A 144179-nucleotide genomic window follows, 5' to 3' on the forward strand; every position below is an offset into this window, starting at 1 on the left:
CGCTGCATGCGTCTGGTAGCGCTATATAAATAGTAGTAGTAGAGTGGAAGTGAGCCTATCAAGTCCACTCTAAGCAAGGAAGCCAATTTGGTTAATCTCTGTTTCCACTTCCCCTCGCAGCCGTCATTACCATACACAAAACAAAGCAAGCAAACCTATGAGCTGCTGCACAGAGGTTTATAATCCAATGATTAAAGCAAATTATGAAGGCAATCTCCTCCTAATACTTCTGTCTGAACAACCATATACAATAATGAAGGAGATAGGTGAAGACTCAACTGGCATTAAGTCTGACCGTACATTAAATTTATAGAATGAAGAGGTGATGCCTCAAGAAGCCCCCTGCTAGATAACTAAAAAGCTGTAAATTGTTTTCTGTCCTAGACATTTCAAATGGGTTTTGGAGCCTGCCCCTGGCCCCGATCTCTTCTACATGCAACTCTCCAGCATGGCCAATAGTTAAACCAGGAGGCTCCTTTAGACTGACCATAGATTTCCACGCCCTAAATCAAGTATCCAAATCTGTGGTACCGGTGGTAGCCTCATACCTAGCAATGATCTCTAAATTAAACCCCAACTGTAAATTGTTTTCTGTCCTAGACATTTCAAATGGGTTTTGGAGCCTGCCCCTGGACCCGGAATGCCAGTACAAAACAGCATTTCAGTACGCATGCACTGTGTTACCTCAGGGTTATAAAGATTCTCCATCCATTTTCCACAAATACATGCAGGAAGCCCTAGCTCAGGTGTGTTGTAGAGACAATATAATCCAATATGTTGATGACATTTTAATTCAATCTGAAACTGAATCTGACCACTGGGCCCATGTAAGAGAGATTTTAAAAGCTCTTTTGGAAGCTGGACTTAAAGTAAATCTATCCAAAGCTCAGCTTTGTAAACCACAGGTTTCCTTTCTAGGAGTCACCATTGGCCAGGAAGGGAAATCCATAGATTCTCAGAGAATAGATTTTATACAGAAATTACCTCTTCCTACAGACCAGAAATCCCTCCAATCATTTCTAGGGCTTACAGGGTTCTGCCATGATTTTATGCACAACTATGCTGCTCCACTATACTCCCTGCTTAAACTTAAAGAATATATTTGGGAGGCAGCGCACACAGAGGCAGTGACTAAACTCAAGCAGACTTTGACTTCGGCTCCTGTCCTTGTTCCCCCAGATCACAGCCAGAATTTTTTTCCTATACCCAGTGGTTGGGGAGAACAGTATAGGAGCTGCCCTAACACAGCGCTTAGGAGGGACAGACTGGCCAATTGCTTTCTTTTCCAGAGTTCTCACTTCTCCAGAACTTAAAATGGGAACCTGTGAAAAACGTGTTCTGGCTGCATATGCTGCTATGCAAAAATGTACGTATATCATTGGTGCTCAAACCACTTACATATGTAGCCACCCCCCCCCCCCCCTTAAATTCATTGTGGAGGGCAAGTTGGCTTGTAGTAGACTTAGGACGGTGTAGGTAGTCACAAATGAAACTTATCAGAGCAACTCCCAACAGTCTCATCTGTGCCCAGATTCCCAATACAGAATTATTTGCAAGCAAAATACTCTGATCTCTGTCTAGGGAAGGCGGGAATCTGGATTGGCACCAAGCCAATACTTCCGATAGAAACAGAACTGCCAAAAACCAGCTGGAATATATTAGATTTTATTATAGATATATAAAAGAAGATATACAAAATAGAAACTCTGCAGCTAGCTTAGCCAAATACAAAAATAACTTGCTGATAACAATTACAAAATATATTGTCACCACTACACACTAAGCCTTTACTGGTTACTAGATAAATCACGCAACTGATTGGTAATACTACAACTATGTTACGAGGTAGTACGGTTATTAGCAGCTTATCTCCTGACCACGGTTATGACTATAACCAGCCTTTTGCTCAGGTAAACACCACTCACTTAACCCAGACTAATAGGAAATAAATCACTGTATCTCTCACCAGGCTGTCTCTCGGGCAGTCTCTTGGGAGTTGGCACAGGATGCTTCTTAGACTCAAGCTGATTTTTACAGCGAGTCTTAGTCTCAGAGATAGGACAGGGACTCTGCAGCAAACAGGGGGCACAGGTCACTCCGTGCTGGTACAGCTGAACCAAACGGTACATTCTCCAGATACACAGTTCATCCGGTTGTGGACCACGTCAGGTCTCTAATCTTCTTTCCAGCTTCCACCTTCTTCCGTGGGTTCCAAACAACTGACTTCCTTCTGTTCCCGTTTTCCTGAGTCCCTGATTCCCAGGTGACCAGATGGGACCAATCTGGATCCTCCTCAGCTCACTGCATGGCAAGAAGCGACCATTGTTCTTGACCTTCAAGTTGTTACATTGTGGTATGCATGTTCTGCTTCTCACCCGGCTTGCTGGAGCTATGTCTCACTCCCTTTTAGCTTCTCATGGAGATAAAGGGGGGGGGGGGGGTGGTTGCCCACAGCATGTCCTTGGTGTACATGACTGCTAGTGATTTTCCAGAAAGCTGAATTAGCTAATTCACTGATGTGCAGGTCATAGGTGGCAGACTCCATCTTGATGTCATAGGATTATACAGGCCAAGACCAACAAGGTGAGACATACAGGGAAATACCCCTACAGATTCCCCCCCCCCCCCCCCCCCCTTGGAGACGGAATTTACTACAAAGGAGTAAAAGCCTTCTCCAACCTAACTAGCAATACAACTAGACGGGTTAAATCAGAACTCATGGTCAAGACTGAAGACATAAAAACAATAAATGTCATTAACTCAATACTAACACTCTATCAATGATAACTCGAAGCAAATACTTCATAAAATCATACGCATTGTTCAAACGTAGTTTCAAAAATGCTAATACAGCAACTACTAATACTAGAACACTCTTAGGGTGTTAGCAGTTATGTCTTAACACATGAAATTATAATCAACATCTAATCATCATGATACTAGATAATGCATGGCAAAAGCATCAGCAAAATTAGTACAGAATATGAGAATGAAAAAAACTGATATGATAATCACTCGAAAGAGTTACACAAAGTCTCTCAGTCTCATGTCCATGGGGAATGAGGATCGGCGAATGAAGTGGCGTTGAGCCAAAACTTCTCGTGCCAACAGAGTAACAATGACAAGCATGACGATCCACGATATGGTGAGAAGTGGAATGGCGGCATGGGTGGCGACGTTGACAACGGGCACCTCAGATAAGCGATGCTTGTAGTCAGCAATTTGGAGTGAATCCTGGTTGACTGCATGAGAGTTTTTAGACTGTAAAAAGGGCATAATGTCCAAAGCAAAGTCAATGGGGTGGCCACGGAATAGGTTGGATCGCCTCAGCACACAGCGAAATCTCTGCTTGCTGATCCGCGTCAGCCGCTGGGGCTCAAAATGGCTGGAATCCTTCCATTTTCTCTCCCATAACCGTTCTTTCAAACTGAGCCTGCCTCCCCTTCAGTGGCGTTCCAATTTCGCTCTCCGGAACTAATGCCCTGCTTGCTTATGGGAATGGAGGAGCAATAGGGCTTTCCCTTGCACTGGCAGCGGATATGCCCGCAGGAGTAGACACCAGGAAAGCAGTGATTGATGTCTGCCTAGGTCCAGGGATTTCTACCCGGGGGAGAGGAGGTCCCCTCGGTTTCCCTTTTCTCTTCGGCATGCCCTTCTAGATATTCAAAAACAGGTACAAAGAAAAAATTTTTTCACGTTTGTCTAGAGAGCAACTAACCCTGCTTCCGATCTGTCACTTTTAGCATAGGTCACCTTGCCTCCAGAGTTATCTAGGCTGGGGTCCAGCGTGAGGTTTAGGTCGCCCCCCCCCCCCCCAAATTCCTTCTGATTATCGTTTGGAGCATATACGCACAACATAGTATAATATATATCATACAAGGAAACCACCAGGAGCATATATCTGCCTTCGGGATCTCTTACCGTGGTGTGTATCCTGCTGGAGGCAGTAATGAGATGTGAATGTGTGGACTGATGACCACGTCGCAGCCTTGCAAATCTCTTCAATAGTGGCTGACTTCAAGTGGGCCACTGACGCTGCCATGGCTCTAACACTATGAGCCGTGACATGACCCTCAAGAGCCAGGCCAGCCTGGGCGTAAGTGAAAGAAATGCAATCTGCTAGCCAATTGGATATGGTGCGTTTCCCGACAGCCACTCCCCTTCTGTTGGGGTCAAAAGAAACAAACATTTGGGTGGACTGTCTGAAGGGGCTTGTCCGCTCCACATAGAAGGCCAATGCTCGCTTACAGTCCAATGTGTGCAGCTGACGCTCAGCAGGGCGGGTATGAGGACGGGAAAAGAATGTTGGCAAGACAATTGACTGGAGTCCGACACCACCTTTGGCAGGAACTTAGGGTGAGTGCGGAGGACTACTCTGTTATGATGGAATTTGGTATAGGGAGCATGGGCTACCAAGGTTTGAAGCTCACTGACCCTCCGAGCTGAAGTGACTGCCACCAAGAAAATGACCTTCCAGGTCAAGTACTTCAGATGGCAGGAATCCAGTGGCTCAAAAGGAGGTTTCATCAGCTGGGTGAGAACGACGTTGAGATCCCATGATACTGTAGGAGGTTTGATGGGGGGCTTTGACAAAAGCAAACCTCTCATGAATCGAACAACTTAAAGCTGTCCCGAGATCGGCTTACCTTCTACACGGTAATGATAAGCACTAATTGCACTAAGATGAACTCTTACAGAGTTGGTCTTGAGACCAGACTCAGACAAGTGTAGAAGGTATTCAAGCAGGGTCTGTGTAGGACAAGAGCGAGGATCTAGGGCCTTGCTGTCACACCAGACTGCAAACCTCCTCTATATGAAAGAGTAACTCTTCTTAGTGGAATCTTTCCTGGAAGCAAGCAAGACTCGGGAGACACCCTCTGAGAGACCCAACGAGGCAAAATCTACGCCCTCAACATCCAGGCCGTGAGAGCCAGGGACCGGAGGTTGGGATGCAGAAGCGCCCCCTCGTTCTGAGTAATGAGGGTTGGAAAACACTCCAATCTCCACGGTTCTTCGGAGGACAACTCCAGAAGAAGAGGGAACCAGATCTGACGCGACCAAAAAGGAGCGATCAGAATCAAGGTGCCTCGATCTTGATTGAGTTTCATCAAAGTCTTCCTCACCAAAGGTATGGGAGGATAAGCATACAGGAGGCCCTCCCCCCAATGGAGGAGAAAGGCATCCGACGCTAGCCTGCCGTGGGCCTGAAGTCTGGAACAGAACTGAGGGACCTTGTGATTGTCCGAGCAATCTCAACATCTGCCGAGCTGTGATCTGCTGAGACGCCTGTACCCAGGAAACGAGAGACAGGAGATTGTTGGCCCTCGTTTCGGGGAGGTAGGCACGAGCCGTCTGGGAATCCAGCAGAGCTCCTATGAATTCTAGTTTCTGGACTGGAAGAATATGGGACTTGGGATAATTTATCACAAACCCTAGTAGCTCCAGGAGTTGAATAGTCATCCGTATGGACTGTAGAGCTCCTGCCTACGAGGTGTTCTTTACCAGCCAGTCGTCGAGATAAGGGAACACGTGCACTCCCAGTCTGCGTAGGGACGCCGCTACGACTGCCAGGTATTTTGTAAACACTCTGGGCTCAGAGGCGAGACCAGAGGGTAGAACACAGTACTGAAAATGCCTTGTTCCCAGACAGAATCGAAGATACTGCCTGTGAGCTGACAGTATTGGGATGTGGGTATAAGTACAGTATCCTTTAAGTCCAGAGAGCATAGCCAATCGTTTTCCTGAATCATGGGAAGAAGGGTGCCCAGGGAAAGCATCCTGAACGTTTCTCGGACCAGATATTTGTTCAGGGCCCTTAGGTCTAGGATGGGACGCATCCCCCGCTGTTTTCATTTCCACAAGGAAGTACCTGGAATAGAATCCCTGCCCTTCCTGCCCCGGTGGCACGGGCTTGACCGCATTGTCGCTGAGAAGGGCGGAGAGTTCCTCTGCAAGTACCTGCTTGTGCTGGGAGCTGTAAGACTGAGCTCCCGGTGGGCAATTTGGAGGTTTTGAGACCAAATTGAGGGAGTATCCTAACCGGACTATTTGAAGAACCCACCGATCGGAGGTTATTAGAGGCCACCTTTGGTGAAAACATTTTAGCCTCCCCCCAACCGGCAGATCGTCCGGCACGGACACTTTTATCTCGGCTATGCTCGCCTGGAGCCAGTCAAAAGCCCGTCCCTTGCTTTTGCTGGGGAGCTGCAGGGGCCTGAGGAGGTGCACGCTGTTGAAGAGAACGAGCGCGCTGGGGTTTAGCCTGAGCAGGCTGTCGGGAAGGTGGATTGTACCTACGCTTGCCGTAAGCATAGGGAGCATTCCTCCTTCCCCCATAAAAACGTCTACCAGTTGAGGTAGATGCTGAAGGCGCCCAGTGGGAGAGTTTGTCGAAGGCAGTGTCCCGCTGGTGGAGCTGCTCTACCACCGGTTCGACCTTCTCGCCAAAAATATTATCCCCCCAGGAAGGGGCATCAGCAACTCGCTGCTGGACTCGTATTATCCAGGTTAGAGGCATGCAGCCATGAGAGTCTGCGCATCACTATACCCTGAGCAGTGGCCCTGGACGCAACATCAAAAGTATCGTAAGCATCCCTGGACAGGAATTTACGACACGCCTTCAGCTGCCTGACCACCTCCTGAAAAGGCTTGGCCTGCTCCAAGGGGAGCTTGTCGACCACAGGGCCGTGCCGATGCGGTAAGCGGGGTAAGCGCCGCAGGGGGGCGCCCACCTCTGGAGGGCGCCGCCACGGTGCTTACTCTCGCCCCGCGCTGCCGAGGCCTTTAAATCTTTTACCTGGTCACAGCAGCGTCAGTGAAAGCGCTGCCGACGTCTCCCTTCCCTTGCACGTCAGAAGAAGGCGGACACTGAGGGAACCAAGAGCGCGAAGGGAAGGTAGATGTCGGCAGCGCTCCGCTTTCACTGACGCTGCTGCGACCTCTTCGTTGCCGTCGCGTCGTCCCACCCCCCACTTCACGCGATTCGCGAACCGCGCTGCCGCTTAGCACTGCTTAAAAAAATAATTTACACGTCAGCAGGAACAGGCTGCTTCAGCCAATCCCAGGAGCCTTCATTCAGCCCTCAGGGGCGGAACACGCTGAAGGAAGGCCCCTGGGATTGGCTGAAGCAGCCTGTTCCTGCTGACGTGTAATTTTTTTTTTTAAGCAGTGCTAAGCGGTTCGCGAATCGCGTGAAGGGAGAAGACAATTTGCTGGAAATGGAGGGGAAGGGAGAGAGAGGAGGATTGCTGGCTATGGATGGAGGAGGGAAGGGCAGAGAGGGACAAGGATGGACATGGGGGCCCAGGGAGAGGACAATTTGCTGGAAGTGGAGGGGAGGGGAGAGAGAGGAGGATTGCTGGCTATGGATGGAGGAGGGAAGGGCAGAGAGGGACAAGGATGGACATGGGGGCCCAGGGAGAGGACAATTTGCTGGAAATGGAGGGGAGGGGAGAGAGGAGGATTGCTGGCTATGGATGGAGGAGGGAAGGGCAGAGAGGGACAAGGATGGACATGGGGGCCCAGGGAGAGGACAAATTGCTGGAAATGGAGGGGAGGGGAGGAGGATTGCTGGCTATGGATGGAGGAGGGAAGGGCAGAGAGGGACAAGGATGGACATGGGGGCCCAGGGAGAGGACAATTTGCTGGAAATGGAGGGGAGGGGAGAGAGAGGAGGATTGCTGGCTATGGATGGAGGAGGGAAGGGCAGAGAGGGACAAGGATGGACATGGGGGCCCAGGGAGAGGACAAATTGCTGGAAATGGAGGGGAGGGGAGAGAGGAGGATTGCTGGCTATGGATGGAGGAGCGAAGGGCAGAGAGGGACAAGAATGGACATGGATGGGAGGACAGGACCCAGGGAGAGAGAAGAAATTGCTGGAAATGGATATAGAGCAAGAAATGAAGAAGAAAGGAGGAAAGTAAAGAAATAAATGGAAAGGAAGCCCTGGAAATGGAGTTAAGAGGACAGATAGCAGCAGACTCAGATACTGGCCAGCATGATCGGAAAAAGAAAGTCACCAGACAACAAAGGTAGAAAAAAATCATTTTATTTTCATTTTAGCGTTTGGAATATGTCTACTTTGAGAATTTACATCTGCTATCTTATTTTGCAATGTATAGCAATTTGTTTCTAAGAATATTGCTGACAATTCCTGTCAGTGTATCAAGTGGTGAGCGATCATTTTCACCGGGGGGGGGGGGGCCTGATCATTTTCACCGGGGGGGGGGGGGGCGCCAACTGATAGTCTGCAGGGGGGCGCCAGAGACCCTAGGCACGGCCCTGGTCGACCAAGTCCGCCAACTGCCACACATTGTTCCGCAAGTGGATGCTCGTGTAGAGCTGGTAGGACTGAATTTTGGTCACGAGCATAGCAGAATAGTAGGCCTTCCGCCCAAAAGAATCCAGAGTTCTAGACTCCCGTCCCAGGGGCGCCGAGGCATAATCCCTAGAACTCTTGGCATTCTTAAGGGCCAAATCCACCACCCCAGAGTCATGAGGCAACTGGGTCTTCATCAACTCTGGGTCCCCGTGGATTCGGTACTGTGATTCAGTCTTCTTGGGAATGTGGGGGTTACTTAGTGGATTCGCCCAGTTCGCCATCAATGTCTGCTTGAGTATATTATGAAGGGGAACAGTGGACGACTCCTTAGGTGGCGAAGGATAGTCCAGGACCTCGAACATCTCAGCCCTGGGCTCATCCTCAGTAACCACTGGGAAGGGAATGGCTGTAGACATTTCCCGGACAAATGAGGAGAAAGACAGACTCTCCAGGGGAGAAAGCTTTCTCTCTGGCGAAGGAGTGGGATCAGAAGGAAGACCACAAGACTCCTCATCCGAGAAATAACTGGTGTCTTCCTCTGCCTCCAACGAGGCCTCACCTTCGGTATCGGACACGAGTTCTTGAACTACAGTTCGAAGCCAAGCCCGTCTCGACGCCGAGGGACTAGGTCCTCGATGGCAGTGCCGAGAAGAAGACTCCCACGCCGGCGGCAACGAAGCTCCCTCCAGCGACGTCGACAGGGAGTCAACTTGGGTGGCAGTGGACGGCGATACCGCAAGCGGTACCGGTGTTGCAGTCAACACAACGGGCGGCGAGCCAACTGCCTCATCTCTCGACGGTACCGGTGGCGCGGGCACCGCCGGTACCGGAGCAGAAGGTCACAGTAGCCCTTCCAGAATCTTTGGAAGTATTGCTCTGAGGCTTTCGTCCAGAGTGGCTGTCGAGCAAGGCAGTGGGGCCGGTACAGGCGACGAAGTCAGAATCTGCCTGTAGCGCGGAGGCGGTACCGGGCTGTCCGGAGCAGAGTCCACCGACACCTCTTGTATGGAGGGTGAGCGTTCCTCCTGGCGTCAACGCTTCACAGGTGTAAACATCAAGCAATATCTACGTCAAGCGGTATCAGCGTTAAGCTTTATCAGCGTTGGCATTTTTGGTATCGAACATTATCAACATTAAGTAGTTAAAACCTATAAAGCATCAGCTCCTTCCTCAGGTATTCCCCCATTTTACTAAAGTCAGCATGCTTGAAATCCAGGACTTTGAATTTTGAGTGGCCACCCTCTACTTCAGCTGTATATATCAAACCAAACTGTTTGATGGTCACTGCTGCCCAGGTGGGCACCCACTCGGACATTTGACACACTATCCCCATTTGTGAGTACCAGATCCAGCGTTGCTCCCTCCCTCATGGGTTCCGTCACCATTTGTCTGAGCAGAGCACTTTGGAAAGCATCCATGATCTCTCTACTTCTTTCCATTTCCGCAGATGGAACCTTCCAATCTACATCCGGCAGATTGAAATCTCCCTTCAACAGAACCTCTCTCTTCTTTCCCAACTTTTGAATATCTGCGATCAGATCTTTATCTAGTTCCCCCAATTGTGTCAGAGGTCTATAGACAACACCCACCTGGACAGAGGTTCTATCATCACTTTTTAAGGCGATCCATATCTCTTCTTCCTTTCCCCAGGCCCCTGTCATTTCAGTCGCTGCGATATTATTTCTCACATACAGAGCTACTCTTCCACCTTTACGACCATCTCTATCCTTCCTAAATAGATTATAACCTGGTATGTTTGCATCCCATTCATGGGAACCATTGAGCCACGTCTCCGTGATTGCAACAACGTCTAAGTCTGCCTCCAACATCAGGGCTTGAAGGTCATGAACTTTATTGCTTAGACTGCGAGCATTTGTGGTCATCGCTTTCCATCTACATTTCCGTGGAATTTTTATCTTCTGTTTAGTTTCTTGTTTAGTCTCACTTCCTGCTGTGTTGGTAAGAAGTGATTTGCTAAGATTATTGTTTTCATTGCTTTCTTTTCTACTGACGCATCTTGTCTTTAGCTTTAGCTGGGGGTGACCACTTGAAGTGAACTCACTCCATATGCCACCCCCCGCCTTCTAGTTTAAATGGCTAGAAATATATTGTCTGAATTTTTCCCCAAGGATTTTTTTTCCTGCCACAGTGAGATGCAGCCCATCGTTACAGTATAGTCTTTTGTTTTTCCATTTGTATCCCACATTTTCCCACCTATTTGTAGGCTCAATGTGGCTTACATAGTACCAGAGAGGCGTTTGCAGACTCCGGTGTAAACAAATACAAAGTGATGTTGTGGTAGCCACATAAGGGAATTGTACAACGGAAGAGTTGTGTTATGTCCATTACGTATTTTAGTTTTGTTGTGTTGCAGAGATCAGGCATTTATGTTGGATCGGTAGGGTATGCCTTTTTAAACTGGTAGGTTTTTAGTGTTCTCCATAAGTGTAGGTGGACGTACGTAGTTTTCAAGGCTTTTGGTAATGCGTTCCACAGTTGTGTGCTTATGTAGGAAAAACTGGATGCATAAGTTGATTTGTATTTAAGTCCTTTGCAGCTTGGGTAGTGCAGATTAGGTACGTTCATGCTGATTCGGATGTGTTTCTAGTTGGTAGGTCGATCAAGTCTGTCATGTATCCCGGAGCTTCACCGTAGATAATTTTGTGAACCAGAGTGCAGATTTTGAAAAACAATGTGTTCTTTGATTGGGAGCCAGTGTAATTTTTCGCGGAGGGGTTTTGCGGTTTCAAATCGCGTTTTTCCGAAGATAAGCCTAGCTGCCGTGTTTTGAGCGGTCTGAAGTTTCTTTAAGGTTTGTTCTTTGCATCCCGCATAAATTCCATTGCAGTAGTCTACATGGCTTAGTACCATTGATTGTATCAGGTTGCGAAACGTTTCCCTCGGGAAGAATTGTTTCACGCGTTTGAGTTTCCACATTGAGTGGAACATTTTCTTTGTTGTGGATGTCACTTGGCTCTCTAGTGTTAAGTTGCGGTCCATTGTAGTGCCAAGGATTTTTAGGCTGTTTGAGATGGGGAAGGTGTAATCTGGGGTGTTGATAATTGTGGGGTTGTCGGCGCTGTGTTGGGATGAGACAACGAGACAGTGTGTTTTTTTCTTTGTTGAGTTTTAGTTGAAATGCATTTGTCCAAGTGTCCATGATGTTCAAGCTGTTCTTGATTTCGTTGGTGATTTCTGTCAGTTTAGTTTTGTAAGTAATGTATATTGTGACATCATCTGCATAGATTAAAGGGTTAAGGCCTTGGTTGGATACGGAGTTGGCTAGTGGGGTCATCATTAGGTTGAAGAGGATTGGTGATAGCGGTGATCCTTCTGGTACTCCACAGTCTGCTTTCCACGGTGACGATATGTTTGAGTTTGATTTTACTTGCTATGTTCTTGTGGTTAGGAAACCCTTGATCCAGCTAAGTGTGTTTCCACCAATCCCGAACCTATCTAGTAATCTTATTAATATATTATGGTTTACCATGTCGAATGCACTAGACATGTCGAATTGGAGGAGGAGGATGTTTTTTTCCTGTTTCTATTTCCTGCTTGAATTTGGCTAGGAGAGTGAGTAGTACAGGCTCCCACTAAAAGAACGCATTGCGTTCAAAGTCTGCACCCTGGTCCACAAAATAATTCACGGGGAAGCCCCGACCTATATGTCAGACCTTATAGACTTGCCTATCAGGAATGCAAAAAAATCAGCATGCACATTCCTCAGTCTCCATTACCCTAACTGCAAAGGATTAAAATATAAATCCACATACGCGACCAGTTTCTCATACATCTGCACACAGCTATGGAACACACTACCGAAGGCCGTAAAAATAACGCAAGACCTAACTATCTTCCGAAGGCTACTGAAAACAGATCTGTTCAAGAAGGCATACCATAAACATCCATCTTAGATACTAAATAACAAGACTTTCCATGACATAGACACAAATAGAATCTTACCACTTCACTGATTACCTCTCTGTTCCAAGCATGCTATGCTACTTGTATGTTACCATGTATGTAGGAACCGTTATCTGTTCCACGTATGCATTACCAATTGCAATTCTGTTACCCGGAAATGGCAACCGCCATTACGGCAAATGTAAGCCACATTGAGCCTGCAAATTCCGGTATTGGCTAGAAGAGTGAGTAATACTGTTTCAGTGCTGTGGAGGGGGAGAAAACCTGACTGATTCGTGTAATATTGAGAATTTGTTTATATAATCTGTAAGTTGTTTGGCTACCATGCTTTCCATCAGTTTGATTGACAATGGAATGGATGCTACTGGACGGTAGTTAGTGATTTCATTTGTTTTTTTTTCTTGGTGTGTTTTGGTATTGGGGTGAGTAGGATATTGCCATTTTCCTTAGGGAAGAGACCTTGCTGAAGCATGTAATTTAGGTGGGATGTGAGGTCTACTACGAAGCGGTCAGGGGCGGATTTCATTAGGTAGTTGGGGCAGGTATCTAGTTTACAGTGAGTGTTGGAGAATCTGCTGAACGCCTGTGCATAGCCATTTAAAACAGATGTCAATGGTGACTCTGCAGAACTCGTACACTGAGCCTTCTCCCCCCTCCACCCCCACCCCCAGTGTGCACCTGCCCTCCTGTGGCACCGCTCTCCTTGTTCCATTTCATTTCTTCTCCCCTACCTCCCTGGGGCTCATCATGGTATCAGGCGAGTTCCCACCTGGACAGTTCCCACCAAGGACTCCCCCTCCTCGGTCATTTCCCACCTTCTCTAGGCTTTTTTTTTTTACCGATCGTCGCTTCTTTCTTACATCAGGTCTGGAACGAGGAAGTTAGAGCAGCGAAAGGATGTGCACAGAGGACAGAATAACTTTTCATAGGTACAGTAGTCATTTGTTATAAATCGTAACCCCTCAATCTGTCACATCCTCAACCTCTCTCTCTCCACTGCTACTGTCCCTGACACCTTCAAGCATGCTGTAGTCACACCACTTCTCAAAAAACCATCACTTGACCCCACCTGTCCCTCCAACTACCGCCCCATCTCTCTTCTACCCTTCCTCTCCAAATTACTTGAACGTGCTGTCCACAGCCGCTGCCTTGACTTCCTCTCCTCTCAGGCCGTCCTCGACCCGCTTCAATCCGGCTTTCGCCCACTACACTCAACAGAAACAGCACTCTCTAAAGTCTGCAATGACCTGTTCCTTGCCAAATCCAAAGGTCACTATTCCATCCTCATCCTCCTCGACCTATCTGCCGCCTTTGGCACCGTCAATCATAAGTTACTTCTTGACACACTGTCCTCATTTGGATTCCAGGGCTCCGTCCTTTCCTGGTTCTCCTCGTATCTTTCCCAGCGCACCTTCAGAGTATTTTCTAATGGCTCTTCTTCCACCCCCGTCCCGCTCTCTGTCGGGGTCCCTCAAGGATCTGTCCTTGGACCGCTTCTTTTCTCGATATACACCTCTTCCCTGGGCTCGTTGATCTCATCACATGGATTCCAGTACCATCTCTATGCTGATGACACCCAGCTTTACCTCTCCACTCCCGACATCACAGTCGAAACCCAGGCCAAAGTTTCGGCCTGCCTTTCCGACATCGCTGCCTGGATGTCCAACCGCCATCTGAAACTGAACATGGCAAAGACTGAGCTGCTTGTCTTTCCACCCAAACCCTCTTCTCCTCTTCCCCCACTTTCCGTCTCTGTTGACAACGCCCTCATCCTCCCCGTCTCTTCAGCCCGCAATCTCGGAGTCATTTTCGACTCCTCCCTCTCCTTCTCTGCCCATATCCAGCAGACAGCTAAGACCTGTCGCTTCTTCCTCTATAATATTAGCAAAATTCGCCCATTCCTTTCTGAACAGACCACCCGAACCCTCGTCCACTCGCTCGTTACCTCTTGTCTTGACTATTGCAACCTTCTCCTCGCTGGCCTCCCGCTTAGCCACCTATCCCCCCTTCAATCTGTCCAAAACTCCGCCGCATGTCTTATCTACTGCGTGAACCAATACTCTCATATCACCCCTCTCCTCAAGTCGCTTCACTGGCTCCCGATCCGCTACCGTATACAATTCAAGCTTCTCCTATTGACCTTCAAATGCACTCAATCTGCAGCCCCCCATTACCTCTCTACCCTCCTCTCCCCGTATGTTCCCACCCGTAACCTCCGCTCTCAGGACAAATCACTCCTATCTGTACCCTTCTCCACCACCGCTAACTTCAGACTCTGCCCCTTCTGCCTCGCTTCACCCTATGGCTGGAACAGACTTCCTGAGCCCATACGCCGTGCACCCTCCCTGCCCATTTTCAAGTCCTTACTCAAGACCCATCTCTTCTCCCTTGCTTTTGGCGCCTAACCACCTTCCCCATTCCTGATACCTACACTGACTACATAGCTTATTACCTTTAGATTGTAAGCTCTCTTGAGCAGGGACTGTCCTTCCCCTTGTCTAAACTTGTACAGTGCTGCGTAACCCTGGCAGCGCTATAGAAATGCTAAGTACTAGTAGTAGTAGGTGGTGGGGGGAGGGGGAATGACTCGCGACCCACTGGGCCACCAGGAACATCTGAGGGATGCTGGGGGGGTCAAGGTTCCTGCGGGGGGCTGCTGCATTGGGGGGGAATGGGGACCTGCTTGTTCTGTCTTCCGACAGCCTCGCACTAGTTTATAACGTGATCCTAAAATGTGTGTAATGCCTTTACTGTTATTCTCAGTCCCAAGGACTATCATTGCTGCAGTTTCCCCACTGGAAAAATACATGAGCAATGCACTGTGGGTAATGTAGTTCACAGGCAGTGCAACCACACTTGTTTGGCTGTGTAAGAACTGCTATCACTGGTTGTGAGGCTGCTCAGACCTTCTCTCTCTCTGCCAAGCTTGGCTCTTTTGTCTTCCTGCTCAGTCTTACTATTCTGTCCACAGAGGTCAGCCAGGTATGACCTTTCCCTCCTATCTCTAGGACTACCCCTTGCTATCCGATAGCAGGCTCTGTCCCCATTGGTCTCTATCTGCTCCTCCCTGTGTGAAGCCCCAACACTTCTTTGTCCTTTCAGCCACACGGGGCTTCTTCCTCCATTACAGCCAGGGACATGGAGCCAACACCATCTCGCTCCAGACAGCTCTGTCCTGATCAAACTCCCTGTAACGAACCTGGATTTTTTACCCTGTAAATATCTTCTTCCAAATGAGATATTGCACATTGCAGTCACCCAGCTTTGGACTATTTCTACCTGTTCAACTATCTTCTCCTCCCCCTGCAATACAACTACCTCTCTTCAGATCTCCACCTCCCACAGCCTCCAGATTAAGAAGTCTCTGTATCCTGAACATCTATCTGTGAGTAAATGATCTGTGATTTATTCAATAAAAGAGACTTCATAAAATAATAGAGACTTCAGGGTTATGCTCCATGATATTGGGGCTTCTATTTACCAAGCTCCAAGAGTCATGACACTGCTAGCATGCGAATGCATGCTGGACAGGGTTCACCATTTCTCCCCAATGGTGTAGGGTTTGCTGCAGCCAGCGAGCCAATCTTTAGCGTGCTGGTCGCTGGTCATTAGGGATGAATAGGTTTAGCATACATTTGCATGCTACTTATGCTAAGAGCCCTGTTTTGCATGCATTTGCATGCTAGTTGCGTTCAGAGCCTGCAAGAGCATTGTTTCACGCGCTCGGTTGCTCTGATCATGGGGTGGTAGCAGCCTCTGATCATCGACCCAAAAGAGCTGTGGGGAGAGTGTATGGGGGAGGGGGGGTTGGGATGGCTATGATGCTGTGAGTGCTGACAATGTTGAGAGAACAGTGGAGGGTGTGGGTTGGGGGGTATTCTGAGAGAGCTGTGGAAGTATATGTGCTGGGGTCAGCCTTCTTAGAGAGGGATTCATACTAGTTGGAGACTGAGATTACTGAGGGCATGGGGTAATCAAGCCTGAGCTGGGAGACGGCTTAGGCGGAGTCAGTCCTGGAGAACAAAAGAGCTGGGTGTTAATGCCGGGGGTGGGGGGGGGGGGGGAATTCTACTCAAAAAGATAGATAAAGCTGAATTTTTAAAACATCTGCACAGTTACAACCCCAAAAACAAAGGCAGGAGCTGAAATTTAATGCATTCTGAGCACCTCCCTGTGTCCCTGACTGTGTTTCTGGTTTGTGTTTCAGATGCGGGTGACATTTGAGGACGTCTCTGTCTCTTTCTCCCAGGAGGAGTGGGAGTATTTAGATGAAGGAGCAGAAGGAGCTTTGGAGGGAGGTGATGAAGGACAACTATGAGATCCTGATGTCTCTAGGTAAGGGTTTCCCGTTATTCTTAAAATCTCTTCTCAGGAGTGACTGGCAGTGGGTGAGTCTCACTACAGGATGCCGGTGTGACTGATAATGAGTGATGGCGAGATGACATTAGTACCTGGGGTGGGTCTGTTTCTTAGATTCTTCTGTTTTCATTGGAGTATTGTTTAGATTCCTGTCTGTAAAACCTTCAATAACTATGACTCTGGCATTCTTAGGGTATCCTATACTTTGTTTTTCACAATTGTTCACTCGGCGGTAGAAAAGGCGACGGTCAAAGCCAGAAGGATGCTTGGGTGCATAAGGAGAGGGATGCAATTCTGGAGACCACCCCTACAGAAGGATATAAACAGGATGGAGTTTGTCCAGAGGGCGGCTACAAAATTGGTAAGCGGTCTCCGTCATAAAACATAGAGAGACAGGCTCATGAACCTCAACACGTACAGTATACGCTCAATATGAAATCTTTCCTGACACTGATTGGTTATACCTATCCCACCGCCCCATTTTCCCTCCACTCATCCCAACCTTTTCTTCTCCATCCCTCCTTATCCCATTTCCCCCAACCCATCCTATCCTGTTTACCTTCCCTTGCCTTATCCTAATCATGCATTATTAAGCTTCACCATTACTATGTTTTATTACAGTTTGAATTTTTTTCTCCTTATAAGACTTTGTATTTCAAATTACTATGTAAGCCGCATTGAACCTGCAATGTGTGGGAAAGCGCGGGGTACAAATGTAATAAATAAATAAAAACAGTGGCCAATTTAGGTCACAAATACCTGGCAAGATCCCAGCAAAGCTTAATACATTTTATGATGCTTATCCCAGAAATAAGCAGTGGATTTTCCCAAGCCAATTTAATAATGGTCTATGGACTTTTCCTTTAGGAAGCTGGCCAGACCCTTTTAAACCCCGCTAAGCTAACTGCCTTTACCACATTCTCTGGCAATGAATTCCAGAGTTTAATTGCACGTTGAGTGAAGAAAAATTTTATCAGATTCGTATTAAATTTACTACTTTGTAGCTTCATTGCATGCCCCCTAGTCCTAGTGTTTTTGGAAAGAGTAAACAAAAGATTCACGTCGACCCATTCCACTCCACTCATTATTTTATAGACCTCTATCATATCTCCCCTCAGCCATCTCTTCTCCAAGCTGAAGAGCCCTAGATGCTTCAGCCTTTCCTCATAGGGAAGTCGTCCCATCCCCTTTATCATTTTCGTCGCCCTTCTCTGTATCTTTTCTAATTCCACTATATCTTTTTTGAGATGCAGCGACCAGAATTGAACAAAATATTCGAGGTGCGGTTGCACCATGGACCAATACAAAGGCATTATAATGTCCTCATTTAAACCAAGGGGTCATGAGATGTCAAGCTGAGCAAGCGGACGTTGGTGGGAGAGGCTCCCGACTTTCATCACTAAATTCTACCTTTTATCGCTGCTGTTGAAAAATCCAAAACGAAAAAAAAGGACAGGGGAACCATTGTGGTAAACATTGCAGTGCTCGGGGAACGTGTTGCTTGCACAGATGACAACGAAAACGACTCAAAGAGAGAAAGAGAAGACTGCAAAGAACGAGTCCAAGATGGTGACCGGCGGTGATGGCAGCCCCTCCTTGGTTAGCTCCGCGTGGGTGTCCGAGATAGTTTCCGAAGTGACCCGAGCTATCGATGCCTCACTAGATAAGCGACTGCAAACGGTGTCAGCTAAGCAGGGCAATGTGAATGGAAACGTGGAGGCATTGAAAGGGGAATTCTCGGCCTGCACTCAGCGTGTCTCTGACCTGGAAGATAAAGTGCAGCAGCTAGAAGTGCTGACAGCGACTTTACAAGATAAAGTAAAAGCCCTGGAGGAAAAGTCAGACGACATGGAAAATCATTCCCGGAGAGGGAATTTAAGGCTGGTGGGTTTGCCTGAATCCATTCTGGAGGCCTAGTTGCGGAAATTCCTAGAAGAATGGCTGACGTCGGCATTAAGATTACAGCCGGTAGCGGGGCCTTTAAGAATTGAAAGGGCACACCGTCTGGGACCTCGAAGACCAGCAGAGGATCGCCCTCGGGTTGTTATATATAAAATCTTGAATTATGCTCATAAGTTGGACTTTCTCTGAGCAATAAGAGCGAAAGGACCCTTGAACTATGATAACAAAACAATCCTATGTTTTCAGGATTTTTTGGCACGAGTCTCTGGCATACGGAAAGCGTACGCGCCAGTCTGTACAGAATTACAACAGCGCCACATACAGTTTGCCTTACTTTACCCAGCGCGTCTTAAAGTCTTCCAGGAGGGTAAGGCAAAATTCTATGATTTGCCGGAATCGGCAAAAACTTATCTGCAGGGATTGCCCAGCCTTGCTAGTCAATAGCGATATGGCACACAGTGAACCGAGGGACCCAGCTGGCTGGATATCGGTTCTGAGGGAGTAGAACCCGGCGGCGGAGCAGGGCAAAAGAACAGATTTGACTAAGATCGGGGCTGGAGCAGAGAGTTGGACGTTTGATGCAAAGGCCGGATCGAAAATAAGGTAGGTGTCCAGCTGCACAGAGATATGAAGAACAGAAGAATTACAACAATGAACTAAAGACATCTGTTGGAGTTCCCCAGGGATCTGTCCTTGGACCCCTTCTCTTCTCAATCTACACCTCCTCCCTAGGCTCACTGATCTCATCTCATGGTTTTCAGTATCATCTTTATGCTGATGACACCCAGCTATATCTCTCCACACCAGACATCACCGCGGAGACCCAAGCGAAGGTATCGGCCTGCTTATCCGACATTGCTGCCTGGATGTCCAACCGCCACCTGAAGCTGAACATGTCCAAGACCGAGCTCCTCGTCTTTCCACCTAAACCCACCTCTCCTCTTCCTCCACTCTCCATCTCAGTTGATAACACCCTCGTCCTCCCCGTCCCATTTGCACGCAACCTCGGAGTCATCTTTGACTCCTCCCTCTCCTCTGCGCATATCCAGCAGACTGCCAAGACCTGTCACTTCTTCCTTTCAACATCAGCAAAATTCGCCCTTTCCTATCTGAGCACACCACACGAACTCTCGTCCACGCTCTCATTACCTCTCGCCTTGATTACTGCAACTTACTCCTCACCGGCCTCCCACTTAGCCATCTATCCCCCCTTCAATCCGTTCAGAACGCTGCCGCACGTCTAATATTCCGCCAGAACCGATATGCTCACATCACCCCTCTCCTCAAGTCACTTCACTGTCTTCCGATCAGATACCGCATACAATTCAAGATTCTCCTCCTTACCTAGAAATGCACCCGGTCTGCGGCTCCTCACTACCTCTCCTCCCTCATCTCCCCCTATGTTCCCACCTGTAACCTCCGCTCACAGGACAAATCCCTCCTCTCAGTTCCCTTCTACACCACTGCCAACTCCAGGCTCCACTCATTCTGCCTTGCCTCACCCTTTGCCTGGAACAATCTTCCTCAACCCCTACGCCAAGCCCCCTCCCTACCCATTTTCAAATCTCTGCTTAAAACTCACCTCTTCAATGCTGCTTTCGGCACCTAACCTTTGCGAATTATAGTATTCCTATCAGACGGACTCTATACTCTATACTTGTTTTTAGATTGTACACCTGTCTTTTAGATTGTCTTTTAGATTGTAAGCTCCTTGAGCAGGGACTGTCCTTCTATGTTAAATTGTACAGCGCTGCGTAACCCTGGTAGCGCTTTAGAATTGTCAAGTAGTAGTAGTAGTACCCGAAACCTCCGCTCACAGGACAAATCCCTCCTCTCAGTACCCTTCTCCTCCACCGCCAACTCCAGGCTCTGCCCTTTCTGCCTCGCTTCACCCTATGCTTGAAATAAACTCCCCGAGTCCATACGTCATGCCCCCTCCTTGCCCATCTTCAAATCCTTGCTCAAAGCACACCTCTTCAATGTCGCATTTGGCACCTAACCATTGTACCTCTATTCAGGAAATCTAGACTGCCCCAACTTGACATTTTGTCCTTTAGATTGTAAGCTCCTTTGAGCAGGGACTGTCCTTCTTCGTTAAACTGTACAGCGCTACGTAACCCTAGTAGCGCTTTAGAAATGTTAAGTAGTAGTAGTAGTAGTAGTGTTATAGACTTTCCCTGGGGTCGGTGGGTGGATGAGTGGGACTGAATGAGGGGAGGGGGAAGTATGAGAGTTAAGGGTCGGGTTAAGCAAAAGTATGTAAAATGGAAGAGGCAGTAATGCTGTGCGTTGGATCGATGTTAAATTATCACGAGTCCAATGTTGAGGCATACTTTCTTCAAATACTTTAAATTCATTCTCAATCAAGGCCTGAAACACGGCTATATTGGGTTCCCTAGGGTTCCTGACTTGCGTTCCTGCCGCCCGTCGAGATCCAGCGCCCCTGCCCCAGCTGCCCGCCCTCTTTGCTTCCCGACAGCCAGGCTCGCCTCCTCATGCTTTCCTTCCCTTCGCTGTTCCCGCCTTCCTGTGATGTGTTTCCTGTTTCCTCTCAACAACCCCGGCGCTGTGACGTCGCGGGGGGGGGGGGGGAGGTTTGGATCGGAAAGCAGGGCTGTCGGGAAGCAAAGAGGGCGGGCAGCTGGGGCAGGGGCGCTGGATCTCGACGTCGGGTGGGGAGAAGGTCTGATGTGGAGGTTGGATGAATGGAAGATCCTGGGGATGGGAGAACAGGGCACATGCTGGGCGCTAGGGGTTGAGGAGAGAGAAGGGTGCTGATTTAGGGAGAAGAGTCTGACTCTGTGGCTGGGAGAAAAAGGGACCAAGGACAGACGCTGAGGTTTGGGGCTGAGGGTCTGATGCTGGGGCTGGAGAAGAAGGGGAGGGCAGGGAAGAGAAAATTGCTGGACATGAAGGAGAGGGGAGGGGAGAGAGGATAATCAGTGGACATGGATGGCAGGGGAGGACAGGGGGCAGAGAAGAATAGCTGGTCATGGATGGCAGGGGAGGACGGAGCACAGAAGAATGGCTGGTCACGGATGGCAGGGGGCAGAGAAGAATGGCTGGTCATGGATGGCAGGGGAGGACAGGGGACAGAGAATAATCGCTGAACATGGGAGGGGAGAGCAGGGGAGAGAGGAGACATGCTGGACATGGATGGAGAGGAGAGCAGGAGATAGAGGAGAATTGCTGGACATGGATGGATGGATGGATGGATGGAGGGGTTGGCAGGGAGAGAGGAGAAATGCACTTGGATGGAGGAGAGGGGAGAGAGAATTATTTCTTTATATGGATACAGGGGAGGGAAGAGAGAGGAGAAATGCTGGACATGGATGGAGCGGAGGAAAGAAAAAAAGAAGATGCACATGGATGGAGATGAGGGAAAGGAAAGAGAGGAGAAAAACTGCACTTGGATGGAGAAAAGAGGCAAAAGCTGGATCCATGTTGTACCTCCTCCAGTCAATTCCGCAGAGGAGGATCCAGCTTTTACTTATGGATGTAGGGCAAGAAATGAAGAAGAGGAAAGGAAAGAAATAAATGGAAAGGAAGCTCTAGAAATGGAGTTAAGAGAACAGATAGAGAGCAGCAGAATCAGAGGCTGGGACCAATATGGATAGAAAAACAAAGTCACCAGACAACAAAGGTAGAAAAAATCATTTTATTTTCATTTTAGTGTTTACATCTGCTGTCTTATTTTGCACTGGGTATACTGGAGCTGTAGCAGCTTACAGAAATTATTTATAATGAAAAAAATCATGTTATTTTTTTCTCCTATACTAGTATATTTTCAATGATGTCTGTTTATATGCGCCATGGCTGCTATAAGGGGTGTGGCCAATGTGGGTGTGGCTATCATAGGGGTGGAGCCATATGTGGTGACCCCGCCCACAATGAGTACCGGCACCTTTTTTTCTACAAAAAAAGCACTGTTGGGTTGTAAATCTGCTTCCTGACATCTCTTTACATTCTCCTTCCTTTCTCCCTCTCCCTCTGTCACTTTCTGTTTCCTGACATCTCTTTACATTCTCCTTCCTCTCTCCCTCTCCCTCTGTCACTTTCTGTTTCCTGACATCTCTGTACATTCTCCTTCCTCTCTCCCTCTCCCTCTCCCTCTGTCACTTTCTGCTTCCTGATATCTCTTTACATTGTCCTTCCTCTCTCCCACCACCCCCCCTCGCCCTTCTCGAGCTCCAGCTCCAGCCCAGGGTCCCGCCTTAGAAACATTCTGACCAATCCCTAGGTGGAATGTGACGCATGAGAATCATATCATACCCTTGATGACAGCAGCAGGATCTAGTCTTTCTCTCCTCGCCTTCACGATTATTGTGGCCAATCAATATAAGGGGGCGTTGTCTGGAAACTGTCTCCCCAATTATTAACGGTTTCCTACAAGACTGATAAGGGAGGAGACAGGAGGACAAGATCCCACCCCATGACACTGATTGGCCACAAGACTCCCCTTTGGGTTGTCCACATATTCCACCTAGGGATTGGTCAGAATGTTCATGTGGGCGGGCTTTCGATTTCTTTTTCCTGTTCCCTCCTCCTCCTACTGTGTCCATTTTTGTTCTGTCAGTACAAAAAGGGCGGGAATCAGAGCTGCAGCTGGTGGTGTGAAGAAGGTGATGCTTTGTTTTTGTGAATAGTTTCTTGAGTATAGGAGTAAATTCAAAAATATAGAGTGAATTGAGGTATAAACAAGTTACAAATGTATAATTGTAACAACAGTAAAAGTACTAGAGGGAAAGCATCAGTTTGGTGAATGTATATCTAGGAGACTGAGAGACCTTCCCCCAGCCCTGTGAAGGGTTTATTGTAAGCTCTGTGGCGCAGGGACTGACTCTTGATGTTCAAGTGTACATCGCTGCGGATGTCTGGTAGCGCTATAGAAATGATAAGTAGTAGTCGTTTTCCATGGACAGGATCTTCTAGCCACACCTCTGAATATACGCCATGATGACGTGCGTGACCCGGCTATCCAATAGGAATGTTTAAAAAGTAAAAGCAATAAAGTTAGCGCATTCCTGCCCAGATATGCAGTATAAATACCGTATGACAGCCCAGACCAGTCAGTCTGGCTTTCCGCGCTGACAGAGCAACCCGGTATTTTTTCTCTTCAGTCAGTCAGTCAAAAGTTGTAATGTCTCACAAAAACACGGGCTTTGAGGATTGTGCGACCCAGCTGTTGTGGAAGATCATGTTATCCCTGCTCTCCTCCTTGCAGAAGACCATTGAATTGTTCAGGGGTGTTTGCTGATGATGAAGCAGCCCAGCCCCCGTGAGCTTTTTAGTTATCTAGCCGGGGGCTTCTTCAGGCATCACCTCTTCATTCTATAAATTTAATGTACGGTCAGACTTAATGCCAGTTGAGTCTTCACCTATCTCCTTCATTATTGTATATGGTTGTTCAGACAGAAGTATTAGGAGGAGATTGCCTTCATAATTTGCTTTAATCATTGGATTATAAACCTCTGTGCAGCAGCTCATAGGTTTGCTTGCTTTGTTTTGTGTATGGTAATGACGGCTGCGAGGGGAAGTGGAAACAGAGATTAACCAAATTGGCTTCCTTGCTTAGAGTGGACTTGATAGGCTCACTTCCACTCTACTACTACTATTTATATAGCGCTACCAGACGCATGCAGCGCTGAACATTTGACATGGAGAGACAGTCCCTGCTCAAAGAGCTTACAATCAAGGTAAAACAGACAGACAAGACATTACGGGCAAGGGAAATACAGGGTAAAGAGGAACAGGGGAGGAGGAGGGCAAATGAGTAGCGGTTAGGAGCCAAAGGCAACAGTGAAAAGGTGAGCTTTCACTCAGCATAGATTTAAAAACAGGTAGAGATGGAGCTAGACATATGGGTTTGGGAAGACGGTTCCAGGCATAAGGTGCCGCAGGATGAAAGGAACGAAGTCTGGAGTTAGCAGTGGAGGAGAAGGGGGACGACAAGAGAGATTTGTTCAGAGAGCGGAGTTCACGGGGAGGAATGTAGGGAGAAATGAGAGAGGAGAGGTAGTGAGTGGTCATAGAGTGGATGCATTTAAAGGTCAGTAAGAGGAGTTTGAACTGTATACAGAAGCGGACAGGGAGCCAGTGAAGTGACGTGAGGACTGGGCTAGTGTGGGCATAATGATTCTGGCGGAAAATAAGTCGAGCTGCAGAATTCTGGACAGATTGGAGAGGAGAAAGATGATTGAGCGGAAGACCAGTGAGAAGTAAATTGCAATAGTCCAAGCGAGAAGTAACAAGGGTGTGAATAAGGGTTTTGGTGGCGTGTTCAGAAAGGAAGGGGCGAATTTTGCTAATGTTGAAGATAAAGAAGCGACAGGTTTTGGCGATTTGTTGAATATGAGCAGAGAAGGAGAGAGAGGAATCGAAGATGACTCCAAGGTTACAAGCCGAGGAGACAGGGAGGATATGAGAGCCATTAACAGAGATAGAGAATGGGAGGAAAATGAGAAGTTCAGTTTTAGCCATGTTTAATTTGAGATGGCGTCGAGACATCCAGACAGCAATGTTAGACAAGCAGGCAGAGATTTTGTCCTGGATTAAGGTTGAGATTTCAGGGGTGGAGATGTAGATCTGAGAGTCATCAGCGTAAAAATGGTAATGAAAACCATGGGATGAGATCAGGGCACCAAGGGAAGAGGTATAGATGGAGAAAAGGAGTGGTCCAAGGACAGAACCCTGAGGCACACCTACTGAAAGCGGGAGGGAAGGTGAAGAGGATCCACCAGAGTGAACACTGAAAGTACGGAGTGAAAGGTAGGAAGAGAACCAGGAAAGAACAGGGCCCTGGAATCCAAGCGAGGACAGCGTATCGAGGAGTAAGGTGTGGTCAACAATGCCAAAAGCAGCAGATAGGTCAAGAAGGATGAGGATGGAATAGAGACCTCTGGATTTAGCCAGAAGCAGATCATAAGAGGCTTTAGTAAGTGCAGTTTCAGTAGAGTGAAGAGGGCGAAATCCAGATTGAAGTGGGTCAAGAATAGGTTGAGAAGAGAGAAAGTCAAGACAACCGTGGTGAATGACGCGTTCAAGTAATTTGGAGAGGAAAGGGAGAAGGGAGATGGGGGGATTGTTGGAGGGACAGGTAGGGTCAAGTGAGGGTTTTTTAAGGAGTGGAATGACAATAGCATGTTTGAAGGTCGTAGGAACAGTTGCAGTGGAGAGTGAGAGATTAAGGATGTGACAGATGTCAGGGATGATAGTAGGAGTGATAGTGTTAAGTAGGTAAGTGGGGATGGGATCAGAGGAACAGGTAGTACATTTAGAGGAGGAAGGAAGAAGGGCAGTTTCTTCAGTAGAAACTTCTGAGAAGGAGGAGAAAGAAGGAAGGAGAGGAAGGAGAGTAGGGGGTGTGGACTAAGAGAGAGAGAGAGAGGTGGGGAGGGTTTGGATGAAAATTCAAGGTAAATCTTACGGATTTTATCATGGAAGTAATTAGCTAGAGTCTGTGGAGAAAGAGAAGGGGGAATAGGAGACGGAGTGAAGTCAGCAAGGGTACGGGATTTAAGCCAAGAGCATTCTGCTGAGCAGGCGCAGGAGCGAAAATAACGGATTCTAGAGGTTAGCCAAGTTTGGGGCTTGGTACGCCTAGTAGGATAGGGACATGAGAGGGGCAAGAGCGTCAAGAGCATAGGAGAGAATAGTATCGTAAGAAGAAGTAGCTTCATTCACCGACTTAGATAAAGTGGTGGTAGAGAGAAGGTTAGAGACACAAGAGGATAGAGTAAAGGGGTCGATAGCTTGAAGGTTCCTAGACGTGGGGGATGAGATTGGGTGGGACTGGGGAGGAGGGTGCTTAAGATTGAAGGTTAGTAGGTGATGGTCAGATAGGGGGAGATCAGAGGAATAGAAGCTGGAGGGAAAGCAGTTAGAGGAGAGGATAAGGTCGAGACAGTGACCATTTTGGTGAGTGGGTGCCGAGGAGCACAGTTGAAGATTGAATGAGGACGTTAGGGCAAGGAATTGGGAGGCATAGGAGTCAGATGGATCATCAGCGTGGATGTTAAAGTTCCCAAGGATAATGGAGGGGGATGAAGGATTATGAATGAAGGAGAGCCAGGCGTCAAAGTCAGTGTGAAAGGATGGAAGAGACTTATCAGGGGGGCGATAAATGACTGCTAGACGGAGAGGTAAGGGAGTGAAGAGGCGGATAGAGTGGACTTCAATGGACGAAAAACAGTTAGACTGGGGTGGGAGAAGAGGTTGGAAATTGCAGGAAGGAGAGAGCAGAAATCCAAGAAAGGGCAAGAGAAAAGATAGCCACCATGGCAGAGGGCCGCGACGGAAGTAGAGTCATCAGGGGAGAGCCAAGTTTCAGTTAAGGCAACTCCTGACTCTTAAACCTCATTGCTGCACTTTGAGTGTATGGCAATGACGGCTGCGTAGGGGAGTGGAAACAGAGATGAACCAAATTGGTTTCCTTGCTTACAGTGGACTAGACAGACTCACTTCTACTCCTGGCTATTAAACCTCCTTGCAGCACCTTGAGTGTATGGCGATGATGGCTGCGTAGGGGAGTGGAAACAGAGATGAACCAAATTGGCTTCCTTGCTTACTGTGGACTAGATAGGCTCACTTCCAGTCCTGGCTATTAAACCTCCTTGCAGCAGCTCATAGGTTTGCTTGCTTTTTTTGTGTATGGTAATGACGTCTGCGAGGGGAAGTGGAAACAGAGATTAACCAAATGTATAATTGTAGCAACAGTAAAAGTACTACAGGGAAAGCGTCAGTTTGGTGAATGTATATCTAGGAGACCGAGAGACCTTCCCCCAGCCCCATGAAGGGTTTATTGTAAGCTCTGTGGAGCAGGGACTGTCTCTTCATGTTCAAGTGTAGAGCGCTGCGTACCTCTGGTAGCGCTTGTTCTGTCCTCTGACAGCCTCGCACTAGTTTATAACGTGATCCTAAAATGTGTGTGATGCTTTTACTGTTATTCTCAGTTCTAAGGACTATCATTGCTGCAGTTTCTCACTGCAGAGATACATGAGCAATGCACTGTGGGTAATGTAGTTCACAGGCAGTGCAACCACACTTGCTTGGTTGTGTAAGAACTGTTACCACTGGTTGTGAGGCTGCCCAGACCTCCTCTCTGCCAAGCTTGGCTCTTTCGTCTTCCTGATGTCATTCTCACTATCTCTGTCCTGGGAGGTCAGCCAGGTATGACCTTTCCCTCCAATCAAGAACTGTCCTCTAGGACCACCCCTTGCTACCCGATGGCAGGCTCTGTCCCCATTGGTCTCTATCTACTCCTCCCTGAACCCACGTGAAGCCTCATCACCTCTTTGTCCCTTGAGCCATGAGGCATTCCCACCACCTAGCCAGAGTGAGACATGGAGCATGTACCATCCTATTCCTGACAGCTCTGCCCTGCTGAAACTCCCTGTAACGAACCTGGTTTTTTTTTATCTTGAATATATCCTCTCTAATGAGATATTGCACATTCCAGTCACCCAGCTATGGACCATTTCTACCTGTTCAACTATCCTTCCCCCCCCCCCCCCCTGCAATATATCTACTTCTCTTCAGATCTCCACCCCCAACAGCTCTCAGATTAAGGAGTCTCTGTGTCCTGGAGCAGCTCCTCTGAACATCTATCTGTGAGTAAATTATCTGTGATTTAGTCAATAAAAGAGACTTCATAAAAATAATAGAGACTTCGGGTGATTGGTGTGCCAAGGTTATACTCCAAGATATTAGGGCCTCTAGTTATCAAGCCTCAAGGGTCTTGACAGCGCTATAGAAATGATAAGTAGTAGTCGTTTTCACCAAGGAGGTTTAATATACAGGAGACAAAGTGATGTCAAAACGTTAAAACCCATTAGGTCAAATCTCAGTTTTCCTTTCCCCGCGAAGCCGTCATCCCCGTACACTCATAACAAAGCAAAGGTTGGCTTTGTTTTGAATGTGCTAGAGATGACGGCTGCGTGAGGGGAGTGGAAACAGAGATTACCCAAATTCGCTTCCTTGCTTACTGTGGACTAGATAGGCTCACTTCCAGTCCTGGCTATTAAACCTCCTTGCAGCACCTTGAGTGTATGGCAATGACGGCTGCGTAGGGGAGTGGAAACAGAGCTTAGCCAAATTGGCTTCCTTGCTTACTGTGGACTAGATAGGCTCACTTCCAGTCCTGGCTATTAAACCTCCTTGCAGCACCTTGAGTGTATGGCGATGACGGCTGCGTAGGGGAGTGGAAACAGAGCTTAACCAAATTGGCTTCCTTGCTTACTGTGGACTAGATAGGCTCACTTCCAGTCCTGGCTATTAAACCTCCTTGCAGCACCTTGAGTGTACGGCGATGACGGCTGCGTAGGGGAGTGGAAACAGAGCTTAACCAAATTGGCTTCCTTGCTTACTGTGAACTAGATAGGCTCACTTCCAGTCCTGGCTATTAAACCTCCTTGCAGCACCTTGAGTGTATGGCGATGACGGCTGCGTAGGGGAGTGTAAACAGAGCTTAACCAAATTGGCTTCCTTGCTTACTGTGGACTAGATAGGCTCACTTCCAGTCCTGGCTATTAAACCTCCTTGCAGCACCTTGAGTGTACGGCGATGACGGCTGCGTAGGGGAGTGGAAACAGAGCTTAACCAAATTGGCTTCCTTGCTTACTGTGAACTAGATAGGCTCACTTCCAGTCCTGGCTATTAAACCTCCTTGCAGCACCTTGAGTGTATGGCGATGACGGCTGCGTAGGGGAGTAGAAACAGAGCTTAACCAAATTGGCTTCCTTGCTTACTGTGGACTAGATAGGCTCACTTCCAGTCCTGGCTATTAAACCTCCTTGCAGCACCTTGAGTGTATGGCGATGATGGCTGCGTAGGGGAGTAGAAACAGAGCTTAACCAAATTGGCTTCCTTGCTTACTGTGGACTAGATAGGCTCACTTCCAGTCCTGGCTATTAAACCTCCTTGCAGCACCTTGAGTGTATGGCGATGACGGCTGCGTAGGGGAGTGGAAACAGAGCTTAACCAAATTGGCTTCCTTGCTTACTGTGGACTAGATAGGCTCACTTCCAGTCCTGGCTATTAAACCTCTTTGCAGCACCTTGAGTGTACGGCGATGACGGCTGCGTAGGGGAGTGGAAACAGAGCTTAACCAAATTGGCTTCCTTGCTTACTGTGGACTAGATAGGCTCACTTCCAGTCCTGGCTATTAAACCTCCTTGCAGCACCTTGAGTGTATGGCAATGACGGCTACGTAGGGGAGTGGAAACAGAGCTTAACCAAATTGGCTTCCTTGCTTACTGTGAACTAGATAGGCTCACTTCCAGTCCTGGCTATTAAACCTCCTTGCAGCACCTTGAGTGTATGGCGATGACGGCTGCGTAGGGGAGTGGAAACAGAGCTTAACCAAATTGGCTTCCTTGCTTACTGTGGACTAGATAGGCTCACTTCCACTTTGGCTATTAAACCTCCTTGCAGCACCTTGAGTGTATGGCGATGACGGCTGCGTAGGGGAGTGGAAACAGAGATGAACCAAATTGGCTTCCTTGCTTACTGTGGACTAGATAGGCTCACTTCCAGTCCTGGCTATTAAACCTCCTTGCAGCACCTTGAGTGTATGGCGATGACGGCTGCGTAGGGGAGTGGAAACAGAGCTTAACCAAATTGGCTTCCTTGCTTACTGTGGACTAGATAGGCTCACTTCCACTTTTGGCTATTAAACCTCCTTGCAGCACCTTGAGTGTATGGCGATGACGGCTGCGTAGGGGAGTGGAAACAGAGATGAACCAAATTGGCTTCCTTGCTTACTGTGGACTAGATAGGCTCACTTCCAGTCCTGGCTATTAAACCTCCTTGCAGCACCTTGAGTGTATGGCGATGACGGCTGCGTAGGGGAGTGGAAACAGAGCTTAACCAAATTGGCTTCCTTGCTTACTGTGGACTAGATAGGCTCACTTCCAGTCCTGGCTATTAAACCTCCTTGCAGCACCTTGAGTGTATGGCGATGACGGCTGCGTAGGGGAGTAGAAACAGAGCTTAACCAAATTGGCTTCCTTGCTTACTGTGGACTAGATAGGCTCACTTCCAGTCCTGGCTATTAAACCTCCTTGCAGCATCTTGAGTGTATGGCGATGACGGCTGCGTAGGGGAGTGGAAACAGAGATGAACCAAATTGGCTTCCTTGCTTACAGTGGACTAGATAGGCTCACTTCCAGTCCTGGCTATTAAACCTCCTTGCAGCACCTTGAGTGTATGGCGATGACGGCTGCGTAGGGGAGTGGAAACAGAGCTTAACCAAATTGGCTTCCTTGCTTACTGTGGACTAGATAGGCTCACTTCCACTTTTGACTATTAAACCTCCTTGCAGCACCTTGAGTGTATGGCGATGACGGCTGCGTAGGGGAGTGGAAACAGAGATGAACCAAATTGGCTTCCTTGCTTACTGTGGACTAGATAGGCTCACTTCCAGTCCTGGCTATTAAACCTCCTTGCAGCACCTTGAGTGTATGGCGATGACGGCTGCGTAGGGGAGTGAAAACAGAGATGAACCAAATTGGCTTCCTTGCTTACTGTGGACTAGATAGGCTCACTTCCAGTCCTAGCTATTAAACCTCCTTGCAGCACCTTGAGTGTATGGCGATGACGGCTGCGTAGGGGAGTGGAAACAGAGCTTAACCAAATTGGCTTCCTTGCTTACTGTGGACTAGATAGGCTCACTTCCACTTTTGGCTATTAAACCTCCTTGCAGCAGCTCATAGGTTTCATAGTTATGATCACTGGACAGGACTCTTTGGAGTAGGGAGAAGGGCATCCCCAAACCTCAGGATCATGGCAGTAAGAAGCAATGAAACACAGAAAAAATGAAGGCAGATAAAGACCCTGTGGCCTAACCAGTTACAACGTCTTCCAGATTGCACAGAAGTAGGCTGCTCTCATTGAACAAGGGGATAACCCAGGATAAAGTTGTTTCCTTGAAGAGCAGAGAAATGAATCCTCAGAAACCACTGGAAACACTTTATAGGGAACCTCTAATGCAGAGCTGCCAAGTTACCTAGTTCCAGGAGGGAGACATTTGGCCAATCCTGAGTTTGGAATTTAAACCCTAAAGCATTGTGGGATATATAGTCCATGATTCTACCCATTAACCCTAGAACGCATGACGTTAAAAATATACATATTAACGTCATGGGGGCCTTTTAGGCCCCCATGCACATAATGTAGAAAAACACACTTAAATAACTTTCACAAGTTTATTTCAAAATTGCTCAATAAAATATGAATAGTGGACAACATTTTAATTATAATTTTTCACAGAAAACACCAAAAAATCTTTTTTTTCCCAAATTTCACGCAAAGACATGAAAACACACAAAAATGCATAGAAATCTATAGCAAATTAGCTGCAGCTACATTTTTATTCTAACTTTCTTTTCTATTATATTAGTCTTCCAAACAATTCTGACATGTTATTTTTTCAGAAGAGTGTTCTTTGCAAACAGTTTCCTTACAAGTGGAACAATATCGCTCAGTTTTCCTCTCTATGTTTCTTGGACACATGAAACAACGCTTTCGTTTTCTTTCTCCTGGCTCTGGAGTAATCTGAAACTGTACGCCACACCGTTTCATTGCTTCTTTAGTTTTCTTTGGCAAGCATTTCAAGTCGCTTCGCTCTATCATGTGAGGTATTACAAGTTCATGACAAAGGTCCTTCAAGAATAAGCGTCTCCTGTCCTTCCTCTGTGCATGAAATTCAGGATGAGTTTCTGTATAAATAATGAATGAATTTAGGGCTGCTACATCAAGCATATTTGAAAATAGTACTACAGGCCATCGTTTTGTTTGCCTCTTACACGAATATTCTCCCACCATCTCATCCATTTTATCTACACCTCCTTTTGTTGCATTGTAATGCAGGATGATTTCTGGTTTCAATTTTTGGTTATTGCTGTCAACACTGCAATCGTGATGCATGGTACTGAGTAAAATTACAGATTTCTCCTTCTTTGCCTTGTAAGATACCAAAGTCGCTTTGTTATTGAATCCAAAGACACTCTCATAAAGTGCTCGCTGACGATTGTGTTTGAGTGCTGCTGGAATTTCTCGTCTGTTTTGCTTTATAGTACCAACAAGTGTAATAGCTTTTGCAAGCAGAAAATTGCCTAGTTCAACATTGGTGAAATAATTGTCCATGGTGATGTTTCTACCTGAATTGAATATTGGAACAGCAAGAGTTTTGACTATTTCAGACCCCAGATCCTTCTGTACTGGTGCACCAACCTCTTTGCCACAGTAGATTACGCCATTTATGCCATAATAATTTGCAGAATCACACATCCAGAAGATTTTTATACCGTACTTGGCTGGCTTGCTGGGCATGTATTGTATGAATTTGCAGCGTCCTCTGAACGGTACAAGTTGCTCATCTACAGTAACATTAGTACTAGGATTGTAAAGTTTTGTGCAATTTTTAATAAATATGTTCCAGATATAACTGATAGGGGCTAATTTGTCTGTTTCAAACCTCGCTGCACGAGTTCGCTTATCATCAAAGCGAATGATCCTTCTAATTTCCTCATATCTGCCCACTGACATTGTCGCCTTATAGTGTGGATCAGAAAGTGGGTCCAGAAATAATTCTCGTATTGGGACATCATACGATTTTTGACTCCCTGCCAGCAGGAAAAGTCCAATATATGCATAAAGTTCCTCTTTTGAGATATTTTTCCAGGACTTATTTTTTGCTGAAGCGATACATCTTCCTTCTAGGTTTGAACATAATAGGACCTCTTCTGCAATATTGTCAGAAAAATAAGTACAGAATATATCTTTAGGGGTAAAGTAACTGGGACTTCCCACAGCTCCTTGAGCCTGTCTCACAATATTGTGTATTGGAGTACGTCCGACTAATGTAGGATTACTGTCCCAAAAAACATTCGTTTTGGATGTTCTACTTATCACTTCTTGAGGATCCACTAGATTCACTTCTTCATCATCAGAAGAATCACTGGATGAGGATGTTTGATTAGCTGGTGGCAGATATTCTTCATCAGACAAAGATAGTTCACTTTCATCATCGCTTTGAAACATAATCGCTTCAATCTCTTGGTCAGTCAGACACTTGGAGGAAGACTGTGCCATTGCTGACTAGATGTTAGAAAATGAAACAGATTTCCTCTCAACAGCTTATCTTATCACAGGTCCTTCAGCAATTAGCTCACAGTGTATACTGTCCTCAGTGTTCAGAGGACCTGAGGTGATGTCATGGCCTTATCACTCCCTCCAAAAATCACATGACATCCTCACATGTTATTATCCACACCCTGGCCCCTCCACCAGCATTACTGAGTACAAATAAAGTAACTTGAGACACAAACACTTCTGAGAACATGATAAAAACAGCGGGGGCCTAAAAGGCCCCCAATTCGTACAGATGTAGTTTTCACCAAACAAGCATTGTTACACCATAATGCCTATGAAAAAAAATTATATGAACAACTGGATATTATCAACAATGACATACTTGAGGAATACCTTGAGTTTCAAAATTCTAACTAAAGTAATTTTGCAGATAATAGCAAAAATGTAAGCATGGGGGCCTAAAAGGCCCCCAATATGCGTTCTAGGGTTAAAATCCAGGCTGCAGACCCTGTAATATATTAGCAAGTAATTTAAAAGTAGAAACCAGTTTCATACCCACAGTCAGAGAGAGGAGAAATATTGGGCTTAACCACTGCCCAAAGGGTTTCACCATAAAAGAGAGGGTGAGGATTTTCACAACTATACCCTCTGTGAAGAAGGGTGAAAGATGCTTGAGAATGAGCTGGAGAATATTTGTGTACTGCCTCTGGGGTATCTCTCAGCCCTGTCAATCTGAGATACTTGCTACAAATATTAACCTCATTGTATTTAGACAACAATAAGACAATCACTGAATGATGCTGCAAAGGTTTTATTTACTCTACTAGAAAGTAACCAGAGCTCCGGTAATGTCACCAGGAGTCCCTGGAGGGCTGTGGGAGTAGAGGGTACAGGGGTGGTGTCCTCAAGCGGGAGAAAGACTCTTCTGAATTTCAACAGTGAGGCTGGTCCAAAATCAAGTACAAGTCCGGTTCACTAGACGAGAAGAGAGAGATGGGACAGTATGAGCAGAACCAGGGGGAATATCTCGCCCCCCACCTCACAACATCATATAGAGCACAAACACTCCTACCTAGACCCTGAAACTCAGAACAGTGGAAGGAGTTCCTGATATGTCCTCAGCTAAGTAGAGTCACAGAGCTCAAAACAGGAGTTATTAAAACAAACTTGGCTACAGTCCCAGCAAAGAGCCCTCAAAGGAGTCTCAAGTCACAGTAGAGAACATTTTGAAGAGTGCCAACCTTATTAATTTTTGAAATATGACCTATTAGATCCCACGACTGCCCCATGAATAAGTCCTGTGACTCTAAAAAGGGCTTCAGTTTATCCTTTATTGAAGGGGAGTGTTCTGGATCTTACTCAGGTTGAGAGCTATCGTCCTATTTCATCTTTGACATCATAAATATTGGTGGCGGAGCTGGTGGTGGGAGGCGGGGCTGGTGGTTGGGAGGCGGGGATAGTGCTGGGCAGACTTCTACGGTCTGTGCCCTGAAAATGACAGTTACAAATCAAGGTAAGATATACATAAAAAGTAGCACATATGAGTTTGTCTTGTTGGGCAGACTGGATGGACCGTGCAGATCTTTTTCTGCCGTCATCTACTACATATGTTACTATTTATAAATATTGCTTAACATGTTGTATTCCTTAGGTATTCAGGGTAGTGTGTTGGTTCTGCTCTATTCTATAGAGCCTTTTAAGGATGGTCTGTTATCACAACAGGTGTCTCTCATGGTTCCACCATTTCTGCGATATTTAATATTTAATGGCAATCTGTTGTGTATTGCCATGATCGGAAGTCCATTATCATCTTGTAGCATGATACCAGAGTTGTTTAAATATTTTGTTAGGTCAGATACAAAGATAAAAGGTACTGAAGCAAAGAGATTTCAAGTTCCTCTTCTCCTCCCACCTGGAAGACTGAACAAAAGCTTGGCTGGGTGTGAATCAGCATAATAAAAGCTCAAAGATGGAACAGCAGACACAGAGACTGGGGCTTTGTGAAACCAGGAGAAAGAAAACGAAAGCGTTGTTTCATGTGTCCAAGAAACATAGAGAGGAAAACTGAGCGATATTGTTCCACTTGTAAGGAAACTGTTTGCAAAGAACACTCTTCTGAAAAAATAACATGTCAGAATTGTTTGGAAGCCCTATCTATGTAGATGGAGAGCACTTCTTCCCTTTTGAAGCTCCTAAAATGAATGAAACTCTCTCACTCACACACTCATAGATGCATTCCCCTCTCTACTCAGTAAGTTTACTAATCTGGCTAATTCAAAATGTGAGCAAAGTCTTTTTTGAACTTATAGGATTTAAACACTCTTAAACTGAAATTCTCCCTTTTCTATTTTTCATAAGCTTCAAGTAATCCTGAAATATTCAGATCCTTTTCTCAGAAGAAACCTCAAACTTGTAAATCTCCACCAATCTCTTTTCACACATATAAGGCACTCTTTTATAATTTCAGTCAACTTAGATCAAACAACAATTCTTTCTTTCAATTCTTACACACACGGAGCTCACAGCTGCATGTCTGTCTTGGCCAAATCGTCAGTTGCTCTCCCCTCTCTGTTCCTGGGCAGCAGGGTTGCCAGGTGGAAAATTTTTTCCCCACCCAAACCAGCCCAAAACCAGCCCAAAACCTGCCCAAAGTTAAACCCCGCCCCTGACACCCCCACCCCTACTGTCATCAACCCCGCCCCTGCCGTCATCGGCCCCGCCTCACCATCATCGGCCCCGCCCAAAACGTCACTAACCCCGCCCAAAACGCCACTAGCCCCGCCCCCACGGCCCGAAAAACCGCTGAAAAAACTGCCGAAAGACCCCAAAACAAGCCCAAAAAAACACAACCCGCCGCGGGCAAAAATTTCCCGCGGCGGGTCGCGGAAAACCGCCCAATTGGGCGGGAAAACCACCCACCTGGCAACACTGCTGGGCAGATTTCTAACAGGAGCTGATCATCCAATCAGAAAGCTCTATTTGATTGCAGATTAACATACAGACACTCTAATGGGAATTTTTAGTGAAAAACACTAGATAAACCCTTCGTTTTTGTATCAAACTTCACATTTTGGATCAGAGCCATGCCCTAACATTAAGGCTGTAAACATTCCCATCAATGTTTACCCACAAATATGCAAATGAGAACCTCCCAAAAACGGACTAATTTGCATAAGGCTTGAGCCAATTCGAGTACATAGCATACCAATCCCATTTCCTAGCACCTAAATTCTGCAATTAGATTTAATGCAAATACTTTTAAAACTTCTTTTAGCACTTTTAAAATCTCAGGTGTCAGTGCAGGTCTCCTTGGAATGAATTGCTCATGTGCAGGAATTCATCCTAATTAAACATCTCCCTGGCAACCCAGGACACCTCCATCCGACCCCCCTGCTCTCCCAGCAGTAAGGTAAACAAATTAAACCAATTCCTACAACTATGGAATTTATTAATTTCATTTATCTGAGAGAACTAAGCAGGACTGTGAGATTTTCATGTACATACTACCTAGTTGTATATATGGTAATGGAGTTACACTAATTCACATTCTTTTGGTCTGGTGTCCTTTTCCTGCTTCCCTGGGTTTCCATCTCAGTCAGATTTAGCCTCCTTTGGGCTGTGGTGTCAGGAACCTTCATTCAGGTGTTGCTCCCTGAGGTTTAATCCCCCTCACTGGTAACCCCATTTCCATCCCACCCACCCACCCATTTCAGCTCCAAAACTCTGCCTGGGAGCCACAGATGCAGGTCCAGGGATACCCTGAATTATTTTCTTTCTACAGAGCTCAATACTCACATTTTCTCTCATGGTAGACTAGAAGATTCTCCCGTATACATTGCACAACAACAATCCAGAGCTTCTCTAAATGGTAATTGGTTCTCATATTTAGTTATGTACCTATAAGACACAGAGATTGAGGTTTGTACACAGAACACATACCAACCCTCGCCGATGACAGAACATGGGGCCAAAATTAGGAATGTTTTGCGCAATAACAATGATGGGCCCTGACGCAGCTTTATGAAACATGTCATGTTGGCTCAAGTCCAAAATATATAATCAACAAGCTTTAAGATATGTGAAGTATGAATTTTAAAATAATTATGACAAGATAAGTTTTGATATTTTGGATTTCTGTGATAAATTTGGGACCGAAGATGAGACAAGTGAGTTGTCGTTATCAAGAATATTTTGCCTGTTCTGGAGTCTATACAGCGGAGAATGTTTCCTCTTACAGCTTATTAAAAAAATGATTCAGATCCTGGTATCACCTCAGTGGCAGCAACACACAGTCCCTCCACTGCCAACTACTTGCCAACTACTTGTCAAGCAAACCACAACCCTGCAAGGAAGGTTATTCCGAGTCTGTAAACCTTCCAAACCAGATTCATACCATCTCCACATCATGTCCCACTCTTCTACAACTTGTCTCAATTTCCCCAGGCATCTAATCACACTTGCAGATGCGACAGGGGTGGTTACACAAGGCCCCATGCTCCTTGGGGCCTTGCATCTCTGCTACGCCTGTCCTCCTGTCTCGGAACACCTTCCTTCTCCGTACCTTAATGTGCATCTACATTTCCTTTTGATGCCACTTACTGTTTCTGCAAGGGTAGGATGCAGCAATGAAGAGACTCTGGGCTCAGCAGCTGATGGGATATGAAAATCACTGCTGCTGTATGCCACTTTCTACTGAAATGTGATGGATGTACATCAAAATATGGGTAGAAGTGGGGTTTCGAGAGCTTTGAGCCTCCTTTTACACTCTGATAATAGCTTATGGTGGTGGGCGCTGGTAGGGGTCTGCATGGGGCCCCCCAATTGCTAAGACCGGTCATGGATGCATTCTTCCTCTTGCCTTGTGGGCAGGGACTGAGAGGAAACTTGCCGTGCACTTAAATGTGAGACCTGGCAGCACAACACTGTACTTTTCACTGCTGACCCTGTCAGAGACACACAGAGGATCTGCGATGAGAAGGGCAGACAATGAGGGAGTGTTAAGAAAAGGAGATGCTGGACTGAGGGGACAGAGAGGGAAGCTGCTGAGCCAACAGAGGAGAGATGCTGGATAAAGGGAAGGAGAGAGAGGGGGAGAAAAGGAAACTGATGATTGCATTTGATAGGGTGGTAGAGGGTCTGATGCTAGGGTTGAGGATGGGAGAAAAGGGCCGATGGTGGCAGATCTAATATAATCTAATGTCAAGTTTATATACCACACAAATCCCATCATGATATTCTAGGCAGTTTACAATACAAGAAGTTGTACAGAAGCAGGATAGAACAGAACAGTAGGATTAACAAAAGGTCTTCAATTTCTTATACAACCATCCATAGTTACCTAACGGTAAAGAATTCCATTCAGTAGTAGCATCAACCGGATGTTTAAATCTTATATTTCCAAAAACCGGGTACCTCAGTACTAAATTTTCCTGCATTCTGACAGAATTATTTAAAGTAAATGTGAAAAGAACTGAGTTAACAGTTCATAATTCCCATACAGCACTTAATAGACTAAACAAATAATTTTAAAAATGATTCATGCAGGAGTGGAAGTTAGTCGGATCTGATGTGGGGTCTGGGAGAAAGGGGAGATAACTGCAGACCTGAGGATTGGATAAGGGGGCTGAAGTGGGAGATTGCAGAGAGATGAGAGAAGAGGTGAGTAGAGAGGAGAGATAATTGGAAGGAATAAAGGTGCAGAAAAGAAAGGAGAGAAAGGGTGGTGAAGAAACAGAATCAAAAAAGAGGTTAGGGTAGGGACAATACAAGTGACTGACAGATGTACTTACTTTATAGGGACACATAATCTACATGAATTGTCCAAGATTTCCGGGTGAAAGTCACATTTAGGGTTCTTTATTAAGCCATCAAATCTGAGGGGAGATATGATACAAGTTTATAAAATACTGAGTGGAGTGGAATGGGTAGAGGTGAATTGCTCGTTTACTCTTTCCAAAAATATTAGGACTAGGGGGCATGCAATATAGCTACTAAGTAATAAATTTAAAAAGAATCATAGAAGATATTTCTTCACTCAATGTGTAATTAAACTCTGGAATTTGTTTCTAGGGTAAAAGCAGTTAGCTTAGCAGGGTTTATAAATGTTTTGGATAGTTTCCTAAAAAAGAATCAATAAGCTAATATTAAGATGGACTTGGGAAAATCCAAAGCATATTCTAGGATAAGCAGAATAAAATTTGTTTTGCTCTTCTGGGATCTTGCCAGGTACTTGTGACCTGGATTGGCCATAGGATACTGGTCTTGATGGACCTTCTGTCTGTCCCAGTACAGCAATGCTTATGTTCTTATGTTCAAAATATTCTTATAATCTTACCTAGGTACACATAAATTGTCCAACATCAAGTCTACACAAATAATCTGTAAAGAATAAAAAGAAGAGTCAAAAGTCATAGGAATCCTCACATAGAAGGTGCCTGGGAGGGTTTGAGAATGTGGAGTGAGTAATAATTAGAGTGTTGAGGGTGTGAAGATGGGGAGATTTAGTATCCGAGGAGTCCTTAGACGTATGGGGTTATCTAAATTTATATCTACCTCGTGAGTCACTGCATGGTCAATCAGACTCTCTAAACCTAGAAAGAGGAAAAATAAAAATATTTAAATATCATAATTTGCTTGAATAACACTGAAAGCTACAACTCTGACAGTCTGCACCTCTCTTCCTAAAGTATTACAACATTCTTCTGAGGACCAGGTCTAGTTTAATGCTATATTGGACCTAGGGAAACATATTTTTCTGAGCCCCACCCCATGACCCCTGCATTGATCTTTATTTATGATTTCTTCCCCACCCCAATATTTGATTAATATCTATATGCAATTGCCAGAACCCTAAGAAATCAAGATGGGAGAGTTAGAACAGATTGCACTAAATTAGATATAATTGTCATCTCTAAGACCTGGTAGAAGAATAACAGTAGGACACTGTCATACCAGGATACAAATTATATCGTAGTGATAGGGTGGATCGAATTGGTGAAGTAGTCACTTTGCATGTTACGGAGGGCATGAATCAAATAGATTGAAAATTCTGCAGGAATCAAAACACATCTTGGAATCCCTATGGATTGAAATTCCATGTGTAAAGGGGAAAAGGATAGTGATTGAAGTGTACTACTGTCAACCTGGCCAGAATGGACAGATGGATGTAGAAATGTTATCAGAAATTAGAGAGACAAACAAACAAGACAACACAATAATAATGGGTGATTTCAATAACTCTGATATTGACTCAGTAAATATAACACCAGGGCAAAGTAACATAGAGGAGCATTTTTGAATGGGGATGCCCATCTCTGAGGATGTCTCCGCAAAGGGGCGGGGCATCCCGTAATATGGAAACAAGATGGCGTCCATCTTTCGTTTCGATAATACGGTCGGGGATGCCAAAATCTTAACATTTAGGTCGACCTAAGAGTTGGTCGACCTAAATGCTGAGGTCGCCGGCGTTAGACATGGGAGCCCTCAGTTTTTGCCGATAATGGAAACCGAGGGCACCCATCTCAAATACGACCAAATCCAAGGCATTTGGTCATGGGAGGGGCCAAGATTCATAGTGCACTGGTCCCCCTCACATGCCAGGACACCAACCGGGCACCCTAGGGGGCACTGCAGTGGACTTCACAAATTGATCCCAGGTACATAGCTCCCTTACCTTTGGTGCTGAGCCCCCCAACCCCCCCCCCAAAAAAAAAACCCACTCCCCACAACTATCCACCACTACCATAGCCCTAAGGGGTGAAGGAGGGCACCTACATGTGGGTACAGTGGGTTTCGGGTGGGTTTTGGAGGGCTCCCATTTACCACCACAAGTGTAAGAGGTGGGGGGGATGGGCCTGGGTCCACCTGCCTGAAGTCCACTGCAGCCACCACAACTGCTCCAGGGACCTGCATACTGCTGTCAGGGAGCTGGGTATGACATTTGAGGCTGGCATAGAGTTGTTTTTATTTTTGGTGGGAGGGGGTTAGTGACCACTGGGGGAGTCAGGGGAGGTCATCCCCGATTCCCTCCAGTGGTCATCTGGTCTGTTCGGGCACTTTTTTTGACTTGGACCTGAAAAAAAGGGACCAAATAAAGCGGACCAAATTCTTGCTAGGGGCGCCCTTCTTTTTTCCATTATCAGCCGATGACGCCCATCTCTTCTCGGCCGATAAACATACCCCTATCCCGCCTTCGCTATGCCTCCGAATGCCCCCAGGAACTTTGGTCATCCCCGCGACGGACTGCAGTTGGGGGTGCCTGTTGGCACTGAAGTAGTGAGCCCTTGCGCCTTGACAGAGTGTGGAGGATCTGCGAAGCTCCGCACTCAGTCAGGCAGCCGGACGGACAACTCCTAGCTTCACCTGGGAAGCGACCACCGTTCCCCAGGAGTTGAGCTCCCAGGTGCAAGTGGCCCCCAGGACTTCCGGATACGGTCGGGGTTGGACGGCCACCCGCCGTGGCAGGCAGGAGTAGAACAGATCCGGAACACAGATTGGGTAGGCAGCCAGTAAAGAAGGCTCAAGTTCAATCTACAGGTCAGGGCAGGCAGCAAGCAGACAATGGTCAGGTTCAATCCAAGTCAGCATCAACAGGAAAGTAGGAAGAAGAATGTTCAATCACCAGCACCAACCTCTAACAAGATAGAAGCCGAAGCAAAGATGGTGTCACAGGCCAGCTCTTAAATAGGCCTCCAATCAGAGGATCCTGGTCACAGCTGAGAGGTGAGAGATCTCATAGGGCACGCCCAAAAGATATTCAAGATGGCTGCCTCGTTGATGAACTACCTAAGATGGCTGCTCCTCAAACAATCCTTCCAAGATGGCTGCCCCTCAGATGATCTTTCCAAAATGGTTGCTGCTCAGATGATCCTTCCAATATGGCCGCCACTAGAAGAACAAGGTAGGGAATGCAACAGCGCCCAAAATCGGCTGTCGATTATACCGATTTGGGCGCCTGCGGGAGAAGGACGCCCATCTCCCGATTTGTGTCGAAAGATGGGCGTCCTTCTCTTTCGACAATAAGCTGGATAGTAACATAATAAATGACAGCAGATAAAGTCTGCCCAGCACTGTTCTTGTACTAAAAGTTCTGAAGATTCTGGAATCCCAATTAGTAGCAACATTCCATGTAGAATCCCAAAGAGTAACATAGTAAATGATGGCAGATAAAGACCTGTACGGTCCATCCAGTCTGCCCAACAAAATAAACTCATTTTTCATGGTCGGGTCGCCGAGAGCCAGAGCCGGGCCCGGGACAAGGCCGCCCCTGGCCCCCCCCCCCCACCCGAGGTCGCCGCCCTCCCGAGTTCACCGCCCACCCGAGATCACCAGGCCCCCCCACCCGAGGTCGCTGGCCCCCCTCCACCCGCTATCGGGCCGGGCTCTCGGAACTAACCTTGAGCCTCCTTTCACTTCGCAGCAAGCAGCGGCAGGGCAGACCTCTCCTCTTTCCTTCCGTGCCCCGCCCTCGCGGACGTTACGTCAGAGATACCGGTGCCAGAAATGGTAATCAAAGCTGACGAGTCAGAGAAACTGAATGAAATCTCTATAAATAGTATATATTATTATAAGGAACAAAATTACAGAGCATATTCGAAAGCATGGATTAATGAGACAAAGCCAACATAGAATTACTGAAGGGAAATCTTGCCTCACCAATCTATTACATTTCTTTCAAGGGGTGAATAGACATGTGGATAAAGATGAGCCAGTCGAAATTGTGTATCTGAATTTTGAAAAGTAGTTTGCCCAGCACCAACGTCAGGCTCACCGGTCTATAATTTCACGGATCTCCTCTAGGACCTTTTTTTTTAAAATTCAGCGTTACTTAGGGCACCCTCCAATCTTCGTGTACCTCACTCGATTTTAAAGATAAATGACATGTTACTAATAAAAGTACCTCATGAAAGACTCAAGAGGAAATTGGAAAGTCATGGGATAGGAGGTAGCTCCTATTATGGATTAAAAACTGGTTAAAAGATAGAAACAGAGAGTAGAGTTAACTGATCAGTATTCTCAATGTGCTGTGTCCGCTGGTTTTTTAACTGGTAGACCTGCCATCCAAATGGCAGATGACAAGTGCAAAGTGATGCATATGTGAAAAAGGAACCCGAACTATAGCAAATAGAATGATAGGTATTATTAGGAAAGGAATGGAAGCCAAAAATGAGGATGTTATAATGCCTTTGTTTCACTCCATAGTGCAACCGCACCTCGAATATTGTGTGCAATTCTGGTCACCACATCTCAAAAAAGATATAGTGGAATTAGAAAAGGTATAGAGAAGGGCAATGAAAATGATAAAGGGGTTGGAATGACTTCCCTAAGAGGAAAGGCTAAAGTGGCTAGAACTCTTCGAGGTCTATAAAATAATGAGTGGAGTGGAATGGCTAGATGTGAATCACTTCTTTCCAAAAAATACTGGACTTGGGGGCACACAATAAAGATACAAAGTAGTAAATTGAAAATGATTCAGAGAAAAAGTTTCTTCACTCAACGTGTAATTAAACTCTGGAATTCGTTGCGAGTGAATGTAGTAACAGCACTTAGCTTAGTATGGTTTTACAAAGGTTTGGATGGCTTCCTAAAAGAAGTCCATAGATCATTATTAAAATGGACTTGGGGAAATCCACTGCTTATTTCTAGGATAAGCAGCATAAAATATATTGTACTGGTTTGGGATCTTGCCAGGTACTTGATTTTTTCAGATTTTATACACTTTTAAGAGGTGACTATACCTGGGAGGCTGGAAAGTGTCAGGGTGATCAGCAGAAAAGTGACAGCTCCCTCCATGATCTAGCTCAGGAAGTCTTTCTCTCTTGTCTCTGAGTCTTCAGATTCTGCTCTGGATCTGCAAACTGTGATCTATATATACTGGAAGAGTCATTCCACCGTCACTGGGGGAAGAAACCAGAGGAAGGCAGAGATTGGTTCGCGTCTAGAATCCTCCCTCTCTCAATTCAAATTATTTGAACGAGCCAAGAAATGGAACAAAGGAACAATTCAAACATAGGACTTAATGGCACTTTATGGTCTCCCTGGTCAGGATATTTTCTTGTTTATTCATAGAAATATTTAATATCGACATAATCTAGTGCAGTTACCTTTGCAAGTGAAGGACTTATGTCGCCTTATTGTTGCTTTCGTCGGGGTGGAGGGCTCAGAGAGGTAGCAACTGCGGTTGAGGGGGACTTTAAGAAAATAACTGGAGTATTCCAGCTTTTCTCCCAGCCATCATTACATAGGTTAGTTATTTTGTCTGGAGAATCCAAGAGGGTCATCCACCTTTTCTCTTTACTACCATGACATCATTTCCATAAGAGCTGTTTTAACTTGGCTACTATGAAATATTGTGCCCAACATGAAGAGCTAATAACGCCCCCCCTAGGAGCTGTGTGACTCTAAATGCTATACACCCTAACAAAATGCTCTATATTCAGATTGATTTATGTATTTAATTGCTAGATATCATAATTGTTGCATGAATGTACAGTAGAATGCTGAGGGTGGTCCGGATAATCATAAATCAGGATAAAGAAAACAAGATTACAACATTACATATTAAACATTAGTTTTATTTTCATCAATATGTTTGCAGAAAAAAGTATAAAATGCAGTACTTCTATTCAAAAAGTACTATTTTAGTGCAGTGCTGTATTTCTTGTACATTCTGCATATACACTACTGTACACTAAAAAGGAAGTAATTCTTAATTGCTTCAAGGCCGATTGTCATTTCTCTGCTGCAAGATCATGTAGTCTTTTTAGAAAAAGGATCTGGATTGACAAAATTCCTCATGAGAGACTCCTGTCATGGGTTAGGAGGAAATGTCCTTCTCTTGATTATTTGACAGAAAACAGAGTATAGGGTTAAATGGTCATTTTTCTCACGTGGAGGATGGTGAATACTTGCATGCCTCAAGGATCTGTGCTACTTAACATATTTATAAATGATCTGGAAATCAGATCGATGAGTGAGTTAATTTCATTTACAAATGACACAAAGCTGCCAAAACACATGCGGATTACAGGAAGACCTTAGTTAATTGGGAAGAATAGTCCAAATCAAAGTTACCTGATGCTAGGGTTCACCTTAGCAATCAGCACTCAAGAAAAAGATCTAGGTGTCATTGTAGACAATACGCTGAAGTCTTCTGACAAGTGTGTGGCAGTGGTCATAAAGCAAACAGGATACTACAAAGTAATAGGAAAATGATGCAAAATAAGAATATTATAATGCCTCTGTATCACTCCATGGTGCAAACTCACCCTGAGTAATGCGTTCGATTCTGCTCACAATATCCCCCCAAAATATATTACTGAATAAGAAAAGGATAAAAAAAAAACAACCAAAATGATAAAGGGGATGGAACTCATCTCATACACTTGTGACCTGGATTGGTCACTGTTGGAAGCAGGATACTGAACTAGATTGACCATTGGTCTGATAGAGTATTGCTATACTTATGTTCTTAAGATATTCTGAAAAACAAAAGGACTGGCCATATAGATAGATGTGAATAAATGGGGCACATCCAGCACGTATTTGATAGATTATTTTTATAGATGTTATTAAGCATATCCAGCAGACTGATCATGGATCAACTTTGACACACTCTCGATCGACAACATCACCCAATTGCTTGGAAGATACGCCAAGTCGCAATGTAAACTAGACATCTGCCCTACTAACCTTATAAGATCTGCCCCCCTACAACTCAAAACAGACCTCACGAGGCACCTGAACTACGTGCTACAAAATGGCCTCTTCCCAAAGGATAAAGGAAGCATTCTAGTTACACCTTTACCTATAGATGCAAAGAAAAGTACAAATGACCTAACCAGTACTAGTGACTGTAATGAATAAATTTAAACAAACAATTGCAACTGGCAATAACATACTTCTCCTACAATTCGACATGTCCAGTGCCTTCGACATGGTCAACCATGGAATATTACTACATATCCTAGAATACTTTGGAGTTGGAGGTAACGTTCTTAACTGGTTTAAAGGATTCCTGACCACAAGATCATACCAAGTAATAACGAACGCGGACATATCAGCCCCATGGACACCTGACTTTGGAGTCCCCCAAGGATCCCCCCTCTCTCCAACCCTCTTCAACCTAATGAAGCTACTATCCAATCAAAACCTCAATCCCTACATATATGCAGATGATGTCACGATCTATATCCCATTCAAACATGATCTAAAGGAAATCACCAACGAGATCAACCAAAGTTTCCAAATCATGCACTCCTGGGCGGATGCATTCCAGCTAAAACTAACGCAGAAAAAACACAATGTCTTATACTCACCTCACAACATAATACAACTAAAGTTACCACCATAACCACACCAAACTTTTCCCTTCCCGTCTCAAACAATCTGAAAATTCTTGGAGTTACCATCGACCGAAATCTCACACTCGAAACCCATGTGAAGAATACAACTAAGAAGATGTTCCACTCCATGTGGAAACTTAAAAGAGTAAAACCTTTCTTCCCAAGATCCATTTTTCGCAACCTGGTACAGTCAATGGTGCTAAGTCACTTGGACTATTGCAACGCACTCTACGCTGGCTGCAAAGAACAGACTATCAAGAAACTTCAAACAGCCCAGAACACCGCAGCCAGACTCATATTTGGAAAAACAAAATATGAAAGTGCAAAACCCCTAAGAGAGAAACTTCACTGGCTCCCACTTAAAGAACGTACCGCGTTCAAGATCTGCACGATTGTTCATAAAATCATTCACGGCGATGCCCCGACCTACATGCTAGACCTCGTGGACCTCCCTCTCAGAAATGCTAAAAGATCAGCTCGCATATTTCTTAATTTACACTTCCCCAGCTGCAAAGGATTAAAATACAAACTAACACATGCAACCAGCTTTTCCTATATGAGCACGCAGCTGTGGAATGCACTACCAACTAACTTGAAAACAATTAATGGAATAACTAACTTTCACAAATCTCTGACAACCTATCTATTCAACAAGGTTCTGTACTGGGACTGGTGCATTTTATTACAGTAATTAGTAACATAGTAAACGTCCATTTTTTCGAAAATACAGTTCGGCCTGCCCCTTCACGGACCCGTTCTCGGAGATAAACGCCCATGGAGATAGGCGTTTCCGTTCGATTATGCCCCTCGTGTACATGTCCTTCTGTGTGTCCTACCCTTATCCTTATTAGTCCTGTCTGTCTGTCCTGATTTAGATTGTAAGCTCTTTTGAGCAGGGACTGTCTTTTCTTCATGTTCAATTGTAAAGCGCTGAGTACGACTGGTAGCGCTATAGAAATGATTTATAGTAGTAGTAGCATAAGAATATCTAGCTCAAAGCTATAATTTGTGGGCTTCGTGTATTAGATAAGTGTCCCTTTACATTATTTACCAATCCCCCACATTTAATATTTCTTGGGATGATTACCTCTGCATATGGGACAGATAGCACTTAGTCCTATGCCCAAATCAAAAGGTTTAGATGTATCATCTTTGTACAACATTAGGCCAATAGCTGGCATTCCTTTAGTCACTAAACTGCTTGAAATGCTTATAAGTAAGCAACTGCAGGTATATTCATCAGTGCATGCTTTTGCCATCTGCACATGATCCTGTCTGACTCAATTTATTCTAATTAAATCTTATGCTTGACTTACTTAATTTACAGATGAAGATAATGGATATACCGTGCAGATCTTTATCTGCCTTGATCTACTACTACTACTACTTAACATTTCTAAAGCGCTACCAGGGTTACGCAGCACTGTACAATTTAAGACAGAGGACAGTCCCTGCTTGAAGGAGCTTACAATCTAAAGGACAAAAAGTGCAGTCAAACAAGATTGGGGCAGGGTAGATTTCCTGAATAGATGTATAATGGTTAGTATCCCACCGAGGAAGATTTGGGTGGGATACCGGTGTCGGAAATGGTATTTCAAGCGGACGAGTCGGAGAAACTTACTGACTTCACGGTAAACCTGGAGGATGTAATGGGGCAGTTCGGCAAACTGAAGAGTAGCAAATCTCCTGGACCGGATGGTATTCATCCTAGAGTACTGATAGAACTGAAAAACGAGCTTGCGGAGCTACTGCTAGTGATATGCAACTTATCCTTAAAATCGAGCTTGGTACCGGAAGATTGGAGGGTGGCCAATGTAACGCCCATTTTTAAAAAAGGCTCCAGGGGAGATCCGGGAAATTATAGACCGGTGAGTCTGACATCGGTGCCGGGGAAAATGGTAGAGGGTATTATTAAAAACAAAATTACAGAGCACATCCGAGGACATGGATTACTGAGACCAAGTCAGCATGGCTTTTGTGTGTGGAAATCTTGCCTGACCAATTTACTTCAATTCTTTGAAGGAGTGAACAAACATGTGGACAAAGGGGAGTCGGTTGATATTGTGTATCTGGATTTTCAAAAGGTGTTTGACAAGGTACCTCATGAAAGGCTACAGAGGAAATTGTAGGGTCATGGGATAGGAGGAAATGTCCTATTGTGGATTAAAAACTGGTTGAAGGATAGGAAACAGAGAGTGGGGTTAAATGGGCAGTATTCACAATGGAGAAGGGTAGTTAGTGGGGTTCCTCAGGGGTCCGTGCTAGGACCGCTGCTTTTTAATATATTTATAAATGATTTAGAGATGGGAGTAACTAGCGAGGTAATTAAATTTGCTGATGACACAAAGTTATTCAAAGTCGTTAAATCGCGACAGGATTGTGAAAAATTACAAGAGGACCTTACGAGACTGGGAGACTGGGCAGCTAAATGGCAGATGATGTTTAATGTGAGCAAGTGCAAGGTGATGCATGTGGGAAAAAAGAACCCGAATTATAGCTACGTCATGCAAGGTTCCACGTTAGGAGTTACGGACCAAGAAAGGGATCTGGGTGTCGTCGTCGATAACACACTGAAACCTTCTGCTCAGTGTGCTGCTGCGGCTAAGAAAGCAAATAGAATGTTGGGTATTATTAGGAAAGGTATGGAAAACAGGTGTGAGGATGTTATAATGCCGTTGTATCGCTCCATGGTGCGACCGCACCTTGAGTATTGTGTTCAATTCTGGTCGCCGCATCTCAAGAAAGATATAGTAGAATTGGAAAAGGTGCAGCGAAGGGCGACTAAAATGATAGCGGGGATGGGACGACTTCCCTATGAAGAAAGACTAAGGAGGCTAGGGCTATACAGCTTGGAGAAGAGACGGCTGAGGGGAGACATGATAGAGGTATATAAAATAATGAGTGGAGTGGAACAGGTGGATGTGAAGCGTCTGTTCACGCTTTCCAAAAATACTAGGACTAGGGGGCATGCGAGGAAACTACAGTGTAGTAAATTTAAAACAAATCAGAGAAAAGTTTTGGGGAGCGTGCCAGGTGCCCTTGACCTGGATTGGCCACTGTCGGTGACAGGATGCTGGGCTAGATGGACCTTTGGTCTTTCCCAGTATGGCACTACTTATGTACTTATGTACTTATGTTTTCTTCACCCAACGTGTAATTAAACTCTGGAATTCGTTGCCGGAGAAAGTGGTGAAGGCGGTTAGCTTAGCAGAGTTTAAAAAGGGGTTGGACGGATTCCTAAAGGACAAGTCCATAAACCGCTACTAAACGGACTTGGAAAAATACAAAATTCCAGGAATAACATGTATAGAATGTTTGTACGTTTGGGAAGCTTGCCAGGTGCCCTTGGCCTGGATTGGCCGCTGTCGTGGACAAGATGCTGGGCTCGATGGACCCTTGGTCTTTTCCCAGTATGGCATTACTTATGTACTTATGTAGGTGCCGAAAGCGACATTGAAGAGGTGGGCTTTGAGCAAGGATTTGAAGATGGGCAGGGAGGGGGCTTTTCTAATTCCACTATATCATTTTTGAGATGTGGTGACCAGAATTACACACAATATTCGAGGTGCGGTTGCACCGTGGAGTAAAACAAAGGCATTATAACATCCTCATTTTCCATTCCTCTCCTAATAATACCTATCATTCTATTTGCTATAGTTCGGGTTCCTTTTTCACATATGCATCGGTCATCTGCCATTTGGATGGCAAGTCTACCAGTTAAAAAACCAGCGGACACAGCACATTGAGAATACAGATCATTTAACTCTACTCTCTGTTTTCTATCTTTTAACCAGTTTTTAATCCACAATAGGAACTACCTCCTATACAATGACTTTCCAATTTCCTCTTGAGTCTTTCATGACGCACTTTTATTAGTTAATTATACAAATCAGGGCATAATATCATGGAGATAATACCAGTGAAAGGATTGGCCCAAAAGTGTACTGAAATATATTTTTGTGTTAATATATGGAAATCATAAGGAAGTTCTCAGAGTATAAACTTACCCAAGCGAGGCTACACCGAAGTGATTTACGTCTCTAAGGGTGGACAAGCTTCTGGATCATAGAACTTCTCTTTGAATCTTTTCAATTTATATAAGCAAATGTACACCTGTGCTCTTAATTAATTTCAAATAATAAAATGAAATAAATGTTCACCTTCCTCAAAACTAAAGAACTAGTGGGTCAATCCTATCACTTACTCCAACTACCCCGAAACTCTCTTAATCTAAACAATGAACCATACTCTTTCACTGTTTTCTATAATATAATAAATCCAGGCACTTAACGTTATATGGTCAGAGATGCCACGTCCACACTGGGTTCAGTCCATGTCCGTATACGATTGCCAGCTCTATCACGCGGCTTTCCAAACTGCTCTCCAATTATGTTAACTCGCTGTTGGAAGAATCCTGTTGGAACTGTGGCAAGCTATTCAACATTACCACTCGTTTAAATGTGGTATTTGCATATAGACATTTATTAAATATTGGGGTGGGGGAAGAAATCATAAATAAAGATTATGGCAGGGGACAAGGTCTGGGGCTCAGAAAAATATGTTTGCCTAGGGCCAATATAGCATTAAACTAGACCTGGTCCTCAGAAGGAGGTGACAAGAAGGATGTTGTAATACTTTAGGAAGAGAGGTGCAGACTGTCAGAGTTGTAGCTTCCAGTGTTATTCAAGCAAATTATGATATTTAAATATTTTTCTTTTTCCTCTTTCCTTCTTTCTAGGTTTAGAGAATCTGAGTGTTCGTGCAGTGACTCCCAAGGTAGATATAAATTTAGATAACCCCATACGTCTAAGGACTCCTCTGATACTAAATCTCCCCATCTTCACACCCCCAACACTCGAATTATTACTCACTCCACATTCTCAAACCCTCCCAGGCATCATCTATGTGAGGATTCCTATGACCTCTGACTCTTCTTTTTATTCTTTACAGACTTTTTGTGGAGACATACAGAATTTGGACTATTTATGTGGTATACCTGGGTAAGAATATAAGAATATAAATACATAAGAACATAAGCATTGCTGTACTGGGACAGACTGAAGGTCCATCAAGACCAGTATCCTGTGGCCAATCCAGGTCACAAGTACCTGGCAAGATCTCAGAAGATCAAAACAGATTTTATTCTGCTTATCCTAGAATATGCATTGGATTTTCCCAAGTCCATCTTAATAATGGCATATGGATTCTTCTTTTAGGAAAGAGATGTGGTAGCCTGTTAGTCCACTTCTAAAGCCAGTCAATAGAAATAGAATAAAATAAAACAGAGAAATGCTGATCTGACGAAGAAGGGCTACCTTCAAAAGCTAATCAAAAATGTATTACGTTAGTCTAATAAAAAAGGTATCATCTTTATTCTATTTCTATCGACTTCTTTTAGGAAACTATCCAAAACTTTTTAAAACTTTCTAAGCTAACTGCTTTTACCAATTTCTCTAGAAACAAATTCTAGAGTTTAATTACACATTGAGTGAAGAAATATTTTCTCTGATTCTTTTTAAATGTACTACTTTGTAGCTTCATTGCGTGCCCCCTAGTCCTAGTATTTTTGGAAAGAGTAAACAAATGATTCACCTCTACCCATTCCACTCCACTCAGTATAAAGACTTGTATCATATCTCTCTTCAGTTTTTTTCAGTTTGCAAATGAGAACCCTAAATGTGACTTTTCCGTGGAAATCTTGGACAATGACTGTAGAGTATGTTACCTTAAAAAGTAAGTACATCTGTCAGTCACTTGTATTGTCCCTACCCTAACCTCTTTCTTGATTCTGTTTCTTCACCACCCTTTCTCTCCTTTCTTTTCTGCACTTTTATTCCTTCCAATTATCTCTCCTCTCTACTCACCTCTTCTCTCATCTCTCTGCAATCTCCCACTTCAGCCCCCTTATCCAATCCTCAGGTCTGCAGTTATTTCCCCTTTCTCCCAGACCCCACATCAGATCCGAATAACTTCCACTCCTGCACGAATCATTTTTAAAATTATTTGTTTAGTCTATCAAGTGTTGTATGGGAATTATGAACTGTTAAGTCAGTTCTTTTTTTAAAATAATTCTGTCAGAATGCAGGAAAATTTAGTACTGAGGTATCGGTTTTTGGAAATATAAGATTTAAACATCAGGTTGATGCTATTACTGAATGGAATTCTTTACCAAAGTTATGTAACTATGAATAGTTGTATAAGAAATTGAAGACCTTTTGTTAATCCTACTGTTCTGTTCTTTCCTGCTTCTGTGCAACTTCTTGTATTGTAAACTGCCTAGAATATCATGTTGGGATTTGTGTGGTATATAAACTTGGCATTAGATTAGATCTGCCACCATCGGCCCTTTTCTCCCATCCTCAACCCTAGCATCAGACCCTCTACCACCCTATCAAATGCAATCATCAGGTTCCTTTTCTCTCTCCTTCCCTCTATCCAGCATCTCTCCTCTGTTGGCTCAGCATCTCCCCTCTCTGTCCCCCTTTTCTTAACACTCCCTCAGCAGTGAAAAGAACAGTGTTGTGCTGCCAGGTCTCAGGTCTAAATGCACGGCAAGTTTCCTCTCAGGTCCTGCCCACAAGGCAACAGGAAGTACGCATCCATGACCGGTCTTAGCAATTGGGGGGCCCTATGCAGACCACTTCAGAGGGGCCCCTACCCCTGCCAGCGCCCACCACCATAAGCTATTATCAGAGTGTAAAAGGAGGTGCAAAGCTCTCAGAACCCCACCTCTACCCATATTTTGATGTGCATCCATCACATTTCAGTAGAGAGTGGCATACAGCAGCAGCGATTTTCATATCCCATCAGCTGCTGAGCCCAGAGTCTCTTCATTGCTGCATCCTACCCTTGCAGAAACAGGAAGTGGCATCAAAAGGAAATGTAGATGCACATTAAGGTATGGAGTAGGAAGGTGTTCCGAGACAGGAGGACAGAAGTAGCAGAGATGCAAGGCCCCTAGGAGCATGGGGCCCTGTGTGACCACCCCTGTCGCCCCTGACTAAGACCGGCCCTGTATGAGTCAGATGGATCGGGACTCAGAAGAGACTTGTCGTACACTTGAATGAGATATCATGTGGCATGGTACTGTTCTTTTCAGCACTGATGCTTTCAGAGCAACAAGGACAGTGTTGCCAGGTGGGCGGTTTTACCGCCCAATTGGGCGGTTTTCCGCGCCCCGCCGCGGGAAATTTTTGCCCGCGGCGGGTTGCGGTTTTTTGGGCGGTTTTTAAGGCTTCCGGGCGGCTTTTTGGGCGGCTTTTTGATTTTTTTCGGCCGCGGGGGGCGGGGTTAGTGACGTTTTTGGGCGGGGTTAGTGACGTTTTGGGCGGGGCCGATGACGTGAGAGGCGGGGCCGATGACGTGGGAGGCGGGGCCGATGACGGGGAGGCGGGGCTGATGACGGGGAGGCGGGCCCGATGACGTGGGAGGCGGGGCTGATGACGGGGAGGCGGGCCCGATGACGTGGGAGGCGGGGCCGGTGACGGCGGGGGCGGGGCCGGTGACGCGGGGGTGGGGGTGTCAGGGGCGGGGTTTGTGTTTGGGCGGGTTTTGGGCTGGTTTCTGGCCCGGATTGGGCTGGAAAAAAAATTTCTACCTGGCAACCCTGAACAAGGAGGAACTGGGATGGGAGAGACAGACTGCAGAGGAGGGGGAGGGGAGGTTTCCAGTACCATCTCTATGCCGATGACACCCAGCTTTACCTCTCCACTCCTGACATCACAGTTGAAACCCAGGCCAAAGTTTCAGCCTGCCTTTCCGACATCGCTGCCTGGATGTCCAACCGGCATCTGAAACTGAACATGGCAAAGACTGAGCTCCTTATCTTTCCACCCAAACCCTCTTCTCCTCTTCCCCCACTTTCCGTCTCTGTTGACAACACCCTCATCCTCCCCGTCTCTTCAGCATGCAATCTCGGAGTCATCTTCGATTCCTCCCTCTCCTTCTCTGCCCATATCCAACAGACAGCTAAGACCTGTCGCTTCTTCCTCTATAATATTAGCAAAATTCGCCCATTCCTCTCTGAACAGACCACCCGAACCCTCGTCCACTCGCTTGTTACCTCTCTTCTTGACTATTGCAACCTTCTCCTCGCTGGCCTCCCGCTTAGCCACCTATCCCCCCTTCAATCTGTCCAAAATTCCGCCGCACGTCTTATCTACCGCGTGAACCGATACTCTCATATCACCCCTCTCCTCAAGTCGCTTCACTGGCTCCCAATCCACTACCGTATACAGTTCAAGCTTCTCCTATTGACCTTCAAGTGCACTCAATCTGCTGCCCCCCATTACCTCTCTACCCTCCTCTCCCCGTATGTTTCCACCCGTAACCTCCACTCTCAGGACAAATCACTCCTATCTGTACCCTTCTCCACCACCGCTAACTCCAGACTCCGCCCCTTCTGCCCATCTTCAAGTCCTTACTCAAGGCCCATTTCTTCTCCCTTGCTTTTGGCGCCTAACCACCTTCCCCATTCCTGTTACCTACACTGACTACGTAGTCTGTTACCGTTAGATTGTAAGCTCTCTTGAGCAGGGACTGTCCCTCCCCGTGTTTAAACTTGTACAGTGCTGCGTAACCCTGGCAGCGCTATAGAAATGCTAAGTAGTAGTAGTAGTAGTAGTAGTAAAGGGGGGGGGATGATTGACCATGGGGAATTAGGGGAGGATTATGGCAAAGAGGTATTCTGTTTTACAATGACTGAGGGGGCAATGCTCCACTTACCTGCCACACCATGCAAATGTGTCCACCCCTTCAGAAAAAAAAATGCAGAACTCAGGGATGTGAATTTGTGACTTAATGAGGAAGGCAGATATGGGCATTGGCAGACTGAGTAGGGATTCGGCTACTAGGCAGCTGGTGGGGCATCTGCAAGTGTGGTTAGATGCCTGGGGAAATTGAGTGGGGCAGGGCTTGGAAGGTTTACAGACTCAGAAAAACCTTCCTTGCTTGACAAAATAGTTGGCAGTGGAGGGACTGTGTGTTGCTGACACTGAGGTGATACCAGGATCTGAATAATGTTTTTTTAGTAAGCTGTAAGAGGAAACATTCTCCTCTGTATAGACTCCAGAACAGGCAAAATATTCTTGATAACGACAACTCACTTGTCTCATCTTCAGTCCCAAATTTATCACAGAAATCCAAAATATCAAAACTTATCTTGTCATAATTATTTTAAAATTCATACTTCACATATCTTAAAGCTTGTTGATTATATATTTTGGACTTGAGCCAACATGACATGTTTTGCAAAGCTGCGTCAGGGCCCATAGGAGCCAACTCTGTGGGTGCTGTGGGTGCTTGAGCACCCCCAGTATTGAGCAAATTCCTTGTATGTGTCCAGGGAGGGGTTATTTTCATTAGGCTTAGCACCCCCAATAATTTTGAAAAGTTGGCTCCTATGTCAGGGCCCATCGTTGTTACTGCACAAAACATTCCTAATTTTGGACCCATGTTCTGTCATCAGCGAGGGTTGGTGTGTGTTCTGTGTACAAACCTCAATCTCTGTGTCTTATATTTACAGAACTAAATATGAGATGAAATTATCACTTATAGATGCTCTGCTTTGTTGTTGTGAAATGCGTACGGGAAAATCTTCTATTCTACCATGAGAGAAAATGTGAGTATTGAGCTGTGTATAAAGAAAATAATTCAGAGTATTATTATTATTGCGTTTGTATCCCACATTATCCCACCTTTTTGCAGGCTCAATGTGGCTTACAATTCATCGTGGATACTGGAAATAGAAATACTGGACCCTTGGCAATACCCCTCCCTTCTCTATCACAGGAGCTGCATCTGTGCCTCTCAGGCAGAGTTTAGGAGCTGAAATGGGTGGGTGGGATGGAAATGGGGTTACCAGTGAGGGGGATTAAACCTCAGGGAGCAACACCTGAATGAAGGTTCCTGACACCACAGCCCAAAGGAGGCTAAATCTGACTGAGATGGAAACCCAGGGAAGCAGGAAAAGGACACCAGACCAATAGAATGTGAATTAGTATAATTCCATTACCATATATACAACTAGGTAGTATGTACATGAAAATCTCACAGTCCTGCCTAGTTCTCTCAGATAAATGAAATTAATAAATTCCATAGTGTATCAATATCACACTGACACAAGTGTAGTGACACCAAATCCCCCTAACACAAGACGGTCACTGAAAAACGTAGAGTGTGCATTTCCGTATTACAGTGAGATTTAGTTAGTTCGTTAGTTAAAATATTTAAAAATCACAGTAACCAAATTGCCCAAGGTGGTGTACATGCTTGACATGTTTAGATGACGGAATATTCAATAAGCACTTATCAATAGAAGGCAAACTACGAGAGGGTTGATAGAAGCTAAAACAGGTTAGTGAGGGAGAATCATCAGCTCTCAAAGATTTAAAAATCAGTCAGTGATGGCAAGAGGCCTAAGTACAGAAAATTGCAGTAATCCAATACTGTAAGTACCAGAGCCTGCAGAACAGTCCGAAAATTATCTTCAGAGAACCGTTTCTTCAGATTTGAAAGATAACAGAGTCCAAGATTTCTCCGAGGTACTTGCACTCTGTAATTGCTGCACAAGAAAATAAAACTGTATAAAGATGCTGCTGCTTTTGACACTGTTGATCACAGCCTACTCCTTGATACGCTGTCCTCACTTGGATTTCAGGGCTCTGTTCTTTCCTGGTTTTCTTCTTATCTCTCCCAGCGTACCTTTAGTGTATACTCTAGTGGATCCTCCTCTACTTCTATCCCACTGTCAGTTAGTTGGTGTACCTCAGGGATCTGTCCTGGGATCTGTCTTCTTTTCTCCATCTATACTTCTTCCCTTGATACTCTGATCTCATCCCATGGTTTTCAGTATCATCTTTACACTGATGACTCCCAGATATACCCATTCACACCAGAAATCTCAGCCAAAATGCAGGCCAAAGTATCAGCCTGCCTGTCTGACATTGCTGCCTGGATGTCTCAGCGCCATCTGAAACTAAACATGACCAAGACTGAGCTTCTTATCTTTTCCCCTACACAAACCTCTCCTCTTCCCCCATTCTCTACTTCTGTGGATAACACTCTCATCCTTCCTGTCTCATCAGCTCCTAACCTTGTGGTCATCTTCGACTCCTCCCTCTCCTTCTCTGCACATATTCAACAGACTGCTAAAACCTGTCGTTTCTTTCTCTATAATATCAGCAAAATTTGCCCTTTCCTTTCTGAGCACACTACCAGAACCCTTATCCACACTCTTATCACCTCTCACTTAAGACTATTGCAACTTGCTTCTCACAGGTCTCCCACTTAGCCATCTCTCTCCTCTTCAATCTGTTCAAAATTCTGCTGCACGACTAATATTCCACCAGTGTCGTTATGCTCATATTAGCCCTCTCCTCAAGTCATTTTACTGGCTTCCTATCCATTTCCGCATACAGTTCAAACTCCTCTTATTGACCTATAAGTGCATTCACTCTGCAGCTCCTCAGTACCTCTCCACTCTCATCTCTCCCTACACTCCTCCCCGGGAACTCCGTTCACTGGGTAAATCTCTCTTATCTGCACCCTTCTCCTCCACTGCTAACTCCAGACTCCGTTCCTTTTATCTTGCTGCACCATAAGCCTGGAATAGACTTCCTGAGCTGGTACATCAAGCTCCATCTCTGACCGTCTTCAAATCTAAGCTAAAAGCCCACCTTTTTGATGCTGCTTTTAACTCCTAACCCTTATTCACTTGTTCAGAACCCTTATTTTATGATCCTCACTTTAATATCCCCTTATCTCTTGTTTCTCCTGTTTGTCTGTCCTAATTAGATTGCAATGGGGACTGTCTCTTCATGTTCAGGTGTACAGCACTGCGTATGACTAGTAGCGCTTTAGAAATGATATGTAGTAGTAGTAGTAGTAGTTTTTTAAGCAGATAAAGATGATAATGGACTTCCGATCATGGCAATACACAACAGATTGGCATTAAATATTAAATATCGCAGAAATGGCGGAACCATGAGAGACATCTGTTGTGATAACAGACCATCCTTAAAAGGCTCTATAGAATAGAGCAGAACCAACACACTACCCTGAATACCTAAGGAATACAACATGTTAAGCAATATTTATGAAGTCAAAGATGAAATAGGACGATAGCTCTCAACCTGAGTAAGATCCAGAACACTCCTCTTCAATAAAGGATAAACTGAAGCCCTTTTTAGAGTCACAGGACTTATTCATGGGGCAGTCATGGGATCTAATAGGTCATATTTCAAAAATTAATAAGGTTGGGACTCTTCCAAATGTTCTCTACTGTGACTTGAGACTCCTTTGAGGGCTCTTTGCTGGGACTATAGCCAAGTTTGTTTTAATAACTCCTGTTTTGAGCTCTGTGACTCTACTTAGCTGAGGACATATCAGGAACTCCTTCCACTGTTCTGAGTTTCAGGGTCTAGGTAGGAGTGTTAGTGCTCTATATGATGTTGTGAGGTGGGGGCGAGATATTCCCCCTGGTTCTGCTCATGCTTTTCCACCTCTCTCTCCTCCTCTAGTGAACCGGACCTGTACTTGATTTTGGACCAGCCTCACTGTTGAAATTCAGAAGAGTCTTTCTCCCGCTTGAGGACACCACCCCTGTACCCTCTACTCCCACAGCCCTCCAGGGACTCCCGGTGACATTACTGGAGCTCTGGTTACTTTTTAGTAGAGTAAATAAAATCTTTGCAGCTTCATTCAGTGATTGTCTTATTGTTGTCTATATACAATGAGGTTAATATTTGTAGCAAGTATCTCAGATTGACAGGGCTGAGGGATACCCCAGAAGCTGTACACAAATATTCTCCACCTCATTCTCAATCATCTTCCACCCTTCTTCACAGAGGGGATAGCTGTAGTTATAAACAGAATGAAATAGTTTCAATGGATTGGTGACTCTTGGTCTCCTCTGACAAATATTCTCCAACTCTTTCTCAAGAATCTTCCACCCTTCTTCACAGAGGGGATAACTGTAAAAATCCTCACCCTCCCTTTTATGATGAAACCCTTTGGCCAGTGATTAAGCCCAATATTTCTTCTCTCTCAGACTGTGGGTATGAAACTGGTTTCTACTTTTATTTTACTTCCTAATATATTACAGAGTTTAATGCTTTAGGGTTTAAATTTGCACGCAGCTATGGAACGCGCTTCCGAAGACCATAAAGATAACGCAAGAGGTAACCACCTTTCGAAAACTACTGAAAACTGACTTATTCAAGAAGGCATAAAACAAACAACTGTCCTAATTACTAAACAATAAGAATGAAGATTAAGATTGGCCCGACCAATCATGCGACCGAGCAAACTCAATGACCTTAATGAACAAATAGTACCACCTCTAATCCAAGATCGTCTACTATGCAACCACAAAAGGCCGACTAACCTCACCGTCATACATTAATACTCTCACCTGAGCACAATGTTCTCCTCCACCATGTATGTACGCATTTGATTGTAAAACCATGTACTAATATGTACGCAAGATCACTATTCTTTCACCATGTTTGTACGCACTTGATTGCAAAACCATGTGCATATTTGTAGTCCGGAATGGTAATTGCCATTACGGCAAATGTAAGCCACATTGAGCCTGTGGGATACAAATGCTACAAATAAATAAATAAATAAATAAATAAATAAATTCAAAACCAGGATTGGCCAAACGTCTCCCTCCTGGAACTGGGTAACTTGGCAGCTCTGCATTAGAGGTTCCCTAAAAAGTGTTTCCAGTGGTTTCTGAGGATTCATTTCTCTGCTCTTCAAGGAAACAACTTTATCCCTTGTTCGAAGAAAGCAGCCTACTTCTGTGCAATCTGGAAGACGTTGTAACTGGTTAGGCCACAGGGTCTTTACTTGCCTTCATTTTTTCTTTGTTTCAATGCTTCTTACTGCCATGATCCTGAGGTTTTGGGGTGTCCTTCTCCCTACTCCAAAGAGTACTGTCCAGTGATTACATCTACCTTTGCTTCAGTGCAATGGGGCCGAGAACAGGGTGAGATTGCTGTTGCCCCAACAGTATACCACAAATATCTCTATATATAAAAGGCACCACCAACGTTCTAAATGAAGCCTCCAGCCGGAAGTGTGAAGGGGGAGAGATATCCGGTTTCCCCATGAGTGTCTGCCCCGCCCTCGCTCTCTCTGTAACACAAACAGTGAAGGAAAACACAGCAAAGCACAAAATCAAATCGCTCTCTCTGTAACAGTGAAGGACTCAGAGGGGGGAGGGGAGAGAGGGCAGAAGCCCTCACTATCTCTGTAACATAAACACAGCACAGCAGGAAACTTAACACTGAAGGACTCGACTCCCAGGGGGGAGGGGACAGAGAGGACAGACAGCACAGGGGAAGGAAGAGAGGGCAGAGGGCAGGGACACACACACTCCCACATGCACACAGAAGAAAACCTTGCTAGCCCCCATTTCATTTGCATCAGAAACGGGGCTTTTTTACTAGTCCCCTATAAATTGCAGGGGGAGGATAGAATGACTCAAGTTTTGGGAAAGGAGGAACATTGCCAAGTTTTGTTGCCAGATTGGTAGGGGCTGAGTTAGGTGATGCTGTATGAGGGTTGCACTTTGCCATCAGGGATTTAGGTTGTGATCAGTTGAGATCGGGGTGATTTGCAGAAAGCTGGAAAAATCTATAAACAACCCACAGGAAATTAAACAAAATGAAATATTTTTGCTTGCACACCCCTGTCTCTCAATCCTCTGTGGTTCTAGATTACCCAGTGCTAAATTTTCCCTTTTAGAACTGGTTTGTGGATAAGTCCCTGGATGGATTCTGTCTCTTGTTGCATTAAGGTATTTACACTCAACAGATCCAGCTTTGGCCAAAGCTCTTCATGACAGACTCCTGTGAAAAATGAAGTCATGGGATAGGAGGCAACGCTCACTTATGGATTAAGATCTGGTTAATTAATGGAAAATGAATATAGGGTTAGGTGGCCATTTTTCTTAATTGAGAAGGGTGAATAGTGGAATGCCGCAGGGATCAGTACTGGGACCGGTAATATTAAACATATTTATAAATGATCTGCAAATCGGAACAAGTGAGGTGATTAGTAAATTTGCAGATGACCAAAACTATTCAAAGTTGTTGAAACACTTGTGGACTGTGAAAAAATTGCAGGAAGACCTTAAGAAATTGGAAGACTAGACAACCAAATGGGAGATGAGATGTATTGTGGAGAAATGCAAAGTGATTCACATTGGGAAGAATAGTCCAAATCATATCTTGGTGACATTCTAGACAATACCCTTCTGTCCAGTGTGTGGCAGTGGACTAAAAAGTAAACAGGATACTAGGAATTATTAGGAAAAGGATAGTAAATAAGACCAAAAATATTATAATGTCTCTGTATCACTCTATGGTGTGACCTCACCTTGAGCATTCAATTCTGGTTGCTATATCAAAAAAAAGTTATAGCAAAATTAGAAAAAGTTCAACGAGCAACCAAAATTGTCCAGGGGATGGAACTCCTCTTAAATGAGGAAACGCTAAAGAAGTTAGGGATCTTCAACTTGGAAAAGAGACAGCTGAGGTCCATCAAGGCCAGTATCCTATTTGCAACAGTAGGAAATCCAGGTCACAAGTACCTGGAAAGATCCCAGATTTTATGCTGCTTATCCGAGAAATAAGCAGTGGATTTTCCCCAATTCCATTTTAATAATGGCTTATAGGAAGCTATCCAAACTTTTAAAACCCTGCTAAGCTAACTGTTTTTAATACATTCTCTGGCAATAAATTCCACACTTTAATTACACATTGAGTGAAGAAATATTTTCTCTGATTTGTTTTAAATTTAATAATTTGTAGCTTCTTTGCGGGCCCTCTAGTCCTGATATTTTTTGGAAAGAGCAAATAAGCAATTCACGTCTGCCCGTTCCACTCCACTTATTATTTTATAGACCTCTATCATGTCTCCCCTCAGCCATCTTTTCTCCAAGCTAAAGAGTCCTAGAGGGGCATTTTCAAAAGAAACGTCCAAGTTGGTATTTGGACGTCTATCAGGCTTATTTTCGAAAGTAATCGCCGGCCATTTTCCGACATAAATCGGGAGATGGCCGGCAATTTCGCAAAAGCGGCGAAATCCGTATAATCGAAAGCTTCTGTTTTGACACCATCGCTGCTTTCCCTTCGCCTCGCCAGTGAAAGTTCAAGGGGGCATGTCGGCGGCAAAGCGAAGGCGGGATATGGGCAGGCATGGGCGTGGCTACCAGATGGCCGGCTTTCGCGGATAATGGAAAAATAAAAAGCGGCGTGAATCAGTATTTCGCCGGGTTTAAGTGGCCGTTTTATTTACACGACCAAGCCTCAAAAAAGTGCCCCAACTGACCAGAGAGACCATCGGAGGGAATGGGGGATGCCTTCCCTGTACTCCCCCAGTGGTCAGCAGCCCCCTCCCACAGTACAAAAATAAAAATAAAAATCTTTTTTGCCAGCCTGTATGCCAGCCTCAAATGCCGTACCCACCTCCATGACAGCAGAATGTCTTCTATCTTCTGACAGCGGCTCTGGGCTGAGTGTGACACCTGTTCTGTTATGTGCACTGCAGAGTCACATCAGCAATGCATTGTGGTGGGTGTAGGTATTGGGCTATGGGATTCCACTAGCTTGTGTTAAATGCTCACAATGTTGGTAGTTGGTAGGCTTTACTCCCATGGTGTTTTTCCCCCTGCTTACTGGGTCAGAGCGTGCCCTGTTTAGTTTCCGGTAGTCCATGAGGTAGTGGCCAATTTTAGATCCCTTTCACTTGTTACCCACGTTAGAGAACTTAGTAGTTCTGAAAGAGGGCATTGTACAGCATTCTGCCAGCTCTGACCTACTGCTAAGTACCAGGGAGAATCTTTGCCAGTGGGGCACAACCTCTGATCTGCAGCTAACTGTGAGTAAACGTGCTTATTCCAATAAAGGACGTTTTCGGAGAGATTAGTCTTCAGGTTTCAACTGCTGTGCCAAGGTTATACAGCAGCAACAAGTCCTAGAGGCCTGCATGTATGCAGGTCACTGGAGCACTTTTAGTGGGTACCGCAGTGCACTTCAGGCAGGCGGACCCAGGCACATCCCCCCACTACCTGTAATACTTCTGGTGGTAAATGGGAGGCCTCCAAAACCCACTGTACCCACATGTAGTTGCCCCCTTCACCCCTAAGAGCTAGGGTAGTGTTCAACATTTGTGGGTAGTGGGTTTTGGGGGGTTGGGGGGGCTCAGCACCCAAAGTAAGGGAGCTATGCATGTGAGAGCTTTTTCTGAAGTCCACCGCACTGACCCCTAGGGTGCCCGATTGGTGTCCTGGCACCAGTGCACTACAAATGCTGGCTCCTCCTATGACCAAATGCCTTGGACAGGGCCGGTCCTAGGCAGAGGCGACCAAGGCGGCCGCATAGGGCCCCGCGCTTAAGGGGGCCCCGCGCGGCGCGCCTCACCTCTGCCTCTCCGAGACTCGACCCGGCTGCTGCTCTGCTCGCTCGCAACATGATCCTGAGGGTGATCCGATCCACCCGCTGCTCGCGAATGCCTGCCTCTGACGTGACGCTCGCTCCCGCCCCCCCCTCGCTGAGCCTGCCCGACGACAGCTCCCAGTCCACTCCCAGGCCAGGAGTCAGGACGACGACGTCGACGAAAGCAAGTCCCGCCCCGGAAAAGACACAGTGCAGCAGCAGCTCACGCGCCTTCCCGCCCGCCTTCTGATGATTACTTCCTGTTTCCTCGAGGGCGGGCGGGAATCTGAGCGGCCCAAGCGGGAGGAAGAGAAAGAGCTGCTTGGAGAGCGTGGCGTGGTCGACTCCTCGGAGGTGAGCAGGAGGCAGGCAGGTAGGCAGTCATTCAGGCACTCACAGACTTTTTTTTTTAATAATCCGCAGGGGGGGTGGGTGGGGGTGGGAGAGGTTGTTTGTCCAAGGTTATAATACAGACTGAAATGCAGGTTGCATGGCTGTGTTTTGAAGTCAGTGAATTTCAGTTTCCCATGTTGCTGTATATTAGGAGAGTTTCATCATGTAACTTTTAGTCGTACATTTGAATCCCTGTTACTCTACTATTTGTGTGATATTTAAAGCCAGCTTTATATTAATATTTTAGTTTGGAGAGGGACGAAATGTGGTAGACATTGACTATTTGGCATCTTCTAATCTAACAGACATTTTCAGTCAAGGAAATGTATCAGTGTCCAGTTAGTTTTCAGTGGTAGATTTAACAGAACTCAGAATAAGCCTGTATGTCCACAATTTCACACATCACTGTTTTCTCTCCTGAGTCTCCTCTCCTGCCATGTGTTTATTGATCTCAGTGGTAGCAACCTAATCTGGATTTGCTGATAAAAAAGCTCCCTGCCTACCCCCCCCCCCCCACCCTAGTTTTTTTTCCATCCCAGTTGGATACATTTTTACATTCACAAAGCCCATAGACCACCTTACTGCAATGGCATCACCCCATTTCCTTTCCACTGCTCAGAATAAATGCAACGGACAGGCCTTAACAGAAAACGAAGAACACTTTGTATGCTGAAATGAAGAGCTTCATCTCTTTGCAAGAATCACAGAATGCTGCTCAATATTTTATTTTGCACGCTTAATCTTTCTACTTTGATAATGATTGTGTGTGATAATGATGAGTGTGCCTTTGGTGCTATCAGGTGAACCGCCTGCCCTGGAGATTCTCAGTCTCATCCAAAAGGGCTCAGCCCCTCCACTGTGATTTTAGGAAAAGGTCAAGAATCACACTCTGTTAGCAAAGCTAAGATTTTATTTGACTAACATACGTTGGATCAAGTTGCTCAGGTTCCGGATAGTAGGTACTAGTTCTGTGGCTGCTTGAGCATCCCCAAAAGTGAGCAAATGCTGTTATTCTGACAAGGGAGCATTCATTTGTGTTGAGTGTAAGCAACCTCAATCATTTTGAAAAGTTGGCTCATGAGAGCTCCTTATTCTCAGTGCTTGAGCTATTGCGTTCTTGGCTTAACTCTGATCGGTCATATAGAACAGATCAGGAATGGAAACAGTAATTCTTACTTTTCAGAGACAGCTTTTGGGAGTGTATGACTTAAGAAGCTGGGTAGGGTCGCAGGGGCGTAGCCAGACAACAAATTTTGGGTGGGCCTAGGGAGAATTATGTCTAAACAAAGTGTAAGGGCTGTAAGGTATCAAGCTGGCAATTTCTATGATGCACTGATAGAAATAGCTGAAGCATCAGAGGACCCACAGGCAAGGAGTGAAGCTGAATCATTAGCTAACCAAATGAAAGATTACAAATTCATTGTTTCTTTGGTTTTCTGGTATGACTTGTTGTTTCAAGTTAATTTTGTCAGCAAAGAGCTACAGAGTAAAACAGTAGATCTTGTCAAGCTCTTTCTTCATTTCAAAAGCTCTTGCAATGGCTGAAACAGTATAGAGAAACCGGCTTTGAACAAGTCTTGGTTGGTGCAACTGAGCTTGCAAATGACTTGGAGGTAACTCCAGAATTCCAGACAAACCGACTGCGAAAAAGAAAACGACACTATTTATGAGTCTGCTGATAATCCCATTACTGATCCCAAGGAAGCTTACAAGATAAATTGCTTCAACCAAGTCTTAGACAAAGCTATGCAGTCTTTGGAGCCACGGTTTAAGCAACTGAAAATTTTTTTTGATTTATTTGGCTTTTTAAGTACATTTCAACAAATTCCAAAACAGGAATTACAAAAATATGCTGAGGATTTGGAAATTGCGCTAACTGATGTCAACCTCATTCAGGAAAATGATGATGATGTCAATTCAGATTTAGATGGTCATATGCTGGTTGAGGAAATGGAAGCACTAAAGCCAATTCTTCCTTCTTCGTCTTTTGGAAAGCCATTGAAAATATTGGAATTCCTTGCAGTGAAAGAGAGAGCAACTGGATTTCCACACTTTTTTATTGCTCTATGCATATTTTTGACTATTCCAGTCACAGTAGCGTCAGGGGAAAGGAGCTTTTCCAAATTAAAATTGATCAAATCATATCTAAGGTCAAACATGCTCCAAGATAGACTGACCAGCCTTGCAATATTATCCATAGAAAGTGAAGAAGCTAAAAAATTAAAGTTCAACAAAATATTGAGAGCCTTTGCAGAAGAGAGAGCAAGAAAGGTTAATTTATAAGTATTGTTTTGTAGGTCTGTTTCAGCTGGTATATTTCCTCTCACAATTGGGATTTGGGAATCGGAAGGGAGGACAGCCCCTGTTAGACCTCTGAGCAGACAGACAGTGGACCCTTTTGACTCTTTTCTTCTAAGGAGCAGTGCCTGGAGGGACCAAAGATAATATGGAGCCCTGGCCCAAGGCCCTCACCCTTGCAGCCGCGGGCCTCAAGTTCTCCTAACCCATGAAGCACATAGCTCTCTGGCTGAAGGCCAGCGAGAACCATCTATGGTAGTCCTTTTTTCACTAGACACACTAATGGGTATTTTTTTTTCAATAACAGTCCTTCAGATGTTGGTCAATTTACATGGTCATATGCTAGTTGAGGAAATGGAAGCACAAAAGTCAATTTTTCCTTCTTCATGGAAGATTCGCGGCAGCAGGGGGAGCTGATTTCAAAGCAGCACACTCAGGAGCAGGAGGACTAGATTTAGGACAGTCGGTCTATCTGTAATATACCTGATTTATGGAAACATTTGGTACTGTAAATGTGTTGTGGTTTTGTCTTTAATGGGAACCTTGCACTTACCTCTTTTTTGGCTACTTGCTTCTCTGGTTTGATGGGTTACAGAGTAATAGGGGAATTTGAAAGTACTGAATCTTTTCTTAATATTTTTCCTTTATTCTCCTTTGTTATGAGAATTGGAACTACTAATTGTAGTGGACTTGAACTGAATAATTTCTGGGGAGGGGAGGTTTCATGATAGCATTGTGCTTATTATTTCAATCAGGTTTTTTTGTACAAGTTTAGCTTCATTTGTCTTTATTTGAAATTTCATAAATAAAAAATTTTTCTAAAAATGGAATAATCTTATCCATGGGGCGGAGCTATGGTGGGGGCGGAGCTATGGTGGGGCGGAGCTACAGTGGGGCGGGGCTAGGATGGGGCCCCACTAAGTTGGTCTGCATAGGGCCCCGCACTTGCTAAGACCGGCCCTGGCCTTGGATTTCAGTGGGTTCGGGATGGCTGGCAGTTTTTTTCATTATCGCTGAAAAACACAACCGGCCATCTCAACCCCAGTGAACTCCAAGGCATTTGGCTGGCCAACACCGTATTATCGAAAAAAAAGATGGCCGGCCATCTTTTTCAATAATACGGTTCAGGCCAGCTCTTACGCTGCCGCCAAAATAGATTGCCGGCGACCTATTTCGCCGGCGACGTACGATTATGCCTCTCTTTGTAAAACGTCCAAATCCAGGGGCGGAGAAAACCGCATTTTCAAAAAAAGATGGACGTCCATCTTTTGTTTCAAAAATACTATGGACGTCCCTAGATATGGACATCTTTGACTTTCGACGATTCTCGAAACCAAAGACGTCCATGTCAAAAACACCCAAATGCAAGCCATTTGGATGTGGGAGGAGCCAGCATTTGAAGTGCACTGGTCCCACTGATATGCCAGGACACCAACCAGGCACCCTGAGAAGTTCCGAGAGAAGAGGACATTTCTCTGGTAAGTGAACGCTATTCTGCTTTGTGCTTTGGGAACTTAAAGATTGGGATTTAAAGGAGAAATTGTAGGTTAGTGTTAGGCAAAATAAAAATATAAAAAGCAAATTTTATCAACTAATCTCCATAGTCTTTTCCACTTAGTTTTAAAAACTTTGTACCACAGCATTAACAGATAGAATCTAGCAGGCACTGCAGGATCTAGTTTAGTTTGTAGAGAAGTCCCACCTCCAGTCTGGTAGCCCTTGTGCTACCTTGGAGGAGGGAGGTCTCCTAGAAGGAGAGCATCACCCTGGTGAAGTAGGAAGTACTCCTGTAGCCAGGACCTGCCCACCAGGTGATGTACTATCCTCTCGCACCGAGGATATGTCTCCAAGTGCTGCCCGGGAGGGAAAGGTTAGGACAGCTGTTGTAGATGGTGATTCGATCATTAGGCATATAGATAGCTGGGTGGCTGGTGGACGTGAGGATCGCCTGGTGACTTGCCTGCCTGGTGCGAAGGTGGCGGACCTCACGCATCACCTAGATAGGAATTTAGATAGTGCTGGGGAGGAGTCGGCTGTTTTGGTACATGTGGGTACCAATGACATAGGAAAATGTGGGAGAGAGGTTATGGAAGCCAAATTTAGGCTCTTAGGTAGAAAGCTCAAATCCAGATCCTCTAGGGTAGCATTTTCTGAAATGCTACCTGTTCCACGTGCAGGGCCCAAGAGACAGGCAGAGCTCCGGAGTCTCAATGCGTGAATGAGACAATGGTGCAGGGAGGAGGGTTTTAGATTTGTTAGGAACTGGGCAACATTCTGGGGAAGGGGGAGCCTATTCCGAAAGGATGGGCTCCACCTTAACCAGGGTGGGAACAGGCTGCTAGCATCGGCATTTAAAAAGGAGATAGAGCAGCTTTTAAACTAGAAATGGGGGGGAAGGTATCTTTCAAAGATATCAGCAAAACAGGGAAGATAGGGTATCCTAATAGTGAGGTTGCAAAAGAGACCGTAGTAGATCAGGTGTCCCTAAATAAAACTAATATTCAGACAAAAGATTGCAAATTAATACTGTCAAGTACTAAGCATGATGTAAATAGGAGCAACAAACACAGTTTGAAATGTCTATATGCGAATGCCAGGAGCCTTATTATTAAGATGGGAGAGTTAGAATATATTGCACTAAATGAAAAATTAGATATAATAGGCATCTCTGAGACCTCGTGGAAGGAGGATAACCAGTGGGACACTGTCATACTGGGATACAAATTATATCGTAGTGATAAGGTGGATCGAATTGGTGGAGGGGTAGCACTGTATATTAACGAGAGCCTTGAATCAAATAGATTAAAAATTCTGCAGGAAACAAAACACTTATTGGAATCCCTATGGATTGAAATTCTATGTGTAAAGGGGAAAAGGATAGTGATAGAAGTGTACTACCGTCCGCCTGGCCAGGATGAACAGGCAGATGCAGAAATGTTAAAGAAAATTAGGGACACAAACAAACTGGACAACACAATAATAATGGGTGATTTCAATTACCCCAATATTGACTGGGTAAATGTAACATCGGGACATGCTAGGGAGGTAAAATTCCTTGATGAAATCAAGGACAGCTTTATGGAGCAGCTGGTACAGGAGCCGACGAGAGAAGGAAAAATTCTAGACCTAGTCCTTAGTGGAGCACATGATCTGGTGTGGGAGGTAATGGTGCTGGGGCCACTTGATAACAGTGATCATAATATGATTGGATTTGATATTAGCTTTGAAGTAAGTATACATAGGAAATCAAATACGTTAGCATTTAACTTTAAAAAAGGAGACTATGATAAAATGAGAAGAACGGTGAAAAGAAAACTGAGAGGAGCGACTACGAGGGTCAAAAATTTACATCAGGCGTGGATGCTGTTCAAAAACATCATCCTGGAAGCCTAGGCCAAATATATTCCGCGTATTAAAAAAGGAGGACGGAAGACCCAAACGACAGCCGGCGTGGTTAAAAAGTAAGGTGAAGGAAGCTATTAGAGCTAAAATAATTGTTCAGAAAATGGAAGAAGGAACCAACTAAAAATAATAAGAAATGGCATAAGGATTGTCAAGTCAAATGCAAAGCGCTGATAAGGAAAGCTAAGAGGGACTTCGAAAAAAAAATTGCGTTGGAGGCAAAAACACATAAAAGCAGGAAGCCGGCAAAAGAATCCACTAGAAGACCACTAGATGACCGAGGAGTAAAAGGGGCAATCAGGGAAGACAAAGCCGTAGCGGAGAGATTAAATGAATTCTTTGCTTCGGTCTTCACTGAGGAAGATTTGGGTGGGATACCAATGCCGGAAATGATATTCGAAGCTGACGAGTCGCAGAAACTTAATGAATTCTCTGTAAACCTGGAGGATGTAATGGGGCAGTTCTACATACTGAAGAGTAGCAAATCTCCTGGACCGGATGGCATTCATCCCAGAGTACTGATACAACTGAAAAATTCAACATAAACAAATTCACCTCCATAATCACTCCAAACTTTTCCCTTCCTGTCTCAGACACTTTGAAGATTCTTGGAGTAACCATTGATCGTAATCTCACACTTGAATTTCATGTTAAGAATACAACTAGGAAGATGTTTCCCCCTAAACCTACCTCTCCCCCCTTTCTCTATTTCTGTGGAATTGCACTCTCATTCTCCCTGTCTCATCAGGGGGTCATCTTTGACTCCTCTCTCTCCTTCTCTGCTCATATTCAACAAATTGCCAAAACCTGTCGTTTCTTTCTCTATAACATTAGCAAAATCCATCCCTTCATCTCTGAGCACTCTACCAGAACCCTTATCCACATTCTTATCACCTCTCATCTTGATTATTGTAACCTGCTTCTCACTGGCCTCCCTCTTAGCCATCTCTCTCCTCTTCAATTAGTCCAAAACTCTGCTGTGCTACTCATTTTCCGCCAAGGTCGCTATGCTCACATTAGCCCCCTCCTTAAGTCACTTCATTGGCTCCCTATCCGTTTCTGTATTCAGTTCAAGCTTCTCTTATTGACCTATAAGTGTATTCACTCTGCCGCTCCCCAGTACCTCTCCACTCTTGTCTCTCCCTACGCCTCTCCCACTTCGGGTACTCCGTTCTATAGATAAATCTCTCTTATGCGTCCCCTTCTCCTCTACTGCTAATTCTAGACTCCGTTCCTTTTGTCTTGCTGCACCTCAAGCCTGGAACAGACTTCCCGAGCCTGTGCGTCCAGCCCCGTCTTTGGCCGTTTTCAAGTCCAAACTTAATACATTTCTTGATTAGCTTTTGAAGGTCTCCCTTCTTCCTCAGATCGGAAATAAGCAAATGTGCTAGCTGACAGTGTATATAAGTGAAAACATTCAAACATTACTATGACAGTCTGACAGGGTGGGAGGATGGGGGTGGGTAGGAGGTATGCATGGGGACATCAAAGCATATCATTGATATTCTAACAGGATGGGTGTGGATAGGTGAAGGGAGGGTGATCAACAGAGACATACAGCTTTATGGTTTATAATGGGCTAGGAACCCCAGATCCTTGTTAAGTCCTTTCTGTTGGGTGTTAAAATATTCAATCATTCTGACTTCAAAGGTCTTACATTCTTGTATGGTTTTAAAGTTACCTTTCAGGATTCTCACTGTGAAGTCACTGGTACAGTGTCCTGGTTCTGTAAAATGTTGACCAACAGGCGTGGGAACCCTACTGGCACCAGTATTGTTCATGTGATGTCTATGTAAATTGAATCTTGTCTTAAGCATCTGGCCTGTTTCTCCAGTATAGCATCCTTTGTTACATTTTTTACACTGAATGATATATACCACATTGGAAGATGAGCAAGTGAAAGATCCCTTTATGTTGAATATCTTTCCTTTGTGGGTAACTGTGGGGTCCTGTGAAATATTTTGGCTTAGTTTGCAACTGGATAAATTACAGGGAAGTGTGCCCTTCTGTTCCTTTTCAGTCTGTGATGGAAGTTTACTTCTGATTAGCTTGTGTTTTAAGTTGGGTGGCTGTCGGAAGGCCAGTACTGGTGGGGATGGGAATATCTCTTTCAGTAATTCATCCTCCTGGAGTATAGGTTGTAGATCTATGATTTTCCTCAGTTTTTCCAGCTCTGGATTGTATGTCACTACAAGCGGGATTCTGTCTGTGGATTTTTTCTTTTTGTACTGTAGCAGATTCTCCCTGGGTGTTTTGAGGGAGGAGGCAATATTCTTGGAGATTATTTTGGGGTTGTAGCCCTTCTGTTTGAAGGATACAGTCAGGCTTTTAAGGTGTCTGTCTCTGTCCCCTGGGTCAGAGCAGATACGGTGGTATCTTGTGGCTTGGCTGTAAATGATGGATCTTTTTGTATGTGAAGGATGGAAGCTGGAGTTGTGGAGGTAGCTACATCTGTCTGTGGGTTTCTTGTATATAGATGTTTGTATACAGCCATCACTGATTGAGACCGTGGTGTCCAAAAAATTGACTTTTTCTGGGGAGTAGTCAATTTTGAATCTGATTGTAGGATGGTATGTATTGAATGCAGAATAAAATTGTTTCAGAGTTTCTTCACCCTCCGTCCAAATCATAAAAATTTCATCGATGTACCGGTAGTATTTTAGAGGTTTGGTCTGGTGTGTATTCAGAAATGTCTCTTCCAGCTCAGCCATAAAAAGGTTGGCATATTGGGGTGCTGTCCTGGTGCCCATCGCAGTGCCCATTATGTGCAGATAGATATCATTGTTAAAGCGAAGTAGTTGTGAGTTAAAATGAATTTGATTAATTTTGTAATAGTTTCTGGTGAGTATTGATGGTCCAGTGTGGATTTTTTTAGGAGTCTTCCACATGCAGCTATGCCATCCGCATGTGGAATGTTGCTGTATAGTGATTCTACATCCATCATGACCAGAAGGGTGTTAGGTGGTAGTTGCTTGATTTTTCAATTTAGTCAGAAAGTCTGTGGTGTCTTGTATGAAGCTGTTAGTTTTGTGTACGAGAGGTTTCAGAATTCCCTCTATGAATCCAGATATTTCTTCCGTGAGTGTGCCAATACCTGATATGATTGGTCTGCCAGGGTTTTCCGGTTTGTGGATCTTGGGTAGCATGTAGAATGTGCCCACAGCAGGCTGGTTTGGTATGAGTTTCTTCAGGCGAGGTTGCGCTTGTGTAGGAAATGTTTTGATAAGGTCTTTCAGCTGTTTTGTGTAAGCCTGTTGGGGTCCTCAGTTAGTTTCCTGTAGTATTTATTGTCTGAGAGCTGCTGTGCTCCTCTTCAATGTATTTTTGTATGTCCATAATTACCACTGCGCCTCCTTTGTCTGCGGGTTTGATGATAATGCGTTCGTTAGTTTGTAGGGTTTTTATGGCCGCTCTTTCTGGTGGGGTAAGATTGTACAGGATTCTCTTTTGTTTGTTGGAAAGTTGGGATTTCACCCTATGTCTGAAACTTTCTATGTAATTATCCAGCTTGTAGTTTTGTCCCTCCTGTGGGGTGAAATAAGTGTTCTTTTGTTTAAGACTGTATTCCGGTCTGTTTGGTGTCCCTTTATTATAGAAATGTGTTTTAAGGCGTGAAGCCTCATTAATAATATGGTGTGAAGTAAACCCTTCAGAAGCATGTTGTGCTGTGGATCCCATCTTATTCCAGAGCACTTCCATAACAATTATATTAAGGGCTCCCAGTACAGTTCCTGTGCCCCCTAAAATGGTGTCCAATAATTCCCGCTGGGGGTGTGGCTGACTGCATATCCAACCATGTATTAAGCATATGTCTGTGGTTGGCAACAAATTGAGAGCAGTTTGGATATTTGGTAGTGACTAGAAATACTTTAGGATACAGATGCCAAGTAAGAAAGTGGAATTCTACATCATGGGGTGCATCGTATTTAATCTGAAATGGTTTCCCCTCCTGGAACAAATTAATATCTGAGTGGTAGGGGAGGTGGGGGGAGGAGTGGTAGGTAAACAAAGTACATCAAAAAAGCAAGAAGTCTCAGTAATGTGCTGTTGATTACTTTGAATCCACATATAAGTGATCTGCCAAGTCCCTTTATCCTGACAGGAAATATTGTATAGAATCAAGGCAGGAGGGCCTAGAAAGTATTTATCTGGGGGTGCGATCAATTCTTGTGTTCTGTCTAGGGAAGTGGAAATTGGTGGAGTCCACTTCGCGTGCATGATGTTCAGGGAATAGTAGACTGGTCTGTCTTGCACCGAGCAGAAACTCAGGATAACCAGGTCTTTTCCTTCAGGGAATGGTGGGGGTATTTCTTGATAGCGATATACCCCATCTGTGCAATTGGTCCAACCAATTGTGCATATTCGGACGATAGTTCCTGTAATGAGACTTGGGTAAAGGAGAACACATACCACACTAAACAGAAAATGTGCCATACTAGAAGGACACTGATTATTAAAGTATACTAACTAACTAAATTACTTACTTATGTTTACTAATGTTTACTAAGTATTATTATCACTATTGAATGCTTGTATCAACTATACAGATACTATACTTTATGAGTGGCTATTATAGTTACCACTATTCAAACATCTTTTGTTCAGAGGGCAGCGACTGTGCTGTTTTCAGGAGTCAGTCGTCTGTGCTGTTTTCAGGAATCAGTCGTCTGTGCTGTTTTCAGGTGGAATCTGAGAACAAAAACTGGTAACCACTAATTATCCATAAGGTTTCAACTGAGTGATGTGTTTCCAACATCGCTGGTTGTCTGGCCTTAGGATCTGATATAGGCTTGGGCCTAGAGCATCTGTAACCAAGTATGGTCCATCCCACTTTGCTGTGCCAAAGGGGAGGTTTGGTCTAGGGTTTAGGAGCATGACCTCCTGCAGATAATCCCTAGACTTTTCTGTGTTTGCCAGCACAGTGGTCTGGATTTCTTTTAGGCAAGAACTACAGTCTGATCCTCCGGGAGAAAAGGGTGTAACAGGTTTTCCCATCGAGGCATTGGCCTGCCCACTAAGGCTTCATAGGGGGCAAAACCTGTGGACTTACAGACATTGGCTCTGATACGCATAAGGACCAAAGGGAGGGCCAGATCCCAATTTTTCCCTGTCAGATTCAGCATAGGGCTGAGATGTGCTTTGATTGTTTGATTCATACGTTCTACCTGCCCCGCTGCTTGGGGATGGTACGAAATGTGCAATTGCTGTTCTATGCCTAGAAAATCAAACAATTCCTTGACTAGCTGAGAAACAAAAGCAGGACCATTATCAGATTCAATAGTCTTAGGAATTCCCCAACGTGTACAAAATTGCATAGTTAGGACCTCAGCTGTGGTTCTAGCAGTTTGATCTGATACAGGAAAAGCTTCTACCCAGTGGGGAAAAGAGTCCACTACTGTGAGTAAAAATCTGTTTTTCCTAGCTGTTAAAGGGAGAGGGCCCACATGATCTATCTGTAGTCTCTCAAATGGTCCCCGTTGTGGTGCTCTCATCAGCTGTCCCCTTTTCTTTTTAGGTTGTCTCCCAAATGAAGCACAAATCACACAGGAGGCCACATGATCCTGTATGTCATGTTTCATTTCTGGCCACCAGACCAACATCTCTTCAGTTTTAGGGTGCCCCATGGGACCTGCTCCATGAACCCAATGCATCCAATCTTTCCCTTGCGCTCTGGGGATAGCTATAACCAATCCTTCCTCCTTCTTCACACACAGTATGTCTTTCTGTATAGTGAGTGTGAGAAAGGGTGTATGCTGGTAAGTGTTATCTGGGGTTTGTTGCACTAGCTGCTTCAGATTGGAAAGCTCTGCGTCATTCTCCTGCAGTGTACTGAAATAATCTGGTGGTACCACCTGATCGTAATCAGTGGACCTTGTGGCCGTGGCTACCATCCGTGTCTGCTCATACCAGGGCCATATAGGGCCTACATGACATGCTTCCTTCGCTAGTGAATCTGCTAGAGTGTTTCCTTTCACTAAAGGGCCTTTCTTTCTGTGTGCTTTCACCTTCACTAAATGAACTTTCTGAAATTTTTCACTGAGTTCTTGTGCCATAGCCCATAGTGTTGAATGTTTTACCACGGACCCATCTGTGGATTTAAAGTTGTGGCTTAACGCAATGGCACTTCTGAATACATAACCTGAATCTAAGATTATCTGTATTTCAGGGTGAGAGTCTTGATAATGCTGCAAACAGGCCACAAAGGCAGCCAGTTCACAGTATTGTACTGCCTTTGCAGGATTACTTTGTTATCTGGGCCCAGTTGTACAATTGCAAACCCTGCTAATCTCCTTCCTCCCTCACATTGGCTACTGCCATCAATATATACTGTAGGAAGGAAAGGGGATATTCTATCCAGCCAGAACACGTTTTTCACAGGTTCCCATTTTAAGTTCTGGAGAAGTGAGAACTCTGGAAAAGAAAGCAATTGGCCAGTCTGTCCCTCCTAAGCGCTGTGTTAGGGCAGCTCCTATACTGTTCTCCCCAACCACTGGGTATAGGAAAAAATTCTGCCTGTGATCTGGGGGAGCAAGGACAGGAGCCGAAGTCAAAGTCTGCTTGAGTTTAGTCACTGCCTCTGTGTGCGCTGCCTCCCAAATATATTCTTTACGTTTAAGCAGGGAGTATAGTGGAGCAGCATAGTTGTGCATAAAATCATGGCAGAACCCTGTAAGCCCTAGAAATGATTGGAGGGATTTCTGGTCTGTAGGAAGAGGTAATTTCTGTATAAAATCTATTCTCTGAGAATCTATGAATTTCCCTTCCTGGTCAATGGTGACTCCTAGAAAGGAAACCTGTGGTTTACAAAGCTGAGCTTTGGATAGATTTACTTTAAGTCCAGCTTCCAAAAGAGCTTTTAAAATCTCTCTTACATGGGCCCAGTGGTCAGATTCAGTTTCAGATTGAATTAGAATGTCATCAACATATTGGATTATATTGTCTCTACAAGACACATGGGCTAGGGCTTCCTGTATGTATTTGTGGAAAATGGATGGAGAATCTTTATAACCCTGGGGTAACACAGTCCATGCGTACTGTTTATTTAGCCACTGGAATGCTGTTTCGTACTGGCATTCTGGGGCCAGGGGCAGGCTCCAAAACCCATTTGAAATGTCTAGGACAGAAAAAAATTTACAGTTGGGGTTTAATTTAGAGATCATTGCTAGGTATGAGGCTACCACCGGTACCACAGATTTGGATACTTGATTTAGGGCGCGGAAATCTATGGTCAGTCTAAAGGAGCCTCCTGGTTTAACTATTGGCCATGCTGGAGAGTTGCATGTAGAAGAGATCGGTCTAATTATGCCCCTCTCTTCCAGTACCTGTATAATCTTAGCTACGGGTTCTATCGCCTGATGAGGTACTGGATATTGCTTTTGTGGCGGAGGATCTAACAGGATTTCTGTGGACATTCTGCCACATTCTAGTTTGTCTTGGGCCCAGACAGGGATGTCTATAACCTCTGTGGGAATTACACTCAGATCATACTGCTGGTCAGCTTTTGTGCATTGTGTGGCCAAATGCGTGGGAATTGCTTCGTGCACCAAAACTGTAGACATTTTTGCAGATCCAATACATTGCCACAAGGTAAGATTAGCCATATTGAGGACATCAATTCCAATTATTTCCTTTTCTGTGCTTACTATAGTGGCTGCATTGGTTTCCAAAATTTACATCATCATGTTCCCTCTGCATCTGCACCGGGATACCCCATTTAACTGGGATAGCCACACAGTTGGTAACTGTGTCATTGACCCCTTGGATTTGATATGTTTGCACATTTTCCTGGTCTGAAGTGGGAGAAACCCTGCTTGTAAAACTGATTCCAGCCCCTGTGTCAATCAACGCTAATTTATCCTGACCCCCTATCCTGCTGTTCACATTGGGGCGTCCACATGTGTCCAAAATCAAGGGTGCCACAAACTTTAATTTATATTCTGAATCTGTCTCCTTTCCCTTCTCCTGAGGTGCTGGAAGTGCATGCTCAGGTAAGTGAAAAGAGTCAGGCTGGGCACAAAATACTTGGGATTGTTTGATATTTGGACACTGGAGATCAGGACATCCCTATTCCTTTTTTTCTTGCTTATCCTGGGCAGCTATCAATTCGCTTTTTATTCTGTCTAATTCTAGCTGCATGGTATATTTATCTTGTTCCCATTTAATTTGTTGCTGTTTCAACTGGTCTGTCTGTGCTTTGAGTTCATGAAAGGGGATGTAGCCTGAGGAATTTCTAAAATTACCTCTGCTCTGCCCTCTCCATGGGGCCTGTCCTGAGTTTCCTGACCTAATGCTGTGGGAGGGCCCTTCTGCTTGCCATTTCTTTGCTTCTGACACAGTAATTACCTGGGATGGCTGAGTTTTCCACACAGATGCAATCCTAAGCATTAGCGTGTCAAAAGGAGTTTCTTTGGGGTCCTCAGCAAACAATCTGAGATGTTTAGTAATCTCGGGGGAAAGGATTTCCAACAAAAATTCTTTATGATGTGTCTGACCATAATCTTCTGTTTTGGGCCAACCCTCCTGGTCTTGAAAGGCTGCTTCTAGCACCCACAATCTGTGCGCAAATTCTTCTAGTGTGTCATTTGGCAGGGGTGCTTGCATTTGAGTACAGCGAAATAATTGCTCAAGACCCTTTTTCAATAACTGGTATGGGTGGGTGAGAGATCCTACTTTAAAATAGTGGGGTCCTAAAGCCACGTGCATAAGTCTGTCAAAGTCAGACGTTTTTCTCTTATACTTTCCTAGGCCCCAGTGAATCAGTGGCCCATTTGCACCATTCATTCATATTAAAAGGCATAGGGCCGACCTTCTGTGTTATCCTTTCAATGTCACTATCCTTTAATGAGTCATACAGTACCAGGTTTACTGGTGTTCTGGGCCTGTCACACCATAATAGGGGGTGACTTCAACTTTCCAATTGTTCCTTTTTTGGATAGATCTTCAAACTGCAGGCCTGCCAAACATGAAATCTCAGTTTCCGATCACGCTGCCATAACTTGTGAGTTTGCTTGGACAGCCAGTAAGCCTAGCTCATCTCTATGGAGATTCAAGGTCACCCTGTTGTCGGAGGCTGTATTTCTACAGCATATCTCCCAAAAGGCGGCTGAATTTTTTAACGACAATAAAGACTCTGTACCCTCTTTTATAGTAGTCTGGGAGGCATTTAAATCCTGGCTTAAGGGGGAAGTAATCAGCTATTCATCCACAAAGTCAACACTGCTAAAATTACTGATCTGGAAGAGGAAATTCACCAGCATGAAGCGTCGCTCTACACCTCATCATCCAAGTCTTCTTTACAACAGCTGCAGTCGCTCAAAATACAGTACAGCTCACTGCTGTCAAATATATCTAATGTGATAACCTTTAAACAGAGTGCTGTATATTATTCAGAAGCAAATAAAGCTGGTAAACTACTTACAACTTATTTAAAGGGCAGGAAAACAAGTCCGAGCATTGTAATGGTTAGATCCCCCACAGGGTTATCACTAACTTCTCCTCAAATTCTAGAGGCTTTTGAATCCTTCTTTAGGTCCCTATACTGTTCTGATTCTGTAGCTCAGGATAAAGATGTTCATCGTTTTCTACCCACACTACAATTACCACGTGTCTCAGACAATCATATCAGGCAACTTAGCAAACCTATCTCCCTTGATGAAATAATTTCTGCAATTAATAAACTACCTTTAGGTAAAGCGCCAGGCCCAGATGGCATACCTGTGGAATTTTGTAAGGCCTTCTCTTCCACTATATCAATTCATCTGCTAGAGTCTACTTCTTCAGGACGCTTTCTGGATGCTAACATAATAGTGCTGCCCAAGCCGAACAGAGACAGCACCCTCGTACAGAATTACAGACCAATTTCGCTTTTAAATACTGACTATAAAATTTATGCAAAGATTTTATGCTGCAGAGCTTGTGCAACTGTCAATTGTTTCCCATGTTTAGTTCTGTAAATATAAGACACACCAACCCTCACCGATGACAGAACATGGGGCCAAAATTAGGAATGTTTTGTGCAATAACAATGATGGGCCCTGACACAGCTTTGCAAAACATGTCATGTTGGCTCAAGTCCAAAATATATAATCAAGAAGCCTTAAGATATGTGAAGTATGAATTTTAAAATAATTATGACAAGATAAGTTTTGATATTTTGAAAATAAAAATAAGGATTTCTGTGATAAATTTGGGACCGAAGATGAGACAAGTGAGTTGTTGTTATCAAGAAAATTTTGCCTGTTCTGGAGTCAAGCAAGGAAGGTTATTCTGAGTCTGTAAACCTTCCAAGCCCTGCCCCACTCTTCTACAACTTGTCTCAATTTCCCCAGGCATCTAATCACACTTGCAGATGCCCCACCAGCTGCCTAGTAGCCGAATCCCTACTCAGTCTGCCAATGCCCATATCTGCCTTCCTCATTAAGTCACAAATTCACATCCCTGAGTTCTGCATTTTTTTTCCTGAAGGGGTGGGCACATTTGCATGGTGTGGCAGGTAAGGGGAGCATTGCCCCCTCAGTCATTGTAAAACAGAAAGCCTCTCTGTCATTCTCCTCCCCTAACTCTCAGTGGTCAATCATCCCCCCTTTACCTCCCCTCCCCCTCCTCTGCAGTCTGTCTCTCCCATCCCAGTTCCTCCTTGTTGCTCTGAAAGCATCAGTGCTGAAAAGAACAGTACCATGCCACATGATATCTCATTCAAGTGTACGACAAGTCTCTTCTAAGTCCCGATCCATCGGACTCATACAGGGCCAGTCTTAGTCAGGGGCGACGGGGGTGGTTACACAGGGCCCCATGCTCCTAGGGGCCTTGCATCTCTGGAAGTCTGTCCTCCTGTCTCGGAACACCTTCCTACTCCATACCTTAATGTGCACCTACATTTCCTTTTGATGCCACTTCCTGTTTCTGCAAGGGTAGGATGCAGCAATGAAGAGACTCTGGGCTCATCAGCTGATTGGATATGAAAATCGCTGCTGCTGTATGCCACTCTCTACTGAAATGTGGTAGATGCACATCAAAGTATGGGTAGAGGTGGGGTTCCGCGAGCTTTGAACCTCCTTTTACACTCTGATAATAGCTTATGGTGGTGGGCGCTGGTAGGGGTCTGCATAGGGCCCCCCCTATTGCTAAGACCGGCCATGGATGCATGCTTCCTGTTGCCTTGTGGGCAGGACCTGATAGGAAACTTGCCGTGCACTTAGATGTGAGACCTGAAAGCACAACACTGTTCTTTTTACTGCTGAGGGAGTGTTAAGAAAAGGAGATGCTGGACTGAGGGGGACAGAGGGGAGCTGCTGAGCCAACAGAGGAGAGATGCTGGATAGAGGGAAGGAGAGAGAGAAAAGGAAACTGATGATTGCATTTGATAGGGTGGTAGAGGGTCTGATGCTAGGGTTGAGGATGGGAGAAAAGGGCCGATGGTGGCAGATCTAATATAATCTAATGTCAAGTTTATATACCACACAAATCCCAACATGATATTCTAGGCAGTTTACAATACAAGAAGTTGCACAGAAGCAGGAAAGAACAGAACAGTAAGATTAACAAAAGGTCTTCAGTTTCTTATACAACCATGCATAGTTACCTAACTTTGGTAAAGAGTTCTATTCAGTAGTAGCATCAACCTGATGTTTAAATCTTATATTTCCAAAAACCGGGTACCTCAGTACTAAATTTTCTTGCATTCTGACAGAATTATTTAAAGTAAATGTGAAAAGAACTGACTTAACAGTTCATAATTCCCATACAGCACTTGATAGACTAAACAAATAATTTTAAAAATTATTCAGGCAGGAGTGGGAGTTAGTTGGATCCGATGTGGAGTCTGGGAGAAGGAGAAGATAACTGCAGACCTGAGGATTGGATAAGGGGGCTGAAGTGGGGGACTGCAGGGAGATGAGGTGAGTAGAGAGGAGAGGCAATTGGAAGGGATAAAGGTGCAGAGAAGAAAGGAGAGAAAAAGTGGTGAAGAAACAGAATCAAAAAAGAGGTTAGGGTAGGGACAATACAAGTGTCTGACAGATGTGCTTACTTTATAGAGACACATATTCTACATGTATTGTCCACGATTTCCTGGAGAGTGTCACATTTAGGGTTCTTTATTAAGCCTTCAAATCTGAGGGGAGATATGATACAAGTTTATAAAATACTGAGTGGAGTGGAATGGGTAGAGGTGAAGTGCTCGTTTACTCTTTCCAAAAATATTAGGACTAGGGGGCATGCAATATAGCTACTAAGTAGTAAATTTAAAAAGAATCATAGAAGATATTTCTTCACTCAATGTGTAATTAAACTCTGGAATTTGTTTCTAGGGTAAAAGCAGTTAGCTTAGCAGGGTTTATAAATGTTTTGGATAGTTTCCTAAAAAAGAATCAATAAGCTAATATTAAGATGGACTTGGGAAAATCCAAAGCATATTCTAGGATAAGCAGAATAAAATTCGTTTTGCTCTTCTGGGATCTTGCCAGGTACTTGTGACTTGGATTGGCCACTGTTGGAAACAGGATACTGGTCTTGATGGACCTTCAGTCTGTCCCAGTACAGCAATGCTTATGTTCTTATGTTCAAAATATTCTTATAATCTTACCTAGGTACACATAAATTGTCCAACATCAAGTCTATACAAATAATCTGTAAAGAATAAAAAGAAGAGTCAAAAGTCATAGGAATCCTCACATAGATGGTGCCTGGGAGGCTTTGAGAATGTGGAGTGAGTAATAATTCGAGTGTTGGGGGTGTGAAGATGGGGAGATTTAGTATCCGAGGAGTCCTTAGACGTATGGGGTTATCTAAATTTATATCTACCTCATGAGTCACTGCACAGACACTCAGACTCTCTAAACCTAGAAAGAGGAAAAATAATATTTAAATATCACAATTTGCTTGAATAACACTGTAAGCTACAACTCTGACAGTCTGCACCTCTCTTCCTAAAGTATTACAACATCCTTCTTGTCATGTTGAATAGCTTGCCACAGTTCCAACAGGATTCGTCCAACAGCGAGTTAACATAATTGGAGAGCAGTATGGCAAGCCGCGTGATAGAGCTGGCAATCGTATACGGACATGGACTGAACCCAGTGTGGACGTGGCATCTCTGACCATATAACGTTAAGTGCCTGGATTTATTATATTATAGAAAACAGTGAAAGAGTATGGTTCATTGTTTAGATTAAGAGAGTTTCGAGGTAGTTGGAGTAAGTGATAGGATTGACCCACTAGTTCTTTAGTTTTGAGGAAGGTGAACATTTATTTCACTTTATTAATTGAAATTAATTAAGAGCACAGGTGTACATTTGCTTATATAAATTGAAAAGATTCAAAGAGAAGTTCTATGATCGAGAAGCTTGTCCACCCTTAGAGACGTAAATCACTTCGGTGTAGCCTCGCTTGGGTAATTTTATACTCTGAGAACTTCCTTATGATTTCCATATATTAACACAAAAATATATTTCAGTACACTTTTGGGCCAATCCTTTCACTGGTATTATCTCCATGATATTATACCCTGGTTTGTATAATTAACTAATAAAAGTACGTCATGAAAGACTCAAGAGGAAATTGGAAAGTCATGGGATAGGAGGTAGCTCCTATTATGGATTAAAAACTGGTTAAAAGATAGAAACAGAGAGTAGAGTTAACTGATCAGTATTCTCAATGTGCTGTGTCCGCTGCTTTTTTAACTGGTAGACCTGCCATCCAAATGGCAGATGACAAGTGCAAAGTGATGCATATGTGAAAAAGGAACCCGAACTATAGCAAATAGAATGATAGGTATTATTAGGAGAGGAATGGAAAACAAAAATGAGGATGTTATAATGCATTTGTTTTACTCCACGGTGCAACCGCACCTCGAATATTGTGTGCAATTCTGGTCACCACATCTCAAAAATGATATAGTGGAATTAGAAAAGCCCCTTCCCTGCCCATCTTCAAATCCTTGCTCAAAGCCCACCTCTTCAATGTCTCTTTCGGCACCTAACCATTATACATCTATTATGTATTATTCAGGAAATCTAGACTGCCCCAATCTTGTTTGACTGCACTTTTTGTCCTTTAGATTGTAAGCTCCTTCAAGCAGGGACTGTCCTCTGTGTTAAATTGTACAGTGCTGCGTAACCCTGGTAGCGCTTTAGAAATGTTAAGTAGTAGTAGTAATAGATCAAGGCAGATAAAGATCTGCACGGTATATCCATTATCCTCATCTGTAAATTAAGTAAGTCAAGCATAAGACTTAATTAGAATAAATTGAGTCAGACAGGATCATGTGCAGATGGCAAAAGCATGCACTGATGAATAAACCTGCAGTGAATAAAGGAATGCCAACTCTTGGCCTAATGTTGTACAATGATGATACATCTAAACCTTTTGATTTGGGCATAGGAGTAAGTGCTATCTGTCCCATATGCAGAGGTAATCATCCCAAGAAATATTAAATATGGGGGATTGGTAAATAATGTAAAGGGACACTTATCTAATACACGAAGCCCACAAATTATAGCTTTGAGCTAGATATTCTTATGCTACTACTACTATAAATCATTTCTATAGCGCTACCAGTCATACTCAGCGCTTTACAATTGAACATGAAGAAAAGACAGTCCCTGCTCAAAAGAGCTTACAATCTAAATCAGGACAGACAGACAGGACTAATAAGGATAAGGGTAGGACAGACAGAAGGACACGTACACGAGGGGCATAATCGAATGGAAATGCCTATCTCCATGGGCGTTTATCTCCGAGAACGGGTCCGTGAAGGGGCAGGCCGAACTGTATTTTCGAAAAAATGGACGTTTACTATGTTACTAATTACTGTAATAAAATGCACCAGTCCCAGTACAGAACCTTGTTGAATAGATAGGTTTTCAGAGATTTGTGAAAGTTAGTTATTTCATTAATTGTTTTCAAGTTAGTTGGTAGTGCATTCCACAGCTGCGTGCTCATATAGGAAAAGCTGCTTGCATGTGTTAGTTTGTATTTTAATCCTTTGCAGCTGGGGAAGTGTAAATTAAGAAATATGCGAGCTGATCTTTTAGCATTTCTGGGAGGGAGGTCCACGAGGTCTAGCATGTAGGTCGGGGCATCGCCGTCAATGATTTTATGAACAATCATGCAGATCTTGAACGCGGTACGTTCTTTAAGTGGGAGCCAGTGAAGTTTCTCTCTTAGAGGTTTTGCAGTTTCATATTTTGTTTTTCCAAATATGAGTCTGGCTGCGGTGTTCTGGGCTGTTTGAAGTTTCTTGATAGTCTGTTCTTTGCAGCCAGCGTAGAGTGCGTTGCAATAGTCCAAGTGACTTAGCACCATTGACTGTACCAGGTTGCGAAAAATGGATCTTGGGAAGAAAGGTTTTACTCTTTTAAGTTTACACATGGAGTGGAACATCTTCTTAGTTGTATTCTTCACATGGGTTTCGAGTGTGAGATTTTGGTCGATGGTAACTCCAAGAATTTTCAGATTGTTTGAGAGGGGAAGGGAAAAGATTGGTGTGGTTATGGTGGTAAATTTAGTTGTATTATGTTGTGAGGTGAGTATAAGACATTGAGTTTTTTCTGCGTTAATTTTAGCTGGAATGCATCCGCCCAGGAGCGCATGATTTGGAAACTTTGGTTGATCTCGTTGGTGATTTCCTTTAGATCATGTTTGAATGGGATATAGATCGTGACATCATCTGAATATATGTAGGGATTGAGGTTTTGATTGGATAGTAGCTTGGCTAAGGGTATCATCATTAGGTTGAAGAGGGTTGGAGAGAGGGGGGATCCTTGGGGGACTCCAAAGTCAGGTGTCCATGGGGCTGATATGTCCGCGTTCGTTATTACTTGGTATGATCTTGTGGTCAGGAATCCTTTAAACCAGTTAAGAACGTTACCTCCAACTCCAATGTATTCTAGGATATGTAGTAATATTCCATGGTTGACCATGTCGAAGGCATTGGACATGTCGAATTGTAGGAGAAGTATGTTATTGCCAGTTGCAATTGTTTGTTTAAATGTATTCATTACAGTCACTAGTACTGTTTCAGTGCTGTGATTTGACTGAAATCCTGATTGAGATTCGTGAAGAATTGAGTATTTATTTAGGTAGTTAGTGAGTTGTTTCATCACTACGCCTTCCATAAGTTTGGTTATCAGTGGGATAGATGTTACTGGGCGATAGTTGGTTAGGTCATTTGTACTTTTCTTTGCATCTAAAGGTAAAGGTGTAAGTAGAATGCTTCCTTTATCCTTTGGGAAGAGGCCATTTTGTAGCACGTAGTTCAGGTGCCTCGTGAGGTCTGTTTTGAGTTGTAGGGGGGCAGGTCTTATAAGGTTAGTAGGGCAGATGTCTAGTTTGCATTGCGACTTGGCGTATCTTCAAAGCAATTGGGAGATGTTGTCGATCGAGAGTGTGTCAAAGATGATCCATGATCAGTCTGCTGGATATGCTTAATAACATCTCTAAAAATAATCTAACAAATACGTGCTGGATGTGCCCCATTTATTCACATCTATCTATATGGCCAGTCCTTTTGTTTTTCAGAATATCTTAAGAGCATAAGTATAGCAATACTCTATCAGACCAATGGTCAATCTAGTTCAGTATCCTGCTTCCAACAGTGACCAATCCAGGTCACAAGTGTATGAGATGAGTTCCATCCCCTTTATCATTTTGGTTGTTCTTTTTTTATCCTTTTCTTATTCAGTAATATATTTTGGGGGGATATTGTGAGCAGAATCGAACGCATTACTCAAGGTGAGTTTGCACCATGGAGTGATACAGAGGCATTATAATATTCTTATTTTGCATCATTTTCCTATTACTTTGTAGTATCCTGTTTGCTTTATGACCACTGCCACACACTGGTCAGAAGACTTCAGCGTATTGTCTACAATGACACCTAGATCATTTTCTTGAGTGCTGATTGCTAAGGTGAACCCTAGCATCAGGTAACTTTGATTTGGACTATTCTTCCCAATTTCCTAAGGTCTTCCTGTAATCCGCATGTGTTTGGGCAGCTTTGTGTCATTTGTAAATGTAATTAACTCACTCATCGATCTGATTTCCAGATCATTTATAAATATGTTAAATAGCACAGATCCTTGAGGCATGCAAGTATTCACCATCCTCCACGTGAGAAAAATGACCATTTAACCCTATACTCTGTTTTCTGTCAAATAATCAAGAGAAGGACATTTCCTCCTATCCCATGACAGGAGTCTCTCATGAGGAATTTTGTCAATCCAGATCCTTTTTCTAAAAAGACTACATGATCTTGCAGCAGAGAAATGACAATCGGCCTTGAAGCAATTAAGAATTACTTCCTTTTTTAGTGTACAGTAGTGTATATGCAGAATGTACAAGAAATACAGCACTGCACTAAAATAGTACTTTTTGAATAGAAGTACTGCATTTTATACTTTTTTCTGCAAACATATTGATGAAAATAAAACTAATGTTTAATATGTAATGTTGTAATCTTGTTTTCTTTATCCTGATTTATGATTATCCGGACCACCCTCAGCATTCTACTGTACATTCATGCAACAATTATGATATCTAGCAATTAAATACATAAATCAATCTGAATATAGAGCATTTTGTTAGGGTGTATAGCATTTAGAGTCACACAGCTCCTAGGGGGGCGCTATTAGCTCTTCATGTTGGGCACAATATTTCATAGTAGCCAAGTTAAAACAGCTCTTATGGAAATGATGTCATGGTAGTAAAGAGAAAAGGTGGATGACCCTCTTGGATTCTCCAGACAAAATAACTAACCTAAGTAATGATGGCTGGGAGAAAAGCTGGAATACTCCAGTTATTTTCTTAAAGTCCCCCTCAACCGCAGTTGCTACCTCTCTGAGCCCTCCACCCCGACGAAACCAACAATAAGGCGACATAAGTCCTTCACTTGCAAAGGTAACTGCACTAGATTATGTGGATATTAAATATTTCTATGAATAAACAAGAAAATATCCCGACCAGGGAGACCATAAAGTGCCATTAAGTCCTATGTTTGAATTGTTCCTTTGTTCCATTTCTTGGACTATAGGATTATGCAAATAGGCAGTCGCCAAAGGGTGATGCAACATCCTGCAATGAAGAAAAACATAATGTGCCTTACGTCCTATGCTTAGATTGTGCCCTTCTCCTGGGACCTAAACGGATGCAGCAATAGACAGCCACTGTCACTGACATCCTTCAACAAAGAAGTCTGCCCTGACAAGTGCTTCAAGAAGGTGCGTCAACTGAAATCCTGAATTTCCATGTGACATCCTTCAATAAATAACCAGAACTCGGAATTATTTCTATAGGTAGGTAGCGTAAAGATGTATACTTTTTTATGATTAACTAACGAATTTAAATTTTACAAGTGTTCTATAACCTTTAACCTTTACATAGAGAGTATAAGGCAACTGTCACGGTTGTGCCCATGTTTCTTGCTCTCCTTCTTCTGGCCACCTGGTGGCCAGATCTGGTGGCCGCAATGGACTGTCTGGTTACTGTCACCCGTTCCAGATTTCAGCCCAGTCCGGTCCGGATCTTCCGGGCGGCCAGGCTTGCTTGTTTTGTTTGAGCCTGCACAGCACCCGTAGCTGCCTGGTGATTGCTGCAGCTGAGCCTCAACTGTTGATGGGCTTATTAGCCATTTGGAAACTCTCTGCTTTGCCTTTGCATCACCTAAGGCCCTGGTATGTTGGTGCTTGTTGCACTTCTGCCTAGTTTAGTTTCTTGTTCTAGTTCCCTGCCTGATTCTAGTTTAGTCTTTGTGTAGCTTAGATTGTACTGTCCTAGTCTTGATTCTTGTTTGTATTTCTGTGTCTAGTTCTGGGTTCTCTGTGTTTCTTGTTTAGTGGCTGCCTGGCAGCTTTCAGTTCTGTCTTTTGTTTGTCAGTGTTTGTGTTTCTGTTTAGGGGCTGCGTTTGCAGCTTTTAGTCCTGCCTTGTCCAGTAAGTCCTGCCGGCCGCCTGCACCCAGGGGCTCAACTCCTGGGGAACGATGGTCAAGCGCAGGTGAAGCAGTTCCTGTTCTGCCTGTTCCAGTCTGCTTGCCTTAGCTGCAACTCCAGTCCGGGGTTCCAGTCCTGTTCTGCCCTGTCCCTGGTATGGGGGTGGTTTTGCCTGCCGCTGCCGCTCCTCGGCAGTGGCCCAAGGGCTCACAAATCTAGTTCCTGCTTTGAAATACGTGACAGCACCAGCCTAATTCAAGATGGCAGACCCTGCTCAGCCATAGTGAGAAAGAGAGAACTGCTGATCAGTATTCATGCTGTTTTTCCGTGTTCAAGAGCTGCTACTTGTATGCGCTGTCTGCTCTTTTTTTTTATTTAATATGGTTAGCAGTCATTTTAGAATTTTTATTTTGTTTTTAACTTTTTAGACTGTCTTGTATGTAGATTTGCTAATTAAGGGGAAACACTCTTTTGCTTTTTATTAGGTGTGTGTCCCCTTTCTGTATTTTATATGTGATCTTTTATATGTTACTGGTGTCCACTAGATATTCACATGTTTTTAATTTATTCTGATCATAACACGTTGAAAGTACTCGTGTATAAATATACTGGTAATATGATTGACAGTTACATTTGGTGCCATTTTTGTCTTCCACAATTGATTTTTTATATGCATTGTGACCTAGCATAGTCAATAGATTTTTGTTTGGTATTCTATTTTATTTATATTTCTTATTGTTTAGTTACTATTATTTTTATTTATTTATTATGATTTTTTTACTGCCTTTTTGAAGGAATTCACTCTAGGCTGTGTACAGTAAGAATAGATCGAACATGAGCAATAGGCAATTACAGAGGTAAAAATGCCCCCCTGCAACCTCAATTCATGTCCTCTAGTGCTACTACCTTTCCGTCTCAGGAAAAGGTTCATATGCAGATTTAAACCTTTCAAAATTTGTTTGTCTGTATCATGTCATCCCTGTTTCTCCTTTCTTCCAAGGTATACATGTTCAGGTCGGCAATTCTCTCCTCGTATGGTTTGCAATTCAAATCTCGTACCATTTTTGTAGCTTTTCTTTGCACCGCTTCCAGGCTTTTTACATTGTTTCTTCATCTTTATATCGTCTCAACAACTAAAACAGCTGAGTATTTCAAATGTCCAAGACTCAATACATTTAACAAAATGTGGCATAGATACAGACCACACTTGTAGCTCACAACTAACCTCTTTCCAGGCTCTGCCATGCTGCAGGCAGAAGCTGAGCCCTGCCATAGATACAGACTACCCTTTATATAGGTGTACACAAATATTATTATTCACCCTTCTGATCTAAATCAACGATACCACATATTCACATAAATGTAAACACAGCTGATAAATAACAATGTATAAGGCAGTCATGACCCAGATGAAATATATCAATACTATAATCTAAGATATTATGGTCACTTCCCTTGGGGACATAAACGTGCCCATGCATGGGACTTAATCCACAAATACTCTTCATTTTCGCCAGCTCAGACAGAACTCCCTTTAACTCTGGTCGAGTTTTGAATGACTTCATCAGAAAGGGAACGGAAAACATAAAGTACTGATCAACAATACTATAGTTTCCCCACGTACTAGGGTATCTACTATAATAAAACGCACCCTCAACGTTCTGAAGACAAAAGTTCTGAAGTCATACCACTAGAGAAAGGGTTCGGAAGTTCATGGTGGTGAAGCCACCACAATGCCTCCCGTGATGATGACGAGGGCAGAACAGTGGAACAAATGATGGAGGTTGGCAGCCAGTCTCCAGCGAGCCAGGCGGGGGAGGAGTAGGGAAACACGCTCCGGAGACTGGCTGCCAAGCTCCATCATTAGCTAAACCCCCCCCCCCCCCAAAAAATCAAAACATACAAAACCACGGAGTAACCAAATATCAAAAAGAAAAAAAAACAAGGTTGCTCACGCCGATGCAGGTAACTCCACCCCCCCTTCCTCTTCACCTTTTCACCAACCGACCGTGCAAAAGCACTCCCCGCCTCAGCCAAGCCACCCGACGGTACACAAAGAAAAAAGCTAAGAAAAAAAGCCCTGCAACAGGGCTCCGTACACAGCAGGGGGGTGCAGGAGGGGAGGAGAGGGTTGCTGGACATGGAGCTGCTACAAATTCAACATCTGTTAGAAAAAGTGCTAATACTTTGGATTTCAACAGCTTCAGTAACACAACCTCTTCATACCTCTATTTGTTGGAATGTATTGTATTTTACATGCATTGCCTGTCACCAATGTTTTCTCTGTGATTACTCTGTGACCTCTGATGTGAATTACTTAGAGAGGTCACACCCATGCAACTTCCTGTGGGGGTTAGACACAGCACATGGAGCTCATGATCTCTCCTAAGCTGAGAGGATCTATGGTGGTGTGAGCATCCATTACCATCTAAGCACATGGAAAGAGCTGATAATCCAAATGTATAGTATTATGTATATATAAGCCTGTCTGAATATAATCTAACTACAAACTGTGAGTAAACAGATGTTTTGTTACTTCAACTTTAAAGTGACTCAGCAGTGAATTATTCTGGGGTGTATGAGAGAGATGAAGAAAAGAAATTAACATTTCTAAAGCTGAAGCTGTGTGTATAAAATCTGCTAATTATTTACTACAAATAATCCAACAAAAGGGTTATGGGCCCAGGGCCAGGAATTGAAAAAGGAAGAAGAGAAATATTTTCTCTTAAGTTTTAAAAGAAAGATTCAGTCTGTCTCTCTCTCCCCCCACACACCAGACAGAAGGCTAAGAAAATGGCTGAGGGAGGAAATTCACCATTTTTCCACTCTCTCAAGGTGCCTAAATTAACTGAATTTAATTATCAGCAGTGGGAACTAAGATTCATATGTCTCCTTCAAGCAAAGAAATTAAATATATGTTTAGACCAAAACAGAACAGCTGAAAATATGGCTGAATGGGACAATGCAAACTATTATGTGAAGTGCATGTTTTTGGAAGCTCTCTGAGAAACAAGCCATATTAGTGGAGGCAAAAGATACAGCAAATGAAATGTTAGATAAACTGAGAACTATGTATGCAACTACATATGCAAAACAGCAACCAATTTGGTTGGCAGAGTTGAATGAAACCAAATTAAGGGATAAAAGTAAGTGTAATGATCACATTATGCATCTTATGTCTTCATTTCAAAAGTTAGAACTTTCTGGAATTCCCATGTGTGATGCATTGAAAAGAGCATTTCTTTTTACCTCACTATCAAAGAAGTTTGATGTTTTTAGGTCTGTAAATGAAGCCATTGAAGGGCAATCTTTTGAACAGGCAGCATCAAAACTGAGGCAGGAATGCATAATTAATGATTCTGAGGAGATGTGTTCTCAAAGACAGTCAGAGAGAAATGAAACAAATTTCTTGGCAAAGAACAGAGGAAGGCGGAGCTATGGGAAAACTCCACCCAAGGGCAAGCTGATTTGCTACTCATGTGGAAAGGAGGGACATGTATCTAAATGGTGTAAGGAAACACAAAACACTCCCTCTAGCTCACCTAAGCCAATGGAACAAAAGAATTCTCCAACCAGGAAATGTATGAAAGACAATGATAAACATAAGGGCTTTCTAATGGCAGAAAAATCTTTGACTATGGTAAATAATAATTCAAAGGAAAGTACTTGGATTTTGGATTCGGGGAGCACATGCCATTTAACCAATTCTAAGGATTTCTTTCAGGAAATGAGTCCAGAAGAAGGTATTCTTAAAACTGCAAACGCAGGGACTACTCAGATCCAAGCAAAAGGCATTGGATTCTTAAAATGCAAAGTGTCTAATGAAGTTAAAGAAATTCCTGTAAGTGATGTCTTGTATATTCCCCAAGCAGTTTGCAATATGCTTAGTGTATCTACATTAGATAAGAAGGGATTTGCGATTCATTTTGAAAACAGTAAGTGCACAATCTCTAAAAATGATGAAGTGTATGCTGAAGCTTTTATGCATAATGATGTTTATAAACTGAGCATTTCAGGTGAAGCCTCACATATGGCGCAAGTAAGGAAGAATGATGGTAAATGTAGTCTGGAAATCTGGCACCGCCGCCTGGGACATCGTGATTTTAAGGTGATCCAGGATCTTCACAGTGGGCAACTTGCCACAGGCATTCAAATCAGTGCAGATACTGGTAAAATGGAGAAATGCATAGACTGTGTTACTCAAAAAGGTGTGAGACCCTCATTTCCTGCATACACAGGAAATAGGAGTAATAAAGTACTGGACTTAATACACAGTGACTTATGTGGACCGTTTAATATCCCATCATTGGGAAATAACAGATTTGTGCTAATATTCTTGGATGATTTCTCTAGATATTGTGTGGCCTATTTGCTGAAAGAAAAAAGTCAAGTCACAGACATGCTGAAGAAATACGTAGCCATGGTGAGCAATAAATTTGAAAGAAAACCAAAGGTTCTTCAGACCGACAATGGTGGTGAGTTCACTTCACAAAGCATGCGCACATTTCTAGAACAAGAAGGCATTCAACATATCACAACAGTAGCTTATACACCAGAGCAAAATTCTGTTGCAGAGAGAAAATTTAGGTCACTTGTGGAAATGACCAGGTGTATGCTGTCAGATAGCAATCTCCCTAAAAGACTATGGGGGGAAGCCATTCTCACAGCAGTGTACCTACAAAACAGAATGCCAACTAAAGGCGCTGAGCGCACACCACATGAGACATGGCATGGTAGGAAGCCAAACCTGTCACACATAAGAACATTTGGAAGTACAGCATATGCTCATGTACCAAAGCAAAGAAGGCATAAGCTGGATTCCACAACAGAAAGGGGCATTTTAGTTGGCTATGCTCCAGGACACAAAGGATATAGAATTTTGAATCTGAAAACTGGCATTGTTGGCATAAGACATGTTACATATTTTGATGAAAACAAAAGGGTTGATAAAGGCTGGATTATCCCAGATGAGCCTTATCATCCAGAATATGAAACTAGAACCATAATAGACATGCCAGTGTATATAAATGCCATACCAAGGCAGATGTCTGAAAGCAACTCATCTGTATCTAATGAGGAACAGGCAGAGGAAGCAGACACAGAAAGGATCATTGAAGAAGACAGTACAGTTGGAGAAGGGGAATCAATTGGAGAAGGACTCTCAGATTTAGAGGATGCGGAAAGGTCGGACCAACCTGTTGTCAGACGCTCATCCAGGGAAAACAAAGGTGTTCCACCCCCAAGACTGTCTTACCTAACAAAGTCAGCAGAAGCTCAAGAGCCCTTAACATGGGATGAGATTGAGAAAATGCCAGCAGAAGAAGCTGCTGAATGGCGTAAAGCTGCACAAGAAGAAATTGATGCATTGCATAAAAATAATACTTGGATTCTTACAAAATTACCTCCTGGCAAGAAAGCTATAATATGCAAATGGGTATTCAAGTTAAAAAGGAATGCACAAGGAAAAGTGGAAAGGTATAAAGCCAGATTAGTCGCAAAGGGATATCTTCAAAAATATGGAGAAGATTTTGATGAAGTGTTTGCACCTGTAGTGAAACACACGACAATTAGAACACTTCTGAGCATTGCAGTCTCAAAAGGCATGCAAGTCAACCACATTGATGTGAAAACAGCATTTCTTCATGGAGATATAACTGAAGACTTGTACATGGAACAGCCAACAGGTTTCATAAATACAAAACAAAGACAGCTAGTGTGTAAATTAAACAAAGGTCTTTATGGATTAAAGCAAAGTGCAAAATGTTGGAATGACAAATTGCATGAAATATTGACAAATTTAGGATTTAAGCAAGGTGAAGCAGATAAATGCTTGTACACTAGGTGCAGAAATGGACAATATGCATACATTTTAGCTTTTGTTGATGATCTGCTCATTGCAAGCGAAAGTGAGCAAGAGTACAAGGACATTGTAAAATATTTAAATCTGAATGTTGAGATAAAAGAACTTGGTAATGTGTCATACTATCTTGGTATAGAAATTGAGAAACAAAATGATGGTTCTTATCTTCTAAGCCAGAAGCAGAAAATAAATGAGCTTATTGAAAGTTTAGGTATGCAAGATGCCCAAGTTGTAAGCACTCCCATGATCACTGATTTTCTGAAGGATGAAACAGTAAGAGAACCTTTACCAGATAACATCCAATATAGATCAGCCATAGGTAAGCTTTTATATCTAACTACCACATACAGGGCTGATATAGCAAATGCAGTAGGAATTTTGAGCAGAAGGGTCAGCTCACCTACCAAATCAGATTGGACTGCAGTTAAAAGGATGGTAAGGTATTTAAAGGGTACCATTGATTGTAAATTAAAGATTTCAGCCAATAGTAATCCAAAACTAATATGTTACTGTGATTCAGATTGGGCAGGGGATCATTCTGATTATAAATCCACAAGTGGATATGTGTTTATGTATGGAAATGTACAAATTTCATGGGCCAGTCATAAACAAAGTATTGTGAGTCTGTCTTCTACAGAAGCTGAATATGTGGCTGTATCAGAAGCATGCAGAGAACTGATGTAGATTGAAAAACTTTTGCTGGATTTTGGAATAGCTGAACAGAGACCAATCCAGATAATGGAAGATAATCAGAGCTGCATCCGACTGTCACAGAATGACAAGGTTCAGTCACGCACCAAGCACATCGCAACGAAATACCACAACGTGCGAGAGCTGGCGAAAGAAGGGGTCATCAGTCTACACTATTGTCACACCAGTGAGATGACAGCTGACATCATGACCAAACCGTTACCCAGAGAACGTTTTGAGAATCTGCGAATAAAGCTTGGACTTTGTGTGAATGAATAATTGCATGACAGTTATGCATGAGAAGGGGTTTGTTGGAATGTATTGTATTTTACATGCATTGCCTGTCACCAATTTTTTCTCTGTGATTACTCTGTGACCTCTGATGTGAATTGCTTAGAGAGGTCACACCCATGCAACTTCCTGTGGGGGTTAGACACAGCACATGGTGCTCATGATCTCTCCTAAGCTGAGAGGATCTATGGTGGTGTGAGCATCCATTACCATCTAAGCACATGGAAAGAGCTGATAATCCAAATGTATAGTATTGTGTATATATAGGCCTGTCTGAATATAATCTAACTACAAACTGTGAGTAAACAGATGTTTTGTTACTTCAACTTTAAAGTGACTCAGCAGTGAATTATTCTGGGGTGTATGAGAGAGATGAAGAAAAGAAATTAACATTTCTAAAGCTGAAGCTGTGTGTATAAAATCTGCTAATTATTTACTACAAATAATCCAACAAATCTAATGCCAAGTTTATATACCACACAAATCCCAACATGAGATTCTAGGTAGTTTACAATGCAAGAAGTTGTACAGAAGCAGGAAAGAACAGAATAGTAGGATTAACAAAAGGTCTTCAATTTCTTATACAACCATCCATAGTTACCTAACGGTAAAGAATTCCATTCAGTAATAGCATCAACCTGATGTTTAAATCTTATAGTTCCAAAAACCGGTACCTCAGTACTAAATTTTCCTGCATTCTGACAGAATTATTTAAAGTAAATGTGAAAAGAACTGACTTAACAGTTCATAATTGCCATGATTCGTGCAGGAGTGGGAGTTAGTCGGATCTGATGTGGGGTCTGGGAGAAGGAGAAGATAACTGCAGACCTGAGGATTGGATAAGGGGCTGAAGTGGGGGATTGCAGATAGATGAGAGAAGAGGTGAGTAGAAAGGAGAGATAATTGGAAGGGATAAAGGTGCAGAGAAGAAAGGAGAGAAAGGGTGGTGAAGAAACAGAAGCAAGAAAGAGGTTAGGGTAGGGACAATAGAAGTGTCTGACAGATGTACTTACTTTATAGGGACACATAGAGGGGAATAATCGAATCATCTTTTTTTTCGATAATACGGTGTGGGCCGGCGAAATGCCTTGGATTTCGCCGGGTTTGAGATCGCCACTTTTGTTTTTCCGCAATAATGGAAAAAACTGCCGGCAATCTCAAACCCGGCGAAATCCAAGGCATTTGGCCGTGGGAGGAGTCAGCATTTGTAGTGCAATGGTCCCCCTCACATGCCAGGACACCAACCAGGCACCCTAGGGGGCACTTCAAACATCTTTTATAAACAACCAAATTAGCTTCCAGGTGCATAGCACCCTTCCCTTGTGTGCTGAGTCCCCCAAATCCCCCCCAAAACCCACTGCCCACAAGTGTGCACCATTACCCTAGCCCTAAGGGCTGAAGGGGGGCACCTACATGTGGGTACAGTGGGTTTTGGGGGGTTTGGGAGGGCTCAACATTACCCACCACAAGTGGAACAGGTAGGGGGGGGGATGGGCCTGGCTCTGCCTTTCTGCAGTCCACTGGAACCAACAACAACTGTTCCAGGGACCTGCATACTGCTGTCTGGGTGCTGGGTATGACATTTGAGGCTGGCATGCAGGCTGGCAAAAAAGGTTTGTATTTTAATAATTTTAGTGTGGGAGGGGTTTGGCGACCACTAGGGGAATAAGGGGAGGTCATCCCCCATTCCCTCCGGTGGTCATCTGGTCAGTTGGGGCACCTTTTTGAGGCTTGGTCGTGAAAATAAAAGGACCAAGTAAACCCGGCGAAATACTGCTTATCGCCGGGTTTTATTTTTCCATTATCCGCGAAAGCCGGCCATCTGGTAGCCACGCCCAAGCCTGCCCATGTCCCGCCTTCGCTTCGCCGCCAACACGCCCCTTTGAACTTTCGCCGGCGAGGCGAAGGGAAAGCGGCAAAGCTATCACAAATGTAGCTTTTGAATATATGCTTTTCGCCGCTTTTGCGAAATCGCCGGCCATATCCCGATTTGTGTCGGGAAATAGCCGGCGATTACCTTCGATTATAAGCTGGATATTCTACATTTATTGTCCAAGATTTCCGGGAGAAAGTCACATTTAGGGTTCTTTGTGAAGCCATCAAATCTGAGGGGAGATATGATACAAGTTTATAAAATACTGAGTGGAGTGGAATGGGTAGAGGTGAATTGCTTGTTTACCATTTCCAAAAATACTAGGACTAGGGGGCATGCAATATAGCTACTAAGTAGTAAATTTACAAAGAATCAGAGAAAATATTTCTTCATTCAATGCATATTCTAGGATAAGCAGAATAAAATCTGTTTTGCTCTTCTGAGATCTTGACAGTTACTTGTGACCTGGATTGGCCACAGGATACCGGTCTTGATGGACCTTCAGTCTGTCCCAGTACAGCAATGCTTATGTTCTTATGTTCAAAATATTCTTATAATCTTACCTAGGTACACATAAATTGTCCAACATCAAGTCTATACAAATAATCTGTAAAGAATAAAAAGAAGAGTCAAAAGTCATAGGAGTCCTCACATAGATGGTGCCTGGGAGGGTTTGAGAATGTGGAGTGAGTAATAATTCGAGTGTTGGGGGTGTGAAGATGGGGAGATTTAGTATCCGAGGAGTCCTTAGACGTATGGGGTTATCTAAATTTATATCTACCTCGGGAGTCACTGCACAGACACTCAGACTCTCTAAACCTAGAAAGAGGAAAAATAAAAATATTTAAATATCATAATTTGCTTGAATAACACTGGAAGCTACAACTCTGACAGTCTGCACCTCTCTTCCAAAAGTACATAAGTACATAAGTAATGCCATACTGGGAAAAGAGCAAAGGTCCATCGAGCCCAGCATCCTGTCCACGACATCCTTCTTGTCACCTCCTTCTGAGGACCAGGTCTAGTTTAATGCTATATTGGCCCTAGGCAAACATATTTTTCTGAGCCCCAGACCATGTCCCCTGCCATGATCTTTATTTATGATTTCTTCCCCCACCCCAATATTTAATAAATGTCTATATGCAAATACCACATTTAAACGAGTGGTAATGTTGAATAGCTTGCCACAGTTCCAACAGGATTCGTCCAACAGCGAGTTAACATAATTGGAGAGCAGTTTGGAAAGCCGCGTGATAGAGCTGGCAATCGTATACGGACATGGACTGAACCCAGTGTGGACGTGGCATCTCTGACCATATAACGTTAAGTGCCTGGATTTATTATATTATAGAAAACAGTGAAAGAGTTTGGTTCATTGTTTAGATTAAGAGAGTTTCGGGGTAGTTGGAGTAAGTGATAGGATTGACCCACTAGTTCTTTAGTTTTGAGGAAGGTGAACATTTATTTCACTTTATTATTTGAAATTAATTAAGAGCACAGGTGTACATTTGCTTATATAAATTGAAAAGGTTCAAAGAGAAGTTCTATGATCGAGAAGCTTGTCCACCCTTAGAGACGTAAATCACTTTGGTGTAGCCTCGCTTGGGTAAGTTTATACTCTGAGAACTTCCTTATGATTTCCATAATTTAACACAAAAATATATTTCAGTACACTTTTGGGCCAATCCTTTCATTGGTATTATCTCCATGATATTATGCCCTGATTTGTATAATTAACTAATAAAAGTGCGTCATGAAAGACTCAAGAGGAAATTGGAAAGTCATGGGATAGGAGGTAGTTCCTATTGTGGATTAAAAACTGGTTAAAAGATAGAAAACAGAGAGCAGAGTTAAATGATCTGTATTCTCAATGTGCTGTGTCCGCTGGTTTTTTAACTGGTAGACTTGCCATCCAAATGGCAGATGACCGATGCATATGTGAAAAAGGAACCCGAACTATAGCAAATAGAATGATAGGTATTATTAGGAGAGGAATGGAAAACAAAAATGAGGATGTTATAATGCCTTTGTTTTACTCCACGGTGCAATCGCACCTCGAATATTGTGTGCAATTCTGGTCACCACATCTCAAAAATGATATAGTGGCATTAGAAAAGCCCCCTCCCTGCCCATCTTCAAATCCTTGCTCAAAGCCCACCTCTTCAATGTGGCTTTCGGCACCTAACCATTATACATCTATTCTGGAAATCTAGACTGCCCCAATCTTGTTTGACTGCACTTTTTGTCCTTTAGATTGTAAGCTCCTTCAAGCAGGGACTGTCCTCTGTGTTAAATTGTACAGTGCTGCGTAACCCTGGTAGCGCTTTAGAAATGTTAAGTAGTAGTAGTAATAGATCAAGGCAGATAAAGATCTGCACGGTATATCCATTATCTTCATCTGTAAATTAAGTAAGTCAAGCATAAGACTTAATTAGAATAAATTGAGTCAGACAGGATCATGTGCAGATGGCAAAAGCATGCACTGATGAATAAACCTGCACTGAATAAAGGAATGCCAACTCTTGGCCTAATGTTGTACAATGATAATATCAATCATATAAACATACATACTTGCAAAATCAAACTACAAAACCTAACACAAGGTCATCATGTTATCCTCAGCCAACTGGGCTCAGTCCCGTTCCCAAAGTCATGGGAAAGGGCAGCCGGGAAGTGTTACAGGTTGTTCAGGACAGTAATTTTCTGTTCCTGTACTAGAGTGGTCCATGCCAGGGCTTTCTTTCTGAGTAACGTGGTAGATCACGGCAGATAAAGATCTGCATGGTATTTCCATTATCTTCATCTGTAAATTAAGTAAGTCAAGCATAAGACTTAATTAGAATAAATTGAGTCAGACAGGATCATGTGCAGATGGCAAAAGCATGCACTGATGAATAAACCTGCAGTTGCTTACTTACAAGCATTTCAAGCAGTTTAGTGACTAAAGGAATGCCAGCTATTGGTCTAAGTTGTACAAAGATGATACATCTAAACCTTTTGATTTGGGCATAGGACTAAGTGCTATCTGTCCCATATGCAGAGGTAATCATCCCAAGAAATATTAAATGTGGGGGATTGGTAAATAATGTAAAGGGACACTTATCTAATTCACGAAGCCCACAAATTATAGCTTTGAGCTAGATATTCTTATGCTACTACTACTATAAATCATTTCTATAGCGCTACCAGTCATACTCAGCGCTTTACAAATGAACATGAAGAAAAGACAGTCCCTGCTCAAAAGAGCTTACAATCTAAATCAGGACAGACAGACAGGACCAACAAGGATAAGGGTAGGACACACAGAAGGACACGTGCACGAGGGGCATAATCGAACGGAAACGCCTATCTCCATGGGCGTTTATCTCCGAGAACGGGTCCGTGAAGGGGCAGGCCGAACTGTATTTTCGAAAAAATGGACGTTTACTATGTTACTAATTACTGTAATAAAATGCACCAGTCCCAGTACAGAACCTTGTTGAATAGATAGGTTTTCAGAGATTTGTGAAAGTTAGTTATTTCATTAATTGTTTTCAAGTTAGTTGGTAGGAAAAGCTGGTTGCATGTGTTAGTTTGTATTTTAATCCTTTGCAGCTGGGGAAGTGTAAATTAAGAAATATGCGAGCTGATCTTTTAGCATTTCTGGGAGGGAGGTCCACGAGGTCTAGCATGTAGGTCGGGGCATAGCCGTGAATGATTTTATGAACAATCGTGCAGATCTTGAACGCGGTACGTTCTTTAAGTGGGAGCCAGTGAAGTTTCTCTCTTAGGGGTTTTGCACTTTCATATTTTGTTTTTCCAACTATCAAGTTTCTTGATAGTCTGTTCTTTGCAGCCAGCGTAGAGTGCGTTGCAATAGTCCAAGTGACTTAGCACCATTGACTGTAGCAGGTTGCGAAAAATGGATCTTGGGAAGAAAGGTTTTACTCTTTTAAGTTTCCACATGGAGTGGAACATCTTCTTAGTTGTATTCTTCACATGGGTTTCGAGTGTGAGATTTCGGTCGATGGTAACTCCAAGAATTTTCAGATTGTTTGAGACGGGAAGGGAAAAGTTTGGTGTGGTTATGGTGGTAAATTTAGTTGTATTATGTTGTGAGGTGAGTATAAGACATTGTGTTTTTTCTGCGTTAGTTTTAGCTGGAATGCATCCGCCCAGGAGCGCATGATTTGGAAACTTTGGTTGATCTCGTTGGTGATTTCCTTTAGATCATGTTTGAATGGGATATAGATCGTGACATCATCTGCATATATGTAGGGATTGAGGTTTTGATTGGATAGTAGCTTCATTAGGTTGAAGAGGGTTGGAGAGAGGGGGGATCCTTGGGGGACTCCAAAGTCAGGTGTCCATGGGGCTGATATGTCCGCGTTCGTTATTACTTGGTATGATCTTGTGGTCAGGAATCTTTTAAACCAGTTAAGAACGTTACCTCCAACTCCAAAGTATTCTAGGATATGTAGTAATATTCCATGGTTGACCATGTCGAAGGCACTGGACATGTCGAATTGTAGGAGAAGTATGTTATTACCAGTTGCAATTGTTTGTTTAAATGTATTCATTACAGTCACTACTACTGTTTCAGTGCTGTGATTTGACTGAAATCCTGATTGAGATTCGTGAAGAATTGAGTATTTATTTAGGTAGTAAGTGAGTTGTTTCATCACTACGCCTTCCATAAGTTTGGTTATCAGTGGGATAGATGCTACTGGGCGATAGTTGGTTAGGTCATTTGTACTTTTCTTTGCATCTAAAGGTAAAGGTGTAAGTAGAATGCTTCCTTTATCCTTTGGGAAGAGGCCATTTTGTAGCACGTAGTTCAGGTGCCTCGTGAGGTCTGTTTTGAGTTGTAGGGGGGCAGATCTTATAAGGTTAGTAGGGCAGATGTCTAGTTTGCATTGCGACTTGGCGTATCTTCCAAGCAATTGGGAGATGTTGTCGATCGAGAGTGTGTCAAAGTTGATCCATGATCAGTCTGCTGGATATGCTTAATAACATCTCTAAAAATAATCTAACAAATACGTGCTGGATGTGCCCCATTTATTCACATCTATCTATATGGCCAGTCCTTTTGTTTTTCAGAATATCTTAAGAACATAAGTATAGCAATACTCTATCAGACCAATGGTCAATCTAGTTCAGTATCCTGCTTCCAACAGTGACCAATCCAGGTCACAAGTGTATAAGATGAGTTCCATCCCCTTTATCATTTTGGTTGTTCTTTTTTTATCCTTTTCTTATTCAGTAATATATTTTGGGGGGATATTGTGAGCAGAATCGAACGCATTACTCAAGGTGAGTTTGCACCATGGAGTGATACAGAGGCATTATAATATTCTTATTTTGCATCATTTTCCTATTACTTTGTAGTATCCTGTGTGCTTTATGACCACTGCCACACACTGGTCAGAAGACTTCAGTGTATTGTCTACAATGACACCTAGATCTTTTTCTTGAGTGCTGATTGCTAAGGTAAACCCTAAGGTCTTCCTGTAATCCGCATTTGTTTTGGCAGCTTTGAATAGTTTTGTGTCATTTGTAAAAGTAATTAACTCACTCATCGATCTGATTTCCAGATCATTTATAAATATGTTAAGTAGCACAGATCCTTGAGGCATGCAAGTATTCACCATCCTCCACGTGAGAAAAATGACCATTTAACCCTATACTCTGTTTTCTGTCAAATAATCAAGAGAAGGACATTTCCTCCTATCCCATGACAGGAGTCTCTCATGAGGAATTTTGTCAATCCAGATCCTTTTTCTAAAAAGACTACATGATCTTGCAGCAGAGAAATGACAATCGGCCTTGAAGCAATTAAGAATTACTTCCTTTTTTAGTGTACAGTAGTGTATATGCAGAATGTACAAGAAATACAGCACTGCACTAAAATAGTACTTTTTGAATAGAAGTACTGAATTTTATACTTTTTTCTGCAAACATATTGATGAAAATAAAACTAATGTTTAATATGTAATGTTGTAATCTTGTTTTCTTTATCCTGATTTATGATTATCCGGACCACCCTCAGCATTCTACTGTACATTCATGCAACAATTATGATATCTAGCAATTAAATACATAAATCAATCTGAATATAGAGCATTTTGTTAGGGTGTATAGCATTTAGAGTCACACAGCTCCTAGGGGGGGCGTTATTAGCTCTTCATGTTGGGCACAATATCTCATAGTAGCCAAGTTAAAACAGCTCTTATGGAAATGATGTCATGGTAGTAAAGAGAAAAGGTGGATGACCCTCTTGGATTCTCCAGACAAAATAACTAACCTATGTAATGATGGCTGGGAGAAAAGCTGGAATACTCCAGTTATTTTCTTAAAGTCCCCCTCAACCGCAGTTGCTACCTCTCTGAGCCCTCCACCCCGATGAAAGCAACAATAAGGCGACATAAGTCCTTCACTTGCAAAGGTAACTGCACTAGATTATGTCGATATTAAATATTTCTATGAATAAACAAGAAAATATCCTGACCAGGGAGACCATAAAGTGCCAATAAGTCCTATGGTTGAATTGTTCCTTTGTTCCATTTCTTGGACTATAGGATTATGCAAATAGGCAGTCGCCAAAGGGTGATGCAACATCCTGCAATGAAGAAAAACATAATGTGCCTTACGTCCTATGCTTAGATTGTGCCCTTCTCCTGGGACCTAAACGGATGCAGCAATAGACAGCCACTGTCACTGACATCCTTCAACAAAGAAGTCTGCCCTGACAAGTGCTTCAAGAAGGTGCGTCAACTGAAATCCTGAATTTCCATGTGACATCCTTCAATAAATAACCAGATCTCTGAATTATTTCTATAGGTACGTAGTGTAAAGCTGTATACTTTTTTATGATTAACTAACGAATTTAAATTTTACAAGTGTTCTATAACCTTTAACCTTTACATAGAGAGTATAAGGCAACTGTCACGGTTGTGCCCATGTTTCTTGCTCTCCTTCTTCTGGCCACCTGGTGGCCAGACCTGGTGGCTGCAATGGACTGTCTGGTTACTGTCACCCGTTCCAGATTTCAGCCCAGTCCGGTCCGGATCTTCCGGACGGCCAGGCTTGCTTGTTTTGTTTGAGCCTGCACAGCACCCGTAGCTGCCTGGTGATTGCTGCAGCTGAGCCTCAACTGTTGCTGGGCTTATTAGCCATTTGGAAACTCTCTGCTTTGCCTTTGCATCGCCTAAGGCCCTGGTATGTTGGTGCTTGTTGCACTTCTGCCTAGTTTAGTTTCTTGTTCTAGTTCCCTGCCTGATTCTAGTTTAGTCTTTGTGTAGCTTAGCTTGTACTGTCCTAGTCTTGATTCTTGTTTGTATTTCTGTGTCTAGTTCTGGGTTCTCTGTGTTTCTTGTTTAGTGGCTGCCTTGTAGCTTTCAGTTCTGTCTTTTGTTTGTCAGTGTTTGTGTTTCTGTTTAGGGGCTGCGTTTGCAGCTTTTAGTCCTGCCTTGTCCAGTAAGTCCTGCCGGTCGCCTGCACCCAGGGGCTCAACTCCTGGGGAACGGTGGTCAAGCGCAGGTGAAGCTGTTCCTGTTCTGCCTGTTCCAGTCTGCTTGCCTTAGCTGCAACTCCAGTCCGGGGTTCCAGTCCTGTTCTGCCCTGTCCCTGGTTTGGGGGTGGTTTTGCCTGCCGCTGCCGCTCCTCTGCAGTGGCCCAAGGGCTCACAAATCTAGTTCCTGCTTTGAAATACGTGACAGCACCAGCCTAATTCAAGATGGCAGACCCTGCTCAGCCATAGTGAGAGAGAGAGAACTGCTGATCAGCATTCATGCTGTTTTTCCGTGTTCAAGAGCTGCTACTTGTATGCGCTGTCTGCTCTTTTTTTTTATTTAATATGGTCAGCAGTCATTTTAGAATTTTTATTTTGTTTTTAACTTTTTAGGCTGTCTTGTATGTAGATTTACTAATTAAGGGGAAACACTCTTTTGCTTTTTATTAAGTGTGTGTCCCCTTTCTGTATTTTATATGTGATCTTTTATATGTTACTGGTGTCCACTAGATATTCACATGTTTTTAATTTATTCTGATCATAACACGTTGAAAGTACTCGTATATAAATATACTGGTAATATGTTTGACAGTTACATCCGGTGCCATTTTTGTCTTCCACAATTGGTTTCGCTTAGCCGGCGACACGCCCCTTTGAACTTTCGCTGTCAAAAAAGCTTTCGATTATAACGATTTCGCCCATCCAGTCTGCCCAACAAGATAAAATCATTTTACATGGTATGTAATACTTTATATGTATATCCGAGTTCGATTTGTCCCTGCCTTCCTCAGGGCACAGACCGTAGAAGTCCACCCTGCACCGGTTTTATTCTCCAAATACCGGCGTCCACTAAGATTCCATACATCCATTCCTTCTAAACAGGATTCCTTTGTGTTTATCCCACGCATGTTTGAATTCCATTACTGTTTTCATCTCCACCACCTCCCGCAGCAGGGCATTCCACATATCCACCACCCTCTCTGTGAAAAAGTACTTTCTGACATTACTTCTGAGTCTGCCCCCCTGCAACCTCAATTCATGTCCTCTAGTTCTATTACCTTTCCGTCTCAGGAAAAGGTTCATATGCAGATTTAAACCTTTCAAAATTTGTTTGTCTGTATCATGTCATCCCTGTTTCTCCTTTCCTCCAAGATATACATGTTCAGGTCGGCAATTCTCTCCTCGTATGGTTTGCAACTCAAATCTCGTACCATTTTTGTAGCTTTTCTTTGCACCGCTTCCAGGCTTTTTACATCTTTAACCAGATTCGGCCTCCAAAACTGAACACAATACTCCAAGTGGGGCATCAACACTTGTAGAGGGGCATCAACACCTCCTTTCTTCTGTTGGTTATACCCCTCTCTATGCAGCCTAGCATCTTTCTAGCCATGGCCGTCGCCTTGTCACATTGTTTCTTCATCTTTATATCGTCTCAACACCAACACCCCAAGGTCTCTCTCCTGAGTCCAGCTTGCTAATCTCTCCCCTCCTATTCGGTATCTTTCTTTTGGGTTTATACACCCCAAATGAATCACTCTGCACTTCTTGGCATTAAATTTTAACTACAACTAATATTCCTTAGGTCAAATTCAATAATCTGTGCAACTTGTCACCATTACCTATTCTCCTTTTCTTACCTATCTCTTTAAATGTGTTATAAATGTGCTCAGTCCGTACCCATTACAACCATTATATGCCCAGAGGAATATGTGGTATTGTCACAGATGGAACCATCATAGCACATTAAATGTTCCGCCTCCTTGTAGTGTAGGTACATACAACTAAAACAGCTGAGTATTTCAAATGTCTACAACTCAATACATTGAACAAAATTTGGCATAGATACAGACTACCCTTTATGTAGGTGTACACATATATTATTATTCACCCTTCTGATCTAAAACAACGATACCACATATTCACATAAATGTAAACACAGCTGATAAATAACCATACATACATATGACCCAGATGAAATATATCAATACTATAATCTAAGATATTACGGTCACTTCCCTTGGGGACATAAACGTGCCCATGCGTGTGACTTAAAATTCCATTGTTAATCCACAAATACTCTTCATTCTCGCCAGCTCAGACAGAACTCCCTTTAACTCTGGCAGAGTTTCGAATGACCATCAGAAAGGCAACAGTCTGCCCAACATTCTTGTTGGGCAGACTGGATGGACCGTGCAGGTCTTTTTCTGCCATCATCTACTATGTTAGAAACCAGCTTATAATCAAAAGTGATTGCCGGCCATTTCCCGACATAAATCGGGAGATGGCCGGCGATCTCGGAAAAGCGGCGAAATCGGTATAATCGAAAGCTGCTTTTTTGACAGCATCGCCGCTTTCCCGTCGCCTAGCCGGCGAAAGTTCAAAGGGGCGTGTCACCGGCTAAGCGAAACCAATTGTGGAAGACAAAAATGGCACCGGATGTAATTGTCAAACATATTACCAGTATATTTATACACGAGTACGTCCAACGTGTTATGATCAGAATAAATTAAAAACATGTGAATATCTAGTGGACACCAGTAACATATAAAAGATCACATATAAAATACAGAAGGTAGGCGTGGCTACCAGATGGCCAGCCTTCGCCGATAATGGAAAAACAAAACCCGGCTATAAGCAGTATTTTGCCGGGTTTACTTGGTCCTTTTATTTTCATGACCAAGCCTCAAAAAGGTTCCCCAACTGACCAGATGACCACTGGAGGGAATTGGGGATGACCTCTCCATACTCCCCCAGTGGTCATCAACCCCCTCCCACACTAAAAAAATAAAATTAAAAACCTTTTTTGCCAGCCTGTATGTCAGCCTCAAATGCTGTAGCCACCTCCATGACAGCAGAATGTGGTCTATCCTCCGACAGCCTTTCCCTGCTTGTGAGTGTGACACCTTTTCTGTTAGGTGCACTGCAGAGTCACATCAGCAATGCATTGTGGTGGGTGTAGGGTACTGGGCTGTACTCCCATGCTGCTTTTCCCCCTGCTAACTGGGTCAGAGCGTGCCCTGTTTTGTTTCCGGTAGTCCATGAGGTAGTGGCCATTTTTGTAAGCCAGTTTTTGATCCCTTTCATGTGTTAGCCACGTTAGAGAACTTAGTTATTACCTTGAATGTGGCTGAAAGAGGGCATTGTACAACATTCTGCCAGCTCTGACCTTCTGCTAATCTCAGTACCAGGGAGACTCTTTGCCAGTGGGGCACAACCTCTGCTCTGCAGTTAACTGTGAGTAAAGGTGCTTATTCAAATAAAGGACTTTTTCAAAGAGATTAGTCTTCAGGTGTCAACTGGTGTGGCAAGCTTATACAGCAGCAACAAGTCCTGTCCCTCGAGCACTTTTAGTGGGTACCGCAGTGCACTTAAGGCAGGCGGACCCAGACCCATCCCCCCCCCCCCCCCCCCCCCACCTGTAACACTTGTGCTGGTAATGGGAGCCCTCCAAAACCCACTGTACCCACATGTCTAGGGTGCCCAGTTGGTGTCCTGGGGGACCAGTGCGCTACAAATGCTGGCTCCTCCTTGGATTTCGCCGGGTTGGAGATCGCCGGTATTTTTTTCCATTATCACTGAAAAACAAACCTGGCCATCTCAAACCCGGCGAAAACCAAGCCATTTGGCCGGGCTAAACCGTATTATCGAAAAAAAAATGGTCAGCCATCTTTTATGATAATACAGTTCCGGCCAGCTGTTTCTTAGAAACCTTTCATATTCAAAACTTCATTACTTACAAAACAATTTTCAACTTGAAACTCCAATAGTGGACACAAACCCCGGGCAGGTTCGCGTCTAGAATCCTCCCTCTCTCAATTCAGAGCGTGTGACGTCAAGACACAACGTTCCATTTAAATTCCCATACGAGCCCCTCGATTGGCTCTTTCAAATAATTTGAATTGAGAGAGGGAGGATTCTAGACGCGAACCAATCTCTGTCTTCCTCCGATTTCTTCCTCCAGTGAGGGTGGAGTGACTCTTCCAGTATATATAGATCACAGTTCGCAGATCCAGAGTAGAATCTGAAGACTCAGAGACAAGAGAGAAAGACTTCCTGAGCTAGATCATGGAGGGAGCTGTAACTTTTCTGCTGATCACCCTGACACTTTCCAGCCTCCCAGGTATAGTCACCTCTTAAAAGTGGATAAAATCTGAAAAAATCAAGAACTGTAGGACTTTGTACAGGCGACCCTCAGGGGGAGGAATGCTGGCTTCGGCCTAACCCCTGGTAAGCCTTTCCTCAGCTGAGAGGTGCCCAGCTCTACCACCAGCTGCCTTTCAGGTGCTATGGAGGACTTGCAGCTCATCTGCATATCCTTATAGCCTTCTCTGGGGTGACGCCCAGGTCCACTCCGATCCACTCAGGGCCTCCGCTCTAGGTGCCGCGCACCTAATGGCGCACGGGGCATTTTTTCTCTTTACATCTAATCTTCTTCCCAGTTGCTAAAGTACCTCAGTCATTTATGGCCCCTATTCACATTCTCTTCCTAGCCCTGTCCCTTCCTAATCTTTTCCCTCACCCCCTACCTCTCTCTCCGCTACAGGAACTCACTGCCCATCCATCGACTTCATCACCTCACCTTCTCTCCTACCCTCTTCCTCTCTCTTGGCTTTTAATCTACGTCTCTTTCTTCCCTCCATTTTACCTTCCCCATTCCACCTAAATACCTCTCGCCTTCGACGCCTTCATGGTCACACCTCTCCTACTCTCCTCCGCTCTCTTTTACTCCTTCTCTTACTCTCAGCCGGTGACATCAATCCCAATCCTGGCCCTCCTCACCAACTATTATCCTAACTCTACAGATCTCACCACGACCTCTCTAACCTCATCTCTATTCCTCTACTCCCCTCCTCTTCTCTGCCCTTCTCTTGCGCCCTATGGAATGCCCGCTCTATCTGTAACAAACTCCCCTATATCCTGCACCTCTTTATCTCACGTCACCTCCATCTGCTCGCCATAACAGAAACCTGGCTCTGTCCTGATGACTCTGCTTCAGTCGCAGCCCTCTGCCATGGCGGTTATCTTTTTTCACATACTCCTCGCCCTGCTGGTCGTGGGGGCGGTGTTGGACTACTTCTCTCTCCCTCCTCCAGATTTCAACCCCTTCTTCCACCTCAATCTCACTGTTTTTCCTCCTTTGAAGTCCACTCTATCCGCCTTTTCTCTCCTCTGCCTCTTCGAATAGCGGTCATTTATCGTCCCCCTGATAAGTCCCTTTCATCCTTTCTCAGTGACTTTGATGCCTGGCTTGCCTTCTTCCATTATCCTTCCTCCCCCTCTCTCATCCTTGGTAACTTTAATATTCCTGCTAATGATCCTTCTAACTCTTATATTTCCAAGTTACTCGCTTTAACATCCTCCTTTAATCTCCAACTATGCTCCACCTCCCCCACACATCAAAATGGTCAAAGTCTTGATCTTTATCTTCTCCTCTAACTGTTCACCCTCTAGTTTCCTTGCCTCTGATCTTCCCCTCTCTGATCACCATCTTATAACTTTCACACTTAAATCTCCTCCCTCCCATTATCTAGGAATCTTCATGGTATTGACCCTTCATCTCTATCCTCCCATGTTTCAAACCTCTTCTCGACTGTGGCACCATCCACGTCTGTCAACGAGGCTGTTTCTTCTTACAACAATATTCTATCATCTGCCTTAGACACTCTTGCACCTTTGATGACCCGCCCTATAAGGCGTACAAAACCCCAACCTTGGCTGACTTCTAATATCCGCTACCTACGTTCCTGTACCCGCTCCGCCGAACGCCTCTGGCGGAAATCTCGGGCCCTTGCTGATTTCTTACACTTTAAGTTCATGCTGACCTCCTTCCAATCTGCTCTTTTTCGCGACAAACAGGATTATTATATCCAACTGACTAACTCTCTTGGCTCTAACCCTCGACTTCTCTTGACCACATTGAACTCTCTCCTCAAGATGCCCCCTCCCCCAACTCCCCCTTCATTATCTCCTCAGACCCTTGCTGAATTCTTTCATTACAAGGTTCAAAAGATAAACCTTGAATTCTCTACCTCGCCACCTCTCCCTCCACTAGTCCGTTCCCCTCTCTCTCCTTCCCCTCATTCCCTTTCCTCCTTTCCTGAAGTTACTATAGAGGAAACTACACTTCTCCTTTCTTCCTCAAAATGTACCACCTGTTCCTCTGATCCCATTCCCACCCACCTTCTTAATACCATCTCTCCTGCTCTTATTCCTTTTATCTGTCACATTCTCAACCTCTAACTTTCCACTGCGACTGTCCCTGCTGCCTTTAAACATGCTGTGGTCACACCTCTCCTTAAGAAGCCTTCACTCGACCCTACTTGTCCCTCTAATTACCGACCCATCTCCCTCCTTCCATTTCTCTCCAAATTACTAGAGCGTGCTGTTCACCGCCGCTGCCTTGATTTTCTCTCCTCACATGCTATTCTCGACCCACTACAATCTGGTTTTCGCCCTCTCCACTCAACCGAAACTGCACTTACTAAAGTCTTCAATGACCTATTACTGGCTAAATCCAGAGGTCAATATTCCATCCTCATTCTTCTTGATCTTTCCGCTGCTTTTGACACTGTCGATCACAGCATACTTCTCGATACCCTGTCCTCACTTGGATTCCAGGGCTCTGTCCTTTCCTGGTTCTCTTCCTACCTCTCCCTCCGCACCTTTAGTGTTCACTCTGGTGGCTCCTCTTCTACTTCTATCCCTCTGCCTGTCGGCGTACCTCAGGGTTCTGTTCTTGGTCCCCTCCTCTTTTCTATCTACACTTCTTCCCTTGGTTCATTAATCTCATCCCATGGCTTTTCCTACCATCTCTATGCTGATGACTCCCAAATCTACCTTTCTACCCCTGATATCTCACCTTGCATCCAAACCAAAGTTTCAGCGTGCTTATTTGACATTGCTGTCTGGATGTCTCAACGCCACCTGAAATTAAACATGACCAAAACCGAGCTTCTCATTTTTCCCCCCAAACCCACCTTCCCACTCCCCCCGTTTTCTATTTCTGTTGATGGGGCTCTCATTCTCCCTGTCTCCTCAGCTCGAAACCTTGGGGGTAATCTTTGACTCTTCTCTCTCCTTCTCTGCTCATATCCAGCAGACCACCAAGACCTGTCATTTCTTTCTTTACAACATCCGTAAAATCCGCCCCTTTCTTTCCGAACACTCTACCAAAACCCTCATCCACACCCTTGTCACCTCTCGCTTAGACTACTGCAATCTGCTTCTTGCTGGCCTCCCACTTAGTCACCTCTCCCCTCTCCAATTGGTTCAAAACTCTGCTTCCCGTCTCGTCTTCCGCCAGGGTCGCTTTACTCATACTACCCCTCTCCTCAAGTCGCTTCACTGGCTCCCTATCCATTTTCGCATCCTGTTCAAACTTCTTCTACTAACCTATAAATGTACTCACTCTGCTGCTCCCCAGTATCTCTCCACACTCGTCCTTCCCTACACCCCTTCCCGTGCACTCCGCTCCATGGATAAATCCTTCTTATCTGTTCCCTTCTCCACTACTGCCAACTCCAGACTTCGCGCTTTCTGTCTCGCTGCACCCTACGCCTGGAATAAACTTCCTGAGCCCTTTAAATCTAGACTGAAAGCCCACCTCTTTAACATTGCTTTTGACTCGTAACCACTTGTAACCACTCTCCTCCACCTACCCTCCTCTCCTCCTTCCTGTACACATTAATTGATTTGATTTGCTTACTTTATTTTTGTCTATTAGATTGTAAGCTCTTTGAGCAGGGACTGTCTTTCTTGTATGTTTGTGGAGCGCTGCGTATGCCTTGTAGCGCTATAGAAATGCTAAATAGTAGTAGTAGTAGAAGGATCTCTGTATAGAGGAAAGGTTATCAGAGCAATGTGTTGATTCCGATTTCTCTCTTCTCTTTCATAAGATGTGGATTAGATCAAAGTTCAATCAAATCCACTATTGGATCTAGTCATTCTCTTTCTATCAGTTCTGAGATGGGCAACCAGACATGCAGTCAGTACTGAAGATATACAGTTTCCACACAGAATGAAAAAAAGACAAATAATATTTTGTATTTTTTTCTACATCACTTTCTGAATAATTCCTAACATTCTACAGTTAGGAGTAATTTTATCCCTATGCATCATTATGTAGTTGGTTAGTTAACAGTTCTTCAAAAGTACTGTATAGTGTGCGTTAAATCAGTGTAATGTGTACTTACCTATGGGTTCCTACACAGGAAACTGATTAATGTATGTTAAAAGGCTGCATGTGTTGTATTTTATTTTATTAACAACATATGAACTAATCAGAAAAAAACATCAAAACATGTGAAAGAGCCCAAACAAACTGAATGCACACTGACAAATTGTAGAGATGAAACAAGACATAAGTACAAAAGTGATACCATACTGGCTTACCGAAGGTCCATCAAGCCCAGCATCCTGTTTCCAACAGTGGCCAATCCAGGTCACAAGTACCTGGCAAGATCCCAAAACAGTACAATATATTTTATGCTGTTTATCCTAGAAATAAGCAGTGGATTTCCCCAAGTCCATTTTAATAATGATCTATGAACTTCTTGTAGGAAGCCACCCAAACCTTTGTAAAACCATGCTAAGTGCTGTTACTACATTCTCTCGCAACGAATTCCAGAGTTTAATTACACGTTGAGTGAAGAAACTTTTTCTCTGAATCATTTTCAATTTACTACTTTGTAGCTTTATTGTGTGCCCCCAAGTCCAGTATTTTTTGGAAAGAGTAAACAAGTGATTCACATCTACCCTTCTCTAATTCCACTATATCTTTTTTGAGATGCAGTGACCAGAATTGCACGCAATATTCGAAAGTGAAGTGAAACAAAGGCATTATAACATCCTCATTTTTGGCTTCCATTCCTTTCCTAATAATACCTATCATTCTATTTGCTATAGTTCGGGTTCCTTTTTCACATATGTATCACTTTGCACTTGTCATCTGCCATTTGGATGGCAGGTCTACCAGTTAATAAACCAGCGGACACAGCACATTGAGAATACTGATCAGTTAACTCTACTCTCTGTTTTCTATCTTTTAACCAGTTTTTAATCCATAATAGGAGATACCTCCTATCCCATGACTTTCCAATTTCCTCTTGAGTCTTTCATGAGGTACTTTTATTAGTATGTAACAAAAGAGAGGGAACAAAGTACAAACTAAAGTCCAAACAAAAAAAACAGCACCACGGGCCTTTAAAAATGGAACACAGTTCTTTAATGAATGAGCCTTGACAAAAAGACCCGACACGGGCCGTGTTTCGGTGACTAGCACCTGCGTCAGGGGTCTACATAGAATACAAAACATAGAAATAATATATTTTAAAACATTTTTTTTAAAATATAATGAGTAAAACCAAAGGTTAATATTTATACTCATCAAGCATACATATATAAGCCTATATAAACACCTAAAGCATTTAATATTTTAACATTGCATTTAATATTTTAACATTCTCATATATTATTATATAGTAATTTAAAAATAAATGGATAATTAATCAAAACAAAAATGGTAACACCACAGTGATGACGTGGAAAACTTGGGGAATAACTCGAATATATTCCTCTACAATATATTATTCCTTACTTTTGGACAAAAAATTTTTCATATATTAATATTATATGTTTAAAACGCTTATTTTAATTATTTATAATATATTTTATAAAAAGGTCATATTATATAATACTGGCTATAACTAAATTTCATATTCATAAAAGCTTAAACTAACAGGTCAAAAATAATTTTTTTAAAACATTTTAAAATATACAATAAATTTCAAACATTACACTGATAATATCATAAACCTTCAAAAAAATTCAAATCAGCACGGAAATGAATAAATATATACATCTTCAAATATAAAAAACCAAAACTATAATATCTAGTGGCATTAATTGATCTTAATTTTAAAAAGACAACATTTTGTCACTATATGTATATGTGTACATATACACACACACACATACACACATATATTATAGCATTAACAGGGCTTCTATTATCTTTTGGAGCTCTGGGTATATTTGTTTCGTTATCTGCCAATTACAATTAATTATGTAAATTTTATTTGTAACTGCTAATGGTATTTTAGGTAGTGACAAAATACCTTTAAAATTTGCATTTATTTTGTTATCTGCCAATCACAATTAATTATACAAATGGCATCTTAAATAGTGACAAAGGGTTAACAGGGCTTTTGTTCACATACATATGTTTCTCACATCAGCATTCATTTAATAAAATGTCTTCAATATTTCTTTTAGAACATAGCAAAAATGATTTTCATAAGCAATAAAATACTGACTCTCATTTTAACTCAAGTGTCAAAAGAAAAAAATCTGTATACCTCAGACTGTATTGCCAAACAGAAGGGTTTCAATAAGTATAACAAACCATAATGCCACAGACATTACCAAGAGGATTGTGCAATTGATAAAAGTTGTCAAATCATGAGGCAGCAAATACTATAGTGCCTAACTTAGAAACTTCCTACAATTTATTGTCATGACAAAAACTTACCCCCACGTCTCATGTAGTAAAAGCTACAAAGCGCCAAGGCACTTTCACTTTCTGTATCAAAATGGATGAAAAGCTGTGCTCTCAAAAGGCTCTGCTTTTAATACCACGTCACACAGGGTGGAAACATTTTTTAATTAACTTAAGTGAAAATACCTGATCTTCACAAAGCATTAACCTTTATCCTATCAAATGAATTTAGGTGGTTACTGGGTCTAAAAACCTGCCAGATATGCAGGAATCATTTACTAGGTCCTAAAGCCTACATTGTTAAAATATCCATTTGTTTAAAATATATATAAAATGACAGGATATTGAGTAATTATCAAAACAATTGACTAACTATATTGCAATTTTAATCTATTTAGCAAATCTATAAATTGTGTCTTCAATTAACTGTTCATATGCCAATTTTTTATCTACTCTTAAATTGAATATTTATCAAATATTAAATGACCAAATTTAAAAAGATTTTCTGAACAAATATGAACTTACCATACCCTAATTTTAATCTATTTACTGTCTATTAATTATATTTTAAATTTAACTGTTCATATACTATTTTATTATGTCATTAAAAAAGCTTATAAATGCTAAAATTGAGCTTAAACAGCACTTCAGTCTTATAATTGTATGTTTATATTGTGCCATTATTATCTACCTTATGAGTCTATAAATTGCATTTATAATTAATTATTAAATTCTAAATATAAACTTAAATAATACTACAAACATATGGTTTTATCATTAAATGTACCAATATATTCTAATGTATTTACTATATGAAATGATTATTAAAAAAATGAATTAAAATGAATTAAAAAATTAATGAACAACATTTTTTGAAACCTTGAAAAACATTAAAAACTAGAATGAAACGTGAGTGGCATTACAAATCTGTAGTTTTATCATAATATTATGTTGAATATACCCATGCAATCAGGTGTTAAACTTAAATGAGTACATGTGTGAAACATTTGTTCATAAATACATGACATCAAACAATCAAAAATATATGCTTTAAACCAAGCATATCATACATCCATTAGTCACATATATAAATGTTCCTTAAAATAAACTGCAAAGAACATCCTTCCAATGTTTAAAAAGAAAGAAAACAACATATTGTCTAAATATTCATTGAAAAACAGACAAGTCTATCTCTAGATTAAGTCCTGCAGGAGTTACTGTATTAAATTCAAAAATAGTTCTTTTTGACCTGTTAGTTTAAGCTTTTATGAATATGAAATTTAGTTATAGCCAGTATTATATAATATGACCTTTTTATAAAATATATTATAAATAATTAAAATAAGCGTTTTAAACATATAATATTAATATATGAAAAATTTTTTTGTCCAAAAGTAAGGAATAATATATTGTAGAGGAATATATTCGAGTTATTCCCCAAGTTTTCCACGTCATCACTGTGGTGAGTTACCATTTTTGTTTTGATTAATTATCCATTTATTTTTAAATTACTATATAATAATATATGAGAATGTTAAAATATTAAATGCAATGTTAAAATATTAAATGCTTTAGGTGTTTATATAGGCTTATATATGTATGCTTGATGAGTCTAAATATTAATCTTTGGTTTTACTCATTATATTTAAAAAATTTTTTAAAAATATATTATTTCTATGTTTTGTATTCTATGTAGACCCCTGACGCAGGTGCTAGTCACCGAAACACGGCCCGTGTCGGGTCTTTTTGTCAAGGCTCATTCATTAAAGAACTGTGTTCCATTTTTAAAGGCCCGTGGTGCTGTTTTTTTTTGTTTGGACTTTAGTTTGTACTTTGTTCCCTCTCTTTTGTTACATCTGCATGTTTTACTATCAGGATAATCATTGCATGTTTTTGTAACCTGTTAGCACATTATCATTTCTAGGTCTCCTTGTTATCCCTGAAGCTGCCTTTTGAACCACTGACCTTGTACCAGGTTCTAGGTCTGGTCAATATCTATATATATTACTACTCTAGTTCATTTTTCTATAGCAGATTACAGGTCTGAAATTTATTTGTAGACCACTTGCTCACTAGGTCCCGTTATTATACATATTGGGTGATGTTGTTCACTACCCATTATATCATATCTTCCTCTCCGCACCCAACACCAGATACTGGTGATCTGACATCTATTCAGATCTCTGGTAAGGACTTTCCGAAACAGACCTTTCTATTTTGCGGTTGATCCCCCTACGCCACCGAGTGTTCGGAAGGGCGTGGTGATCCCGCCAACTGTCCTCTTTCTCAATTGGCTTTCTGCGCTGGAGATTAAGTTGCACGAATCGTGAGTATACTTTCATTTACTGGATGTGTTACTAATAAGCTTGCCGTTGTATACTTTCATGGCCTGTTGGATTAGCTCTAATTTAAATGTTTTATTTTACCAAATTTAGCATTAAGATTTTGTCCTCAATACACAGGGACACCTCTGTATGTGGGACAATAACTGTGTATGTGTATGAGTGTGGTTTTCCTTTTCTATTCTGTCTGTGTGCTTTGACTTGTGATTGGCTACTGGAATATTTATTTTTATGTTTTTTGTTTTGAAACCCTAAACAATTCCTTAACCGTGCACAATTCCAATGATTGGTTTTGAACTACATTTAGAAATATCTTGCTTCCTCTTCTAAGCTTTAAATTTTCTACGTATCAGGATTAGGTTACTGTTTTAATTTTATGTCTGTATGTTCCTGTGTGTCCTGTGATAAATGGCATAAATTAAACCAGCTAGTTATTAGGGAATCATTTCTTTAGTTTTAAATTACTGCTCTAAGGTTACCCCGCGAGATTGCCTATCAACTGCAGTGGTAGTAAATCTCAAAGGAGTGTTTTTTTTTCCAGGATTGTATATTATTTCATTTAAGCAATATTTGTTTAATTTGTGACATGATATTAAATAGATTGTTGTTATTTACTTCCGGTAAATTGCTTTCACTAGAAATGCAAGCACTTTTTAGTTCTAGCAGCTATAAATAGATTAAGGGTTTTCGATAATTTATCTTTGTTAGCTCCGGTACTCACATCCGGATTCTAAATCTGGATAAGACAGATATACCGGACATACTTGTCATTCTTATTCAGGTATCATATGACAGACTTCTTAGTAAAAGAGATCCACTTACAAATTTATAGTTTTAAGATATATTATTGTATAGAATTCGAGCATTTTTGGTTCTCAAACCCCAAATGGCGCAGTTAAATTTCATTTCCGGATTCCATAATACTACAGTGCCTGCCTTATTACCTATGCAATAGGGTTTAGAGATTAACCCTTGCATAACATAACTAACTGGTAAATCAGAACTAAAGAAATTCAGGTTGCTATTATTTCAGAGCTATGTTCAGATAAGACTAGCTACAATTGCCAATTTCCTTTTCATTGAGACCCGTACCTCTGGAAGCAGATAAAGTAATAACCTTCTTTTCCTCCTTTTTCTCTCCTGAAGTATTAATTCTATGAAGACCAATTCCACCAGCATGAAGTTTTAATACGAAAACTTGAACTTACAGTTTTTATTTGATGTATAGTCCTATTTTCAGTCACCATAATATCCAATGCTTGCAGTGAGCAGTAAACTCAAATTAGACACAGGAAGCACGGTTATTTCATGATTTCCTTAAGACCGAATAACAGAGATTAACCCTTGTAGTTCTTATTTTCTCTAAAGTTCATCTTTACAAATGCTTTGAACTCAGTATATGATACAGGAATTCATTACGTGTTTCAGATTTTTAATAACTACATGGGTTTTTCTATGATTCTGTGTTATCCTTGCTACTCTTTGTTTAGAATTCAATTTACAATGTAGGCTTACAAGCTGTTCCATTTATCATACTGGTCTATATGAACATATCCTAATGGTCCATTGTGTGCATTTATTGACTTAATAAGATTTGTGATTATATCCTTGATTTTTGAATTTTACTATAATGTTTTAAGAAATGCTCCTACTTGTCTCCTGCTTATAAAGCTGCTCCTCCTCTGTAATTTAAAATATACTCTAAATTGTAAATTGATTCCTGGGAATATATAAGCTTATTTTTAGCTATCCCTCTGAATGTGAATCTTGATATGCTCTCATAATTTAGGGCCCAAATTGTGAAAGCATAGAAAGGATCAGTTTAGAATTTAATATAATTTTCATTTTCCAAATTGGCTCTGAACTATTACAGAGGACTATAGGTTATTGTCCTTCTCATTTGACCTATTTAAACCTTGTAAAGGTCACGTGAGGAGGCCTCATAGAAATATATAGTTTTTACATCTTTCTTTTCTGATATTGGCTTTTCTCTATCTCTCTAAATATCATATTAAAGGCTGTATTTTCCTGGAGCAGACTCTGACCACAATGTTTCCTCAGACTCTGCTGACTTCCTGTGCCAGCAAAATCTAATCTACAGAGAAAAATTGTTTTCTACTTGTAACTTGTGATTTTATATATTGAGACTATGCTCCACCTATTGGTGCCCCAAGGAACTAACAATGCATTCTTTGACTTTTCTTTCTAATAGTCCTGTGCTGAGATTTGACTACTAGGCATTACTTGTATATCAGCTCTATTTATTAAGTCTTGTAGGTTGACTGAAGACTGCTAATCCCATTCCTGATCTACCGCCTCCATTCCAGTTTGGTACTTCTGCTACCACTGACCTCTGGCAAGAAAAAGAAGCGCCAACTTCTCCAATGAGAATTTTCTTTTGTCCAAATGATGTCATTAATTTAGACCTTCTTGGTTATGCTCTTAAATATTCTATTGTATTGAATATTTTTGCAGGCTGCGCATCTTTTCCAGAACCTGCATGGCACTTTACATATGAGCTCTCTATTACAACAGACAGCGACCATGATTCCAGAAGATACTTCCATCACCTGGACTAGTTATGAGTTTTAAATTTCTGCACATTAGTCTTCTGCTTTGACTATGACTATTTCCTAAGCTACCCTTCTTTCTGAATCATCTAACTCGTAAGTCCTTCAGGCCTCCTGAAGCTGGGGGCCCAACCCTTGGTGGATGGTAGTCTTTGCAGGTGAAGAATTTCCAGGCCTCACATTAGTATCCACATTACTTGCCTTGTTTCATGTGCATACGTTGACTTTCCCTAGGCCTCTTCGATTTTATGCTTTATATATTTCTTATCCTGCATACATTAGTCATTTTCGTTATTGTTTTGGTACCTTTTTTTTTTTCTCTTTTGTTCCACATACTTAACTATTGTTATTTGATCATCTCTTAGTAGTAATTACCAATCTGTCTTGCCCATTGTGCAAGCCAGAAGTGGGGATACATTTTGGTAATGCCTGTTTTCTGAACATAAGAGACTTTGGCCAACCAATTCAAGGTCATCGTGGAAATCCTGCTCTGTTAAACCCTTCTGAGTTTTCAGCTCTTCCTAATTCCTCAGAGCTTCCATCCACTCCAGGACATTCCTTAGCAAGAGATCCTCAGCATGGTATAACCATGTCAAGTTGGACAGTGTAACTCTCCCTCGACTCACTTCAAGGCGACTACACCTTGATGATCAGACCAGCTCACTAGGGATACAGAAAAGTTCCATCATCCATGAGGATACTGTCGTGCAATTCCCTGATACCGGTTGAAAACATCTCAGAACTAGAACCTCCTACAAATACCATCAAGCAAGATCAAGAGATAATTAATTTGAGATCTACAGTTGCTATTAATTGACATTATAGACTCATATTTTGTTTTATTTCCAGTTTAGCAATAATCCTGATTGAAAAGTTCAATTTTATTTTGTTTTTTTGTTATTCTTGCCAATTTCAGAAAATTTAAAAATCCTTGGAGTAACAATTGACCGCCACCTTACACTTGAGACTCACGCGAACAACACAACAAAAAAGATGTTCTTCTCCATGTGGAAGCTGAAAAGAATAAAACCATTCTTTCCAAGATCTGTCTTCCGCAACCTGGTACAATCACTCGTATTAAGCCATCTAGATTACTGCAACTCATTATACGCAGGCTGCAAAGAACAAATAATGAGAAAACTTCAGACAGCCCAAAATACAGCAGCCAGACTCATCTTCGGAAAACCGAAATACGAAAGCGCAACACCATTGCGCGAGAAACTACACTGGCTCCCACTCAGGGAACGTATCACCTTTAAAATATGCACGTTAGTGCACAAAATCATTCACGGTGAAGCCCCTGCATACATGTCTGACTTGGTAGACCTGCCACCTAGAAACGCCAAAAACTCATCCAGAACTTTCCTCAACCTCCACTTCCCTAAGTGCAAAGGCATAAAGTATAAAGTACTACATGCATCAACCTTCTCCTACAAGAGCACGCAACTCTGGAACGCACTGCCACGCGGCCTGAGAGCGGTCTATGAGTTGACAGACTTCCGCAAACGATTGAAGACCTATCTCTTTGACAAAACATACCGCAAGGATCAAAACATATAAATCCCATATACACCATAACAAAGCCTCAAGATATTACCCCATGTACTCCACTTCCCCGTACTCTCCCCCATTCAACAATCTACCCACAGATAAAAAATGTCTACCCCATCGCCCTCTTGCTATTACTCGATCAGCGTAGTAATTCCCCAACGTCATATCCTTAAGCTTCTACGCCCCAAAGGTGATTGATCTGACTCTGTCTTCCTTAACTATTCACAATGTAAACCATAATCGTAATGTAACTAATTGTACTTCCATCATTTACAATGTATTGTAAGCCACACTGAGCCCGCAAATAGGTGGGAAAATGTGGGATACAAATGCAACTAAATAAATAAAATAAAAATTCCCTTTCTAGCTAATGACACACTCTCTATTATGAATGGACAGTCAGAATTGGACTATAATTGTCTTTATTTTCTCTTGTTGTATTGGTTTTGAAACTCTTTTCTGCCATTTCTGTTTATGTAATTTAAATTGAAGTTGATATTGCTCAGACACAGGGGTAACATCAAACCCTAATACTGGCTAAGATATCATAATGTAGGTGTAAACCCTGTTAGTATCAACCAGTTATGCAATTGTTTAACTTTGGTGTAGGCTTACTTAAGCTGCATGTCTTTCTGTAGGTTTGACTAAGCTCCAAGTGGGGTAACGGATATATAAAATGCTTCCAGGTCATTATGCATATGTCAAGATCCATGCATGACCTTTGTTAATATAAATTTTCCTAGGATTGACCATTTTTGCTGTATGAGGCAACCTCATACTTGCTATCCACTTTTTAGTGCTCATGATTGGATGCCAATGATGAGTAATAGTAAGGTCCAGGAATTCCGACCTGTTTAAGGATTCTGAATACCTACAACCTAAAACAGCCTGCAATCAGAGTACTAACCATATATTTGTTGAGCCCATAACAATGCTTAATCAAAACCACTATTCCTTCCCAAGACCACTGAGATAGATACATTACATTATCTCCCCATGCACTATGCAACAGATACAATAGAAGCCATAGAAAGACCTGAAAGTGTTTATTAGTATGATCCACCTGAAATTGCTATTACCCACATACCTATACTTCATGGGATTTTCTAGATGAACTCATGGATTTGTCCCATTCATAAAACATTTCTCACTACAGGTTTGAGTAAGTCTCAAGAGAGGTGACATCATGATTAAGGCCCAAAGGATTGGGTAATATAAAGGGAATTCCATAAGCCCCAAATAATATATCACCTGGGAATGAAGTTTCCTATCTTGCACCATACCTTCTAGCAATTTGTAAGACCAAAACTCGCCCTATCGTTTGATAGCTTGCCACCTTCTGGAATGGATGATGACAAGCTTGATGAGCTTTGTGTCACCCCTCCCCAGATGGGGTGACAAGTGGGGAATGTATAATTATGGTACAGCCAGAGACCCCCCCCACTGGAATGGTGGCGGGCCCAGTCATAGAGCTCAGGCCATTACAGACCTTGGCTGAGTCAGAAATCTGATGGCTGACATAACTGGGAGCTTACTGGAAAAGTATGGCCTAGTTTGTAGCCCGGATTGAGGCCTAAATAAGCTAAATTAGGAAAAGTTAGGTCAATAGATATGGAAACAAAATGAAGGATTTCAGCAGAAAATGGAAGCCGTATCTGTTACAAAGTGGAATTTTCTCTAATGTAAGTTAGAAAAACAAGTTGAGAAATGAGACTTTCCTGTGAGCAGGATTGTGGTCAGCCATGGTGTGAGAAAGGAAAGGTGTAGCTGGATGCAGGGTCTTGCTTAAGATTTGTGGTCAAGCGAGCTAAAGACAAAACCATGTTAGCAAGATAGAAGCTACTCATTAGCATGAGCCAATCAGTGACAACCATGATATTAGCATAGATCCAATCAGGTATATCTATTGTCATATTATCCATATCCTGAGGGCACCTATAAAAATCAGAGTATTTCCTGGTTTAAGTTAGAGAGAAGGGTTGGCACTCTCTCTCTCCAAGGGAAACCAATGTGTCCAGCAGAATTGACAAATTACCTAATTGCTTTCCCTTGTAAAACCTCTAATTGGTAAAAGAAATTATAAAAGATTAGGAACTAATTAACACCTGTTTGCAGCTGGATTATTATATTCCTATAACTAATTGATTGTACGTGCCTGTTGTCAATCACTGATTTGACTTGTATCTTGGCAAATAAACTCCTCATTCCAAATGATGTTCTATGGGCTTCACTTAATGATGAAAGGCTGTAAGTATAAATGCTTTTGCTGTATCAGGCTATCTTTCGCTGCATTGTATAACTTGTAATCTAAATCCAGTTTGTCATAAGGCTGGTATCTTTTCCTTAGACCTAACATCTCTCTTAGTGGCAATTCCTTTTAGAACTTCTCAACTCCTTGATTACCCCAGTACTAGTGCTATTTAGAGATGGAGTCAGATTTAAGGTCACTCCAGCCTTCTTGGGGGTCTCTGGACCCCTAAATTTAGAACAGTTCTTACGTATTGAACTACTTATTCATTATATATTGCAGCCTTTCTGGAAGATGCTTGTATAAATTTGCACCGCTATTTGCTCATTTGTAATATTATTAACTTACTGGATTGATCTTGTTCTGGGTATAATAATAATAACATTATTTGAAATTTTTGAGCATATAGCTTTGATCAATTAACTGACACATTTTAGTAGAAGTTTCTCAAAACATGCAACATATAATTGTCCATGTGAGAAGCAATCCGTGTGTAGATGTAAATGGGTGAATTCTAAGGATTGGCCCTGAGCTTTGTTGATGGTGATTGCAAACGCCAATCGAATTTGGAATTGCAATCTGTTAAATTGAAATGGCATATCTGTTGGAATCATAGGAATACGAGGAATGAGCAAATCAAAAGAAAAAAAGCAGATCAAAAAAGACAAAAAAATAGAACAGGAGGGTAACAGAAGAAGTGGGTTATTACAAGTTACCCGACGTGGCCACTTTTCACCCTCAGGCTGTGTCAGGGGTAAAAAACCTACAAAATAAAAAGACATAGTGAATAAAACATAAACATCACATTGTATATTTGATAATAAAACATATCTAAAAGCACTATCACATCATATAAAATAAAAACAGATCAAATCTAAAAACATAATACAATAAAATATATCAATCAATATCAGTTAAAAACATTCAGATTAAATATGCATGCAATAAAATTATAATTTTAATACAAGACATGATATCAACAAAAAATAATAATATCAACACTAAATGTATATCAACAGAACTGCATATGACAGATAGGTGGAGATATACAACACTAACATAACTGAATGACCGTACATACTAAATATCACCTACCTAATAGGGGTAAAAAGCAAAGTGAACCCCTAAAAGTGGTCATACAACCACCTAGAAAATACAAAATAAATAAATAAAATCTCACAACGCTTGGCTTCAATTGCCATCTTTTATGCACATTTCAGGAAATCTAGACTGCCCCAATTTGACTGCCCCCACTTGTTAGCCCTCTGCATCTGAAATTCTCACTTTATGGTCAAAAATGAGGTCCAGACCCCATGGTCCACCTAAGAAATCCCTAGAGATGTCATCCACCAAAAATAATTTTCTAAAATGTATCTGTGGAACCCTAGCAAAACAAAATCCAAAAATCTCATAGAAAAATAAAAAACCCAAAACATCTCTTACCTGGCTCCCAATATGCTTTGGTGCAGATGACCCTCTTCAATTTCCAAGGAACTCCGGCTTCAACTTGGGTTTACTTCAGCTCCAAAGCCCCACTGAGCATGTGCTAAATTGTTCACATGCTCATCTCCCCAGCCCTAGCAAAAACCAGAACCAAGACCTTCCATTTTCCTGCTAGACTACCTTCCCTGTTAGACTTGCGGAGAAAACTGTGAGCCCTCCAAAACCCACCAAGTACTATTGTACCCACATAGAGGTGACACTTGCAGGCATAAGGGCTATTATAGTTATGTACAGTTAGATACAGTAGGGTTTTGGTGCATTTTAAAGGGCTCACCACATAATATAAAGGGGTAATGGTGAGATGTGTACCTGGGACAATATTTGTGACATCCACTGCTGTGCTGGGATGTGACTTTTTTGTGTGTTTTTCTGTTTAGATTTTTTTCTACATTTGCCACATCAGTAGCATGTTTATAGATGACCCATTTTGAACAAACACGGGTCGATGAAAATCATTGGTCATCTTACATTTACTCATGGCATCAATATATCGATCCATATAAGTACAGAACTCAGTTATTGAATGTAAGCATACATCTTTCAAAAAAGGAGGAAAAGCGCCTCAAGAAAAAGCTTCTCCCACAGTTGTAAGTGGGATAAAAGCTATCATTTCATCATCATGGGCGATAGAAAAAACCTCCTATATTGAATTATTTTTTATTTTATTTTTACTTTTACTATTCCTTTACCACAAAAGAAATTTTTTTTTACCCTGCCATCCAAATTGAAAAGTTTTTACTTAGCTTGGGCAGACTTTAAACTCTCTCCTTTCGTGACCGAAATAAAACTGTGGTCAACGGGTCCCGTTTCACATTACGCTGCTTCAGGACCACAGCTATTCAATTATATATTTCAAAGGTCATCTTTCCTAAACAAAGGAGAAGGAAAAGAATAATAAACATAAAAAGGTTTTATCTTAACTTATTCACCTTTTAAAGTATGACTATCCTTACAGCCCGTTCAGTATGCCGACAGTCGCATAGCTGGCAATTCAAATTAAACATGGCGGCACTTTAAATAAAGGACGTGACGTCACACGCTGTCAACATTATCCAATCATAATCTTTCAGTCCTAAAAAACACTGACTAGTTTGTGTGTGAAAAAATCAGTCCTTCTAACATATATTCTTTCCTCAAAGGAAATGTATCCACTCAATCTTCCCATTTAACCCTAGAGGAGTCATTGACTTTAATCGAAAAATCCATTTTTGTTCTTTTCTTAATAGCCACAATCGAGCTTCTTCATTCTTTAAGCGCCTATCAGCCTGTTGTAAAACAAAACAGCTGAGAGAATTGAAATTGTGCAAAAATTCTGTGCAATGTATAGCCAATGGAGACGTAGTCTTTTTTGTTGAAATGACACTTCTGTGTTCTATACAATTGACACTTCTGACATACAATTGTCGGATCGTTTGTCCAACATAAATCCTTTCACAAGGACATTTGATGCAATAAACAACTCCCTTAGATTTACATGTAGTATTCGTAAAGAGAGTGAATTTCTGTCCTGTACTTGGATTCACAAATTCATTTGTCTCAACCATAATGGGACACATCTGGCATTCACCACAGCATTTATGTCCATTGTATACTCTGTCAGTCTGGAAATTGGATTTTGTTGAACACAACATTTCCTTTAGGTTATTGCCTCTACTATACGCCATTCTTACAGTTGAATTAGTAAAAGCAGGTAAAGTCTGAACAATGTTCCAATGTCTCCTAATAATGTTGGAGACACTGTTGGCTTGCAAAGTGTGTTTTAGCACATAAGTAAACACCCTCCGTCTTGATTATCTTCTTTCTGAGTAGGCAAATGGTAGATTGTTCTTCAAAGGCTTTGGGTGGCAACTAGTATAATACAACAACGTATTCCGATCTGTCTTCTTCTTAAATATTGAGGTGTCAAAATGATCAGATTCCTTCCGTATTTGCACATCTAAAAATGTAATTTGATCAGAATGTACATTCATAGTGAATTTAATGTTGGAATGACAATTATTTAAATAAATCACAAACTGATCTAGCAGTTCTTGATCACCTTGCCATATTAGAAACACGTCATCTATAAAACGTACCCAGATTTTAATCTTCTCTTTAAACATACAATCATATACATGCAGGTCTTCAAATTCTCTCATAAATAAATTAGCTATCGAGGGAGCCATGGTTGCACCCATGGCGACCCCCGATATTTGTTGAAAAATCCTCTCTTCATAAGCAAAATATTTTGTTCCATTGCTAAGGAAGCTGTACACCTCCGTGGGCAAGGGTCCTGCGGGGGTCTAGAGAGGGATTAATAAAATCATAAGGTAATTTTCTTAAAGGTCCTTAAAGGTGTTGATGCCCGTGTATAAGTCGTTGGTGAGGCCCCACTTGAAGTATTGTGTTCAGTTTTGGAGGCCGTATCTTGCTAAGGATGTAAAAAGGATTGAAGCGGTGCAAAGCTACGAGGATGGTATGGGATTTGCGTTACAAGACGTATGAGGAGAGACTTGCGGACCTGAACATGTATACCCTGGAGGAAAGGAGGAACAGGGGTGATATGATACAGACGTTCAAATATTTGAAAGGTATTAATCCACAGACAAACCTTTTCCGGAGATGGGAAGGCGATAGAACGAGAGGACATGAAATGAGATTGAAGCGGGGCAGATTCAAGAAAAATATCAGGAAGTATTTTTTCACACAGAGAGAGTAGTGGATGCTTGGAATGCCCTCCCGCAGGAGGTGGTGGAAATGATTTCAGCCTAGTCCGGTCCGGATCTTCCAGGCTGCCAGACTTGCTTGCTTGGATTGAACCTACACAGCACCCGTAGTTTCCCGGTGATGGTTGCAGCTGAGCTCCAGGTGCTGCTGGGCTTATTAGCCATTCTGAAACCTTGCTGCTTTGCCTTTGCATTGCGTCTAAGGCCCTGGTATGTTAGTGCTTGTTGCTCTGCTGCCTAGTTTGAATCCTTGCCTTGATTCTTGTCTGTTCTAGCCAATCAGTGTGTAGTTAGTTTAGGTTGTTGTTAGTTTGCTAGTCTTGTCTCTGGGCTTTAGTTTTGTGTTTAGTCTTTGTCTGCTTGTGTCTTAGTGGCTGCTCTGCAGCTTTTAGTTCTGTGTCTTGTTAGTCAGTGTTTTTCCCCCTGTTTAGAGGCTGCTTGCAGCTTCCAGTTTCTGTCCCCTGGCTTGTCTATTCCCTGCCTTGTGTTGTATTGTTTTTCTGTGAGTTCTAGCCCAGGCTTCTGCCTTGCTGTCCCTGTGGATTCCTTTCCCCTCTGACCCTTAGTCCTTGTTCAGCCTGTGGGTATCCAGCTCCTGCCCTGCCCTGCCCTGCAAAGTCCTGCCGGTCGCTTGAACCCAGAGGCTTAACTTCTGGGGGACAGCGGCTAAGCGCAGGTGAAGACTAGGGTTCCTACTTTGCCTGATCTAGCCTGCTTGCCTCAGCTGCAACTCCAGTCCGGGGTTCCAGTCCTGTTCTGTCCTGTCTCTGGTTTGGGGGTGGTTTTGCCTGCTGCTGCTCTCCTCGGCAGTGGCCCAAGGGCTCACAAACCCAGTTTCCAGCTTTGAAAACGTGACACCTACCTTAACAAGCACCCAAGAATGCAAAGAGTTCCTACAACTATGGGATCTTCATGCACCAAATACACAACCAACACACATAAAAGGACACACACTAGATATCATCACACACAAATTCGATCCAGACTCAAACCTTCTACTAACAGATACAAGATGGATGCCCGCACCATGGTCAGACCATTATAAAGCATACATCTCCCTTCAATGACAAACGAAAACCACAATTAAAAAACAAGAACGAACAACCTACACCACGAGAGGAAAAATAGACCCAGTAATATTCTGGCAACAAATCTACTATAACGGATGGACAACAAAGGCAGACACAACCCAATTCCTCCTAGAATGGGATGATAGATGCAGAACAATATTAGACAACATTGCCCCAACACAAACCAGAACCGCATACAGGAAGAACTCAACACCATGGTTCACTGAAGAACTGAAACAATTCAAAACACAAGTTAGAAGGTTAGAACGTGCGTGGAAAAAAAAGAAAGACGACCCAACACTTAACGCCTGGAAACAACTTCAAAGAAAATATAAATATACCATAAGGCAAACTAAAAGATTATTTTATAAAAATGAAATCGTACCGAACTACAAAGACACACACAAACTCTTCCAACTTGTGAATAAACTACTAGATACCACACCAATCACAACCAGCAACAAAGACACACCAGGAGCAGACAATCTCGCAAGATACTTCAATGAGAAAATCGTACAACTACGACCTAAAATACCAATCAGCACCAACGATTACGCCGAACTCCTTGACTGTCTAGATCCAGGCCCTGGTGTGTACCCTGCAGACAGAACCTGGACCAAATTCGAGATATTATCAAAGGATCTTATATCCCAAATGCTCAAAAGATTTTCCAAATCTCACGGCAAATTAGATATATGCCCAAACAACCTTATGACATTTGCCCCTCATCAATTTATAACAGACCTCACGAATCACGTAAACTATATGCTACAAATTGGACTCTTCCCGAAGGAGAAAGGAAACATTCTACTCACTTCTATACCCAAAGACGCAAAGAGTGCCAGTGAACTAACCAACTACAGACCAGTAGCATCCATACCTTTAATAACCAAACTAATGGAAGGGATGGTAACCAAACAACTCACAAACTATTTAAACAAATTCTCAATACTACATGACTCCCAGTCAGGATTTTGGTCTAACCACAGCACGGAAACGGTACTAGTTCCTCTCATGAACAAATTTAAACAAATGATTGAAACTGGCAAGAACATACTACTGCTACAATTTGATATGTCTAGCGCCTTCGATATGGTTGATCATGGAATACTATTAAATATCCTCGAGTATTTCGGAATTGGAGGAAATGTTCTCAATTGGTTCAAGGGGTTCCTAACTACACGATCATACCAAGTGACATCTAATTCGACTACATCAGCTACATGGATACCTGAATGTGGAGTTCCACAAGGATCCCCCCTCTCACCGACTCTATTCAACTTAATGATGATACCTTTGGCGAAACTACTATCAAACCAAAACCTTAACCCATACATATACGCAGATGACGTAACGATGTACATCCCATTTAAACAAGATGAAATGAGATTGAAGGGGGGCAGACTCAAGAAAAATGTCAGGAAGTATTTTTTCACGGAGAGAGTGGTGGATGCTTGGAATGCCCTCCCCCGGGAGGTGGTGGAGATGAAAACGGTAACGGAATTCAAACATGCGTGGGATAAACATAAAGGAATCCTGTTTAGAAGGAATGGATCCTCAGGAGCTTAACCGAGATTGGATAGCAGAGCCAGTAGTGGGAGGCGGGGCTGGAGGTTGGGAGGCAGGGATAGTGCTGGGCAGACTTATACGGTCTGTGCCAGAGCCGGTGGTGGGAGGCAGGACTGGAGGTCTTAAATACAAACTAACGCATGTGTCAACCTTTTCCTATCTGAGTACACAACTCTGGAATGTGATGCCGCGCAACTTTAAAACGATGTATGAACTAGCCAACTTCCGAATTCTACTGAAAACCCATCTCTTTAACAAGGATGAACAAATATGAACTTCTGTACACATATTCAAAACTGCCTTACAATATTTGCTTGCTTACAATTATCATGTTTTTTCGTCATCATGTTACCCAAGATCCTTCTGCTATTACTAAATGCATAAAGGGGATGGAACTCATCTCATACACTTGTGACCTGGATTGGTCACTGTTGGAAGCAGGATACTGAACTAGATTGACCATTGGTCTGATAGAGTATTGCTATACTTATGTTCTTAAGATATTCTGAAAAACAAAAGGACTGGCCATATAGATAGATGTGAATAAATGGGGCACATCCAGCAAGTAGAGATGTTATTAAACACATTAATAAGGATGAGTCAGTGAATACTGTGTGTAATTCTGGTCACCGCATCTCAAAAAAGATATAGTGGAATTAGGAAAGGTACAGAGAAGGGTGACGAAAATGATAGAGGGGATGGGATGACTTCCGTATGAGGAAAGGTTGAAATGGCTTGGGCTCATCAGCTTGGAGAAAAGACGCCTAAGGGGACTTATGATATAAAATACTGAGTGGAGTGGAAGGGGTAATTGCCAGAGAATGTGGTAAAAAGTATTTAGCGTAGCAGAGTTTAGAAAAGGTTTGGATACCTTCCATAAAGAAACGTCAATAGGCCATTATTAAAATGGACATGGGAAAATCCACTGCTTCTTTCCGGGATAAGCAGCTCAAAATGTATTGTACTGTTTTGGGATCTTGCCAGGTACTTGTGACCTGGATTGGCCACTGTTGGAAACAGGCAAAAGTTTGAGAAACAGAGAGAGGCTTAAAAGTCAATGTTCTCGATGGAGAAATAAAGATAGTGGGTTGTCACAGGGTTCTGTACTGGGAGATCCGGGAAGTTATAGACGTCGGTGCCGGGGAAAATGGTAGAGGCTATTATTAAAAACAAAATTACAGAGCACATCCGAGGACATGGATTACTGAGAGCGAGTCAGCACGGCTTTTGTGTGGGGAAATCTTGCCTGACCAATTTACTTCAATTCTTTGAAGGAGTAAACAAACATGTGGACAAAGGGGAGCTGGTTGATATTGTGTATCTGGATTTTCAAAAGGCGTTTGACAAGGTACCTCAAGAAAGGCTACAGAGGAAATTGGAGGGTCATGGGATAGGAGGAAATGTCCTATTGTGGATTAAAAACTGGTTGAAGGATAGGAAACAGAAAGTGGGGTTAAATGGGCAGTATTCACAATGGAGAGGGGTAGTTAGTGGGGTTCCTCAGGAGTCTGTGCTAGGACCGCTGCTTTTTAATATATTTATAAATGATTTAGAGATGGGAGTAACTAGCGAGGTAATTAAAGTTGCTGATGACACAAAGTTATTCAAAGTCGTTAACTCGCGACAGGATTGTGAAAAATTACAAGAGGACCTTACGAGACTGGGAGACTGGGCGGCTAAATGGCAGATGATGTTTAATGTGAGCAAGTGCAAGGTGATGCATGTGGGAAAAAAGAACCCGAATTATAGCTACGTCATGCAAGGTTCCACGTTAGGAGTTACGGACCACGAAAGGGATCTGGGTGTCGTCGTCGATAACACACTGAAACCTTCTGCTCAGTGTGCTACTGCGGCTAGGAAAGCGAATAGAATGTTGGGTATTATTAGGAAAGGTATGGAAAACAGGTGTGAGGATGTTATAATGCCGTTGTATCGCTCCATGGTGCGACCGCACCTTGAGTATTGTGTTCAATTCTGGTCGCCGCATCTCAAGAAAGATATAGTAGAATTGGAAAAGGTGCAGCGAAGGGCGACTAAAATGATAGCGGGGATGGGACGACTTCCCTATGAAGAAAGATTAAGGAGGCTAGGGCTATTCAGCTTGGAGAAGAGATGGCTGAGGGGAGACATGATAGAGGTATCTAATATAATAAAACGCACCGTGAACGTTCTGAAGACAACGTTCTGAAGCCACTCAAACACTCCCTGTAGGGTTTGTGGATTCATGGTGTGAAGCCAGCCAGGCTGCCAACCATCTCTGCCCCGCCCTCGCGTCAAACATCATGACGTCGAGGGCAAACGTCATGACATCAAGGGCGGAAAAAAAAACAAACAAAGCGCAGCGTCAGGGAAGGAGGTGGCGCTCCCGACGTCTCTAGCCTTCCCTTCGCTGTGTTCCGCCTTCTTCTGACGTCATCCTTGACGCCACCGAGGTAAATTTAAAAAAAAAAAAAAAAAGGGATGTTGGGGAGAGAGAAGAGGGTGGGCAGTAAAGTTGAACAATGGGAGCAGAGGGCAGGGGAGAAACGACAGCATGGATGCGAAGGGGGGGGCATGGATGCGAAGGGGGGGGAAGAAGAGGGCGGGCCAGGCTGGGACATGAGAGAGAGAGGAGCATGGATGCGAGGGGGGGTCATGGAAGGGAGAGAGGGGAATTGCTGGAAAAGGATGAATGGAGAGGGCAGGGGACAGAGGAGCATGGATGGGAATGGATTGGGAGGGCAGGGCTCAGGGAGAGAGGGGAATTGCTGGATCAGGATGAATGGAGGGGACAGATGGGCATGGATGGATATGGATTGCAGGGCAGGGCTCAGGGAGAGAGGGGAATTGCTGGAAAGGGATGAATGGAGGGGGCAGGGGACAGAGGAGCATGGATGGGCATGGATTGGGATGGCAGGGCTCAGGGAGAGAGGGGAATTGCTGGAAAGGGATGAATGGAGGGGGCAGGGGACAGAGGAGCATGGATGGGCATGGATTGGGAGGGCAGGGCTCAGGGAGAGAGGGGAATTGCTGGATAGGGATGAATGGAGGGGACAGATGGGCATGGATGGATATGGATTGCAGGACAGAGCTCAGGGAGAGAGGGGAATTGCTGGATAGGGATGAATGGAGGGGGCAGGTGACAGGAGCATGGATGGGCATGGATTGGGAGGGCAGGGCTCAGGGAGAGAGGGGAATTGCTGGATCAGGATGAATGGAGGGGACAGATGGGCATGGATGGATATGGATTGCAGGACAGGGCTCAGGGAGAGAGGGGAATTGCTGGAAAGGGATGAATGGAGGGGGCAGGGGACAGAGGAGCATGGATGGGCATGGATTGGGAGGGCAGGGCTCAGGGAGAGAGGGGAATTGCTGGATAGGGATGAATGGAGGGGGCAGGGGACAGAGGAGCATGGATGGGCATGGATTGGGAGGGCAGGGCTCAGGGAGAGAGGGGAATTGCTGGATAGGGATGAATGGAGGGGGCAGGGGACAGAGGAGCATGGATGGGCATGGATTGGGAGGGCAGGGCTCAGGGAGAGAGGGGAATTGCTGGATAGGGATGAAGGGAGGGGGCAGGGGACAGAGGAGCATGGATGGGCATGGATTGGGAGGGCAGGGCTCAGGGAGAGAGGGGAATTGCTGGATAGGGATGAATGGAGGGGACAGATGGGCATGGATGGATATGGATTGCAGGGCAGGGCTCAGGGAGAGAGGGGAATTGCTGGATAGGGATGAATGGAGGGGCAGGTGACAGAGGAGCATGGATGGGCATGGATTGGGAGGGCAGGGCTCAGGGAGAGAGGGGAATTGCTGGAAAAGGATGAATGGAGGGGGCAGGGGACAGATGGGAATGGATTGGGAGGGCAAGGCTCACACTCTCTCTCTCATATACAATGTCTTTCTGACTCTCACTCTCACACACTCTGTCTCACACTGTATCACATTCACTCTCTATGTGCCACACAGTCACTCACACACTCGCTTGGTCTCATACACTCACTCTCACAGAGAATCTGTGTCTCACACACACTCTCTCTCGCACACACACACACACACAATCTCTCTCTCACACTGTGTCTCACATACACACTTGCACACACTCTCATTCTCACACACACACTCTCTCACAAACACACTCACACCCAGACTCACTCTCACTCTCTCTCTCACACACACACACTCACACTTTCACTCTGACTCTCACACAGTCACTCTCACATACACTCTCCCAAACATACACACTCCGAGGAAAACCTTGCTAGCGCCCGTTTCATTTGTGTCAGAAACGGGCCTTTTTTACTAGTATAAAATAATGAGTGGAGTGGAACAGGTGGATGTGAAGCATCTGTTCACGCTTTCCAAAAATACTAGGACTAGGGGGCATGCGATTAAACTACAGTGTAGTAAATTTAAAACAAATCGGAGAAAATTTTTCTTCACCCAATGTGTAATTAAACTCTGGAATTCATTGCCGGAAAATGTGGTGAAGGCAGTTAGCTTAGCAGAGTTTAAAAAGGGGTTGGACGGTTTTCTAAAGGACAAGTCCATAAACCGCTACTAAACGGACTTGGAAAAATCCAAAATCCCAGGAATAACATGTATAGAATGTTTGTACGTTTGGAAAGCTTGCCAGGTGCCCTTGGTCTGGATTGGCCGCTGTCGTGGACAAGATGCTGGGCTCGATGGACCCTTGGTCTTTTCCCAGTATGGCATTACTTATGTACTTATGTATGTCCCATCCAGTCTGCCCAACAAGATAAACTCATTTTACATGGTATGTGATACTTTATATGTATACCAGAGTTTGATTTGTCCTTGCCTTTCTAACGGCACAGACCATAGAAGTCTGCCCAGCACTGTTCCTGTACTAAAAGTTCTGAAGCAAATGTCGAAGCCCCTTAAAATTTACACTCCAGACAATCCCGGCTGCCCTTTGGGAACTGGACTGAGCCCGGTTGGCTTGTGTTAGGGCTGACAAACAGTGATAGACTCTGCAATAGAATTTCGGCACTGGGCCAGTGACCTTGACAGAAATGAACTGACTCTTCGTGTCCTTTTCCAATTGGTTTTGCAAGTTTACTTAAAGATGAGTTGGCAGGACTAGATCTTCTGGCTTTTCTAGAGGAGCTATGAATGCTGGGTATTTACATAGAATCCGATCAGGATGCCACCTGGAAAGTTCTACTGAGAGGAATGAATGATGTCTGTTGTCCATTTAACATACTTTATTCATAATTTTGCAGGTGCGCTGAAAAATGATTCTGCAGGTGTCCCAAACCCACGCCTACGCTACCACAGGCTGTTTTTCAGCGCACCATAGTAAAAGGACCCCTCAATCTATGTTGGCTTTTGGGCTCATTTTCAAAACAGAAAAATGTCTAAAAAGTGGTGTAAAGCAGCATTTGGAGGTTTTTCTCACAAAAACTACCTCTATTCAGGAAACCTGGACTGCCCTTACTTGACATTTCCCCCTTTAGATTGTAAGCTCCTTGGAGCAGGGACTGTCCTTTATGTCAATTTATGTTAATCTGTACAGCGCTGCGTAACCCTAGTAGCGCTCTAGAAATGTTAAGTAGCAGTAGTAGTAGTAAAAACGTCCAAATCAGTATTTTTGAAACCTATTTTTAGATGTTTTTCTATGAAGTCCGTCAGAAGTGCATCCAGATCTCAAGGGGGTGTGTTCAGGCCAGGACATGGGCGTTCCTAAGACTTAAATGTTTTGCAGCCATAAAGGAACAAAACAACACCCTCCAGGACTAAAACTAAAATGTTTTGAGCTAGACCTGAAGGTGCCCTAACTAACCAGATGACCACTGGAGGGAATCAGGAATAACCTCCCCTGATTCCCCCCGTGGTCACTAACCCCCTCCCACCCCCCCAAAAATGTGACAAAAAAACATTACTTGCCAGTCTCTATACCAGCCTCAGATCTCCACTAGAACAGCATGCAGGTCACTGTCAGCCCTCCAAAATGCACCAGTAACCCCTTGTACCCACATATAGGTGCCCCCTTAATCCGTAAGGGCTACAGTTGGGAGTAGTGGGTTTTGGGGGGCTCAGCAGCCAAGGTAAGGAAGCAATGGTGAGATGTGTACCTGGGAGCATTTTATGAGGTGCCCTATTGCATTCCTGGGATTTCAGGGGGACCAGTCTACTAAAAATGCTGGCTCCTCCTACATCCCAATGGCTTGATTTTGTGTGTTTTGCACTTGGACCAAAAAATAAAACGTCCAAATCACAAAACCTTGTTCAAGACAGTATTTTCAGAAAAAAAAGATAGACATTTTTCATTTTTGAAAATGACTTTTTTTCCTATTTACATTTTGGACGTTTTTTTTGGGCTTAGATGTCATATCGAAAATGACCTATTTGTCTCATTAATCCATGCTTTTGAATATGCTGTGTAATTTCTTTCTTTCTTTATAATAGTCTCTACATTGTTGTATGACACAGACAGACATCAAGCTGTGCTTGACCTACAAACCTTGAGCATATGCGCCAGGCACAGTCTACCCCTAAACGTCCTAATGCTCATTGCTAACAGCCCATCTTTTTAATTTAATATATATACTTGTAGTTTTTTGTGGCTTATGATTCTCTTCCTGGTGTTCTAATTACTTAAGTCTCTTCTACACCGAAAATATCATTCCTCTAGTTGTTCTTAGTTCTTTCTTTCCTTTTCTTCTCATCTTCGATTTTCTTTTACAGTAGGTTCTTACGTATTGAACTACTTATTCATTATATATTGCAGCCTTTCTGGAAGATGCTTGTATAAATTTGCACCGCTATTTGCTCATTTGTAATATTATTAATTAGCTGGATTCATCTTGTTCTGGTTATAATAATAATAACATTATTTGAAGTTTTTGAGCATATAGCTTTGAACGATTAACTGACAAGTAGGCTTTCTGAGCTTTACGCTGGACTGCTTTGCTTCATAATTCCAACCCTATCCTCAGGGCAGTCAGAAGAAATCACATTTCCTTCCCCTAATCCCAGAGAATCAGTAGAAGTCTCTCAGAATTCCTTAAAAAATTCTGTCAGCTTTCTTTAGCAATATTAACAATTCTCAGGAACTATTTCCCTAGAAGCCCAATTACTTAAATCACCAAATTTTAACCGAAATCTGCCAACTCTCCCTGAAGAAGCCCACCCTGCCCAACATCCACTCCCAACTGAACCACCTGATGCTCAAGCTGTAATCATAACAATAGTCACCTACTGTAATATAAAAGTTACAGTTGCTCTCAGAAGCAACTGGAACTTTAGATTTTCACAACCGTCAATGTGAAACATCACCTGCTCGATACACAATTTAAGCACATCCATATCAAAGTCCTGCTAACTCTAAATGTAAAAACTGTGCACTTCTGTGGACATCACACATTTTCCTCACAAAAATCAATACAATTTCTTGATAATGGTATAGAAATGCGGAAAAAATTCTTCTTTATATACTATTACTGATGGATTCACAAAATGCACGTCCTAAAGTTTGTTAGCCCTCCCCTCTGCATCTGACATTCTCACTTTATCGTCAAAAATGAATTATTTCCAGGTCCAGACTCCATGGTCCACCTAAGAGAAATCCCTAGAGACGTCATCCACCAAAAATAATTTTCTAAAATTAATCTGTGGAACCCTAGCCAAACAAAGTCCAAAAATCCCATAGAAAAATAAAAAACCCAAAACATCTCTTACCTGGCTCCCAATATGCTTTGGTGCAGATGACCCTCTTCAATTTCCAAGGAACTCCGGCTTCAACTTGGGTTTACTTCAGCTCCAAAGCCCCACTGAGCATGTGCTAAATTGTTCACATGCTCATCTCCCCAGCCCTAGCAAAAACCAGAACCAAGACCTTCCATTTTCCTGCTAGACTACCTTCCCTGTTAGACTTGCGGAGAAAACTGTGAGCCCTCCAAAACCCACCAAGTACTATTGTACCCACATAGAGGTGACACTTGCAGGCAAAAGGGTTATTATAGTCATGTACAGTTAGGTACAGTAGGGTTTTGGTGCATTTTAAAGGGCTCACCACATAATATAAAGGGGTAATGGTGAGATGTGTACCTGGGACAATATTTGTGACGTCCACTGCTGTGCTGGGATGTGACTTTTTTGTGTGTTTTTCTGTTTAGATTTTTTTTCTACATTTGCCCCATCAGTAACATGTTTATAGATGACCCATTTTGAACAAACACAGGTCGATGAAAATCATTGGTCATCTTACATTTACTCATGGTATTGATATATCGATGACATATTTGTATGATGGAAAGGTGATGAACAGAGCCTCCATGAGTTCTATCAATGGTTGAACCACCAGGATGTACATATAAAATTCACCATGCAATAGTCACAGCAACACATTGCTTTTTGAAATGTATTGGTGGGACTAGACAAAGAAACATATTCTACAGAAGTCCATATTAAGAAGACAGATCGCAATTCATTTCTACCCTATCAAAGCCATCAAATGACATTTACCCTCCTCACAATATTTAAGGTATCAGAGAATATGTACCAAAGTACTCAAGAAAAATGTCAGGAAGTATTTTTTCACGGAGAGAGTGGTGGATGCTTGGAATGCCCTCCCGCGGGAGGTGGTGGAGATGAAAACGGTAACGGAATTCAAGTGGAGGAGTGGGCTAGTGGTTAGGGTGGTGGACTTTGGTCCTGGGGAACTGAGGAACTGAGTTCGATTCCCACTATTGGAGATTCTACATGGAATGTTGCTACTATTGGAGATTCTATACGGAATGTTGCTACTATTGAGAATCTATTGCTACTATTGGAGATTCTACATGGAATGTTGCTACTATTGGAGATTCTACATGGAATGTTGCTATTCCACTAGCAACATTCCATGTAGAAGGCTGCGCAGGCTTCTGTTTCTGTGAGTCTGACGTCCTGCACGTACGTGCAGGACGTCAGACTCACAGAAGCAGACGCCTGCACGGCCACATTGGTGATCTGCAAGGGCCGACTTCTACATGGAATGTTGCTAGTGGAATAGCAACATTCCATGTAGAATCTCAAATAGTAGCAACAGTGGAGGAGTGGCCTAGTGGTTAGGGTGGTGGACGCTGGTCCTGGGGAACTGAGGAACTGAGTTGGATTCCCACTTCAGGCACAGGCAGCTCCTTGTGACTCTGGGCAAGTCACTTAACCCTCCATTGCCCCAGGTACAAATAAGTACCTGTATACAATATGTAAGCCGCATTGAGCCTGCCATGAGTGGGAAAGCGTGGGGTACAAATGTAACAAAAATAAAAATAAAATAAACATGCATGGGATAAACATAAAGGAATCCTGTTCAGAAGGAATGGATCCTCAGGAGCTTAGCGGAGATGGCATAGCAGAGCCGGTGGGGAGAGGCGGGGCTGGTAGTTAGGAGGCGGGGCTAGTGTTGGGCCCTGAAAAAGACAGATACAAATCAAGGTAAGGTATTGTTTGCGCCTGTTCCTGTGGCCAGCGGAGTCCAATCAGGCCAGCAGTACTACGCAGACAACTCCTCTCAACTGTTATCTTTTTAGAAACTGGACAGCTGGATTAAAGACCATTTGCACTACAACAAATAAAAACAAAAGGAGGTTTATTCTTTATCCAAAAGATAGAAAACAGAGAGTAGGGTTAAATGGTCAGTATTCTCAATAGAGAAGGGAAGATAGAGGGGTTCCCCAGGGGTCTGTGCTGAGACCGCTGCTTTTTAATATAATTGTAAATGATCTAGAGATGGGAGTAATTGGTGAGTTAGTTAAATTTGCTGACAGCACAAAGTTATTCAAAGTTGTTAAATTGTGAAAGGATTGTGAAAACTTACAAGAGGACCTTATGAGACTGGGAAACTGGGCGTCTAAATGGCAGATGACATTTAATATGAGCAAGTCCAAAGTGATGCATGTGGGACAGAGGAACCTGAATTATAGCTACATAATACAAGATTCCACGTTAGGAGTCACCGACAGGGAACGGGATCTAGGTGTCGGCATTGATGATACGTTGAAACCCTCTGCTCAGTGTGCAGCGGTGGGTAAGAAAGCAAATAGAATGTTAGGTATTATTAGAAAAGGAATGGAAAACAAAAATGAGGATGTTAAATGCCTTTATATCGCTTCATGGCATGACGGCACCTGGAATATTGTGTTAAAAATCCACTGCTTATTTCTCAGGTAAGCAGCATAATATGTATTGTGCTTTTTGGGGATCTTGCCAGGTACTTGTGACCTGGATTGGCCACTGTTAGAAACAGGATGCTGGGCTTGATGGACCTTCGGTCTGTCCCAGTAAGGTAACACTTATATACTTATGTAAGAATGCGCCGCAGCCAGCGCAGAAAAGATGTCACCCTTGGCTATGGTGAGAAGCTTCTATTCAGAGAACAGAGAGAGTGAGAGAGAGAGACACGATGACTCCCAGATCTACCTCTCCACACCAGAAATCTCAGCCGAAATCCAGGCCAAAGTATCAGCCATCTGAAACTAAACATGACCAAGACTGAGCTTCTTATCTTTCCCCCTAAACCAACCTCTCCTCCTCCCCCATTCTCTATTTCTGTGGATAACACTCTCATCCTTCCTGTCTCATCAGCTCCTAACCTTGGGGTCATCTTCGACTCCTTCCTCTCCTTCTCTGCACATATTCAGCAGACTGCTAAAACCTGTCATTTCTTTCTCTATAATATCAGCAAAATTCGCCCTTTCCTTTCTGAGCACACTACCAGAACCCTCATCCACACTCTTATCACCTCTCGCTTAGACTATTGCAACTTGCTTCTCACAGGTCTCCCACTTAGCCATCTCTCTCCTCTTCAATCTGTTCAAAATTCTGCTGCACGACTAATATTCCGCAAGAGTTGTTATGCTCATATTAGCCCTCTCCTCAAGTCACTTCACTGGCTTCCTATCCGTTTCTGCATACAGTTCAAACTCCTCTTATTGACCTATAAGTGCATTCACTCTGCAGCTCCTCAGTACCTCTCCACTCTCATCTCTCCCTACATTCCTCCCCGGGAACTCCGTTCACTGGGTAAATCTCTCTTATCTGCACCCTTCTGCTCCACTGCTAACTCCAGACTCCGTTTCTTTTATCTTGCTACACCATATGCCTGGAATAGACTTCCTGAGCCGGTACATCAAGCTCCATCTCTGGCCGTCTTCAAATCTAAGCTAAAAACCCACCTTTTTGATGCTGCTTTTAATGCCTAACCCTTATTCACTTTGTTCAGAACCCTTATTTTATCATCCTCACTTTAATATTCCCTTATCCCTTATTTGTCCTGTTTGTCTGTCCTAATTAGATTGTAAGCTCTGTGGAGCAGGGACTGTCTCTTCATGTTCAAGTGTACAGCGCTGCGTACGTCTAGTAGCGCTATAGAAATGATAAGTAGTGGTAGTAGTTTATTGTGAAAATAAAAGTAATGGTATGCATGGGTTAAACTGGATCCTTTATTGTTTTGAAGTTTAACATTATTTGAATTAATATCTTGACAGGGCTGTTTATCATTTTCTGAAATAATGAGAAATGTGTTTATTTATTCCAAGTATATACGAGTCATTCATCTATGTGACTCAATGTTTTCCTACGTTATTTGTTTTAATATTAGTATTTGTACAGAATGCAAAACCAGCATCTACTGTTTACTTTTCCTCTCTTAAATCTTCCTCAGATCCATCTTTCTCCGTAAGTAAGCAAGGCAAATCAAACACACCTGGGTGATGTCACCACCGCATTGGTGCCAGACTGTCACACTCTTACAGTTTTAAGATTTTTTTCTATGTAGTTCATCTGCAATGCGTCTGTTCTGCTCTCTCTCCTGACAGTCTCTGTCTACTCAGGACAAATCAAACTCGGGTATACATATGAAGTATCACATACCATGTAAAATGAGTTTATATTGTCAGGTCTTTATCTGCTGTCTTTTACTACGTTACCATGAGGGGCATTTTCAAAAGGGGCATCCACGTTTTCATGAAGATGTCCTCACACAACGTCCCCATCCAGGGGCGGGAAAACCCGTATTTCGAAACAAGATGGACGTACATCTTTCGTTTCGAAAATACCGTCAGGGACGTCCAAATCCTTAAATTTGGTCGTCCCTAGACTCGGCCGTTTCTGATTTTTGGCGATAATGGAAACCAAGGACATCCATCTCAGAAACGACCAAATCCAAGCCATTTGGTCATGGGAGGAGCCAGCATTTCTAGTGCACTGGTCCCCCTGACATGCTAGGACACCAACCGGGCACCCTAGGGGGCACTGCAGTGGACTTCATAAAATGCTCCCAGGTACATAGCTCCCTTACCATGTGTGCTGAGACCCCCAAAACCCACTACCCACAACTGTACACCACTACAATAACCCTTACAGGTGAAGGGGGGCACCTAGATATGGGTACAGAGAGTTTGCGGTGGGTTTTGGAGGGTTTGTCTGTCCTAACTAGATTGTAAGCTCTGTCGAGCAGGGACTGTCTCTTCATGTTCAGGTGTACAGCGCTGCATATGTCTAGTAGTGCTATAGAAATGATGAGTAGTAGTTG

The sequence above is a fragment of the Microcaecilia unicolor genome, unplaced genomic scaffold, assembly GCF_901765095.1.
Source record: "Microcaecilia unicolor unplaced genomic scaffold, aMicUni1.1, whole genome shotgun sequence".
NCBI lineage: Eukaryota > Metazoa > Chordata > Amphibia > Gymnophiona > Siphonopidae > Microcaecilia > Microcaecilia unicolor.